The sequence below is a fragment of the Gossypium arboreum genome, chromosome 4, assembly GCF_025698485.1.
Source record: "Gossypium arboreum isolate Shixiya-1 chromosome 4, ASM2569848v2, whole genome shotgun sequence".
Classification (NCBI taxonomy): domain Eukaryota; kingdom Viridiplantae; phylum Streptophyta; class Magnoliopsida; order Malvales; family Malvaceae; genus Gossypium; species Gossypium arboreum.
In genome coordinates, this window is record NC_069073.1 from 19,477,080 (window position 1) to 19,621,258 (window position 144,179).

The window sequence follows — 144,179 nt, forward strand, 5'->3', positions numbered from 1 at the left end:
AAATGAAATATGGAAGCAAAATTGAATTTGGTAATTAATCAATAGCATTTGCATTTTTAGGGGATTCGGAAGATACCTAGATTGAGATTTGTTGGGTTTTTATTGAATCTAGTTTGATATGATTGATATTTTTTGAGTTTTGATTTAGAGTTAATTTTGCACCCCATTCTAATTATATAAGATGGATTCCATAATAGTTTTTTGATTTAAAGTGGGAGATGTAATGCTCTGTTATTGATTGCAATTTTTTTCTTCTTTTTAAATTCAAGTGTTGAAGATTATGATTCAGAACTCTTTGAGAAGAGTAATTTGTTTGTGGAACCTATTGTAGATTATATACGAGAAATTCTTTGGTTAATGGTTACCATGTGTTGATGAAGTGTTTAGGATTGGTTCTGCAGTTTGGGCTTTCTGATGCTAATATATATTTCATATATGTATGTTTAAAGTTTAAAGTATAATTAATCCTAAACTTGTAAATTTAATCTAATAATTAACCCAAAATAAATAATTAACCCAAACTTGTAAATTTAATAAAATAAATTCTAGTACTAGAATTTCTTTATTTGCCACTAAGACCTCTAGCATTGACTTCTTTTTGCCTAGTTCATTGGTTTGTTTATCGAGTTAATCCACAATAGATGCCACATGATGTCCTTTTGGTGAATGTGTATATGAACTCTCTGTACCTAGCTTGAATTAGATCGTTCTCTTCGTTTTTGTTTTTCATTTTTTTACTATTGTTCGACTCTTCCAATTCAGCGGTAAATCAGTTGGAATTATTAGATTGGACAGGATCGGATCAACAATAGCAAAAAGAGCTGAAGCTTTCAACTGCTTTATCAGTTACCACTCGAGATCTAAGAAATCAAATACAAACTACAAATACTACTCAAATGCACAGAAAGCCTATATAATCAGAAGGTTAGTTAATCTTTTATTTTTATTTTTTTTTCATTTTTTAAATTACTATTCTTGTTTATCCTTAGATTATTTTTTAATGGATCATTAATGGATCATGTTTTTAACTTATGTTGTTTATCCTTAGATTTTTTTTTTTAATTTGCTTATGTTGTTTATCCTTAGAGACTTGTTATACTGTTGATGAACTGTTTGTCATTGTTTTCCTCTACAATACATAGATATAATAATACCAAATTTACAAGTCATCAAGTACAAAAATTTGGTTCATCAAAATTTATCAAATATACTGTGACAGCCCAAAATTGACCCTAGTCGGAAGGTGGTCTCGAGACCACAAAACCGAGGCATAAAAATAATTAAAATTTATTTTGATGCCTATAATATGTGTGTGCTCATGTATGACATTTTATGATGATTGATTTAGTGTTATAAGGGTGAATTCCACAAGAAAGGACTTAGTAATGAACTTTGAAAGTATGATAGGGAAATGTGTGATGACTAATTAAAGCATGCATGCAAAATAATGGACTTGCATGTCAAATTCCCCTTTTATAGGTGGTGGCCGGCCATGACAAGGAGGATGGGCTAAACATGTCATGAAACATGTTTTGTTGGTGCATTAGGGTGAAATAATAAACAAAGGTGTATGGGTGATAAAAAATGAAAAAATGTGTGTGAGTGTGGTAATCCCCCCATTGCCTTGAGTTGTAGAGAAGGAAAGAAAAAATTTTGTTCATCCTTTCTTTGAGCCAAAACTAAGGAAGAAGGAGGATTTTTGCTTCATGCTTGGTTTGGAAGAGATCTAGAAGGAGATTTGGCTAAGTTTGCATCAAGATTAAGGTATGTATGAGGTTGTGTTAGGAGTTTCATGCATGTTTTGGTTGCTAACTTGATGTGCATGTTAGCCATGGCTCAAATCTTTGTTAAGCCATGGAAATGGTATTTGGCCAAAGTTGTTATGGTGATAAAGCCATTGCATGCTAAGTGTGAAGCTTGATGATGATGCATGCAATGATGGATTGTCTACTCTTGAGTAAGATTTTGAGCTTTCTTTTGTTTTATCATGATTGAAGTTGAAAAGGAGCATGATTGTCATATTCGCCATGATGCATTCATGAGCATGGTTCATGCTTCTTGCATGTTAGTTAAAATTTGTGTTTTGGATGGCTATGGACACCTTGAAATTGCCATGCTCATATATGTATATATATGTTTGCACATGATGCTTTGGTTATGAAGGAAGTGATGAATAAGTTTGTTTAAAGAAGAAGATGTTGAAGAATAATTGTGAAATTGTAAGCACATTGGCCTAGCACACATATGAGTGCTTGATGCTATATTGTAAGTTTTGAGCTACAATATGCAAAGCATTAACTAGTAAAATGCATGCTGTTTTTGTGTGGTATTAAGTGCATAATTGGCCTCAACATGGACAAGTATATTCGGCCTTGGGTAGCCTATTGAAGGCCTTAGCTTTTCCTTGATGCTCGAATAAATTGTATTGAATTGCTTGATGTAGTATAAAATGTGCATGACCATTGTGTATTCAAGCTAAAGGGTGGCCATATGACCATTTAAATTCCTTGTCATATTCGCCATAAGCTAGCACAATGAGGTTTTGATAAATTGAATTTGTTTGAATTAGCTCAAGAGCTAAGAGGGCCACAATTGGACAAGGGGAAGGAAAAAGTAATCGAATAGCCGTAAAAGCCGTTCGACAACATCCGATGTAAGTCCTCAAGAAGTGACCTTACTTGAATTATGTGGAATGAAATATGGATGTATTGATTATTGATTTATGTGTGTATGAGTATTGAATGATACCGGGCTAAGTCCCAAGGCGATTATGTTAGTGATTATAATTGTGTTTGAGCCTTAGTAACGAAAATAAATATGTATGTCCAATGATTATTGATGTATGTGTGCATGAGAAATTGAATGATATCCGGGCTAAGCCTCAAGACAATTATGCTGGAAATTATAACCGGTTAAGACCGAAGGCAATTGTGCTAGTGGCTACATCCGGGCTAAGACCGAAGGCATTCGTGCGAGTCATTCTATCCGGGCTAAGACCCAAGGCATTTGTGCAAATCGTGATATCCGGGTTAAGTCCGTGAGGCCTTGGTGCGGGTTACCATAATCGGGCTATGTCCCAAGGCGATTGATCGAGTAGCGACATCCGGTTAAACTCGAAGGTATGTGATTTGAAAATTATAAGCTTGCTGGAAAATTTCAGCTAATGCACTTGTGAAATTTCCCAATGACAAGGTAAGTGCGGTGTGTGCTTTATGCGCTAGGAGTAAGAGCGTGTGAATATCCGCTCCTATGATGGAACGAGTTATCGGCCTTAATGAAGCCGTTATTTGTGTATGAACATAAGAGTTGGGATGGTGAAGTAAGTATGATTATGTGAATGTGCATTAATGAAATGATGCATTTAACTATGTGAATGTATTGCTGTAATTAGAGTTGATTATATTCCTTGAGACTTACTAAGCATAAAAATGCTTACTCACCGCTTTGGCTCTCGTTTTCTAGATTTCGCTCGATAGCAATCGGATTCGGGATCGTTGAAGTCAAGTCATCCACACTATCAAGCCCCCATTTTGGTATAAATTCTTGGTTGAACTTGAAATGGCATGTATAGGACTACCCCTTGTTGGTTTAAATATGTTATGATGTATATGTGTACGGCCATGCGAAAATGGCTCGTAATAGTGAAGTATCAACTTAAACTATTTGCGGTTTGTATATATATATATGGTGTCATGATGTGACTATGAATTGGAAATGGAATGTTGGTCACATGATCAGCCATTGGCATGGTTAAAATGATCATATGTGGACCTATGTAAGGCAAGACTAGTTGGTTCATGGAGACTACAAAATAGGTAAGACCTACCTTAAAACAGATGCTGCCAGCTGCAGTAACGTGAATGTGAAAAATCACCAAAATTTGTAGGAATGGTATTAAATAGTGAATCAGCTATGTAAATGAACATTGATGAGTCTATTTTCATATGGAAGAAACGAAATGGTCATAGGAGTTACATGTTAAGAGATATTAAAGCTATTGTGAGACAGGGCCAGAACGGTTTCTGGGTTCCCTGTCGCAACTTTAAAAATTTACTATAAATTATCCAGAAAGAATTAGGAGACATACCTTATATTTACAGATTCCATTTTGAGTCTATTTTCATTAGAAACAAACGGCACCAGCATTAAAGCCCTGTAAAGAGAGATATTCAAGTTATACCGCGCGAAGGTCAGAGCAGTCGATCCCTGTAACATGGGTGACTTTAACTAATAAACTGTACCAATTGGCCCAACCAAAAATTCTAGAAATAAATCCATGGATGGATATATGAGTCTAAATTCAGGGAAAATTTACGAAACCAGTTTCCGAGTTTTGAAACTCGAGATATGATTTTTAAGGCAACAGTGACGCAGTTTTTCCAGCCTGACTAGAAATGTCCAATGGATGGGCAAAACAAGTGAACTTGGCTTGCTAACCCCTCGTGTCCGACACCGGCGATGGTCTCGGGTTCGGGGTGTTACAATTTTATTGGTATCAGAGCCACGGTTTAGTCGATTCTAGGACTACCGTGAGGTGTTTGGGGTCTAGCTATACATGCCATTAAATGATGAATCGATAGTGTGGTGATTTCTGACAATTTGACTTTGAGTTTGTTTATAGCAATGGATCCCGATCCCAACCGAGCAATAGCTGATGATGTGGAGAGTGTGGCGCTGCTCCCGACAAGGGACAGCGGCGGACTCTCAACCTATGGCCAGCAATCCGAATGATGAGGCTAGGCAAGCCTTTTATAGTGTGATGAGCGAATGGTTTAATCAATACATTCGAACTAACACGGCTGTCCCACAACCTCCATTTCCGACAAATGCAACCCAAGACCTACAATACCTCCGAATCGACCAAATAAGGTCAAGTAAGCCCCCAGTCGATAGGATTCGAAAACATGGGGCCACTGAATTTAAAGCTACGGATGATGATGATGCCGAACGAGCTGAATTTTGGTTGGACAACACTATCCGGTGCTCGATGAGCTATCTTGTACACCGATGAGTGCTTAAAGTGTACCATCTCCTTGCTACGTGATTCCACCTACTATTGGTGGAGTACTCGACTTCGTGGTACCTAGAGAGCAAGTGACTTGGGAATTCTTTCAAACCAAGTTCAAAAAAAAAAAAAGTATATCGATCGAGATTCATCGACCAAAAGCGAAGGAATTTCTTGATCTTAAGAAAGGTTCTATGTCGGTTACCGACTATGAACGAAAATTTGTGAGGCTTAGCCGATACACGCGAGAATGCATTTCGTCCAAGCTATTATGTGTAAACGCCGAGGATGGGCTGAATGATGATATAAGGATGTTCGTTGGCATTCTCGAAATACGAGAGATCGTAGTACTTGTTGAGCGAGTTTGTAAAGTCGAAGAGCTTAGAAAGGAGAAACAAAAAGCTGATGTGGGAACCGGAGAATTCGAAGAGGTCCTCGGAAAGTCTCTTCAACAGCAATCAAGAGATTTCGAGATGATGTGAACCGGTCTAGAGGCGCTTTGGGCTTTTCTAGACGAGGACGCGATCGACCCCTGTGACCACACGAGTCACTTCGATCGCTGATGGTGGAAATGATCGCCGAGAGAGGGCGGAGTGTCAACATTGTGGCAAATGGCATTCGGGAGCTGTTGGTTTCGTGATCGCTCTCGCTATAAGTGTGGATCGGCCGACCACTTTAGGAAGGATTGCCCGAGGATGCTTGAACAGAATGTGAGTCAGAGTGGAAACTCGGGTGCTACCACTGCTCGAGGTAGGCCACCTAGAAATATGGGCAATGTCAGTGGCGGTCAAAGAGGATCTAGAGATACTACCATCAGATCTGAGGCTCATGCTCCTGCGAGGACTTATGCCATACGCGCACGCGAGGATGCTGCCTCTTCAAATGTCATTACCGGTGCTTTCACTCTTTTCAATACTAATGTGATTGCTTTGATTGACCCTGGTTCTACTCAATCTTATATATGTGAAACCTTAGCATCCAGTAAGACTTTGCCTATTGAGTCTACTGAGTTTGTAATTTGGGTGTCAAACCCCTTGGGTCATTACGTGCTTGTCAACAAAGTGTGCAAGAAAAGTCCCCTAGTGTTCCGAGGTTCTTGTTTCCCGGCGGACTTGATGCTTTTGCCGTTCGATGAATTCGACGTTATTCTTGGTTTGGATGGGTTGACCATGCACGATGCGGTCGTAAATTGCAAAAGCAAGACTATCGATTTGAGGTGCGCGAATAACGAGATAATTCGGGTTAAGTCTACGGACTTAAAGGGGTTGCCAGCTGTAATATCAGCAATGTTGGCCCGAAAATATGTAAGAAAAGAGTGCGAAGCGTACCTCATGCGACGTGCTCGATGACAAGGAATCGAAAAGAAACCGAATCTATGCCCGTGGTTTGTGAATACCGGATGTTTTCCACGAAGAATTGCGGGTTTACCACTGTTCGGAAATAGAATTTGGCATCGAATTGGTACTGGTACCACTCCAATTTCGATGGCTCCGTATCGTATGGCACCAACGGAATTAAAGGAGTTGGAAGCTCGATTGCAAGAATTGGTGGATAGAGGTTTTGCTCGCCCGAGTTTTTCGCCTTAGGGTGCGCCGGTGTTGTTCGTGAAAAGAAGGATGGAACCATGCGGTACGTGCATCGATTATCGTCGACTTAATAAAGCGACAATAAAGAACAAATATCCGTTGCCACGTATCGATGACTTGTTCGATCAACTAAAGGAGCCTCGGTGTTCTCGAAAATAGATTTGAGATCGGGCTATTATCAATTACGAATCCGAGATTCGGACGTACCCAAGACCGCCTTGAAGCGAGATATGGTCACTATGAGTTCCTAGTGATGTCGTTTGGGCTCACTAATGCCCTGCGGTATTTATGGATTTAATGAATCGGATCTTTAAACCATATTTGGATCGATTCAGTAGTCGTGTTCATTGATGACATCTTGGTCTATTCAAGAAATGAGACCGAACATCTTGAACACCTGCGGTTAGTGCTTTGCAAATTTTACGGATAAGCAATTATATGCTAAGTTCAGCAAGTGTGAGTTACGGTTAAGAGAGGTTAGCTTCTTGGGTCATGTGGTATCTCAGATCGGGTATTCGAGTCGACCAGAATAAAATTTCAGCCATACTTAATTGGAAGCCTCAGAAATATTATCGAGGTTCGAGCTTTTTGGGGCTTCTTAGGTTATTACCGACGATTTGTAAAAGGCTTCTCAACGATAGCCACGCCGATGACGGCTTACTCCAAAAGGATGTTAAGTTCGAATGGACGGAGAAATGCCAAAAAGTTTCGATCAATCGAAAACTTATTTGATGAAGCCCCAATTCTAGTGCAACCCGACTCAAGCAAAGAGTTTGTCATCTATAGCGACGCCTCTCTACTTGGGTTAGGTTGCGTATTAATGCAAGAAGGTCGAATTGTGGCCTATGCGTCGAGGCAATTAAAGCCACATGAGAAAAATTATCCGACTCATGATCTCGAATTGGCGCCATCGTATTCGCCTTTAAAGATTTGGCGACATTACTTATTTGGTGAAAGGTGCCATGTATACTCGGATCACAAAAGTCTCAAATATTTGATGATCCAAAGAGACTTAAATCTGCGACAAAGACGTTGGCTCGAGTGTTAAAGGATTACGAATGGTCATTGACTATCACCCGAAAGGCGAATGTGGTTGCGGATGCCTTGAGTCGTAAATCATTATTCACTTTACGAGCGATGAACGTGCACTTGTCATTCGATCCGATAGTGTGTTAGTAGTGAATTGAAAGCCAAACCACTATTGATACATCAAATTCGAGAAGCTCGAAAGTCGACGACGAGTTGGTACGCAAAACGGGCCGAGTGTGTTTGAACAAGGATTCGAGTTTCAAATCGATGATGACGATTGTTTGAGGTTCAAAAGTCGTCTATGTGTTCCAAAGAATTGAACTCATTTCGATAATTCGAATGAAGCCCATTGTAGCCGAATGGCAATCCACCCGGGAGTATGAAGATGTACAATGATTTGAAATGTCGGTTTTGGTGGCATGGTATGAAGCGAGACATCTCCGACTTTGTTTCGAGATGTTTAATATGTCAACAAGTGAAAGCGGAACATCGGTGCCTTGAGATTACTTCACCAATCACGATACCCGAGTGGAAATGGGATCGAGTCACAATGGACTTTGTATCCGGCCGCCATTGTCGACAAGTAAGAAGGATGCGGTTTGGGTCGTGGTAGATCGATTGACTAAGTCGGCCCACTTTGTCCCCGACGCATGATTTTTCAATTGACAAATTAGCTGAATTGTACGCTTCTCGGTTGTGAGATTACACGGTGCCTATTTCCATCGTGTCGAATAGAGATCCGAGATTTACCTCGCGATTTTGGAAAAAGTTGCAAGAAGCTTTGGGTACCAAGTTGCATTTCAGCAGCGCCTTTCACCCCCAAACCAATGGTCAATCTGAGCGGATAATTCAGATACTTGAGGATATGTTAAGATGTTGCGTCCTCGAGTTTAGTGGTTTATGGGAACGGTATTTGCCGTTGATTGAATTCGCTTACAACAACAACTTTCAATCAAGTATTAAGATGGCACCCTACGAGGCCTTGTACGGTCGTAAATGCCGTACACCATTGTTTTGGACCGAGCTCGGTGAAAGCAAGATTTTCGGGTGGATTAGGGATCTTGAATGAAAGTGAAAGTAATCCGTGAAAGTCTCAAGATAGCCTCCGATCGTCGAAGTCGACGCGGACCGAAGCGTAAGGATATCGAGTATCGTGGGTGATAAAGTGTTTCTCAAGGTATCGCCTTGGAAAAAGATACTCGATTCTACCGTAAGGGCAAGTTGAGCCCGAGGTTCGTTGGGCCATATGAGATATCCGAGCGAGTCGATCCGGTGGCATATCGTTTGATTTTGCCCCCGAACTCGAAAAGGTTCACGATGTCTTTCACGCTTCGATGCTTGACGCTATAGATCCGATCCATCGCACGTGATTAGTCCATCGAAATTGAAATTCAAGCTAATATGAGTTATGAGGAAGAACCGATTCGTATCCTATCACGAGAAGTGAAAGAGTTGTGAAACAAGCGGGTTCCGCTAGTAAAAGTGTTATGGCTCAAGCATGGGATAGAAGAAGCTACTTGGGAGACCGAGAACTCTATGAAAGAGCAATATCCAAACCTATTTACCGGTAAGATTTTCGGGACGAAAATTTCTTAAGTGGGGAGAGTTGTGACACCCAAAATTGACCCTAGTCGGAAGGTGGTCTCGGGACCACAAAACCGAGGCATAAAAATAATTAAAAATTTATTTTGATGCCTATAATATGTGTGTGCTCATGTATGACATTTTATGATGATTGATTTAGTGTTATAAGGGTGAATTCCACAAGAAAGGACTTAGTAATGAACTTTGAAAGTATGATAAGGAAATGTGTGATGACTAATTAAAGCATGCATGCAAAATAATGGACTTGCATGTCAAATTCCCCCTTTTATAGGTGGTGGCCGGCCATGACAAGGAGGATGGGCTAAACATGTCATGAAACATGTTTTGTTGGTGCATTAGGGTGAAATAATAAACAAAGGTGTATGGGTGATAAAAAATGAAAAAAAATGTGTGTGAGTGTGGTAATCCCCCCATTGCCGTGAGTTGTAGAGAAGGAAAGAAAAAATTTTGTTCATCCTTTCTTTGAGCCAAAACTAAGGAAGAAGGAGGATTTTTGCTTCATGCTTGGTTTGGAAGAGATCTAGAAGGAGATTTGGCTAAGTTTGCATCAAGATTAAGGTATGTATGAGGTTGTGTTAGGAGTTTCATGCATGTTTTGGTTGCTAACTTGATGTGCATGTTAGCCATGGCTCAAATCTTTGTTAAGCCATGGAAATGGTATTTGGCCAAAGTTGTTATGGTGATAAAGCCATTGCATGCTAAGTGTGAAGCTTGATGATGATGCATGCAATGATGGATTGTCTACTCTTGAGTAAGATTTTGAGCTTTCTTTTGTTTTATCATGATTGAAGTTGAAAAGGAGCATGATTGTCATATTCGCCATGATGCATTCATGAGCATGGTTCATGCTTCTTGCATGTTAGTTAAAATTTGTGTTTTGGATGGCTATGGACACCTTGAAATTCGCCATGCTCATATATGTATATATATGTTTGCACATGATGCTTTGGTTATGAAGGAAGTGATGAATAAGTTTGTTTAAAGAAGAAGATGTTGAAGAATAATTGTGAAATTGTAAGCACATTCGCCTAGCACACATATGAGTGCTTGATGCTATATTGTAAGTTTTGAGCTACAATATGCAAAGCATTAACTAGTAAAATGCATGCTGTTTTTGTGTGGTATTAAGTGCATAATTGGCCTCAACATGGACAAGTATATTCGCCTTGGGTAGCCTATTGAAGGCCTTAGCTTTTCCTTGATGCTCGAATAAATTGTATTGAATTGCTTGATGTAGTATAAAATGTGCATGACCATTGTGTATTCAAGCTAAAGGGTGGCCATATGACCATTTAAATTCCTTGTCATATTCGGCCATAAGCTAGCACAATGAGGTTTTGATAAATTGAATTTGTTTGAATTAGCTCAAGAGCTAAGAGGGCCACAATTGGACAAGGGGAAGGAAAAAGTAATCGAATAGCCGTAAAAGCCGTTCGACAACATCCGATGTAAGTCCTCAAGAAGTGACCTTACTTGAATTATGTGGAATGAAATATGGATGTATTGATTATTGATTTATGTGTGTATGAGTATTGAATGATACCCGGGCTAAGTCCCAAGGCGATTATGTTAGTGATTATAATTGTGTTTGAGCCTTAGTAACGAAAATAAATATGTATGTCCAATGATTATTGATGTATGTGTGCATGAGAAATTGAATGATATCCGGGCTAAGCCCAAGACAATTATGCTGGAAATTATAACCGGTTAAGACCAAGGCAATTGTGCTAGTGGCTACATCCGGCTAAGACCAAGGCATTCGTATGAAGTCATTCTATCCGGCTAAGACCAAGGCATTTGTGCAAATCGTGATATCCGGTTAAGTCCCGTAGGCCTTGGTGCGGGTTACCATAATCGGGCTATGTCCCGGCGATTGATCGAGTAGCGACATCCGGTTAAACTCGAAGGTATGTGATTTGAAAATTATAAGCTTGCTGGAAAATTTCAGCTAATGCACTTGTGAAATTTCCCAATGACAAGGTAAGTGCGGTGTGTGCTTATGCGCTAGGAGTAGAGCGTGTGAATATCCGCTCCTATGATGGAACGAGTTATCGGCCTTAATGAAGCCGTTATTTGTGTATGAACATAAGAGTTGGGATGGTGAAGTAAGTATGATTATGTGAATGTGCATTAATGAAATGATGCATTTAACTATGTGAATGTATTGCTGTAATTAGAGTTGATTATATTCCTTGAGACTTACTAAGCATAAAAATGCTTACTCGCCGCTTTGGCTCTCGGTTTTCTAGATTTCGCCGATAGCAATCGGATTCGGGATCGTTGAAGTCGAAGTCATCCACACTATCAAGCCCCCATTTTGGTATAAATTCTTGGTTGAACTTGAAATGGCATGTATAGGACTACCCTTGTTGGTTTAAATATGTTATGATGTATATGTGTACGGCCATGCGAAAATGGCTCGTAATAGTGAAGTATCAACTTAAACTATTTGCGGTTTGTATATATATATATGGTGTCATGATGTGGCTATGAATTGGAAATGGGAATGTTGGTCACATGATCAGCCATTGGCATGGTTAAAATGATCATATGTGGACCTATGTAAGGCAAGACTAGTTGGTTCATGGAGACTACAAAATAGGTAAGACCTACCTTAAAACAGATGCTGCCAGCTGCAGTAACGTGAATGTGAAAAATCACCAAAATTTGTAGGAATGGTATTAAATAGTGAATCAGCTATGTAAATGAACATTGATGAGTCTATTTTCATATGGAAGAAACGAAATGGTCATAGGAGTTACATGTTAAGAGATATTAAAGCTATTGTGAGACAGGGCCAGAACGGTTTCTGGGTTCCCTGTCGCAACTTTAAAATTTACTATAAATTATCCAGAAAGAATTAGGAGACATACCTTATATTTACAGATTCCATTTTGAGTCTATTTTCATTAGAAACAAACGGCACCAGCATTAAAGCCCTGTAAAGAGAGATATTCAAGTTATACCGCGCGAAGGTCAGAGCAGTCGATCCCTGTAACATGGGTGACTTTAACTAATAAACTGTACCAATTGGCCCAACCAAAAATTCTAGAAATAAATCCATGGATGGATATATGAGTCTAAATTCAGGGAAAATTTACGAAACCAGTTTCCGAGTTTTGAAACTCGAGATATGATTTTTAAGGCAACAGTGACGCAGTTTTTCCAGCCTGACTGGAAATGTCCAATGGATGGGCAAAACAAGTGAACTTGGCTTGCTAACCCCTCGTGTCCGACACCGGCGATGGTCTCGGGTTCGGGGTGTTACATATACCTTTCTCGGCCTTAAGATTAAAATCGACTATTTCTAGATATCACACACATGTTTGCACATGTAAACCAACTTCCACTTCATTTGCCTCGCTTCGCTTGGGGATCTTTTCTACTGGTTCCAATGCCTCTGTTCTTACTTACATTAATACTGGAAAAAGGGATCATTTCTGCTCAATTTGCAACCTTTTAATAATATTATACCTCTCTACATGTATGCTTGCCATATGAATTTTTTCTACCCTATTTTTGTAATTTGTTATTTAATATTTCTATATTTCTATCATGATTATTATTAAATTTAATTATTAGTATCATATGTCCCATCTCCTATACAAATATTTAATAAAATATTTTATATATTTTTATAGTTAATTTTAAATTATTATTGAAATATTCTCGTCCGTTTTATCACAAATATTATCATTCGTTTTATCATTTAAGTTAAACTTTTATTCAAAATAAATCATAGCTTTTAAGCTAAATACGGATGTTCACACAATGCTTTAACATGTACTTAAGAAAAGATGACTTGTAAAATATTAATTAAATTAAGAATGGAGTATTGTACATCTATATTTTAACTGCACATGTGATTTGTCAAATAAAAGTGAAACACATGTCTATATATAGACTATAGTACATGTCATGAATCATAGTGTTAATCGATAATGCCATTACCATAATGCCATTACCATATGAAAACAAGGTTCAATCTTATTTTTAATATTTTTTCATGGAACAATATTGGCATTTCATCTTATACGGTTTTCAACTTTTTATACACAATTTTTAAATATATAATTTGGATTAATGTATTTAAATATTATTTAATTAAAATAATTTTTTTCCATATGATTTACCACATCGTCAAATTTTTTATTATTTCTTTTCATGGAACAAAGTTGACATTTCATCTTATACGGTTTTCAACTTTTATACACAATTTTTAAAATTACATAATTTGATTAATTTATTTAAATATTATTTAACTAAAATAATTTATTTAAATATTATTTAAGTAAAATAATTTTTTCCATGTGATTTTTCCACATCGTCAAATTTTATTTTTATTATTTCTTTTCATAGAACAAAGTTGACATTTCATCTTATACGACTTTCAACTTTTTATACACAATTTTTAAATTACATAATTTGGATTAATTATGTAATAACTTACATAACTTACAAAACTTACATAATACATAAATATATATCATATCATAACTTACATAATACATAAATATATATCGATCATAACATACATACCTTACATAAATGTATATCATATCATAACTTACATAACTTACAAAATTTACTTAACTTACGTAATACATAAATATACACTTGAAAATCTTGCAACTTACCTAAATTAGTTTACACTTATTAGATATTTCATACTTGATATGTATTATCTATTTTAGTAACCGCAATTTATTGTCAACTTTAGACTTCAAGAACAACGAAATGGATAAGAGTTGGATGAATTTGTCAAGGGTAAGCAACGACTATCGAAATGGAGTACAAACTTTTTAAAATTTTGCATTTCAAAATGCAAGCCAAGAGAATATGATTCTTTGCCCGTGTAAGTAGTGTGGCCACATCAATTGGCATTTTCGTGAAGTTGTCTACGAACATCTAATTGTTGATGGCTTTATTCGAGGGTATAAAAAATGGATTTTCCATAGAGAGTGTACACCTAGTAGAACATCTAATCCGACTTATCCTCATATTGCTTACCATCAGTATGTTAGAGAAGATGACATGGAAGGTATGTTGCGGGATGCATTTAATATGCACGTCACAGTTTGCAATTGTTTCCACCTAACTTTATTACATTCGAAGATTGTAATATTGGTGGAAATATTTTTACCGAAATGGGAAGAAGTGTACCTGATGAAGAGCCAAATAAAGAAGCGATGAAGTTCTATAAGTTACTTAATGAAATGAACGAAGAACTTTACGAGGGATCAAAATATTCAAAATTGTCCTTCTGCATTCGTCTATTTCACTTAAAATGTTTAGGAAGGTGGAACGGAAACTCTTTTACAATGCTGTTAGAGTTTTTGAGAGATATGTTTCCATTTGCAAAAATCCCTCAATCTTGTCAAGATATGAAGAAACTAATAAAAGATTTAGGCCTTGGGTACGACAAAATTCATAGCTGCCCAAATGACTGCATATTGTACTGGGGTGATCGGAAAAACCAACAGTCTTGTCATATTTGTGGTAATTCTCGTTGGATGAATAGGAATACAGAAGATGTGAAAGCGGATGAAGGTGAAGCATAGTTAAGAAAGAAGCTAGTAAAGATTTTGCGATATTTTCCACTAATACCTAGGCTTCAAAGGCTTTTCATGTCGTCAAAGACAACTGAGTCTATGAGGTGGCATCATGATCAATGAACCGATGATGGATTATTAAGGCATCCAGCGGATTCCTTAGCTTGAAAATCATTTGACAATAAATTTCCAAGCTTTTCGAGCAATCCTCGTAATATGAGGCTTGGGCTAGTAGCTGACGGATTTAATCCTTTTAAAATCATGAGTACTTCGTACAGTACTTGGCCTGTAGTGCTTGTTCCTTACAATTTGCCTCTGTGGATTTGCATGAAGGAATCTTATTTTATCTTATCTATGATTATCCCTGGAGAGAAAGGTCCCAGAAATGATATTGGCATTTATATCCAGCCACTTATTGAAGAGTTGAAACAGTTATGGGCGGGTGTTGAAACATATGATGTCTTCAAAAAAGATTACTTTTATTTACATGCAGCATTGTTGTGGACTATTAATGATTTCCTGACTTATACCAATTTATCTGGTTGGAGTACCAAAGGACGTTATGCTTGTCCTTGTTGTGCGGCGCAAACTTGTTCAAAGTGGATATATAATGGGAAGAAGTTCTCTTATATAGGGTATCGTCGGTGGCTAGATGAAAATCATAGATTTAGATTTCAGAGGACTCTATTTGACGGTACTGAAGAGTTCAGAGAAGCTCCTTAGCAGACCATTGGATCTGAAATCTTGTTCGTGTTGAAAGATATCAATTTCAATTATGGGAAGGTGAATCAACCACCCAACACACAAACAAAGAGAAGATCGAGGGATGAATCTGATGAAAAGGATAATCCTAATGAGGCAGACTTGTGGAAAAAAGAAGTTTTTTTTTTAGTTTCCTTATTGAGAGCATCACATTTTACGACATAATCTTGATGTCATGCCTATTGAGAAAAATGTTTAAGAGAACATCATTGGGACAATTTTGAATGTCGATGGAAAATTGAAAGACAATCTTCAGAGTCGACTTGATTTAGTTGACATGGGAATTTGGCGTGATCTTCATCCCCAAGTACTTCCGAATAGGAAATATTGATTGCCGCCTTCTATTTTTGCAATGTCGAAGAAAGAGAAAGAAGTGTTCTGCATGGTGTTGAAGGATATAAAAGTCCCAGATGCGTATGCATCAAATATATCTCGATCTGTAAGTCTTAAATATCAAAGACTATATTCTTTAAAATCACATGATTATCACATCTTGATGCAAGATTTACTGCCAGTTGCTTTACAGTGTTGTATGTCAAAAAAGGTGACGTCTTGTATAATTGAACTATCCAATATAATAAAAGCTATTTGTGGCAGAGTTTTGAATGTTGAAGAACTTGAGAAAGTACAAGATCGAGCCGCTTTGACTTTATGCAAATTGGAAAAGATCTTTCTGCCTTCCTTCTTCACTGTTATAGTGCACTTGCTAATCCATCTCCCTCGTGAAGCAATACTTGGTGGACCGATTTTCTATCGATGGATGTAACCTATATAAAGGTGCTAATTTATTTGTAAAGTATTTATTCATTCACATCTTACCTTTAGTTACAAATTTTGATAATGTTGTATATCGTGTTTAGGTTCCTATGCAAATTGAAGTCTTATTGTCGTAATAAGTGTTATCCAGAAGGATCAATTGCTGAAGGTTACTTGCCAGAAGAGTGTATGACTTTCTGTTCTCGATATTTAGAAGATGTTGAAACAAGACTGAATAGACCAAGTAGAAATGTTGGGCTCACTGATTATAACTTGGCCGAAACTTATTTACTTCAAAGTTATGGAGAACCAATAGGTAAAGTTGAAATTGCAGAATTAGATGATAGATCTTGGGTACAAGCACATCGATATGTTCTTTTTCACCACGATTCAATTGAACTATTACGCAAGTAAGTTCTAGAATTTGATAAATATTCATCTTTTTAATTTGTTTGTCTTCTAACCAATTAAACCTCTTTTTAACATAGTGAGTAAAAACAAATCTTGAGATCTCGTTTATGCTCCCGAAGATTACAACATCGAGAGATTAATAAGTTATTCACAGAATCTTTTCATGAATGGTTAAGTCAAACGATATGCAATTGAAGCTTTCATTGAAAAATAATAATATATTCTCATAACATTTATAATTACTCAATTTACTTTCAATTCAATAGGTTTGGAGTGGGAAGGACGTCAATGACGAAGTTAAATGAATTTCCCAATGTCCGAATAGAGTAGTAAAAAGTTATAGTGTCTTCCTCATAAATGGATTCAGATTTCATACAAAATATCGCGAGAGATTGAGGAGAACTCAAAATTGTGGAATTGTTGTTAATTATTCAATTACAAGTTATGCTAGTGCTAGGGACAATAAGCCTGTTGAGGGAAATGTGGAGTATTACAGACTTCTTACTGACATTATTGAGTTGGATTACTATGGCAAATGGAAAGTTTTCTTATTTCGATATATTGGGCTAATGTTAATACTACTCGTGGAATTAAAAAAGATCAATTTGGTTTTACAATGGTGAATTTCTCTCTCTTGATTCACACTGGACAACAATTGATAGATGAGCCGCATGCATTTTCTTCTCAAGTGAAAAAAGTTTTTTATTTGAAAGATCCAACTGATGAGGGTTGGTACGTTGTACTCCGAAACACCCCTAGAGAATTGTTTGACATGGGCAACGAAAGTAGAGATGACATCGTCAAAAGATTAGAAACTTTGCCTTTTCTAAAACAAAACTTAAATAAAAATATCCCTATTACTAGTACACAATTTCAATGGGTTCGCCAGGGTGTGGATGAAGATGTTTACGAATTATGATGTAGTAAGATTTTATGATTTTTTAATTATATGTAATATTATAATTTAAATCTTAGTCTTGTTAAATATTTCAACTATTTTATTTGTACTATTATTGTTGTAATTAGTTACTAAAATTTCAACTATTTTATGTGTATTGCAAAAAAAATGCCTAGAAGAAGATTATGAGATATAAGTATTGTTCAAAATAATCCAAATTCGGAAGAAACAAATAGTGTACAACAGATTGCTATTGGATCTTCGAATGTTCCGGAAACACCTGACGAGCCTGCAGAAATTCAAAGTAATGTTAAATTTAATTTACATACGTGTTGACTTTTATTATTAATTTCTTTTTCAAATTCTTATATTTTAATATACCATTTTTCAGCTGAAAGCGGTGGGTCGCGTAAAACTCGAGGATGTACGCTACTAAAAGATTTATTCGAGTTAAATCTTGTCGAGCGTGTCAAAGTATCTAGAAACAATCTTGGTCAGCCTGTTGGATGAGAAGCTCGACTTTTGGCAGGATATTTGGGCATTATAGCACAAAATGCCAATATGTTGCCTATCAACTACGAATCATGGCATCAAATGCCTGATAGTAACAAAAATCAAGCTCTCGATAATATTAAGGTAACAAAACATTAATGTAATTTATAAAACTTTGGTTTAAGTTTCATTTATATTTATTTTCTAAACTTGTGTTTTTTTAGGAGAAATTTACTTTAGAGGTCTTGGATGCTTATATCAAGAAGGCATTGGGAAAAAAAAGGAGAGACCATAAAAGCACTTTAAAAAAATAATATTTTAAGAAAGATATAAGCCTCGAAAAGAAATTGCGAAATGTCCCGCCAAGAATGCTGAGGTACCAATGGGAAGATGTGGTTAGGTTCTTGAATTCAAAGAAATGAGAGGTATTACGTACATCCAAACTCTTATAATCATTTCGGTTTATAGTATTAACTATATACATAATAATAAATTCATAATGTAGGACCATGAGTGAGTTAGAACAAGCGGCAGGCAAAAATAAAAAGTCACGCACACAGCAGGGTCGAAAAGTTTTGCTTGTGTAGCTGAAGTTAGGGTATTTTGAATTTATTAATTGTGTCAAATATTAATTTTTTCTATTAAATAATATTTTTACTACTATATTGTAGGAACACTCGTCTGGTCAAAAAGTTGGACGCCTTCAGCTTTTTGACATTACGCATAAGAAGAAGGATGGATCTCTAATGACTTCTGAAGTTGGAGAAATTATGGTATATTAACTTAATAAAATTTGATTTATTTTAAATATTTATAATGTTTAATCATAATGGTTTAATTATAATGGTATATTCATCGTTAGTAGTTTTAAATAATGTTAAGTTATGTTGCATTTGTTTTTATTATATATTTCGTTTCTAATTCTTTGATTGATTTATCAGGATAAACTAAAGGATAAAAAGGTGGAGTATGAAGTGATTGCTTCGATTGATAGTGCTGTTAATCTTGAGGACATTGATAATAGAATTATTACTGAAGTTTTGGGTCCTGAAAGGTATGGTCGGGTTCGATTTCAAGGATCTGGTGTTAACCCAACCCAATATTTTGGATCCAGCTTGCATCAATACATACCTACGGGGAGTCAAGCTCAAGCTGAAGTTCAGAGGTTAAGAGACCAGATGGCTCATATGCAAGCGAGCATAGTTGAGCAAATTGCTCAACTTAAAGTGAAGGCAGCAGCGAGGGAAGCAGAGCAAAAAAAAAACTACAACGAACTCCAGCTACAACTTCAAAATATGATGAAGATGTTTCAGCAGTCGCAGAATCTACCATCTTAGACGTTTATTTTCTTATTGTAAGAATGTTTTAACAATATAACTTTTAACATTACTGTAAGATATTTTGTTATTTCATTTATTAATTTAGATAATATATCTTTCGTTGGATTTTTTAAGTATCATTTATATTTGCTGTTATTGGTTGGATCTGATGTTACAGGAAGGGTTGTATATGAATGAAAATAGGATATTAGAAATCTGCTAAAGTTAGTGGTGTTTTTAATAAAAGCGCTGCTAAAGGTCATGTTCTTTAGCGGTGTTTGTATGAAAAGCGCCGCTAAAGGTCACGTTCTTTAACGGCATTTGTATGCAAGGCGCCACTAAAGGTCACATTCTTTAGCGGTGTTTGTATGAAAAGCGCCACTAAAGGTCACGTTCTGTAGCGGCATTTTTGAGAAAAGCGCCGCTATAGGTCACGTTCTATAGCGGCATTTGAATGAAAAGCGCCACTAAATGTCACGTTCTTTAGCGGCATTTGTCTGAAAAGTGCCGCTAAAGGTCACATTCTTTAGCGGCGTTTGTGTAAAAAGCGTCACTAAAGGTCACGTTCTTTAGCGGCGCTTTCTCAAAAATGCCGCTAAAAATCAAGTTCTTTAGCGGTGTTTTTTTACATAAACGTCGCAAATTTTAGCGTTATTATCTTTAGCGACGTTTTTTGCGAAACTTGTAAAAGCGCAACAAATAATTTTTGCGGCACTTATAAGCGCCGCTAAAGGCCCAAAAAAACCGTTAAAAACCTGTTTTGCTGTAGTGGGAAAAAGTATATGTATGAGTTGAATTGTAACATTATATGGAATGCAAATGTTCATGTTGGATATTGTACAGTATTATGAAAATGTAAAGGATTATGTGATTTATTGAATAGTTATGAAATGGAATAGTAATGGATCGAAAGGTAAAGTTTGAACATGTGATGATCTTAGAAAGACAAGATAAGCCCGTGTGAACTTAGTGAATAGCTAGGAGACAAATAACATGTAATCAGAGCATATCAAGCACTAGATGTCAGTGATTACAGTATCAGGAACTCTGTGCAAATGTTATATTTATCAGGTACTTTGTACCGGTGTTATATTTATTAGGTACTTTGTTAGGTACTTTGTATAGTGTTATATTTATCAGGCATTCTATGCCAATGTTATATTTATCAGGTGCTATGTACCGGTGATGGATACCATACTGATGGCCTGAGATTCTACATGTGTTGCAGGTTCTCTGAATCTTGTGTGAGCAACATCGTGTATCGGTTAATGTCTTATTGTCAACTTGTGTGAGCATTACCCTCCCGCATACCCAAAGTCAATTTACAATTGTTCTCTGGGCAAAACAATTAACTAATGAAATGGAAATGAGATGATATGATGAATTATAATTTGTTGATTTTATATTGGCATATGATACTTAACATGTTATGTATTAGTGATATGAACTAGTCAATTTTAACCATTTGGTATAGTTGAAATGACGAAACAAGAAAAATGATTGCTAATTCTATGTTATTATGATTTGTAAATTAAATTGTTAGGTGTCTGTTGTTTTGTTTTACAAACTTACTAAGTTATACGTAAACTTAATCTATTTGGCTTTTATTCTTTATAGATCATCGGATACAAGCTGCCAATTGGTTTGTTTTTGGATATCACATTATCCGTCAACTCTTTCAGTAGCTATACATTTATTTCAATCGGTTATAAGTGGCATGTAAATAGGGCTTTGGTATATGCATGTTGGTGATCATTTGATCATGTTTTGTGCCATTTGAATTATGAAATATGTGTATTGATTTGATTGGTTTGGTATTTGATGGCATAGGTGTGCTTAAAACTTAATGCATTGTTTGTTTGTTGATTTGGTACATACATAATAGGTTAATTTTCTTATAAATTGACATTAGAAGGCTTGGTATAAATGGTTGGTTATAGCATATGTTAGTTAGAAATTATTGGATGATTGAATAAGGTTAAAATGTTGATTATGTCTTGTTTTGGATGGTTGTTTTATATGTTGAAATGTGGTGCCAATGAGGGCATATTTGTTAGGCACATAGGTTGAATGTGAATTAGCATGTTTTGGTACACTTTGAATAGGTTAATGTGATGGTAAATGTATGGCTTGATGTCTAAGAAGTTATAGGTGAATTGGCTTGTGTTTGAAGGTATTTTATGCACACAAGGTTTGTGACATGGTCTACAAGGTTGCATGACACGACCATGTAGCCTCTAAGATTTTCGGTGCAGGGTTGTCCACACAGTCATAGAGAGTTACATGGCCTAGCGACACGACCGTGTGACCCTGAGCTACACGGGCACAGAGAGTTACACGGTTTGGCCACATGACCATGTTCTTGAGCCACACGAGCTGAGCTCACCCTTGTTTTCACTGTTTACTTGGATTTTTGTAAAAGTTTCAGTTTAGTCATGAATTGTTCCCGATTTGTTTTAAAGGCTTCATATGCTCGATTTAGGCTCAGATATGATTGAATAACATGAAAATGAATGATTTAGTTATTTTTGACTGAATAGTGAATAATGTTAAAGTTTTACAGGTGTAAAAGCTTGTAACTCAAGTTAGATGACCGGACCGGGTATAGCGTGTTACAATTTCCAAGTGCAAGCACTTGCTCATTGAGCCACATACATATCAGATCTGTGCACAAAACCAACTGACCATAAGGCATATTCAGACATGTACTCGTCACATATAATCACATAACACTTAAGCATATAACATCACAAATAGGTTTTATTTGAAAAGTATCAAAGCTCAAGTAAGAACACTTACGCTTGGGACATAGGATAGGTGATTAGGTCACCTAAGGCCCCTTTTAACTCACTAATTTGTGCATTAATTATAGCACACCAAATCACTCACCTTTGCAACCTTGACTTCAATCACAAATAGCTTTTGTTTACTTTTGTCCTTGCTTTTAAAGGCTCCCACTTGATTTGACACTTTTCATACACATAAAACAATAATGCACATACATTACAAACAACAAAAAATACAACTAAATCACTCTAGAATCACATATCTAAGCTTCTCATTCACAATACCGGAAAACTAACTAACTGGTTTTGCCAAAATAGATGTTTCAACACTTAAATCTCATTTCTAATGCTCAAATTAGTTTCTAAACATCCTAAATATCATTGAATTATAGATCTAAACCATCAATTCCACCTAATTACTCGGATCTAATTTTTCCAGAAAAATCAAGCTTATATGAACATTTGAAAATGGAAAACATTCAATTTGTTTAAATTCCTTAACGATTTGTTAAATCAAGATAAAATACCTTTTAATTGGATAAAAATGAGTTAGAAATCACTTTAAAATAGTATCTTAGCTTAGTATTACGAGATCTACCATTTTCAAGCTAAAAATCGGTTTAAAATACATTAATCTATTGAAATCTTGATTAAATCAATCAAAACTTGAATTAAAATAACAAGAAACTTAGTTTAATAATAAAAATTTAGAATGTTACCTCAATTTGAAGAAAATTATGAGTTGTGAGTCAAATTCGAGCTAGAACGTGTGAAGAACTATAGAGAAATTGAGGAAGAAAACTTGAATATTCTTCGAAATTGAAAGAGGAATTTGTGTTTAAAAAGCTTGAAAAAAAGAGGATGAATCAATTTTGGGAGAAAAGTCTTGATTTGGTGTTTGAGAAAACTTTGAATGAGATGTGAAATTGAGAGGGAAGGAACGGTGAAGGTTGTTAACTAGACAACCAAATTGGGTCATTGCCCCTTTAACCACCTCTAGTTTCTTCCCTTTCTCAAATAGGTCATTATTTTCAGTTAAATCTTATTTTCTAAATTATTTTCAAATCTGACCTCCTTTTAAAAATAAGGTTTAACTAAATTATTTCTTGGACACCTAATTTTAATTTCTTAACCTTAACTTTTAATTTTAATTATTTTAATATTTTATTTTATGAGTTCCTATTTATTTTAATTATTTATCCAAATTTAGGTTTTCGATTCACTAACCCTCGATTTACCAACCCGATTTTTGGGCTGTGACAGATAAAGTGTTTTTCAGATTGTTTGTAAGGAATTGACAATTTGGTTACTCTATTAGCTATTCGGACAGAGTCGGATATAGTTGGCATGCCATAGGGTCAGATTATTGATTGAAAACCATCGATGTTGGCCAATTCGAGGTGATAGATTATTCTTATAGAGTTATCGTTTGTTAGGCAATCCGAGATGATAGATTTTATAATTGAGAAAATCATCGTTGTCGGGAATCCAAGGTGGTAGTATATACTTGTATAGCGGCATTGTTGCCGGGCAACTCGGGGTGACAGATTCGTGTATCCATTCTTAGTCTGTGTTGGTTAATAGGGTTGTTAACAAATAAATTGCTTAAATGATATATGAATTGGTTTATAAATTGAAATGCATTATACAAATTGAATTGAAAACGAATATGAATAAGGGGCCAACGAGCTCGAAAATAGCCAAAAATCATGTATGATTTTGAATATGTATATGCAATGTTGTTGTTATGCTAACAATTGGTAAGTTGTTAAAGAAGGAAATGAAATGGTACCCTTATTGTTGAATAGCACAAATAGTATTAATTTGGTACTTACTTGATGATTGTATCATGTAATAAACTTAATCAAGCTAAGTACTAATGGTACCTATGACATTAGTAGATGTAGGTTTAGGATAAGCATGATTCTATGAAATTGAAAGAGTTTGACATTAAATGGTATGAGATTAAGTTAGAAATTAAAAATGTTCATTTTGCAAAAGTTTGTTATATTGTCTTAAATCATGGATTTACTATTGAGTATATTTGCTCAGGGTACATGTAACACCCTTAACCCTTATCTATCGCCAGAGTAGAGTTACAAGGTATTACCAATCAATACAGATCACTTAACATACATAACTCATACATTTATGCATTCATAATCAAATACCATTCAACACAATCATATTGTCCCTTATAAGGATTTACGAGTCCTTAAACATGCTTTATAAGTGTTTTGGGACTAAATCGATAACATATGAAAATTTTGGAAACTTAGAAAAATTTCAACATTTCAGGGGTCACACACCTGTGTGAACAGGCCGTGTGGAAACAGGGTATACATACTAATTTGCATCACACGGCTGAAGACACACCCGTGTGCCAGACCGTATGAAAACTGGAGAGTATACTGACTTGGGTCACACGACCAACCACACGCTCGTGTGTCTAGCCCGTGTGCCCTTCGGAGTGGCCACACATGCCCGTGTCCCAGGTCGTGTGCCAGGCCGTGTGCTAGGCCATGCCAAACCTGTAGGGTATACTAACTTATGCAACATGGCCAAGTCACACGCCCGTGTGCTAGGCCGTATGCCAATTGGGGAACATACTGACTTGTACCACACGGCCAGTCACATGCCCGTGTGTGAGACCGTGTGGAGCATACTGACTTCAATTCAATTTCAATACCAAAGGATACACGACCGTGTAACATAACTGTATGTCACACATGGCTAAGACACACGCCCGTGTCTCTACCCATGTGGACAAAAATAGGCTATTTGCAAAGCCATTATGCCACCCTATTTTCATATGTAAACACAAGCATAAATGGTAACATTTTTACAACACAATAGGCAGCCATTTCATACACATTTCATGACAATTCCACATAATATTCAATTGCTTAACTAATATCATACATTTTACATTCATAAGTTAACCTTATAACAAACACATTTTCTCATTTCCATTTCATCAACTATTTGCCAAAACATACCAAAATATAACATTAAGTTTAGCCAAATCATATAGGTTAACTTATACACAAAAAGTACCAAATTGTAATCTCAAGTAACCATAACTATCACCAATATAACTAGCCTACACATGTCATATTTACAATTATCCACAAGTTCAAAAGTACCAATATGCAATTGGATAGTGTGATGTGTAACTCTGACTTGTCCGAAATGAGCGAGCTAACGAACCTCTATAAAACATAGAAAAAGAAACAGAGTAAGCTTTATAACTTAGTAAGCCCGTATAATTTAGAATTAAACTTACCATTTATACAAAATCAAGGAAAATAATCAAGGTGTATTCAATTCAATTACCAAATGCCTAAACACAAACATTCATCACAAGTTAGTCACCTAAATACATGAAATCATCCATTATCTCCATACATTGCATCATACCGAATTCATATATCCTATACAACATTGGTAACATTTCATTTTCAATCATATAAACAATAATTCATTTGAAAACCGTAACTCATCCATATAAACAGTACTTCATCCATATAAACAGAATTTATGCCTGTTGAACTTATTTGAATCTCGAGGGATACTCTGGTGATATACAGTACATATAAATCAATAATCCTTCAATTCCTTATCATTTTCCGCTCTTTTGAGCTATGAACAGTAAGCTCTTCCTGAGCTGATAGACAGTAAGCTCTATTAAGCTTAAACGATAAGCTCAGACGAGCTAAATCAGTAAGCTCATACGAGCTGAGAACAGTAAGCTCTTACGAGCTGATATATCAGTAAGCTCTTATGAGCTGCGGTGAGTCCGCAACACATGCAAGATCTCAATCAAAATGGTAACCCTAGTGATATGTCACTCGTATCCTACGAATTCTTACAGTTCAAACAAGGCTCGGTAACCATCAAACTATATCGATAAAGCATTAGTATTCCAAGTATATCTGTAACACCCCTAACCCGTATCCAACACCGAGAAAGGGCTTGAGGCATTACCAGAACTTTACACTTTCAGTATACTAACTCAGGTCACAAAATTTCATTTAAATTTAAAACTTTTCAATCATGAACACCTCGTCTCTTGTATAGGACTTCGAGACCTACAACATATCGGAAGGTAATGCGGGACAAATACGGGCACGTTCGATTAACCTTTGGCTTCTCAGAAAATTTTTCCTAACATAAAGGGACACACACCCGTGTAGATTAGGCCGTGTGGACTCACACGCCCGTGTACCTTAAGGCACGCCCATGCCCTTCAACTGTGGCAACACTGACTTATCAACATGGCCATGGAAACACCCCCATACTGCCTGCCCGTGGATGAAACTGTCATTTTAACACGGCCATGATGCACGCCCATGTGGCCTACCCGTGTACAACTTTGAGCTAAAATTTTAAGTGCAGGGGACACACGGCCATAGCACACGCCCATGGGAGGGAACCGTGTGTCACACACGGCCTAGACACACGCCCGTGTGTCCAACCTTGTGGACTTTATTAGGGTATTTTCCAAGCCTTTAGTCACCTCTTTCTACTACTTGTGTTTAGTGGATACCAAGTTTGAGAGAAAACATAATTTTACGCTTGTAAATAACCTTAATGAAAATAGTTGTATGGAAACCTCATATTATTGGTTTCATACATAAATGGTTATTTCCTCTTTAGTATCATGGGTTCCCGTGTTACATTAATCCATCTGAAATTGGCTCATTCATGTGACTAATTGCCAATTGATAGCAACCCATCATTAGTAATTAAAACCATGCATAAAATCGTAGGTCATAGCCTACTTAAATTAAGCCAATTTTCATGTCCATATACATAGAGATAAACATATTTCTACATGCCTTTACTTGGCAAATCAAATGACACATATAATAAAATACTCAAAAGTACTATACATGCCATTTAACAAAATAAACAGAGTCTTTATACCAAAGCTTGTTTAGTTGATAGTGTGTTGACTCTCCAATTGTCCTCCAATCCTTTCGAGTCCTCGAGCTCTGTGAGACAAGGAAAAAAGAGAGGGGTAAGCATTTACATGCTTAGTAAGCTCAAATAATTAGAAAGTAAACTTACCGAGTAATTAGCATACATCCATATCTAAATCATGAAATCATCCATTATGAAATGATTTCCTATCACATGCACTCAATCAATAAGTTAGTCACATAACAAAGCATCATGTAATTTATATAGATGAGCTCATCATTCATCATCTTGTTAACATACATCATATTATCCCGTTGAGTTTCTAGGAAATCTCGATGGAGTACCTATTGTCCGTCAATTCTTATGAATGATCATTTCACATATATGCACTCCCACGAACCTCACATCCCATGGCAGGATTACCAGTCCAGGCTAAATCCTCCATATCATGAACTCGTAAGGTGACGTCGGGGTTACCAGTCCAGGCTAAATCCCTTATAGCGACAAACACCCTTAATGAGTTCGGATCCGAATTACCAGTCTAGGCTAAATTCAGACCTTAATCGGATTACTCATCCGGGCTAAATCCATAATTCACACATATTCTTAGGGAGGTTTGATCATTCAAGGAACACCCGTCCGGGCTAGATTCCTTTTCATATCTGAGATCACGGATTACCCGTCCAGGCTAAATCCTTACTGCAACACATGCAGGTTCTTAGTTCACATGTAAAACATGGTTTAACCATCGAATTCCCTTTTTAACCTCGACCTAGACAGTTATCAACAAGTCATTACCAAAGGTGCATTTCATGCATTTTCATACCATCAATAAATGCAAATATCATGCATTCATAAATCATACAATTATGCATATCAAGGGTTTACTTTAAGTTATCCGAACTTACCTGGTATTCTTTTCGGGATTGTGTTTCGGTTATTTCGAAACCTTGCATTTACCACGATTGACCTCCGGAATTTGTTTCTCGGGGTCTATAACAGCAAAATTAACTCATTAATACACTACATTATGCATTTCAAGTTTAATATCTACCCCTGGTCCAAATGATCGTTTTGCCCCTAACCTTTCACATTTTTATGATTTATCCCTAGGCTCGGATAATGAAACGCATGCACTTTCTATCTTACCCAAGCCTAGTCGAACACTTTCCTTCTTATGGTAGCCCACATTATCCATAATTTTATCATTTCTACCACACATTTACATCTTTTGCAAAATGGTCCTTATAAGGGTTTCTCATGAAAATCAACTAGAAAAAGATGTTCAACACACATTAATCTTTCATATTCCTCCATAGTCCATCAAAACACAATCAACTCATGCATGGGTAAATTTTTAAACATGAACCCTAGCATGAAATATGGGTAGAAATGGGGAGATCAAGCTACCGGGATTTCAAATATACAAAGAACATGAAAAACGGGGCTCGTGAGCACTTACTATTGAACTTGAAAATTGAAGAAACCCTAGGTATGGTGTCCTCCAAATTTCGACAGCTATGGGAAGAAGATGAGCATATTTTTGCTCCATTTTTCTCTTTTTATTTCATTAAAATGCTTAATGACCAAAATGCCCTTATGCCCTTTCTTTAAAATTTCATCCATTCAAGCCCATTTTTGTCCAAAAATTTAGAATTTGGGAAAATTGCTCTCAAGACCTTCCAATTCATAATCTAAAGCAATTTCATACAAATTGCTTCTAGAAACCAAGTTTTGCAATTTATTCAATTTAGTCCCTAATTTCCAATTGGACATCTTATACTTAGAATTTCTTCATGAAACTTTACCAAATGCATATACTCATATTCTAGGCCTCATAATAACCATAAAATAAATATTTTGATGTCGGATTTGTGGTCTCGAAACCACTATTCCGACTAGGCCCTATTTTGGGATTTTACAATATCAATTACTCAATTGTACACATTCATTACAAATAAATATAAGTATTTAAAAGTTCGATTCTAATTATGCAAACTTACCTCGAGTTGCTCGAGTGGAAACTATCGACTATTCGTCTATTTTTCTTTTTCTCCAATCTAATTTCGATCTCGGCTTATCTTAATCTATATTATCAAATTCAATACATTCAGTATTCAATCAATTCAATTTAGCCCATAATTCATAATTTGGAAAATTTACACATTTGCCCCTAAATTTTCATATATTTACAACTTAGTCCTTATCACATAAAATTGAAAATTCATGCAATTTAGTACAACCCATGCTTAGCTTAATTTTAACAGAGTCCCTAGTAGCCCATATCTTTTATTAATTCACACTTTTACCCACCTAATTTTACAATTTCTCAATTTAATCCCTTTTTGACATTTAAGTCAAAAATCACTTTACAAAACTAGTTTAACTATCAATAAACTTTCATAATCTATCATTAACCATAAAATTACTCAAGCATTCAACAATGGCAACATGTTAAATCTTTAAGCATTTTGAAATCTAAGGTACGGGCTAGCTAGAATATTAAGCAACAATCTCAAAAACGTAAAAATCATCAAAAAGACCGAGCTAAAACCATTCCTTAATTTACTCATGCAATTTTCAAAACTTATTCTCCTTCTTTAATGGTATATTCGGCCATGGATGTTGAAAATAAGAAAGATGATAGCTTATTCATCTTTTAATTCTTTTACATTTTCTATTATTAATCAATTTAATATATTAACTGTAATAATAACCTTTAAACATTAACTAGCCTTGTCCAAAAATGTCTGCTCAATTATCAAATGGTTTAATTACAACCTAAGGACCTTAACTTTAATGTTCTATAGCTATTTGACACTTTTAGTTAATAGAACACAAGTTTTACACTTTACGCGATTTAGTCTTTTTTACTGAATTAACCATTCAAACAGCAAAATTTCTTTACGAAACTTTCACACTATAATTCTATCATGCTGAAAACTTTAATAACATAATAAAATAAATATTTTAACTTCGGATTTGTAGTCTCAAAACTACTGTTCCGATTTGACTCAAAAACGAGCTGTTATAGTACGGTTTGTTTTTCTCTACGCGCAGGTAAAGTAGATCTCAGTCGTTTGAGTAGTTGATCCAGCATCCAACAATCAATTTTGTATATCACTATTTTGCTAATAGTGTGGCATGTACCTAGTTAAGTCACTTTTGGCATTATACTATACCTATGTGAAATTTTGAGTAAAAGTTTATATATATAATTGGTTACTTAGACGCAATATTTGAATGAGTTAATCAAATAGTTTAAAATGTATTAAATGTTGTAAATGTAGATGGTTTTGGTGAATTTGGTATGGTTGTAATGGGCTTAGGTGAAATATAATCGATAACCTAACTTGTAAGTGTTACTGCTTTAGTATATTGTTAAATAAGGTAATGCAATTCATGATTTTTGTTAAATAAGGTAATGTAATTCATGATTTGTGTGTTGAAGTTTTCATAGGTTAGATAGACATTAAGATGAATGTGTATAATTTTTAGATGAAAAGAAATTTCAGGTCAAGGTTTTTTAGAAACTGTAGAAACAGTATGTTGCGTCGCGACGCGATTAGGGCTCTAAGCCACAGTGTGGCATAAAACTTGGTCACTATGATGAGGCTAAAATTGTATGTCGCATCGTGATGAGGAACTCCCTACGTCACGACATCAAGTTGAAGTTTTGTCAGCATTACAATTTAGTCTTAATTTGACATCAAATTAACATTAGAGCTTTCTTTAGCTTGTATAAGACTCAAGGATGCTTATATGTCATATAATGTGCTTATATTATTTGTATTTTTATGTTAATTGGTATTAATTGAATATAACTTGACTATAGTTGCTCTGACAACAAGTTTGGAACCTCGTATCTTGGATCCGACAATCAGGTCGGGTATAGGGTGTTAAACAACCTCAAATGTTTCGAGTAGAAGATTAAAGAGTTCTTAACAACTAAGTCAACAAGGATGTTGACAAGTTGAATGGGGGAGTGTGTACCTTGTAGGGTTATGATAGTGTAGGTTGTTAAGGGGCCACCCATGTATAAGGCCATGGCAAAGAGGAGAAGAATTTTAGGAAGGTAGTCCTCTTGTATTTAGAATAGTATCCTCATTTCAACCATCTTTATGTTTTCTTGTAGTATTTCTATAGAAATGTTTTAACTTCTTTATAGGATGTTGACAGTCGACAGTTGTTGGGCTAAGCCACCGATTAAGGAATGTGCTAGGTCACCATCGAGGGCTGCCCCTACAACCCATCGATGGTGTGGATAGGAGAGTCCTTTTGTAATGCATTCTATATAATAAAATATTTTTCCCTTCGGAGAAAGGTGAGGTATACTGTGGCATTCACTATGTCGTACAGAAGCATAATGTGGCTTGACACTAATTTGTGGCTTGCTTGGTTTTAAATAAACTACTGAGATTGTTGGCTGACTTCAACGAAAGCATCCATCTAAATACTTTGCGGGCTTGCAACCAAGTGATCAAAGTTGGAATATGTGACTGTAAGGGATAGATCAACAAGGAAGATAGACGGGGGCTAGTGATTGGATGGGAGTTAAGGGACGCGGCGGAGATGGAATTGGTAGCCACGAGCTTGGCATGGAATCGGGTTCAAAATTCAGTTTTCGATTTTATGTAGGAAAAAAATTAAATAAAATTAAAACCATGAAAAATCGCATAGAAGCTGAGAAACCAACTCGAATTCTATAAAAATTCGAAAAATCGAATTCAACCAAAATTGGTTATTACAATTTGTATTGGAACGAGTAAATAATATTATACAATACAAACAAATAATATGAGACATAAAAGTGCATTTAGCACACCTTAACATGTCATAATTTAATTAATTTATTAGTTCTTTAAATGGAGAATAACAATTGACTAGTGAAGGCTCGTACATTCAGAAGTGAGGTAAATACTGATGCTGAGAAACAAAAGTGATGATGTTCATTGACCTTCAACATTAAATTGAAAAAATGGGGCATCATCAAGAACTTGGCTAGCACCACCAGAATCACATGGTTGAATAATATACTTGAGGCTTGAAATGGCAGAAGGGATGATAAAGTCAGATACATAGAAGGCTTCAACTTGTGATTCTCCAAGGTACTCCCCTGCGACTTCAGTTTTGCCATTCCGAGCATTGGGTGGTGCTAGAGCACGGATCTCTAGCTTTCTTCCTTGGGGTCTCACTGCTTGTTTCTTTAGTTTCTCAACATAGATATTGTATCTTGGGAAACGGCTGCTCCATCCATCTTTCAATTTCCAGCTGATCTTAAGACTGAGGGTTTTTGAACCTTGAGAACCTCCCCATTCCACATCCTTACCCTCAACGATCCAGGAAGTTGATGGAGGAAATTCTGTGTTCTGTACCGAAGTTGATATGCTAATGTGTCCAAGCACAGCAAAGTATTCTGCTGGATCCTGGGTGGTTTTTGATCTAGCTTCTGATTTATGTTCACTGTTCTCTGGTTGTTTCCTGTAGCATATGGCGCGGATTTCTGTTAATGTGTATCCATTCATTGAAATGTTGCTCTCTTGTATAACCCATCCTGGAGCCGTTTCTGATTTTGTAGGTTGATGTAGCACAATCGTTTCATCGAATTTGCTAGAGAATTGGTTTGTCTCCTGGGATGCAAGAAGCAACTTCTTTTTTCCTTCCATTTCAGAAGAGAATTCAAGAGAAAGACCCACTTGAGAGTTACCTTCTGATTTTACCTGCAGCAAGTTGTGGCATTCGTGTTAACCAGCTAATATTGAAAGAAACTTGGATTGAAACATCTAGCATGATATCGTTATCAGGTTGCATTCTCATTGAATGTGCAAAATATGCCAGGATTTGATTCCCAAATGCTAACCGGACTGAACAAATATTATATATTGAGAATAATTGGCTAAAATAGAAATCACTTGGTCGAGAATCAAGATAGCTTACAGAATATGTGAAACGAACAGGCAAGCCACCCATAAAAAGCTCTCCTAAAAAGAGTCTGGTTGAGACATAAGCTTTGGCCTCAAGAGTTCCTTTAAATGTGAGGTTTCCTCCTCCACTAAATGATACTTCACTACAGCTGCCATTTATCAACCAGTTCTTAGACCTTGGAACGTTATACATAGCGCTGAATCATTTCAACAGGAAAGACTCGTGCACACTTACTCAACGCGGACATCAATGGTTTTTGAGGTAGGATCATCAACACACTCAAGGAAAGGCTGAAACAAGAACATACAAACATTTATGTTTCTATTCAGACAAGTGAGAGAAATGAGATGTCCATGAGGTTGGTACCTGAAAGGATTGTGAAGAAATGTTGTTCCATTGAGTGCTTAATACTTCTGCTCCATCGATGGAAATATGATTACCACGACCCTGAGATACATATATGCCCGAGGAGTCTGGTTAGATAATGCATTAGTAATTTTGCAGTAAGTTTTACATGCCTGCTAATTTTGAAAGACATACGAAAAGAACAAAGAATATAACATGGTTGCAACCTGATCAAAATTTGAGTAGAATGGCAATACTTTAGGATATTTTTGTACAATTCCCCATGATTTCTCAACTAGAGCCCACCAACTGCAAAAGCCAAGTATTAGTGGTGAAGCTCTTTGAAAAGACTCAAATGAGAAAAGAATTGTACAAATTATGACATAATGTGATCACACCACCATTCACAAATTAAGAATAAATACACAAGCAAATATTTAAGTGCATGTATATATTTACATATACAAACTGCATACATGCAGTAAAGAAACTAAGAATACCAAACCGTATACAAGTCGGAAACACATACAGAACAACACTCTTTAAAAACCAGACTAGGGCATTGCTTTAATTCATGAAGTGGAATATCAACAAGAAATTCTCGAAACTAAAGAGTATAGATCAGAGCATCATTGAAAGGGAAGAGTAGACATATTAACAAATCAGCACTCTATAACAAATAATTATCGACCGGAAGATGTGCAATACCGATTTTGAGCAGTCTGAAAATCAGGGGGTTGTTTTGTTTCATAAACCCATCCAGGAGCAAATACAGCAGCTGAGACATCATCCTTCTTTATCACATCAAGTGCAACATTTGTCTGTTATGGAAAGAATTGTTAGGGATTCAGTCAGTAAAAATGAAAGACAATTAACGCATGAAACTAGAAATACTAACTGGTTGAACTTGAACTGCAGCATGGATTTGATAAAGTCTATGAACTCTCAGGTTGAATGCATTTCTAACAAGCAAAGAGCTCATATTACAGTTGGTCTTGTGATATAACAAAGATGATGATCAGAAAGAATTCACTTTCCTTGTAAATTATTGAAAAATGTAAAGCATACAAGTCAATCAGAAATACAAACAAAACAGGGCAATGGTTCTAGCCACCAAACTGCCATGGAAATTCAGAGAGAAAGAAGATGAAAGCATCACCAATTAGATGCATTAGTTCAGGCACTGATCATAAAGCGGGTCAAAACTCAATACCATGTTTTATTTTCTGTTTGTTTATTGTTACATATGATACAATATAAAACCACTAAGATAGCCCAGAAAAGCAAAGAAAATGTAAGAAGGTATCAACTGTTGATGAAATCACGACCCAACCAAATTTGTGCATCAGTTCCCAACCCTAATCAAGTATGATTAATAAGTGTATAACACTACAGGCTCTCATTTTTTGTTTTTTGTTTTTTTTTGAGAATTTCCCAATCAGCACATTAATAATTGTATCTAAGATCCATATGCAGCTGCAATGATAGTAATGAACATCTAGTTTCTGAAATATTGATATGAGATCAACATCTTTATGAATAAAACGTCATCAAAATTAGAAATGCTAATCATAAATGTTAAGATTGTGAGCTTCCAAATTGACTTTTGAAACCAATCAAAAAGCCAAATTAAGGATATATATATATATGAAAGAAACACTATTGTAAGGTTTGTAAGGAACATACAGTCCATTGGCCACCACCAAATGTTCCCCTTCCAAATACATCTATCCCCAAATAGACATCAAACTTTCTATCACCAGCAACTCTTGCTGAAAGCTTAGGGTAGTCCTCCTGCAAGGTATACAAAAGGTTTTACATGCAACAAAAAGATGAAATTAAGGTTAATATGGATGGTAAAGTTAAAGGAAATACCTTCCATGTATAGTTAATGAAGATTCCATCACTAATATCAAAGAAAGGTTTATTCTTTTCATTCAGTTGGTTTTGCCAGCTAAGTTCTCCATCAATTGTCACACTGTCATACCTGTGTCAACAACAAGTTTAATCAGATAAAATTTTAATACACTTCAAAAAATGTTGCATAATTAAATCACGGCTTCTCCTTTTCACAAACCATATAACCAAAGATCCAGGAAGGGAGGAGTGCATAGTCTGAGTTAAATGGCTAACAAATTCTTTCAGATTAGGAATTTGGCCGATGTCCACTTTAACCTCCAAATTGAGCTGCAAGGAAGCTTTCCTTGGTTAATGACAGCCAATATATGAAGATCCCATATATTAGAGTGACATAAGGAAGAACTCTTATTTATATGATCTAACTGCTATGCTTCCTCCAAAATAGAATCAAACATTCTCTTAATTTCATCTTTCCTTGCCCTAAAAACTTAGTATCTTTGTATGTAACATGGTGCATGTGTGTATGTGCTGAGCTTTTTGATTGTTGTGTAGCATATACCAGCCATCCATCAAAGCCTAAAGCAACAGCGAGCTCTGCCAAGCGTTCAGCATACTTGTGAGCAGACTCTTTAGTGGAAAGCAGCTTCTTGCAAATAGCTGCGCCTTCATCCCATTCTGTGATAAATGTACCCAATACCTTAGATTCCACAGACACAGACAAAAAACATATATAAAGCTTCCTTTAGTCTCTAAAACACCATAATCCAAAGAAAACGAAACAAGCTTTCAAAACACGCTGGATCACCATAACACATGAGCTACACCGGAAATGGTCAGAAACCATTTCTTGATTGAGCAGAAAGAAAAAGATTGTGCTTTTCTATAGATCATTAAAATTTATCGCAATTGTTAATGCAATTTAAGCAAACTGTTCATAAGAAAGCAATTATAGTTAACTAGAACTCTTTTTAAGGCCCAGTGGAGATAAGGAACCTTTCTTTTAGCCTAAACCCATTTCCTTACTTAAGCAAAATATATATTTAGAAAGAAAAATCATAAATTCATACATCGCCTGGCTTTATCAATTGAGTCAGCTAAACCCACCATTATTCCACTTGAAATAAGCCGAATTAAACACTTTTCAATCAGGAAAAAAAATGAGGGAACTGACCTTAACTCCATGCCTATGAGCAGTATTGGTCCAACAGGGAGGAGGCAGGGTGACCAAATTATGAGAAAAATAAACAAAAACATCGATCAAATACCAGTGCCAGATGGCGTAAGCGCCGGAATTATGGCCACCCTGGATCCACTTATCATCGACGTAGCCACCTTGCATGTCATGGCAAACCAAAAGCCTGGGCCTTGGAGGCAAAGCTGAATTGGGGGGATGGAGAGGAACAGTGGATTTATTAAAAGGGTAGTGAAAAGAAGTAAAGTAAGAAGCGGAGTCAAGGTCTTCAAGGGAGTTGATGGGGTAAGAGATGGGAATGGAGGGCTTTGATGGGTCGAAGGGTGGTGGTGGGGGATCGGAGTTGTGGTCATCGGATTGATTGGGCATGATTTTTGCGATGAGATTGGTGATGGGTTTGAGGATTGAAGTGAAGAAATTGTGGAGATATAAGAGAGTTCTACGGGTTTTAAAGAGACGGAGAAAATAGAGGAGGCGAAGCATTGACTTGGGTGAACATGTGATGTGAGTTTGAAAGCTAAATTTCAAGGTGCCTTCATGTTAGTTTGTTTGTTTGACCATAGGAAATAAAGCATCGGAATTTAAAGGTAGACAGCTGCTGCCTTTTATAGCACATTGATTGGTTGCCTTCTTCGAAACACATGTTGGGATTGGATGATGGGGCATGGTCCCTGCATGCATTCAGATATTAGCAGATCAAGTATACGATTGTTTTTCATGCACCTAATAATTGAAGATGCAACAATGAGATGTGATGTTCATATATGCCCATTTCTTTTTTGTGAGCGAGAGTCCACCTCGCAATGCTCACAGTTCAGCAAAACTGTGACCAATGGATCTCTGAGATCCAACAATCCAACCTTCATTATGCCCCTGCTGCTCCGGGGTTTAACGTTTTTGTCACTAATGTTGATATGCCTTCCTTTTCAAAAAACAAATATGGATGTGTTGTCTTACAATCTCATAAAATTGAAGGCATATCACACAAATAAGAAAACAGGGAGGCTAAAGAGTATTGTCTCGTGAACCTCAATGGCATGTCTTAAGACATACTAATATTGAAACAAAAGTTATTAAAAATAAAATTAGATCTGTCTCAAAACATGAATTTCCTATTTTGAGAAATAATGTTGAAATTTTATGAAAAGAGTTGGGATTTAAATCCTAAACTCGCATTACGCTTTGCTTAACCCCTAATTAATTAGATTATAATTAATATGTATTTATATGATTTTATTATATTGTATATTGAGCACATTAGATATGAGTTACTTCAGAAACATAATATGATGTCATACATTCAAATCAGATGTAGATGTCAACTTTAGTGTCTATCCGCTATATGCACTACCAATGATAAATCTATGTACTACAATTATAAATCCATGTTCCATATATAACTTCGACTGGTTTTAGGCTAAATTTAACTAGTATTTTTTTTATTAAAATAAAACTGTGACATTTTTCTAAAAAATTACTTGGCATCTCCAATTTTGACTAATGATTAAACTCGCGGCAAAGAGGTACATAGGTAGGTAAAAGTAAAACTCTTTCTGCTTCTATTTTTTTTAATCGCTAACACTCTAAAATCAAATGTATAAATCTGGTTCCCCTAACATACACATTACAATAGTTGTAGTGACTGAATCAACAAAATCAAATGTGAAATAAAGAAATTCAGAGATTGGAACAATTATATAAATTCAGACATATCAATATGCTGCGCGTCTACTTTCCATCACTTGAACACCAAAACTCTACTTTCCAAAATCCATTGTTAAAAGAGCTGTAGAGAATTGGTCTTCTAGAAAAAGTAACGGCCGTACGCCTCAAGCTCTTCCTTCAGAAAGGAAAGGGCAAGTCAAACCCTGCAAAACTACATACTTGAAAGTTCAAACTAAATCTTCAGTTCCTGTCAACTTTGCAAACTCAGTTTCATCAATAGCCCCCTTTTTTAGTTTCTTCAATAGCCGATATTCCCGGGTCAATTCCTCTTCATCTTCAATGGTTTGGGCAGCACGTCTCTGTTTAGCAGTTTTCTTCTTCATGACAGGGGCGGCAGCGTATGTGGCCCTTTCGGGTTTCTCAGGTTTTGATTCTTGTTGCTCTCGTTCTTTCTTTGTTTGTAAATTTTTCTTCCTCTGTTTCTCACGAGATTTATCCCTATATAATTACCATAATTAGCAACTAGAAGATACATTAGATGCGCCAGGTATTGGTGAAGATAAAAAGGTTGGTCTTTAAAGGCCATAAGTAAAATGTTAATTGCTCAATTGAAGCTTAATTCAGGTGGCTCATGCAGCCACCCTGAGAAGTGGCATTAAGCAGGTCTAAGTTTCAAAACCTACCATCTTACATTCCTTCCCTTATCACAAACTGTGGCATCCTTTATAAGAAAAAGTTAACAGCTGAATCATTCTTAACATGGTTATCATATTTGTCCTCCAATAGGATTCCAGGAAAAAAAGTTACAATTGAGATTCAGTTGGGATTTCTACCAAAAAAGGAATCAAATAAAGAAGCATAGATACTTAAGAAATTTCATTCACACTAATTCCAGTCAAACCAGTTAATCTGTTCAACAAGGCATAGTTGGAGATTCTGAAGAGGTCTTACTTAAACTTGATATCGTCCATATTGATGTTCTCAACTGGAGTGAAACCCTCAGTGGAAAGCGAATGGTGCTTTACCTCAGGCATAGAAGGGAGCTGCAATAGACCATATCCTGTGCCTAACTTTCCAATTTCAAGTTCTTTCCATCTGTCAGATAACAATATTAATTTACACAGAGAGAGTAGAAGACAGGCGGCAGCAAATTAGAGAAAAGGCAAATCAAAGTTAGAACCTGAAAATATAAGAGCAGTGATGCTCTTTGTAGGCACGAATAAAGGAAACAAATGCTCTAAGCCCTTTCTCCATCACATCACGGTCTTTCAATGCAGCGGACCGTATCTGAAGCAAGTTTAAGAAAGAAAATTGATAAAGAAATGATAATACAGTACATGTAGCAAAGATGTTATCAAAATACAAATTTTCTTTACCTGAGGAACAACATCAACAACATCATCTATGCATTTCCTTTCTTGAAGAGGAACCCTTCTTATGCGCAAAAATTCTATATAAGCTTCCTCCTAGAAAAATGCCTCAAATTCGATCAAACCATTAAAATGGTGGAAATAAACACAGTGATCTACATTAAAATTCCAAATCAGAAATTAAAACTTTCTGTATAAGCTTCCTCCTAGAAAAATGCCTCAAATTTGATCAAACCATTAAAATGGTGGAAATAAACACAGTGATCTACATTAAAATGCCAGATCAGAAATTAAAACTACAAAAACCACACACTCAAACAAGGAAAGATCGCATATAATGCACCTTAGGTAATAGGAAAACAATGGCACTTCCTTGTCTACCCAAACGGGCAGTTCTCCCAACTCTGTGAACAAATACATTTGGATCTTGAGGGGGATCATACTGCAAAAGAACCAAGCACATAGGCCATAGACATCTATCATCTATCAGAAATTCGAGCAAATACTAGCAGCTAGTAACCTTGATTTAATTTTCTAAGTAGGTATGTATTAGTAAATTTAAAATGCCTTTTGGATATTAAGCAACCTGTACTATACAATCAACACCAGGAATGTCAAGTCCACGTGCTGCAACATCAGTACATAGAAGAATGCCAGTTGAAAGAGAGGTAAATGTAGCTAATGCTTTCTCCCTGGCAGTCTATAGAGCAGCAAAAGATTAAATACATCAGAATACACAACAATTAGTTCACAATTTCCAAACTTATTAATGGACAAGCCATACTGATCTCCGTTATTTTACCTGCTTCATCTTTCCATGTAAAGCAATTAATGAGAATCGCTTCAAAGCATTGAGACGTGGAAGAACAACTCCCCAGTAATCAACACAAGCACAAGTCATGAAATATCTGCATAAATAATTAAATCGTATGGTAACCAACAAAAACTAATTGTCATTTTCTGTAAAATAAAAACCATAGAGGGAATCTTCATGCATAACCTACACTATAACTTTTTTAGATTTGATCTTTACGAGGAGATCAACAAGCTGTGATGCTTTCTTATCTGCTTCACATTCCAAATACTGCAGAATGAAAATAAAACACTTTTACAAATAACTGGAAATTCAAATACAATTTGAACTGCTCAAAGAAAATTGATTTTAGAACATGTCAACATGGTAAAGTTTTTTAAAGAAGTTGTGACTGAGGGAAAATGTAAAGTGATATAACAGCAAAGCCAATATTTAATCGAGTAAAGAACAAAATTATAAGGGTAACTGAAAATAGATGAAAGTATAGTATACCTCAAGGTGAAGGCCTGAAGGTGTTTTCGATGAGGCTAATTGCTCAGATGAAACTGAAGTACTCAGTGACTTCGTCTCAGCTCTAACTTCAACCCTCACTGGATTCCTCAATCCCGCTTTAGATAGCTCTTCAACTGCCTCCGTTTGAGTAGCTGAAAAAAGACCAGTTCTACGAAGCTTTGGCAAGCGAGATATTATATAGTTTATCTGCTTCTGGAATCCCATATCTAGAAGCCTATCAGCCTCATCTAAAATCAAAATCTGTACCAACCAAAAGGGCAACAGATAATTCAATAGCGTGTATGAAATGAATACCATAAAAAAATAGTCATGTTTTTTCATCAAGTAAAGAAAAGTGTGATCAACAAACTTAACATTCCACCAAGCTAGCTAATTACTATTTAGCTGTTGTTAATATATGATAGCATTTCTTTCTAACCTTTGACATTAAATTGTGAGAATAAAATAAACTATCAATAGCATTGAACCAACAGTTGAGCACATTTTCAATATAGAATTTCTTACTTTCCATACATGTTAATAAGATAACAACAGTTTGAATAAGAATGACAACCTCAAGGTTACGAAAATCCAAGACAGCCATCCGGTCCATTATGTCATACAGTCTACCAGGCGTGCCAATCAGTAGATTGGCTCCTTCATCCTCGATTTTCTTCACATCTGCTTTCACCTCAACACCTCCAACAAGAAGCATAGACTTTACATTGGGCAAGGTAGAAATGAAAGGCTGTGCTACATTATATATTTGCGACGAAAGCTCCCTCGTAGGTGAAATAATTATCCCCATTACCTGCGGAATATTCAAAACTTGATAATAAACTAATCTTTAAATCAGGCAATTTCAAGTATATGAATAGGAGCCACTGGTTTATCGTTTCAAATATGAAGAAGAAAAATAGAGAAGCTTTGGCTCTAGTGTTCATCTAATTTTCTCAGCAGCCAAACATAAAAGAGAAAATAATACAAATTAATGACAAAACAGTAGGGGAAAAATTATTTTCAGGGAGTGAAAAAGAACCTGATGACGTTTGGGAGGAGAAGACGAGGATCGACGCAGAATCTCTACAATAGGGATAAGGAAAGCTAGGGTTTTTCCAGAGCCGGTGGCGGCGTCGACGGCTACGTCCTTGAAACTGCATAGCAGGGGGATAGTGGCGGCTTGGACAGGAGTACAGAATTTAAAGCCAGCTTGCGATAATGCTTCGAGAACAGTCTCAGAGAGAGGCGGCTTCAGGTCGGAGAAGCGCGTGACGGTTAACGCGCTGCCTGGATTCTGTGTGTTGGAGTCCATTGCTGTGTCGCAGTTGAATTTACCGCCGCTTTCGATTCTTTTAACGAACTTACTTATAGGATCCGAACCGTTGTGGGGTAAAGTGGTGTTTCAATAGAACTTGAATCCGCCGTCGTTTCGGTTTCGAATGAAAGAAGGGCTTTGGGACGGAGATGGGTTGGTAGTGTTAGAGGCTTTTGTAAATTTTGGTATGGAAGAGAGCTTTGAGAGGGGTTGGCCCATTCTCCAAAGTACAATCATTAATCAGATACCAACGGTTACCATCAAAATCATCTCTATAATAACATACCCACACAATAATGGAAATAAGTGTTTTTTTTTTTATAAATAACACAAATAAGGATGAGCAAAACTTTAATTCGTTTAAGAAAATAGGAAAAATTTTTAATTTTAAATTAATCAAATCGAGTTATTCAAATATTTGAGTCAACTCGATTTGAGTTTTAAGTTCAAGTCAAGTTAAATTTCACAATTGAATAACTCAAATAATTTAAATAATTTGAATAATAGAGTGATATAAATACTCTTTTGGTCCCTGTCAACTTTGAAAAAAACAAATTGGTCTCTCTCAATAAAAATTACAAAAAAATTAAAATATTTTTCAAAATTTTAAAATATTTTTAAAATTCAAAATATTAATAAAATTTCACATTTATATTGTTAAAAAATTATAAAATTTTAATAAATTCTAAAATATATAATAAAAAAGTTAAAATTTTAAAAATTTGCTAAAATAATAATTTTGGGTACCTAATTAATAATTCAAATTTATCATAGTCAAGAATCTTTTTATGTTTTTTTAAAAACTCAAAATATACTGGTTTCAAATTTTGTGCTCTAATATGGAATTAATTAACTGTAACAATATTTTTACTTGATATGTTTAATTTTTTTAATTTAACTAGAACAATTTCACTTGATTTGACTCGACTCGAATTTCATTTCACTCAAATTGATTCAAAAAATTGAATTTGAGTTAGGATGATAAATAGTACTTATGAACTTGATTAACTCAAAATTTTTCACTTGATTCGATCGGACGCTCACTCATAAGCACAAAAATGGGGACTATATTATTATTTATAGGTTAAATTAGTTTGTATATCCATAACAATGCATGAATTTAGTTATGGTTATTAATTAAAATTTTATTTTATAAAATAATAAAAATATTTATAATTTACCAAAATTTTAAAAGAATATTCTATTATGATTTTTAAAAAATTAATTTTAATATGAAAATTAATATTTTATAAAATAGTATTAAAAGGTTTATAAATTTGTAAGAAAAAAAAGTACCATTTATTTTAGAAAAACAGACATTGTATCATATTTTTTATTAAATAAAATTAAAATAAATTTAGTAAATTTAATGGACTCAAATAATAAAAATTTTAAAACTTGATTCGAAATTTGGGCTAATGGTTTTCATAGATATTTTCATTTTATTTCAATATCGAATAAAATTTTGAATTTAGCCCATTAATGTTAAATTATAATATTTTTGAATTCATATATTTAAATGTATAAACATGTTACTAAATTTTATAAAATTATAAAAAAAATTAAATATTATAAAAGAAGTTTCAAAAAATTAAAAGGAAAATTTATAAAAATACTTTTAATTTTTATGTTTTACAATTTGGTCCCTTTTTAACTGTTTGGGGCAAGTGGTGATCTCACCAACCACCCCAAACATACCAATATGGCAGTAGTCTTTGGCTAGCTAAATAACAATTGCAAGATTGTTACATCTCATGTCAACTATTCTCAAATTATAGGATAAAACTAAGGTGAGCGTTCGATCGAATTGAATCAAATAAAAAATTTTCGAGTTAATCAAGTTGATGAATCATATTTTATCATCTTAACTTGATTTGAAATTTTCTCGAATTGAGTCGAGTGAGATGTAATTTGAATCGAATCGAATCAAATATATTTGTTTGAGTTAAATTAAAAATATATATATTTTAAGTCTTTGTAATCACTGTCACCCATTGTAACCAAAAATTGCTCTCTCATAGTTGGCGTAATTCGATTGAGAGAGCAATTGGGTTATGCTATGGGAAAGAGTGATATAATTTAAAAGAACTGTGCAATTGAATTTATTAATTAGAGTCAGGATTTTCTAATATGTAAAGTTGTTTGTGAAATAAGTTTTAGGAACATCTCTTAGTGTTGTTTAACTAGTAATGATTAATGATTATGTTGTTCTTGTAATTAATTTATAGTAAGGATTAATTCTTGAGTTGTTTTCATAATTAATTTATAGCTAAGGAAAGATCGGTGGTTTGAAGTTGTTCTTTGATCATATTGTTATTTATATTTGTTTTATTATTTTGTAACAATTTAATTCCTTTTTATTTTTTCATAAGTTGAAAAAAGTCTTACCTTTACAAGAAAAATAGTATTTAGCAATGCAAAAAGTCATTACAAAATATTGTATTGTCGATGCGAAAAATTTGTTGTTAGCATTACTAGGCTGTTACATATACCTCCATTATTAAAGGTAAATGATTTTGAAAACCAAAAAGATGTTTTTAATTATATATAGAGAACATGTTTGATGCATGTTGTGCGGAAGCGTGTAAAAGAGTAAAATTATTGTACTAAAAAATCACACTAAGTTCAATTCCCAAGAAAGAGAGATGGATCACAAGGATCGCTTAAGTACTAGGTCTATCCTAGCTAGAATATCCTTTTATCATAATTTAATAGCACAATAAATCACTACAATCACACTTACAAAATATGCAAAATAATACAATAAAGAACACTAGAATTTTAACGAGGTTCAGCAAATTTTGCCTACGTCATCGGGCACTACCAAATATATTTCACTCCAAGATACAAGTGAAGATTTACAAAGAGAGAGAAAAATGCCTTAAGTAGAGAATGGAAAATGTGGGTTGATAGAAAAATGAGAAATGGTTAGGCCTATTTATAGTGGAAGTTCAAGGATCAACTAGAAAAGTCACTATACAATTAGGGACCAAGATTTGCAATTATCTCATGCCAAATCTCAATCCCACTCTTGGTGCCTTAAATCTCATATTTCTAGTGCCAACATTTTGATACCCATATCTTTGTCCTTCCAAAATATGAATGATTACCAATAATCTCCACCTTGAAGATTTGATTAGGATAATCTTATCTTCACTCAATTCTTTCTGTCTTTGTCAACAATACTTAATAGTGCATTCTTCAACTGTTAAACTTGAAGGATATTGATCAAGTTCAAATAATGTTCAAACTTGGTTATTGTTACCACCTTGGTCATCATATCTGTAGGATTATCTGTAGTCTTAATCTTCTGAAGATGAATTTTCCCCTCAACAATAATTTCCCGCACAAAATGGAATCGTACGTTGATATGCTTTGTACATGCATATAAACTTGATTCTTTGCTAAATGAATAGCACTTTGACTATCACAATACACATTAATATGCTCCTGAACCAATCCCAAGGTTTTAACCATATCTTGTAACCAAATAGCTTCCTTTATAGCCTCTGTTATAGCCATGTATTCGGCTTCTGTGGTTGACAACGCAACTGTAAACTGCAGTGTAAACTTCCAACTTATTAGTCCTCCAGCAAGTGTAAATACATAACCGGTGGTTGATCTTCATTATCCAAATCACTGGTATAGTTAGAATCAACGTACCCAATAACATATTTACCAAGTGTAGTATCCTGCTTGAACAGTAATCCAACATCCATGGTCTTCTGAATATACCGTAGAATCCATTTTATAGCTTGCCAATGTCCTTTTTCAGGATTATGTATATACCTGCCCACTATACTAACTGCCTGTGAAATGTCGGGTCTTATATACACTATTGCATACATCAAGCTACCTACTGCATTAGAATACGGAACTTGTAACATGTATTATTGTTCCGTATTCGTTGAAGGAGATAGTTGTGCAGAAAGCTTGAAATGAGAAGCCAACGGGGTACTTACAGGTTTTGTCTGTTTGTTCATACCAAACCACTGTAGTACTTTCTTCAAATATTACTTTTGAGACAAGCTAGCTCTACCATGAGCTCTATCTCTACATATTTCCATGCCAAGAATCTTCTTAGCTTCACCTAGATTTTTCATCTCAAACTCAAGGTTGAGTTGAGTCTTCAATCTCTCAATTTCAACTTTACTCTTAAATGCTATCAACATATCGTCAATATATAAGCCCAAGTATATGAAAATTCCTTCTTGTAGCTTCTGAAAATACACGCAATGATCAAATTTACTTCTTGTGTACCTTTTCCCTTTCATGAACTAATTAAATCGCTTGTACCACTGCCTCAAAGATTGTTTTAATCCATAAAGCGACTTTTTCAGTTTGCAAACTTAATTTTCTTTATCAACAACCTTTAATCCATCTGGCTGAGTCATATAGATTTTCTCTTCCAAATCACCGTGTAAAAACGCGGTCTTCACATCGAGCTAACTAGTACAAGATCATATTGCGTAACCAAGGCTAGCAAAATCCGAATAGATGAATGCTTCACAATTAGAGAAAACACTTCATTGTAGTCTATTCATTCTTTCTGAGCGTAACCCTTTGCTACCAATCTAGCCTTGTATCGAGTTTTATTTTTACCAGGAAATCCTTCCTTCTTTGCATATACCCATTTGCATCCAATTGCCTTCTTTACTTTGAGCAGTGTTACCAACTCTCAAGTCCTATTTTTATGAAGAGACTGCATTTCTTCACTCATAGCTTGCTTTCACTCTACACTATTAGGGTTACTTCTTACTTCTGTGTAAATAGAAGGAACATCAACATCTGTAATTGAAAGTGTATAGGCCACCATATCATCAAAGCGAGCAGGCATACGAATCTCTCTTCTTGGCCTTCTATAAGCAATTGAATCTTGCTGCTGTAGAAGTTCTTGGGTCGAAACTTTTTCATCATTTGTTCCTTCAATATTAGCTAAATCATCGTTAACCTTTTCAAGCTCCACCTGTTGCAAAGTACTACTGGTTTTGTCATCCTTTTGTAAATTATTGTTCTTCATCATGGTTGATTCATCAAAAGTCACATCTCTACTAAAAATAATATTCACTGTATCAGGACACCAGAGACGATATCCTTTTACTCCACCAGTTATACCCAAGGATAATGCTTTCTTTGCTCTTGGGTCTAACTTAGATTCTTTTACATGATAATATGCAGTGGAACCAAAAACATGTAAAGAATCATAATCAGTAGCAGATTTACTAGTCCACATCTCCATAGGAGTTTTTTCATTTATTGCAGCTGATGGCAAACGGTTAATTATATGGCACGCATATGTAATTGGTTCAGCCCAAAATTCCTCGCCCAATTCAGCATTGGATAACATATATCGAACTTTCTCTAGTATAGTCTGATTCATACATTCTGTTATCCCATTCTGCTGTGGTGTATCCCGAATAGTGAAGTGTCGCACAATGCCCTTATCTTGACATACTTATAGAAATCGATCATTATTATACTCCGTACCATTATCTGATCGAAGTCGTTTGACCTTTCGACCAGTCTGAGTCTCCACCATCTTCTTTCATTTCAGAAATGCATCTAAAACGTCATTTTTTTCATTAGATACACCCATACTTTTCTTGAATAATCATAAATAAAAGTAACAGAATAGTGCATACCTCCCAAAGAAGCCACTTTGGTAGGTCCCCACACATTACTGTGAACGTAGTTCAGAATTCCTTTCGTATTGTGAATTGCTGAACCAAATTTTACCTTCGTCTGCTTGCTCAGAACACAATGTTCACAGAATTCCAATTTGCACTTTTCAACAAGCCTTGCTTCGCTAAATTCTGCAAAGCTTTTTCACCAGCATGTCCCAATCTCGTATGCCACAACCTGGTAGACTCTAAATCTGCATCTTTCGTAGAAACTGTTGATGTTGATCCAATAATTGTATTTTGATTTAAATAGTACATGTTATTCCTTCTTGTACCTTTCATTACCGTCAATACCCTAACTACTATCTTTAGTAATCCATCTCTCAAAGTGATTGTGAGCCTTTTAGATTCTAAGACCCCTAATGATATGAGATTTTTCTTCAAGCTAGGTATGTAGCGAACATTTTTCAAGACTTGGATTGAGCCGTCATGATTCTTCAATTGGATTGTACTTACTCCCATTGTCTTACAAGCGCTGTCATTGGCCATAAAAACAACTCTACCTTCTAGTTCTTTAAGACTAGAAAACCAGTCATTATTAGGACACATATGGTAAGTACATCCTGAATCCAAAATCCACTCATCTGTATGACATGCCATTGCCATGCCAACCAAGCTAAAGTCTGACTCCTCATCATGCTCCGCTACACATGCATTAGAAATAGTCTTGCCTTTTGTAACTTAGGACAATTCTTTTTCCAATGCTCTTTCTCACGACATAAAGTACATTCATCTTTGGCAGGTCTTCTTTTGGACTTTCCCCTTCTACCAGGTTTGCTGCTGTGTGAACGACCTCTTACTGTCAAGACTTCTGCAGTTGTATCTTTGTGATCCTTTTTTATCTTTCTTTCAAGTCTCAAATCTATACAATGCACTACAGACTGCATCAAATGTGATCGTATCCTTCCCATGAAGCAATGTGGTGGTAAGATGATCATATTCATCAAGAAGGGAAATCAATAACAATAATGCATTATCTCCATTTTCAAATTTCTCATCCAAATTTAGCAAGTCTGCTAAATTTTTATTGAATGAGTTCACATGGTCATTCATCGACATACCGGGTGCATACGTGAATCGATAAATTTTTTTTTTATATAAAGCCTATTTTCAAGACTTTTCGTTTGTAATACCCTGAAAATCTTTACAGTAATATATTATCCTTGATATAATAAAATAAGGAAATAAAGTGATAAAAAGGGAAGTTTTGAGTTATGGCAACATTGGGAAGTAAATTATGATATCTTGATTCAGGAAAGGACTAAATTGTAAAAGTTAGAAAAGTTTTGTTGCCTAAGAGTAAATACTCAAGACTTAAAGGGTTAAAGTGTAAATATAAAAAAGTTGAAGGACCAATAGTGTAAATATTTTAAGGGTAGAATGATCTAGAAACTAAGGAAAATGGATGAATTAGGACCAAATTGAATAAGTGAAGAACTATGAGGGACTAAATTGCAATTTTACCAAATTAAATGATGACTCAAGGATGGAATTCTAAAAGATCATGAAGGGCAAAATGGTAAATTAGTAAGAGAGAGAATTCTAGAATGTAATGATTATGTTAATGATATTTTAAATTAATTAATTAGATAAATATTATTTTATTAATATTTTATGAGATATTTAATATTATTTTATTATTATTTATTTAGTATATAAGGAAAGAAAGATGAAGAATTTTCATCATCTTTCCTTTCCATGCAAACTAACGTGAGAGAAAGAGAGGAAGAAAGAAAGTTTTACTTTCTTTACAATTTGGTCCTTTTACCAAAAATTCACCATTTTCACCCAAAAATCAAATGAATTTCCATAGCTACCAAGAGAGAAAAATGTTAAGGAGAACATGGGGAGTTAGAATATCAAGTTGGATTCAAGAAATAGAAGCTGGAGGAGAGAGAAAATCAAGTTAAAGATTGGTATCAAGAGAATAAGGTAAGTACATCAAGATTTCAATATGTTTTTAAGTTTGTTATTGTTGATAAATCATGGAAATAATGTTATAGTAGAGTTTTATTACATAAGGTCCTATGTTCTTGATATGTTAGTGAAGAGAAAATAAGAGAAAGTGATGAGAAATGGTGTAGAAAAAGAAAATAAGGGTGTTATAACATGGTAATTAATATCTTGCACTAAAACAGTTATGGACAGCAGCAGTAGTCTAAATTTGAAAAATCACCATAAATTTTATAAATTGAATTAGAAGATGAAAAAAATATGGAATTAAATCTTAATGAGTCTAGTTTCTCATAGAAGAAATAGTGTAAGCAATGAATTTGTAAATTTTGATATATAATGAATTTTGGGAGACAAGGTCAGAATGAATTCAGGTTCCCCTGTTCAGACTTTGAAAAATAATAAAAAAATGAATAAAAATAATTAGAGGCTTAAATTTATATTTATAGAATCCTGAATGAGTCTAGTTTTATTAGAAACAAACTAGAACATCATTTGAATTCTGTAAAAGGAGATAACTAATTTTTAGTGAAGAAGGGTCTGAATTGTCAGACAGCAGAACAGGGGTGAGTTTAATGAATAAACTGTACTAATTGGCTAAACCAAAAATTCTGAAAATTTTATGATAAGAATAAATGTGAGTCTAGTTTCAGGAAAAATTAACGGATCTTAATTTCGAGTTCTGTAGCTTAATATATAAATAATTTAGTGACTATGACGCAAATGGACAGTTTTGAATGTACATATAAGTAAATAGTGAAATTATTGATAATGTTACTTGTTGTATGTTATATAAATTAAGGATGTGGAATGGAGAGGAGGAGGAGGAAAATATGTATGAATATTCATCTAGCATGGCTAATTTGCATGTTTTAGGCTCAGGGACTAAATTGAATAAAAGTAAAATTTTATGGGCAATTTTGTAAAAATGTCAAAAATGACTAAATTGCATGAAATAGATTATTTTATTATTTAAATTACAAAAATTTAACGAAATTATCAATTTAGTTCAAGATCGGGGAAAACATGTTTTAGGGATTAAATTGAAAAGTGTTGAGATTATGGAAAATTTTGATATTTTATAGAATTCATGGACTGTTATCAATATATATGAGAATAATAGTTGGAAATAAGGATTAAATTGCAAGAATTTTACTTTCCGTCCCTAAGGATGAAATCGTCATTAATTAAAGTTTAGGGGCAAAATGGTAATTTTGCCTAGAGCATTAATTAAATGTATTAGAATATGAAATGAATGAAAATGATGATCAAATTTATTTATAAAGATCCGGACGACACAAATACGAGACTTGATCATGGAAAAGAAAATATATCAGAATAATGAAATAATAAACACGAGCAATCAATGAGGTAAGTTCATGTAACTTGAATTATATTCATAAATTGCTTGAGATTGTATGTTATTGATGTGAATATGATTTGAATGTTCATTGTATGAAAATTAATAAAACATTGATATATTTGATAAAATGGGAAGAAATACCGTTTGAATGAAAGGAAAATTCGATGGATCTCGAAAAGGAATTGACGGTAAAAGGATCTAGCCGGACGGGTGATCCTATCTGATATAGCCCTCCGAAGAATATGTGTAAAATGAATTTAGCCGGACGGGTAATCCAATTAGGGTCTGAATTTAGCCTCGGACTGGTAATTGATTCAAGCTCATTAGAGTAATTGTCGTTTGAGGATTTAGCTCGACCGGTAATCCCGACAATACTCTATGAGTTTATATTGCGAGGATTTAGCTTCGGGTGGTAATCCTGCCGCAAGGATGAGGTTCGTGGGAGTGTGCTCCCTGATATAAAATGTGTAAGACCATGGTTGAAAGATACCATGGCAACCTGATATAAAATGTGTAAGACCATGGTTGAAAGATACCATGGCAACTCGATATGAAATGTGTAAGACCATGGTTGAAAGATACCATGGCAACGTGATATGAAATGAACAAGACCATGGTTGAAAGATACCATGGCAACATGACGGAAAATGAGTAAGACCATAGTTGAAAGACACTATGGCATCATGTCAAAGATAAATAAGACCGTGGATGGGAGACGCTCTAGCATCGTTGAACAATTGATATTCGTGTAATATGTATCGATGACGAATGGTTATATGAAATAATTATGAAGATAGATAAACGAAATAAGTATAAGTACATGAAATATAATTTATGTTAAGTTTGATATAAACTATTACCTAATAAATATACATAAAATATATGGAAATGATGGAGCATGAAATATTGATATAATGAAATGAATGATATATGCTTATGAAGAAAGCGGTAAGAGCATGATATGTTTCATGACATGTACATATATGATTATCTTTGATATGTTGATACAAGGAAATTATGTAATTGAGACTATTATTAAACTCAAGTGCGATATGTCGAGAAAATAGGTATATCAGTGTTGAATTTATATGAGATATGTGCAAGTATACTAACAATGTTGCTGTTTGATGCTTATACAACTGTCAAACTGTTGATTGAATGGTAATATATTTATTTATATGATGCATTGAATCGGTAAGTATTTAAATTTTTTTTAGTGATCTGTAAATGGTAGTAATGCTCCGAAACCCTGTTCTGGCAGCGGATACGGGTTAGGGGTGTTACATCGTTAGAAACTTTTCTTCCAGTATATCCCACAACTTCTTCGCTAATGTCTCCCTCATGACAGAGTACTTCTGCTCTTTGGCCAAACATAGGTGAATTGTACCACACACCTTTCTATTGATCTTGGCTCATTCATTGTCATCCATCTTGTCAGGTTTTTCTTCAAGGGCTATATCCAGCTCTTGCTGACATAAGACATCCAGGATCTCATATTGCCACATACCAAAATTTATTGGTACCATCAAATTTCTCTATTTCAAATTTTGCATTGGTCACAGTAGTCTTTGTTGATGACGATGCATTTGCCATTTTTTTCCCCAATCCTAACTACTGTATATGTGAACAGTACCGTCAATGTGAATAGTATCGTGGATGAACAATACCGTATATGCAAATAGTATCGTAAATGATCGTATTTCTTAAGTACGAATCTAGCTCGGATACCAATTGTTATGCTGAAGCGTGTAAAAGAGTAAAATTATTGTACTAAAAAATTACACTAAATTCAATTCCTAGGAAAGAAAGGTGGATCACAAGAATCGCTTAAGTACCAGGTCTTTCCTAGCCAGAATATCCCTCTATCGTAATTTAATAGCACAATAAATTACTACAATCACACTCACAAAATATGCAAAATAATACAATAAAGAACACTAGAATTTTAACGAGGTCCAACAAATTTTGCCTACGTCCTCGGGCACTACCAAATATATTTCACTCCAAAATACAAATGAAGATTTACAAAGAGAGAGAAAAATGCCTTAAATAGAGAATTTGATACCCATATCTTTGTCTTTCCAAAGTATGGATGATTACCAATAATACACTCTAGGTGGAGTTTTTAGACTCTATAAGGAGGGTCAAAAGGATTGATAAATGTCCTATAATATATAGTAAAATATTAAAAAATATTTAAAAGAATACATAATATTTTTTTAAAGTTAATTGTGAAATAAAAAAAACACTAATATCATTACTAAACATTTCATTTTTCAATTTATGAAAACAAGAAGGAATAAATTCCTACTTGATATAACTATTATCAATATAAAATAAATCAAATTTCCAAATTGGAAACGAAAAAAAATTCAAATAAAATAAGCTAGAAACTAAACCAATAAATTGAAACTAAGTTAATTTGGTAATAATTTGGGAACGACTTCCTTGACGATGTATTTGGCAAGTTGTTGGTAAACTTTTTGGGTTGGGTGAACACTATCCCAAAACACAAACTGTGAAGGATTTCCACATGCCGATATCACCGAGTTACAGAATAATGAAAGCCCCAAGACACCAGTGCCACAGCAACCCACTGTTGTTTCTACAATTCCTGCACCAATTTCCCATATTAACTATTTATTACTTCAACAAAACAGCCTTTCAAAGAAAAAGAAATATACCATATTGTTGAGGATGAGTGATCATGTCCATCAATGGCTGATAAATGTCTGCATACACAAGTTTGGACCTTGGCAGCTCTACTTGTATTTTAGGCAACAATTTCACCAGCTTCTTATTATAAGATCGCGCATCTGAGTTTTGATTCTCCAAGCATTGTCGATTCATTGGATTCTCAAGTCTGACCGTCATTTGAACCGCCAGGCATCCAACTGGAGGTAAACCAGCAACGACTATGTTTCGACATCCCAAATCATATATTTGCTGTACAAAAATTCAACCATAATTAATTATTTCTTTTACCAATGTAGTGCAACAAAGTTGTGTTTACCTTAACAAAGTCTTTGTAGCAGAAAACTTTGGTAACCGCTAATGTCGAACTCCAACCGTCTTGTTGGTAAATCGAAGAAATTGAAAATAAGGTCATTAGTTCCTGCACTGACTACCACCAGAGCCTCAGCAATGATGTTGTTGGTTCTTCATCTCCTACAATTCCCTTAAGCTTCTCTATGTAGCTTCTAAACATCTCAACTTGCCTTGAAACCGTGATGACATTGGACAACAACGTAGTTAAATCATCATATCCGGAATTAGTAGAGGCAAAGCTAACACCGGTGCGGAGGTCATCGTTTGTTAGATTTGGGTCCAAGAAAGGCTGTACGACGTCTTTGATCCCTAAAGAAGATGCCACAAAGTCCGTAACAAGTTTGCCATCCGAAAACTTGCCTGTAGGAACGTGGCCTGGAAAGTTTATCCCATATGGGGCTATGTTGCCTTTAAAGATTGTGTCGATATAGTTGTTGTTACCGGGATCCACTGTTGAGTCACCAAAGATGACAATGGCAGGGAACTTTGGGTTGGTGCTGGCGCTGGCACCGCAGGTGTTGATGATGGTCATCGAGACTAGTAGTAGCGCGACCATGAAGAGGTTGGACTTTGAGGATGACATATTGATAGCTGATCAATTTGTTAAAGGGAAAAGTGAGGTGCTTAATTAATTTACATTGGAAGAATGGATGGTTATTTATAAGTAAACTATCAGAATTCTAATTGGATTCGTTGATGGAGTTTTACTTGATAGTAGATAATATTTATAAGTAAACTATCAGAATTCTAATTGGATTTGTTGATGTAATTTTACTTGATAGTAGATAGGTAAGATATTTAATGAAAACAACTCCTTACAGAATAATTTGAAGTCTTCTGAGTTATTTATTTATTAATATTTTCTTTTTACAAAATATAAATCTTTATGAGTTAGAATTTTGGGTGAGAATTATATCTCACCAACAAGGATTAATTTTTTATAAAACAATTAACAGAACAAGAGATGAAAATTGTTTTTTTTATAAAATCATTTTGCGCTTTTTTAAGTATAATAATTGAAATACAATCTAAAATATAATAAATAATCATATGATATTTTTCGCATTCTATGGCATATGACCAAAGAGGGTAAATCAACAGTGCATCAAAAACTCAAAATAACATGCATGGGTTTTATGGTTAGGTTAGAGATGGCAACTTGCAGGGTAGGAAACTCAACCCATATCTTGATAAATCCGTCTCAAATCGATTAGACTCTTAAGGAAAAAAAATTATTTCAAACTTGAATTTAGAATTTAATAAAGATTTGATTTTGACCCAACTCGATTTTAATTTAATTATTTTATTTATATTTTAAAATAAATAAAATTACATATTTTAGTTGTTTTATTTTTATTTTGAAACAAATCAATTTTTTTAATTTTAATACATATTTATTTATTAAAAGAAAAACTTAATATATATTAATGATATTTTTATAAATATTTTAAGATAAATTTACCTTAAACTCAACTCGACTTATTCCAAACTCTATTTTTTAAAAAAATTCAACCCTAAAGAATTGAGTGTCGAAACCCATTGAATTCGGATTTTTTTATCATCCATTCTTAGGGTTTGGGCATGGGCGCCCTCGCTGAGGCGATAGGCATGCATTGCAATTGCTTAGTTCCCAGAAAGGCAGGGGTTATGCTTATTGGAATGATTATATTACATGAACCGGGACCTTTGGGTGGACCGATAGTAGATGGCACGGCACTAAGCTCAACTTGTTTTTGCCTTTTTTTTATCTTCCTTCGGCTGAACCGCAGGGAGTGTAGCTGGGCCTGCTAGGGCCTTCAACTTCCTTGATTCACTCTAACTTAAATTTTTTAATATTTTATTAAATGAAAAATTACAATTTTTGAAAAGTTAAAAATTCAACTCAAAGAAAAAATATTTAGTTTTGACTCCCAAAATTTTTAATTTTATCACGGTCTCATCAAACAATTCTTGACTTTGTTCCTACTAAGTCATGCCATATATATATAATACAGTATTGGAAAGATTTCAATGTAATGCTATGGTCATATAAGGATGGTTTAAATAAGCTCCAATTCTCTACACTCTTCTTCACATATTTGAGATTTAATTTTCTATTTTTATTTTAAGAAATTTAGTTACTCTATTTTTGAATTTAAAAATATAAATTCAATTAGTTAAATCATTAAATTTATTTTGTTAAATTTAAGTTCATTACAATATTATTTTTTGTTATATGGTTATCAAGTGTGTATTTTTCATTTTAAAATATCATACCAATAAATTTAATAAACTTAACAATTGAACTCACTAAAGGATTTTGGCGTTAAAATTTGGGGGCCTAACTAAAATTTCAAATAATTTAAAAGTTTAATTAAAATGTTTAAAAATTTTGACAGGTCTAATTAAAACTTTCAAACTTTTAAAGACTTAATGAGAATTGACAAAATAAAATAAAATTGAAGGGATCTAATTAAAAGTTTTGAAAGGTTTAACGAGATATTATAAATTTTGGGGGCCTAACTAAAATTTTTAAAGAATTTTAAATATCTCAAAATAATTTTCAAAAATTTTGGAGGCGTCCTTAAGAGAATTTTAAAAAATTTCAAGTAAAAAGACTAAATTAATTTCTAACAGTTTGTTTGTTTGACTTCATTGCAAATCAAAAGGAGGAGAGAATTATCTTGAGAGGGGAGAAAAAAGGCATCATGAAAACGAAGTAGAGCATCAGCTGGTTACATTTGAAGGCAGAGACCAAAACAATGTGTTTGGACGTCATAGTTTAGAGAAGAATTATGAGCACAGGGAATCACCAATCTAAGGTTACCGGGGGAGTAAGACATGGAATGTTGGGTTTCGTGTGCATGTATGTATGTAAGTATAGGGAACATAATTGTGACCTGCAGAAAAGCTTAAGAAATTGCAGGAGATAGATACTAATGGCCTTTTTGTTGTAGGAAAAGCAGTATTATTAACTCTGCGTTTTTTGTTTAATTTGTTTGGACTGCTTTGCACATGCGGATACTCTTGGTTATGGGATGGCGAGTAGGAACCCTCTCCATTTTTTTAAATAATATATTTATTATGAAGTTAAATACCAGCTTAGTCCTAATAAAGCAAAGACTATGGGCAGAGGGCAACAGGAATTCCGGAACTTCACACAAGGCAAAACCCTAAAATCGAAAGACCCAATGTATTGCTATGGAGTTTGGTAAAAAGATAGGTAGAGGGGCATGCTACAGTGCAGTATCACGAAAACCCCGCATACCCTCTACATTCTGGTTTGCAGTACTATTTATTTCCATCAACTCTCACTCTCAGTCTCTCTCTTTTTTTTTTAAATAGGGGTAAATATGTAATATGCATTTGCGTATGTAAGGGATGGATGGCGCACGTGAAATAACTCCAAATTTAACATTATGATATTATATTGTTAATATCTAGGATGGGGGGATAACAAAGATGAGAAGAAATGAATTACGTGGCCTGATGTCTGATATCAATCTCATATAACTGCACGTGGCAAGCATTTCACACTCTCAGAAATCTAACCGTTGATCACAATCGACAAAACTCTGATCTTTATCAAAACCATGGGCACTGCAGATGTGATGATATGGGTCGGCTTGACCTGGGTTCTTTTTATTTTATTAATTGAATTAGTATGGTTTGTGTCTCACTATTAAATTATAAAATTAAAATATTTAGAGAATTTATACATTTAAAATTTAATTCTCATATTTTTAATTTTTAGAATATGATCATTTACTTTTTAAATTTAAAAATTTAGGTGTAATAGTTGTTACAACCCTTAAAATTGTTCTATTAAATTCTTAAAAATACTTATTTGAAACCATCAAGATAAAATAATTTTTTGTATTGGAATAGTATTCTTGAGAAAAATTGGTATTAGCATTTTGATTGAAATAATTAACAATATTAGCTATCCGGACTAATTAATGATATTATAAAAACAAATTAACTAAATTAGTCAAAAAGTAAAGTATATAGATTAAATTTCAAGTTTCAACATAGTTTAGACGCTAAAATTAAAATTTGACCATTGTCTTATAATGTAAAAAAAAAAAGGCGATGCAAACCTAAAAAAATTAAAAGCCACTTGTCAATCTCTAAAACTATTAGGGTATTCAAATTATATATAATCATATAATATTTTTACCGAAGAGTTAATGATATTAACTATTTAGACTAATTAAAATATTATAAAAGTATAAATACCAAATTATGTTAAAATTAAAGCATATAAATTAGATTTCAAAATTAAGCATGTTAGAGGGATTAAATCTTATATTTAACCATTTTTATAAAATACCAAAAAGAAAAAAGAAAAGGACAGCATTAGATTGCCAAGTGACAGCATAAGAAAGGTACTTTCCTTTTATATATAATTATATAGATTTCATTCAAATGAAGTTTTATAGCATCAAATGAAAAAAAATTATTTAAGTAGAGTTAGAAAATTTATTTGAATTAAAATAAATATTTTTATAAAATAATTCCCATTTAAATCACAATCGCCAATGATGTGAGACTGCACGATTTTGAGTGAAAAGAAATCATTTAATTAAAAACAATAGCATAAAAATTTGAGAGCCTACTAAAAGTTTCATTATAATCATAACTTTAAACTTTTAAATTATAATCATAACTTTAAACTTTTTAACTATGCATTAATTATATTTTTAGTCATTAACTAATATAATTTTACGCATTTTATTTTCTATTTAAAAGTTTTAAAAATTATGTTTAATTTATAATTTAATAAAAGTTATGTTAATCTTTTATATAATTAATTATTCAATTAGATTTTTAACACAAACTCTTTTGATGTTTCTGAAAGAAAAATCTTAGTTTGCTGATATGAAGGAAGAAAATAATAAGATAAAATTTAACAAATCAAACTATCAAAATTTAAGATTATTTACTTACTTTATATCTTAATCACTAAGTTGGTAAAAGAAATTAAATTACATTTTATCTTTTTATTTAAAAATAAGTAAATTAATTTTATACATTAAATTAAAGAGTAAATTCATCATTTCTATTAAAAAATTATCCATTTCTATTATTAAAACTGACATTCTTGATAAAATAACTAAACAATTACATATAATATATCACATGTACACCTTATTTTAAAAATAATAATTAAATTTTAATAATCAAATTAAATAAATTTAAAAAATTAATTTACATTTTAATCTAATATTTAAAAATCAATTAACTCAGAAAATATAATTCACTTCTTAATATAAAAATACTTTTACCAACAAAATTTTCATTTTCACTAATTTCAAGCTTTCATGTCAACCAAAGCAATCAAAGCCTAAACGATTGAATATTTTATATTATTTGATTGCATATCAAATCGCGTCTTTAGGCTTAAAATCAATGCCTATTCTCCTTACAGAAACGTTGCTTTCATTTACCCTTTAATTGCCACATATTTCAATCTTGCCATTCTACATTTATTCAATATTTAATGCAAAAAATTTCCACAGCTTTACTTTTGTTAACAAATGTAGTGTCATAAGTGTAATAATATGAAAATCCGGGTTCATTTAGTAAGCTTATCCCCTATATATATTCAGTGTGTACACACACTTGATCTTATCCTTATCTCTTTTACATTGTACGACAAAAGCTTTAGAATTGCAAATGGAGATTCTCTCTCAACGACCATCTTCTTTCTCAACTTTGAATCCCAACGCTCCATTGTTTGTTCCGTTAGCGTACCGGACGGTCGAGGATTTCTCTGATGAGTGGTGGTCTCTCGTCCAATCCTCCCCGTGTTTCCGCGACTACTGGCTTCAAGAACGTTTCCACGATCCCCAAAACGACGACGCCGATCTTCTTTTCCCCGACGATCTTGATGCCGTCTTTGACGATTACGACGACTTTTTCGTTGACCCTACCCGTAAGTTACTTGTTTAACTCGCCCGAGTCAACCGAGTATATTTAACTCGGATCTCACTCCCTTTTTTTTTTCTGTTTTGTTTCTGGGGTTTTAGGTGAAGGGAAGGAAGAAGATACTCAAAAGGAATTGGTACCCGTTGGAGCATTCAAATGGCGGAAGGGGCGAGTTGTGAGTGAGTCACCTAGGTTTCTTGAGAAAGCGCCCAAGATCGTGAATGTGAAAGTGAGTCCGAGGAATATTCACCAACCAAGGTAGATCGATTCCTGCAGATTTGAAATGGGAGGTCTCCTTAGAGCCGAAAACCGTCAGCTTTAGGTTTTATCTGCTGCTACCTGTAACTTGCTTTTCTTTTTCTTTTTCTTTTTTTGAATTTGTAAAATTATTGTGTACAGAGTTTTAGGTCTGTAATCTGTAACTTTGTTTCAGTAATAATAGAACAAGTGTTTCTTACTGTTAATTAAAAAAAGAAGAGGAAATGATGATGTAGGGAAGTTTTGTTGCTTTTGGAAAAGAGGCGTGATGGTAGGGGTTGAGGCTAAAAGATATAAGGGTATGTCTGGGGGTTGAGGCTAAAAGATATAAGGGTACGTTCCATTAGAGCTCTAATTAAATTAGAGTTGTGATAAGATTTTTGTGTTTGATGGAATAAAATAGATATAATAGTATATTTAAAAAGTTTAAATGAATAAAGTATTTTAACATAATTTTTGTAAATAGAAGATTATTCTTATTAAATTTTAATAAGATTATTGTTAAAATATTTTAATAAATATAAAAATAAAATAAATATTTTAATCATATTATAATATAATTATTATTAAATACAATTTAATAAAATAATATATAATTTAATAATATTTTAATATAATTATTAATAATATTTAATAATAATTTTAATATAATATTAACAATTTATTTTCAAACGATGTTTTTAATAACTTATAATCTCAATTGTAGATGTTTTATTCTCACTAGCATCTTACAAAAATTTATTCCAGAAATTTTTGAATTGAATTATAAGATTCACTCTTTTTGGTTTATTTTGGTATTCCTTTTAATTTGTTTAAAATCGAAATCAACTTTGGTAATTGATAGTTAAATTTTACTAACAAGTAACGTTTGAGGTTTATGCATTCTGCATTTTTCAGACATTTGTATCATGATAGACATAGTCGGTACCATAATAAGAGAAGAATATCAAAAATTCGGTCTCGACATGTATACCATACACAATTATATCAAAGTTACATGGAGGTATCTATTACCTTGTGGAAACATGAATCATTATTGTCATATCTACAAAACAAAATTACCAACTTGCAGATATGATAATTCTAAGGAATAACATCAATGATTTAATGAAGTAAAACCTGGAGTTTTAACTTTTATATTTTTGGTTTATGGATTTCTAAGAGGTGCCAACCGCTTCTTGAGCTCATCAACACCTGAGCTGTATTACGGAATACTTATCATACATTCTTTAACTTTTGCAGCACCTTGTAACCCTGACAATCAAACGAAGGCTTGCAGGGAGATGGCTCATCAGCAACATAAGCAATAAGAGATTCATCAGAGTTCCAAGAGATTCCCTAGAACATATACCATTAAGAAAGATTTCAACTTTGCTAAGTTTGCTGGGATAATAGCTACCGATAAAGTTATTTATAACAATCCTGTAGCAGCTGCAAATGCTACTACAACCAGGCAATGATGCTCTTATAAGCAGTTCTAGAGTTTCTACCATATTTACATTGATGAAGGTGAAAGTTCAACTTAAGCTACTTAAACCATTTACTTCTGGATCAAAGACTATGTTAACTTAGTGTGCAAAACTGTATCATCAGAGAGAAGAAATTTACCAGCCATCAGCATACACTGAGCCATCAGCGGATTGGGGAATCCGGAACTCCTCCAACGGAGATGAACTCCATATTTCAAATTGTGTGGGAGATTCATTTTCAGGATTTCTAATCACAAGAAGCTTGGAACCTGATGGTAAAGGAGCAGTTATATACACTCCTGTCATCTCAACAGGAAATGGTGCCCATTGGAAGTTTACATTATTGTTACTTTCTTTCGAAATACTAGTTGACAACATAAACTTTCTTTTCTTGTTTGCCAAAATATTCGGTTGGCTAATTGAAAATATTGCTTGGGAGCCTATTCCTGCAGCAAAAAGTTTCAAAAAACAGCATCGGGATCTGCGATAGCATTTTGGTTTTAAATAAAAAGAGGAACATAAAAGAGAAAGATGAAGAAACGTTAGCCTTCTTACCACTTTCAGACTTAAAAACCCATATTTAAGGTTAGAAATATACCAATTTACATAAATAATGAAAAATTTGTAATTCCTAAAATATTGTGTTTTCCTGAAATGCATGGAGATATATTATTAGGAAATAATTTTATATATCATCATTTACCGTTTTCTGTAGATAAAAATTTAGTAATATTGTCAATAAAAAAACTTCTATAGAAATACATTTAATAGAATATCATAAATTTATATGTGATAAAGGATTTAGACCAATAAGAAAGGAACAAATTAAACAACTAGAAACAAATCATTGGTTGTTCAAAATTCTAGAAAATAATTTTAGTGAAGAACCATTAAAATTATGGGAAAATAGTCCAAGATATTGTGAAATAAAATAAAAAATCCTAATAAAATTATTAGAATTAAACCCATGATCTATACTAAACAAGATATAGATGAATTTGATATACAAATCAAGGAACTATTGGAAAAAGGATAAAATTTCTTTAGATTTGTTGTTCAAATCTAATTCTTTGATATTGCCCATATAATTTACTTTTTCTTCTATATTACTAACTTAGTTATATATTTTATTATAATATATAGAGGTTATATCTATTAGACTATTAAATCCTTTACTAAGGGCGAAATATTATTTTCTTGTTTAGTGTTTATCTGAGAGCTTTAAATAAAGACTTTGAGACAGTTGAAAATACAACTAGAATTTTTGGTAATCAAACCGAAAATATAGCTACTAATGAAATTAAAATCGAATATACAGGAGAATCTTCTAATCAACAATCAAGTCAAACTATACCTATACCATATAGGATAGATGATTTAAATGAAAGAAATGTGGCTCAAGGTGGAATATATTTAGACTTAACTAATATTTTAATATCAGACTATGGAAAAACTATAGATGATTGGGCACAGTCAATGACAATCATTGTAGGAACTTTTCAAGGAGATGTTTTACAATTTTTAAGACGATGGGAAGAATCAGAAGTAGGAAAAGTCCAAAAAGGACAACTAATTAATCAAATAGGTACTCCTAAAGATCTTTTAAAAGAATTAACAAATATTCTAAAAACAAGATTTTGTGGTTATTTTGATAAAAAAGATCAAGATAAATCAATTAGAAGAAATTCCTAAGTCTGAACAACAAGATATAAAATTAGGAAATTTGATTGTAGAAGAAAAAGACTTTTCTGATGAAATGATAGAATAAATAAATAAAAATTATATTTCTAAAGAAGAAATATATAAAATATCTAAGTTTAAAATATGGAGTCAAAGACACATAGAAAAAATTAGTGGTAACACAGTCGCTAAGGATACTAGAGGTGGATTAACAGAAATTCCATTATTTACTAAAGAAAAAATTAAGAGAATTAAAAAGAAATACCCTTAAGTTAGATATATACATTAGGTATAATTATGATAACAATTAGAGCTTTATTTAGAAAAGGACATGATATACCTATAATAGCAGTTTTATTAGATAAAAGATTTGAAAACCCGATAAAAGCACTTGTTGGTGGTATTCAGTCTAATTTACACACTAGGGTAATTTGGAAATTTGAAAATGTAATAATATCATTTTTCCCATTTTCATTTGTTGAATAATAGTAGCAGATTGTATTTCTTCCATTCTAGTATTTCTAGAATTTCTACTAGGTTCAGTGGGGAAAATAGGTATTTGAACTATTTTCATACTTATTGGTGTTGTCGAATTTGTAATAATATTATCTTCTTCTTCCTCTATTTGAGAATTAGAGGGTAAAACTAAATTATCATTTGTATTTGTTATAGCATTATTTTTAAAGTATAGTCTATCTCCAAATGACATATATTCTATAGTACTTACTGGTTTTGAAGTACTAGCACCACTTATTCTATCAATCATCCAATCTTTTGGTATTGACAGATCTTTTAGATGTAATAATTTTGGTTGTATTTCTGTAGTAAATTTATTGAGTTCAAATAACTCACTGGGAAGCACATTCTTCATCCGCAGCTTCATCTAGCCCCACTGGCAATTCCTTCACTGTACCAGCTTTAGAAGAATCCATGGCCAAAATAGCTGGTTGATTTTTTCTACATGTAGGATGAAAAAGAAAATCATCAAGGGAAGTTCCAACAGAAAACTAAGCAGAAATATGCTTTACATTCCCACAAAGAAATTTGATATTCATCAATCAGGTTTCAGAAAGCACAGCAAACAACATGGTTTCGAAAGTATTATTAAGCCACAACAATAGATCCAACGAAGTAATGCAAGCAAAAGATGCAACAGAGATTGGATATAGAATACTTAAAACTAAAAATATGACTTAAATTCATTTTTGAGTAATCTTATTACTTTAAATTCACTAAAAGGTAATCAGCAATCATAGTTCCACGATGCCACAATACATATTCTCTAGTTTTGTACTTTGTTCCAGCCAAGATATTGCCTAATGCTTATACAACTCCACTCTATATTAAAATCACAAACAAGTGTGTCCTAGAAACAGGGATAGGCTAGCAAATCTGAAATGATTTCAATTCAAAAGGTACCCAGAAGATTTTTAAAACTGTGCATGGATTAAGTTGAATATTTTGCAATCATTCTTTGCATTAAGTTTGAACTATAATACTATGCCACTTCTCAATAGCACAAGTCAATAGTCAAGCAAACCTAAATAACCAAAATCGATTATTTCAAGATATTGACACTGATTATACATTCCAAAGACGCTATATATATAATCATCCCATCAATCAAGAAATGAAGAATACAATTATTTTGTATCGAAAAACAGCTTACCCCCAAAGCTAATATTTAAACTTGATAGCTCGCTCCAACCAGTATCGAACAGGCAAAAAGGAAGCTAAACAAAAGATACCTATCAACCGGTTTACCATCAAAACAACAAAAAAACTCTTCTCTTTTCCAAAAAAGGGAAAAATGTATAGAAAGAGCTGAAATTGTAAAAAGAAAATAAAAGTATCCATTGGCAACAGAGAAAATAGCATTAAAATCAGAGGTTTCCACATTTAAAAATCGTTGCCACCATAAAAGAAGCGCCGGAACAACTGGTAAATGATGATCCCGCAGATGATCTGCAACCACATTCTCAAAATTTTTTATATATATATAATTTAAAAATTAAGAAAAAATTGACAGAGCTGAAGATAATTAAAGAGAAATTGAAGTTTTAGGACAAGAACTGCAGACAGTTGGTGAGGGGCAATGGTGTTTAGGTCTCTGTAAATGGAGAAGGTAGTGAAGGTAGAGGCTGGAGTTGAAACTACAGAAAAGAGAGATGATGAAACAATAATAATCTTTCAGCATTCCTACCGTGCTCTGAATAGCAATTCAGAGGGTGAGGCAAAGAATGTTATTCAGCCTCTGTTCAGTGGTTAGTGGGAATAGCAAGCTAAACAACAACCTCCGTAATAGACATTTCATTGAACCAAACAAGGGTTTATGGTGGGCCCATGGATTTGAATTGTAATGGCTATGCCATTACATTGAACCAAACACGGTGGAAGAGTGTGGGGGTTTGACATTTACGTGATTGATGGGGATTTGCATCTTTAGCTCTTTCCAGGCTGCCTTTACTTGAACACTATTGACTTACTCTTATTCAACTGGCCATATATCATACTTATCCACATAAATTAATACAAATTACTGGCAAATTACATTAACGGCCACTCAATTTTGATATAGTTAACAAAAAGTCACTCTGATTTTAATTCGGTTACTTGACTTTTAAAAAATAGCAAATCAGTCACTAACATTATCAAAAATCAATCATAAATTTTCTATCACAGGCTTAATAGGATCTCTAACGTGACCAGTTAATTAGCTAATGTGGCCATGTAGCTTGCCACGTTGGATGAGGCAAAGTTGAGTATTTTTTTTTGTCATTTATTTTTTTAATAAATGACCTAATATTTTTAATGTTTGCGTAAATGACCTAATATGTTTATACTTTTTCTCCATCCTAACACTCTATTTTCAAATATAGTGATATGCTTCACTCTACCATCAATCTCTTTTGTCTCCTTTACTTTCCAATATCTCTCTATCTAGATTTGGTCATGCCAAAACCTAAACCACAACTTTCAATATGTGCCCTCATGGTTGCTAAACCACAACTTTCAATCTAGTATTACCAAAACCAAAAACAAATATTACAACCCAGCTGTTTGTGGAAATGTCATAATGAGCTACCTTTTTCGATTACTAACCCAATCACCCAAATACGGCAACTATTGGTTCAAACTCAACTGCGACAGCAACAACACAATCCATGTTTTTGAAAACTAGTAAATCTGAATCAGTGAAAACGACTTTGTGATATCATGTTAACAACCAGATTCGAAGCTTGCTGTAATTCCATTTGTTGTGTGAACCTTTCTCCACAAAGGGTCTTCGAATTTGTCTTGTTTTCCAGCTAACACCTGTTAAGAATCTAGGAGATATGTGTTCATCGTGGAGAAGCAAGCAGTAAATCTTTTGTTGAATTGATTTGAATAATGCTTTGTGCCAAGCTATGGCACCACATTCATAAGCGTCAAAAGAGTTAAAATTTGTTACATATGCTTCCTTGTGATTAAATTGCCTGTTTTTCATCTTATTTTGCCTTGCATTATCTATGGAATAAAGACAAAATTGTATTAAAAAAAACAACAATTTAGGCTTTGTTGAAATAGCAACTAGTCCAACTCACTAATAGATCTTTTCAATTTGATATGATTTTTTTTTCTTTTCTCCTCCTCCTCTTTTATTGTCAACCTAAGTAGGATTTTAAATTGGGGTCGTTTACACGTAGGATACCATGTCACTTTTTTGTTACAATAATGGAAAATGGTTAAAAGGATTGATTTGTTTATTTTTCGAAAGTCGAGTGACTGAATTGAAATCAAAGTGATTATTTTGTCAATTGCATCAAAGTTGAGTGCCTGCTAGTGTAATTTACCCATATAAGTATTATGAAAATTTATTAACTTCAACTTTCTTATTTCCAAATTTGGCTCACAATGAGATTGGATATTAGTTTAGGTATCGAATCAATTAAAAATCGATTAGTTCAATTAGTTAATTAATTTTTTATTTTAAAATAATTCTTTAATCGAATTTGTCAAATTGGCACAAAAACATATAATGAAAGCTTCAAAACTTTAAAATTTGAAAGTAGATTTTTTAAAAATTTTATAAGGATAAAAATAAGATGATTAGTGATTTAGGATCAAGATTTTTATAAAAATTAAAAAATATATGGATCAAATTTACAATTTTACATGGTTAAAATTAATAGCAAAATTTAACCAATCATATTTAAATGTTACCATTTGAGTCAATGTTGAAATTTTAAAATTTAAAAAAAAAACACAGGAACTAAGATTAATCAATTTTAAAGTACATAGATTAAAGGCTTAAGGGGTAAAAAAGCACTTAAACCTTTTTTAGAAAAAATCAATCAAGCCCCTTTACGAAAAATGCACTCAATTAAGCCCTCGAACTTGAAAATTGCATCAATTAAGCTTTTTAACAGATAGAAATCGTTGTTGATCATTAGTTTTGTTAAATGTTGATAATGTGGCAGTTAATAGTTTCCAAACAATCAGAACAAAGCTAGTGCCCAAAGTCATTGGAGCCGTCGTTGTCCAGTCTTCTCCCCTGTCACAAATCACATCAATAACTCGTCTTCATCATCTTTTCTAAAATCTTCAATTACTTTCCTTTGAAATGGAGCTTAAGCATATGAATCTAAATCCAAAGTCAAAATCCAAAAATCGCTCGATCTACATCACTAATAGTCCAATCAACCTCTAAACAAAACGATGGCCTCCTTATCTATATTTCTTACTTCTTACTGTTCGAATTTAAGAGATAATACCCTAAACCCTTAAACCTGTAATAGGCCACAACTTCCTGCTTTCTCTTGTCTTTGTCAATTTTTTTTCTTTTTTTTTCCTTAAGACCCTCTCAAGTTCCTTAACAAGTCCTCAAATGTAAAATGAAATCTTTGTATTTATATAGTTTCAAGTGTTGTCTTTCCTCATTTCTTTGAAACCTTTTATGTTGATTTTGCGTCACTTGCAATTTTTAAGATTAGAAATGGTATTATGAGATTTATAAACTTTTAAAATCAATATTTTATAACACTCTTAAAATTGTTATGTTATAAAAAGTAGTATTAAATGCGAATCATGCATAATGGATTCCTCGGTAAAATAAGAAATATAAATGATAAAAGAGAAAGTTGATGGATGTCAAGTTGAATTAAGAAATATGTCCTGATATATTAATTTAAGGTAAAGACTAAATTGTAAAGAAGTGAAAAGTTTTGGGGTAAAATATAATTATTTAAAATTTAATGGGTTAAAATATAAATATAGGAAAAGTTGAAGGACAAAAGTGAAAATAACTCCAAAGTTCTTGTGACACAAAATTGGTAAGTAGGAACCGGATTAAATAAGTAGAGAAAGATGACGGACTAAATCATAATTTTACTAGAAGTGAATAGTGATTTAAGCTTACATGCAATGATGTCCCTCATCACAAATATGAGGGACTAAATCATAATTTCCCACATGTTATTAGGGTTATTTACCGTTTCGGGTGCTGATCTTGGATGTCCTACCGATGGCTGATGTCTTACATTTGTTACGGATTCTCTGCAGCTCGTGTGAGCAGTATCGTGTAGCCTACATCCCAACCCACAACTCGTGTGAGTAGGCCCATTTTACAACTTGTGTGAGCATCGTTTTCGTGTATCCGATGTTATTTCATTTAGTTCATCGGGTGAAAAATGAATAAATGAAATGATTATATGAATCGGTTATATGGAAGTAGATATATGAAATGGTTATATGAATCAGTTATATGAAAATAGATATATGAAATGAAACATTGGATATAGATATTTGAAATAAAATGTGAGTTGTTAAATGAATAGGTAATGGTTGATTTGAGTTTTAAATGTGTTTACTTGTAATGTTTATGACATGATAAAATTATATGTTTCGTATACGTGAACTCACTAACCTTGTGAGATTTGTGGTATGTATAGGAAATAAATGAACTCATGACCTTGTTTATGAAATTAATTATGAAATGTTTTAGTTATAACATATATGGTAAGTTAAAGTTTAAGTTTAATACGAACTTACTAAGCTTTACATAAGCTTACCCTATTTGTTTTTTTTTTCTTTTTTGTAGATTGTCGGACTCTTGCTATCGATTGGAACTTTGTTGGAGATCACACTATTCGACAACTCTTTTGGTAGCTAATTGTTTATTTTGGCTCAGTTATAAGTGACATGTAGATAGGGTTTGGTAATGTATAGTTATAAGCATTTTGGTTATGTTTTGTATGTCATTTGAGGTATGAAGTATGTATTTTAATGTAAACTTAAATGGTTATTTTTAGTTGGTTGTGATGTGTGATGATATAGTCATGTTTAGCTACCTAAATGCAATTTTGGATGGCTGATTGGTATACATGATTTAGGTAACTTAATGAACTTTGGTTGGAATTATGCTAGTATTGGAAATTAGGATGCAAAGTGATTATTTTAATATTAACCTTATGGTATGGAAGGCATTGAATGCTTATGGTTAAATTTTGAATTGCAGTGCCATTGGTGGCATATTGGTTAAGCACTTAGGTGATATATGATGTGTTTTGGCAAGTTTTGTTGCATTTTATGCATGTTTAATGGTTGGTAATGGTATGACTTGTGGACTTAGTGAATTGAGTTGAAATTGTTTGTTTTAGAAGACACTTTTGGGCATACATGGCCTGTGAGACGATCTGGCACATGATCGTGTGTCACACACGATTGTTTGGCATGACCATGTGTCACACACGGTTGTTTGGCACGACCATGTAGCTTATTTGATTTTTGGTATAGATTTATCCACACGGTTTCAGAGAGTTACATGGCCTAGTGACAAGGCCGTGTGACCCTAAGTTACCCGAACTCAGGTTGTTACACAATGTGACCACACGACCATGTTTTGAGCCACTAGGTCTGGGCTTTGTCACACGGTCTGGCCATACGGCCGTGTGATCCTTGTTTTCAGTTTTACCATATTTTTCTGTTATGTTTCAAATTAGTCCATACTTGTTTCTAAACTAATTTTAGGGTTCCATAGGCTCAATTTAAGTCTTGTTTTCAAATGTATACGATGAATGATGATTGTTTATTAATTTATGATGTTTAAATTAATCTTTGAATTGTGTACTGTATTATCGGTCTTGTTAACTATCGTAATATCCCGTAACATTAATCTGACAACGGAGACGGGTTAGGGATGTTAAAGTAATAATTAAATATTATTGGTGTAGAAATTTTTTATTATCATTTTACTATTATTCTATTTTAAGATATTTTTATATTAATTGATGATCAAGTAAAAAATGGAAAGAAAAGAATTTTCTTCATCTTTCTTTCAAGTTCATGCCACCACTCTCCATGGAGAAAATTAGTTTTGTTTTCTTTGCAATTTGGTCCTTTCCTTGAAATTAAGAGAGAAATCTTTAAAGTTCCATTAAAATTTTTAGTAAAATCAAGCCTCCAAAAATCTAATAAAATTAGATTTCAAGAAGGAAGATTGTATGTTCATGTTGGAGGAGAGAGAAAATCAAGTTAAGGCTTGAAATCAAGGGAACAATGTATGAATTTCAAGGTTTCATCATATTTTTTAGTTTAATTTGTTTAAAAAAGTAAGTGATGTTAAAGTAGAGATATGTTAAATAGAATATGTTAAAAGAAGGCTTAATTGAAGTGAAAGATGGTAATGGAATAGATATAAAATGATGTTGAAATGAGATTAGAGTAAATATTGTATGTTCATGATGTTAAGGACTAAATTGTGAACTTTGTGAAATTTATGATTGAAATAATAAAAGTGAAGATCATATAAATTAGACATGTGAAATAATATATTATGATGAATTAATGGATTAAAGTGCTATGTGATAGTGAATATTGAATTTTAAGGTAAAAAGTACTAAATTGAAAAGTACGTAAAAGTTTTATGTGTTATTATAAGATAAGTGAAAATGATGCAGAAAACACAAAATATAAGGTATATTGTGAATTAAGAATTTACTAAATGAAGTTCCGTGATTTTTGTAAATGAAATTACAATTGTTCTTTACATGAGGACTAAATTGAAGAAGTATAAAATGAAGTTAAATTGTGAAAATGTAAAATAAATACTATAATGAATAAAGATTGTGGTTAGTCATAGAATGGAAGTGTAAAAAAAAGTTCTTGGAATTTAAGGTCCAAAATTATATAGTTATGTAATAGTAAATAGTAAACTAAAATGAAAGAAATGTGAAAAGGCTGAAACTGCTAAAAATCTATGTTACAATGCTGAAAATGTATTTGTTAAACTACTAAGAAGGAAGATGGCAATGATGGATTAACACAATTAAATTGCTGCAGATGGTGATGATCGCATAATTTTGTTTCTTAATTCCATGTAATCAATTTTATAATTTTTAATTAATGAAACTTAATAAAAAATTTTATTTTTATTTTTATTTTTATCTTTATTTTTTTAATTTTCACAATTTCCACGTCAACAACTTTTTTCGCATTATCTACCACTTAGAAGAAAATAAATTATTTGAAAAATTGTTGTTAATTGGCACATCATCAACACTTAATGAAACTAATGGTCAGTAATGAATTTTGTCGGTTAAAGGGTTTAAAATTGATGTAATTTTTAAGTTTGAAGACTTAATTGGATTTTTTTTAAGAAGAACTTAATTGATATTTTTAGAAAAATTTAAAGACCTTTTTACCTATAATTTACATATAATTCATATTTTATAATTAATCAATTTAAAATGTATAAATTAATTTAATTTAATTAAAATATAATGAATAAATTCATGATTCATATAACAAAATTTAACTTACATATGGAAAACTACTCTCTTTCTAACTTTTTTGCTAAATAGTTTTCATCATCTCTTCTTTTATTTCATTCTTGTTCTTTTTAATTGCTTTTGTGATGCTTTTCTTAGCCTACGAGATTTGCTAGGCTTGCTTATCCCGCGAAAGCATATTCATAATAAAAGTTTGTTTTGCCGTTTTTTTTTTCAAAGTTTAATGCATAATTTGGTATTTGAGATTGATATTTTTTTAATGTGGTATATGTTTATTTTTTTATCTGATTTGATGTTTGTATATGACAAAAGATATATATTTTAACATTTAAAGATAATAATGTTAATTTTTAGTATATAATTTAAGTTTTAGAGTTGATTCGATAAAGAAAATCATAATTAGCAATTAAATTTTACCAGATCAACCCTAAAATCCAAATTGAATCACATCTATTGAACTATATTTGATAAATTAAACAAATTCACAATTAACACTAAATTTATTCTATCAACAAAATTATGAAAAATTCAAACTTAATAATATTAGCAATTTAACTGTCATTAAATCAACCTTAAAATTGAATTAAACATTAAAAATTAATATCATTATATTTGGATACCAAAATATATGATTTTGTTGAATACAAATATTAAATTAAATAAATAAAATAACACAGTTACCATATTGGTGCATGTTTATTTTGTTTCCATTTATAAAATTAATAAAGAAAAGTAACGTGACTTTGTTTAGTTTAACTTAGGAAAGTAAAGAAAATAATTGATTATAATATTTTTCAATTACATCCTTCTTATAAAATAGCATAAATAAAAATGGAATTTTGCATATTAAAAGTTATTTTCTTTCCTCAGCTTTTCCTCAAATTGGGATGAAAAAAGATTGAGTAATTTAAGGACTTCCATTACTTTTCCTTATTAAAAAAAAAAAAAAAACACATCCAAAAAAGAAAAGTGTTACTTTCCTTTAACTTGTTTTAGTGCAATCCAAGCATAGAATAAAAGTCATGTGAATAGTTGTTGTTTTAGTATTTTTCTTAATTCTTACTTTCCGGAAAGATGTGAAAGAGGTTGGGTCATTTGGGGATTGGTTTCAAGCATTAAAATCTTTTCGGTACGATTGACTAGAGTTTGTAGTTAAGGTAGTCTAATGAGAGTAGGGGTAGTAGGTAGTTATCATCAATTAATCAAGGTTGTCCGTCTTAAGTAGTTTTTGACACTACCAATATAGCGTTCATTGCAATCTATAGTTTAATTAGAAGTGTTTTGTTCTCATATAATCATTTACTTCTGATGCAAGACGAATGGAAGCAAAAGAAGGATGGTTCTAAGTGTGGTTTCTAACTTAATTTCGTTTTAAGAGTGTGTTTTCCTTAGCTTTTGTTCCTTAGTGGGTGTGCTCTGATTTGACTCTTAATGAAGTTACTATTTTTATAAAAAAGAAAGTCTTTAAAATTTATATAGTTTTTCAAAACAAGAAATGTCGTTGCTGTGGGTGGAGATTTGTTCTCCCCATAATGTTGCTTTTGGTGGCTTCAGTATTCATGGGATAGTGTTGGGCTTTTGGGGTTTGTCTCAGAGTTCTCTTTAAGTTTGCAGTGCACGTCCAGGGGGTGAGATTGGATTCTTTCATATCGAAGTGGCTTTGCTTGGGGTCAAGGTATCATGAGCTTTTTGGCGATGGAACTTCGTTCAAGTGGACACCGCTTTTGCTCCTTTGTTTCATGACATTTTAATCCTTTGTTTTGCAAACCTCAATTACTTCCAGCTCTCTCTCTCTCTCTCTCTCTCTCTTTTCTAAATGGAAATTTGAAATTAAATTCGGTAAAGAATTGATTCACTTATTAAAGCATGGTAGGTGTCAAAATTGACTCCTCAACGATGAAACATTTGTTCCTTATAAAATATGGTTACAATATGCTATTAGTACCTGTATTTTTATAGAGTTTTAGTTTCTATATTTTAAAAATTAAAATTTAATCTCTTATTTATTTAATTTAAAAATCTTACTAATTACTTTCTGTCAAAATTTTTGTCAACTTAACATATTTATTTATTTTATAAATTATGTCACATAATATGAATATAACTTAATCCACATGACAAATTGATAAATTTTGAAGGAAATACAATGTTAATAATTAAATTTGAAAATTTTAAATCAGAAAAACAAAAGAAGTTTTTAAGTATAGTAAATGATTTGGAGCTGAAGAATTAAGGCTGAGTTAGTGAACATGGGGAAACACTAGCTGACATTCAAATCAACAAGGGATATAGTGTAATAGAGAAGGTAGCAACCGACAAGAGCAAGAGAGTTGTAGTTTTTGAGTAATTTATACCTTGCTTTTTGCTGCTCTATATATGGCCATTGTTTGCCTGTACATTCATGTTTGCGTTATAAATGTTTGAATCAACATGAGTACCATGGTCGGATGAGAAAATAAATCAATTCTATGTTTATGTTTGCCTGATATTAATCAAAAGTGATTAAGGGCATCCTCATGCTTAAATTGATATTATTGTTTAACTCAATTAATAGTAAAAAACACATTAATAATCTGGTCTTTCAACCATGTATACTAATTGAAAAAGAAAACAAAGGTTAATGGGTTTTATCAGTGTTTCATCATCAAACCAGAATTTATATGTTAGATGTTGGTTTAATCAGCAGCATATGAAGTAGTGCAAATTCAAGGGCAAGTATAAAGGTCAAATAAGCTTATTCAGTGCATGCGTTAATAATGTCACTTTGGAACACACAAACGAAAATATCAACATCTTTGATCAGATTAGCAGATCTTAGTACATCCCAATGCTTTAGTTTTTGTGTATACTCTTGTTGCGAAGTGGCCATTCATACAATGACGAACTCTTCCTGCAAGGCTGCAAGTTGAAACAAGTCTACGAGCTCAACTAAAAATGCGAGCTCAACTCAAGTTGCTTGCTAAGCAAGATGCGAGCTGTTATCAGTTGTTGGCGAACCCCCAATGTATTACAAGAAGGGTTGGCATATTCTGCTAATGATATTTTATAATTAATCTGTTTGCTGATATTACTTGCTAAAGAAAGCAGTGTTAGTATTGATTTGACTTTTAGGTACTAATTTTTACTTACTCAATTTATGTATAAGTTTCATCTTTGTATTTTCAAGGTGTTTTAGTGGAATTTGTTAAATTATCTGTAATCACTACACTCATATATATATATATATATATATATATATATATATATATATATATATTGTAATTCATGTGATATGAAGATGAAGATGAGAGAATTTGATAGCAGTAAAAATTCTGCTAACTATTTTTCCTTGTTTTCTCTATATTTGTTCTCTCAACTTCTCTAAACTCCAACAGTTCTATACAATTATTAACCAATGCTTGTTTGCCAAGTCTCAACTTGGGTCGTATATATGGAGGATCAGTTCTTTCTCAAGTCGCTCTCTTAAAGTACCTTGAGTCATATGCAAAACTCTAGTGCGATGGATTAATATCAAGGTTCTTAAACACAGGTGGGGTGTTAAAGTTCCTTCTAAACTTCTCATAATAAGCCAGTAGAGAATGAAGCTCAAGGACAGAACTCACTCTACAGAATTACCCCATAAAGATCCATCTTCAGCCTGAATGTCCACCTCATTGAAAACCTGAAAATATTTTTTTGTACAAAAATAAAAACTGCTAAATAAACGCACAACTTTTGGGTACCTATGGAAATGGTAGTATTAACTAATTACCAGCGGTAGTTGAAGAATGGCCTAATTGTAAAGTGGATAGCTGCACACTTCTGGAATACATCTCTTAACCCAGTTTATATCAATGTCCTGCACTGTTTGAAGCTGATCAATCTATCCAAGTAATTGGAGGTTTATAAAATAGTTCCAATAATTTTTTTCTAGAAATACACACGGATTATTCAAAAAAAAAAAAGTTTGAAATCCTAAGGCTGTGTTGTTATGCCATTTGTTAATGACAGATAGATTAACAATCTTGGATAGATAATGATGAAAAAACGAGAACAATTAATGGGTAAAAGGTGAATTTTGTGGCCGAGGGGGTTTTAATGGTGGGATTTTATTATGAGTTACAACAACGATGAACGAAATAAGGAATATTATATTTTCGGAGATCATGTGAACTGCAACGTAGCATTGTAAGTTACGTAGTTGTGATTAGTATATTCTTGACATCCAATAGACAAACCTCTTAACATAGAGCCAATAGCTATGATTGGATGATTGGTTAGTGAGAAAGAAACCCTATTGGATGGCTTTAGTGAACAAGAAATGACGTCAGTCAACAAAGATAAACTATTGAAGGTAGATGAAGTTCCAAGCTATAGAACTGAAATTCATGTGGTTAGTCAAAAAGCTCCGACACCAAATAGAAATAATTGAAAGCCTATGAAATGCGTCCAATAATTTCTTATAATTACATGAAAAATTCAAAATATTTTAAAAAAAATATAGGATAAGAATAATAACAATTTATTTGATTTTTTTCAAATCTTTTTAAACTAGGCTATTACAATGAACCAGATCGTATACTTTAGATATAGGTTTAATTAGCAGCATATGAACTGCTGCAAATTCAAGGGCAATGTAAAGATGCAAGAAGCTGATTTATGTTATCAGTACTTGGGCAGCGCATGTCTTGAGCTCTTCCCGATTAAGTACGGACTTTTTAACATATAAACGAAAATATCAACATCTTTCACCATATTCTGTTGCTTGCAGATCTTTGTACAGCCCCATAAGTACAGGAAAAACAAATATATATCTTTTTGGCCAGAACCCAGGTCCTTATCTAATTCCATATCTTTACACTTCACCATACCAAATTTAAAATTGTAGCTTTAGAACAAAGAGGGCCTTGAATTATTGTTATTTAAGAGAGAAACAGAGATAGTGACTGAATCATGTTAATAATAGCCATGGCTCCAGTTAATTAGATATTGGTTACTTTCTGAACTAAAAAACTTGTTTTTTAAGTTTGATCAGCTGCTAAATGATCTGTTATTTCCTTTCTCTTATAAAAGTCTCACGTTTTTCTACTGAAAGGCCGATAATGATTTTTTAACCTCCTTGCACTTCACTAGTTTTTGTCCCATGTGATTGAAACAACTATTTCTCCACCTTTTTATGAAGAAAATTCAATTTCGTACAGCTTCAAATCACCGTTCGCCACATATTCATGGAACAAGACAAACACATCATTACCCCACATCCAACCTGTTCTCTACTCATAAATTATTGATACTAATCTTCATTGAAAATGGCATTCCATCTTACCCCCTTCATTACATTATCCTATATTAAATCATTTCCTTTTTTCTGATGTCAGTTTTGTCATTTCACTACCCTTACTCCTATCTACCCTTGTCTCCATTAATGTGCAATAATACAGAACAAGACAACCGATAATCCTAACCAGAAGAAGAAAAAAAAAAAAAGCTTCATAACCGGATGTCTTCTTCGGCCATCACCAGTGCAAATGCACCGCTCCTCGGGGAAAACAAGCCACCGGCAAAGCATACATCTGTCTCCAGCGCTGTGTTCAATGTGTCAACTAGCATTATTGGTGCTGGAATTATGTCAATACCAGCAGCTCTCAAGGTGCTAGGAGTAATCCCAGCATTTATGTTGATAGTGATTATAGCTTGGCTAGCAGACATCTCGGTTGAGTTTCTGATGAGGTATACACATGCTGGGAAGTCAACCACTTATGCCGGTGTGATGAAGGAGTCGTTTGGGCGGATTGGATCTATCCTGGTGCAGTTATGTGTCATTACAAATAATCTTGGTTGCTTGATCATTTATTTGATTATTATTGGTAAGTTCTTTTGCAGCTAGTAAGTTGTACAGGTTGTGGATAAGTTTCATAATCTATTTGAATAGTTCAACTTAGCTGTGTAGATTATAGATAAGAGTCTGAAGCTATTTGAGTGATTATTTATAAAATGTTCTGATGTTTAGTATTGTGCTTTTTAGGGGATGTTCTTTCAGGAAATCAACCTGAAGGATCAGTGCACTTAGGCGTTTTACAAGAATGGTTTGGCATTCACTGGTGGAATTCCCGTGCCTTTTCAATCCTTTTCATTGTTGCTTTCATTATGCTTCCATTGGTTTCATTTAGGCGTGTAGGTAAGTTTTTCTCCAAAAGATATGTCCTGTAAGTTTTTCTCCAAAAGATATGTCCTGTTTCTTTATGAAGATGATTTCTTATCTTATATACAGAACTGAGTAATTATTGTTTATGTTATGATATTGAGTTTGTCGTCGAGAATTTTATCTGTTAACTTGGACTGAATTTGCAGATGCATTAAGGTTCAGTTCTGCATTAGCAGTTTTTCTAGCTGTGCTGTTTGTTGCCATCAGTTCAGTGACGGCAATAGCTGCACTTGTCGAAGGGAAAACCGAAACCCCGAGACTGCTGCCTTACTTGGACAGCAATGCCTCTTTTTTTGATCTCTTCACTGCTGTCCCGGTTATTGTAACAGCTTTCACATTTCATTTCAATGGTAAGGGCGTTCTGGCATTCATATGAGTGCTTGTTTTCATGCTAGTTCTAGCATTCATATGCCTCATTTTATGAATGAATGCAGTTCATCCAATTGGTTTAGAGATAGACAAACCTTCTGATATGATGAAAGCAGTCCGAATTTCACTGATACTCTGCGGTACCATCTACTTTACAGTTGGGATCTCCGGATACCTTCTTTTTGGTGAATCGATCATGCCTGATATACTTGTTAATTTCGACCAAAATTCTGGTTCAGCACTTGGTTCTTTACTCAATGATGTAGTTCGGTTGAGCTATGTCCTTCACCTAGTGCTGGTGTTTCCCCTCTTAAACTTCTCATTAAGGGCCAATATTGATGAATTCCTTTTCCCAAGTAGGCCTATCCTCGCAAAAGATAACACCAGATTCATGTCCCTCACTCTTATTCTGCTAGCCATTTGTTATTTGGCAGCCATAGCCATCCCTAACATATGGTATTTCTTTGTATTTATGGGATCAACCTCTGCAGTCAGCCTTGCTTTTGTCTTCCCCGGTGCTATTGCTCTTAGGTATCATCTCTATCTATTAAGCTGGATTCATATTGTCTGTAGCCTTAAAGACATTCTTGCTAAGTCTCTTCCTTTTTCCCTTTACAATTGCAGGGATGTTCATGGAATATCGACATCAAGAGATCGGATTGTGTCTGCAGTAATGATAATTTTGGCTGCTGTTACAAGTGTAATAGCCATTTCCTCTAACATATACAGCTTTTTCACCTGAAACAGATTATCACTTGATTCCTCCTCACCTTCCGCAGAGATGCTTGTATTCTAGTGTAAAAATCAAGTCCCCTTAATTAGCAAATTTTTTTTCTCCCGTATATTGTAAGCAGTAAACACATCATATGTTGATAAAAATAAATTCAGATAGATACATGTATTTTTCTGAAAACAGACTTCCAAGAATGGATGCTTTTACAAGTCTTTTAGATCTTTTTTGCTAAGTATGCTGTCCTCGAACATCCAATGAAGAATCCTTGCAAACAATACCATAAGATTTCATGGATCATTCCAAGTTAACTTGCTGATTGTATACCTGAAATCCCAACCGGTATGCCAGAGAAGATCTCATCCATGTTTATCTTCTATGCTTGACACAAATGAAAAATAGGATATGTCTATTTGGTCCCTTGGCCTTCTAAAATGACTTTCTGAAGCCTTTTTTTGTTCATCATTCTTTTCTGATTGATCTGCCAAGCACCAATTTTGGAAGCCAAAAAGCTTTTATTAACTATAAGTTGACAATGTATGTGCTATCTGTAATTTTCTGAGAGCCATTGGTGTCAACTTGCACTTTATTACTTGTTTCATCCTTTATTATTTGATTTTAAGGCCTTATTTTATAGAAAGATGATTGCCTTAACATTTTTAACCTTAACATTTTTAAACATTACATTGTTTATTCATTTAAGCTCACACTTAGATTATGTAGGCCACATGCTCCTGAATACTAGTAACTGTTCCTGTTTGTTTGTACCAAGTTTTGCTGTAGCATAAGATGGATTTATTCATTCAACAAAGATATATATAATATTTGACAAGTTCGCTAAATCTGACATCAATATATACATGTAGAATATATCGAAGCTTTTATTTGGTTCATATAACCAAGCTTACAAGGTTGTATTCAGTAGGTTTAGTGTTCGGATCCCAGCATCCGGAAACTCTTCCCCTATCACTCGGCTAAGCCTCTTTTGTACCCCAAAGAAAAAACAATGGAAAACTCGAAAATTTTTTACAAGAAAGACGAAAGCAGAAACTATATGAAACATGCAACAACAGGTCATTCACATTCAACAAGGATGATTATCAGTGCTGCAATGAATGCATAATCCACTCCTGAATGAACACTAACCCTGAAACTCTCTTTTTTACCCTGACAGGTTGCCAAAAAAGAAAACCTGTATAAGTATATTATTGCCAACATTGAATTTTCAATTCAGCTTTTGAGTTTCTGATTTAATTCATAAAACAGGACCAAAAAGAAAAAAGAAAAGGCATCTTACCTCTGCAAGAATAGTATCCCCTTTATAAACTCTTATATATTGAGATGGATAATTGGAACCTACAACCGTGAAGTTGCTGATGTCCTTATCTATGTTGCCTTCTAAAAACACTTCAAGCCTTGTTTTCTTTGGTTGAAAGCGTGATCGGTGCACTGAAAAAAGAAGTTGACTTTTCTCTGAACTTTCACCTCTATGAACCATCCATTTTTTACCAGTGATTGCCTTGTGAACATATCAGCAGGAGAAAAAAAAGTGTAAGAAAGAAGATGATATACCAAAGTAGTTTTCAATAATTTAGAACCAAAAAGACACATTATATACACATGATATGGATTAGAAATCCTCGTAGTTCAGCTCATTTTCAAGCTATGCCATCCGGAGTCTTCATTATTCCTGAAGTCTTCGTGTTTAAACTTATATGTCCGCATATATTCGAACATGAGTATAACCATGTCAGTATAATAGAGGGAAGTGAGAAGCTATACCTTTTCGCGGATTGTGAGGATAGGGAAGCCAGCAGAGTTGCGCAGGACTCGTTTTCTGAAAAGGGTCGTGTAGGAGCCATCGGCAAGGAGGTAAAGATTTCCTTTGCCATCTGACACTTGATAATGTATATTGGAAAGGCCATATTGCTTTCTGTTGACAATTAAATCCAAAGGGTAAGGCAAACAGAACCCATCCCCAGCAAAACTAATCATAGGAACCCCATATACCATTTGTGGAACTGCCATTAATATCTCTAGGAAAACAGACCTAAAAGATTGGTTTTCTCTACAATGTCAAAGATATATAATTCTGAGTTATATAGATAACAGTGATCAGTTTTGCAGGCTAATTTAGAGTTTAAAAATAAAACTTGGGGCCTTGCAACATTTCTTGGAAAAAGAGCTCATTGTCAACATTGCAACGTCAGACAACTTATAAACTATTTGCTGAATCAACTTCAGTTGGAATAATTTTAGTAAATTTATTTATGTTTTTGAAGTCATGCATATATACACTAATGAAATTCTTTATCTTATATTTAATATAATTATTGTTAAGTTTAGAAGTCTACCAGAATAATCTATTCCTGGTAAACCATGACAGCTAATAATGAAGTCTTTAAAACAAGCTGATATTCTTTTGAGATCATTTCGTTTGACTAACAAGAATGTCTTGAAATATGAGAGAATGAAACAGATACATGTATCCGACCTAAAACCGTATGCCTTAAGAGGCTGCAAACCAGCAATAAACTAAACCGGATTCAAATAAAACCCTTGGAAACATCATCTTAATGACTTCTATGCAAAATTGAGATTAGTTGGCTAGGTACATCATTTTCTTAGTTGATTGATGTTGGTAGAATATTTATGCGAGGCATCAAGGATAGGTGGAAAGATACAATGAAGTTTTACACTGACTTTTATCCAACAAATTCAAATTAGATAGAGGTTAGCATTTCTGCAGTAAGGTTCACGGCTTCTACTAGATCCTTTCCTTTGTTTGACTAAGTAGTAATAATATCTAGAGTTTACTGCAATAGTAAAAATAGATTATACTCGGACATAGAACTCAGACCCAAAAAAATGATATTATTGTAAGAGAGCCACAAACCCTGAATACATTAATTTTCGTAAACCGTAATTCAAACATGAAAAAAATTACATTGTTGGTAGACAACCATGAACCCTAAAAACATTAATTTTCATATATTGTAATTCAGACATGAAAGAGATGATATTATTGTGAGAACCACAAACCCTGAAAACATTAGTTTTCGTGGACTTTAAAATGAATATAATTATTGTGAAAACAATCACAAACCCTGAAAACATTAGTTTCCATGGACTTTAAAATGAATATAGAGGAATGGCATCGTTCGAAGAGACAACCATAAACTCTCAAAACATTAGTCTTCATTAACCATAAAATGGAATTGATTGTAAAACAAACAAATGACCGGCTAATAATAATAAATGGAGTTTGACAAAAGATAATACTATATTTTTTAGTAAAGAGGACAGGTAACCAGGGCAAAAACAAAACATTTCTTAGGTAAACAAAAGTTTTCCTTGTTTCCTTGGGATAATGCAATCCAGTCGACGGGCACATTAACCAAAAATATGAAGTGTGAATTTTGAATTCTATAATCAGCAAAATGATACAGTCAAGTTTTCAATTGTTCTTATAAAAATAGAGTTTCCCTTCAATGCTAAGGCTTCTTTTGCCTAACTGCTCTTCAATTCCAAATTCAAAGAGTTAAAAACTTCTCAAGAGGAAATATCATATCTCAAATCTTGAAATCTCTTCAGTAAGTTTGATTTGTATGCACCAATTTCGGCATCTTCGAAGGTGTCTGGAGTAGACTTTATAACTGAGATTGCCCCAGCATTGTGTAAAGCTTTGACTGCTTCATCTGCAATAGTGGAAACTAAGTCAGAATCATCCCTGTTAGCATTTTAAGACAAAAAAGCGAAGGAGGTAAAAAGTGCGCTGGAATGCATGTGTCGCCAAACTCAAAGCCTTTCATCTAATATCGAAAATAATGTTAGCCCATCAAGAAGTTGAATGCTACTGCAAACAGGCAGGCAGGAACTCACGGATCAAAACTCTTACTAAAGCCAGGCTAAACTTGTGAGCCAAACTAGTATATGCTTTTACCTGACTTCGACAGTGTACTGAGAGCTTTCAGAGCCTCTTTCTGAGTTCGTTCATCTCTAGCAGATCCCAACATATTTAAGAGCTCTTGAGCTCCACCAATCTCAACTATTTTCATCCTTCTTTGATCTATCATAACAAAAGGAAGCAGAGGGTTAATTGTATAAATGATGTCATAAACTAACTTTAGTCAACAATAACACCCTTTCTGCAGGGTCATGCATCATTAATATTAGCTACTCTACTTTAAAATTGATGGCAAAAATTATAGAGTTCACTTTAAAACTACTCTAGTTTTGAAGGTAAGCTCCACTTCCATAATAAGTACAAGGTAGAAGTAAAAGGGGAACCACAAACTCCCATTTGCAACTACTTATTTCAATCTTAAAATCACAGACCTAAATTGCTGAAATTTTAGGAGGAAGGTTTTAAACTTTCACAGACGGTTGCAAGTTTATCAGCTAAAGCCATATCGAGGCACCGCCACAAGAACATATAAAACATATAAAATTCCACCCAAACCCCATCAATGCAACCAAAAAGCTACATGTAACAGAAGAAGGTAAGACTTGAGGAGGAAAATATCACAGGAACATCCAAACAGAAGGCCATGAGAAGTTTATAACTCAGGTTAGCTGATCATGAATGGAACCTTTGTGCTCCCAAACAGCTAGAATTTCCTCTCAATATTACCCTAAATAGTTTTTCTCAGACACCAGCACCGTTTAACAAACATGTATATTATATGAGAAAAGAAATGGGATCAGATGGCCTGTTACAATATAAGAGGCATGTATACGTTTCATCAGTATCTGCTTTATTGTTTAGACTAATGCAGGAAAATTTTAAGAGCAGAACTCACATCATAATTCAAAAACAATATAATATAGATACACCAAACTTGTCATAAAACTAAAATTAGGGCAAAGAACATACCGTCAATTGCAAAACGGGCTAATCTAGAAGCTCCCATTCTCTTAAACAAGGGATCCTTAACATGCAAAAGTGACACAGATTGATGCATCAAATTATCTCCTGTAAATAGCAAACCTATAATCAATTTCCCTTTTTTCAATCAAATAATAAGATTAGTGCATAAAACATATTGCATATCCAAAGTTACCGACAAAAGTTTAATACCAGAATAGAGACAAGATGTAAACTAATTTCTAACAAAAGATTTGTTTCAAAAAAGAAAAAAGAAAAAAGAATACCCATGTAAGGAAAGAACTGATAAGCAACGAAAGTAGCAGTGCCAGCAAAGAAGAGTTTCAACAACCATCCTATTTTCCTCTCAGCTTCCTGTTCACGAGAGGCTTCATCTGCAGCTAAAAGGCATAAAGGAATTTAATTGGGTAAGCAATGAATTAGGAACCCTTCTTTTCTAGAAAAACAAATACATGAGAAAAAAAGGGCAACCTTTTCCATTAAATGATGAGAAATATCGAGACTGCACATTCCAAGGCCTTCTTTTGAACAACAACTACAGAGAAAAAAGGGGTTGGGAGGGGGATAAAATGAGAATTGGATGTCAAAATAGGAAAAAAGGAAAATGAAAGAAATTGAGTAGTTTACACTGTTAAAGTGAGCGGCCAAGGCGCGCATCGTTGAGAATGGAAACAGAGTGCTGGGATGGTGGGTGTTGGAGAGCAATGATCAGGTATTCCACGGTTTCATAGTACGACAGTGGGAAGCTGTAACTCAAAGATCAAAAGGCAGTGTTTTTCTTTTCTGTTTACTACCTAAATTTCAGATTCGTATTTCCTAGTGGGGATAAAGAATAGCGGAGGCCTAATGTTCATCCCTCCAGTTGCATTGCACAGGTTGCTGACCTAATTTCTTTCTCCAATCCAACTTTAATTTGCCATATCCAACTTAGACATCAATTTTATTATTAAAAATTTTTAAAATACTAAATTATGACATACAGGTAAATATATGCTTATGGGTCGAGCCGAGTTAGGTTAAGGCTGAGTCCATATAATGTATTTAGATTAAATTTTCAAGTCTAGGTTCGACTCGAAAATGAGCTTACTTTTTTGCCTAAGTCCCCAATTTAAGAAAGGTAAACTCGAGCTCGATCCTGCCAGCCCATTTTTTATTTTTATTTAAGTTTTCGGTAATAAGTTTAACTGTTATTGTGTTATTGCTTTAATATAAATATATATAATTATTATTTAACATATATAATAATATAATATTTTTTATAACATAATATATTTGAGTCGGGTCAAGCTCAAGCTAAAAAATCTTGCCCAAGGTCTAACCTGTATAGAAAAATGGGCATTAACTTTTACTCAAGCCTATTTTTTGGGTGAGCCTTCGGGTCTGGGCCAGTGACCTAGCCCTGAGCAAATCTACATAAAGAAATAAAAAAATGTAACAAATATATTTATAAATAATTAATGGTAAGAGCAAAAGTAAAACAATAACAACTAAAATTAGTTAGGGTGCCCAATCTTTAGCAAGTTGATTGATAGCCTCTTATCTTGCCAATTTGCGCATTGTATAGATGAGTTGGTGTCATCATTACTCAAATAAAAAGTGTAGTATTGTGCCTAGCATCATGATATTAGCTTGGATAGGTGCAAGTTTCCAACGCACCTTAACAGACCCTCAAATATTACCTGCCCTTGTTGGTTATGTTGTATAAAGCGAACATGCTTTATTCGTAAGGAATATAGTTTCGTAGGATTGAGCAAGCTAGGAGGAATTAGTTGTGGGTTGTGGATAGACGTTTATAATGTGTGATCGTTAAAATGGGGAGGTTGATGTAGCCTTCCAATGCTGATGTTGCGCTATTCAACTTTGTGTCCTTATTATATGCCAATGAAGCAAAAACCATAAAGAGTGTGAAAGATTGGGTGAGAGAGGTGGGATTATTGGTTGGGTAAGTGAAATGGTTTAACTGGGATGAGCGATCTATCCATAAAAGTGTGGGTGGGGAAGTTTTAGTGAGAGTGACATTACAGCGACGGTGAGAATGTTCTATTCTTTGGGCTATTGCAATAGGGTTTGATGATGCTTCGAAAAATAAGATTTCATTCCATGCTTCCATACTGGTCATAGAGTAAAAAGCCACCCAAAGATAGCTAATTTGTAATTTGAAGGCGCTTTAGGGGAAATCTTGTATCCATTTGGTGATCCATGTATGTATGTTTGTTCCATCTCTTACATCCAATCATAAAGTCCATGGGTTGGTGAACCATATTGCATTGGAAAATAAGCAAGAGCGGAAAAGGTGATCTGCGCTCTCCGTCACTTCCTCACATATGGGGCATGCTGGCGGGATGTGAATGTGCTAGGTGTGGAGTTTTGCTTGGAAAGGTAGGGCGTTGAAGCAAAGTTTCCATATGAAAATGAGAATCTTGGGGGATGGTGATTTTCCAGAAGACCTTTCAATTGATAGGTGTATTTTTGGAAGGGTGATGTTGGGTTCTACTAAGTAAAAGCATTTGGTATACCCCTTTTAACTGAAAAGTGACTTGAGAAGTTATATTTCTACACATACTTGTTGTACCTAAGATTGATGGAAAATCCTTTAGTACATAGCTCCCTTGTCCTAACATCACCAAAGCGGTTAATAATGGCTTCCAAGGTCCATTATCCATGTGCAAAGTCAACAACATCCTTAACTACGATCCCCAACAATAGTTGATTTGGATGTTGTCGAAGTGCTAAACTGTTGTCAATTATCGAAACATTATGACCATCCCATATCTAAATGTCAAGACCCTGCAAGCAAATTTCGTGCCCTTTGAGAATGCTTTTCCATACCAATGAGTCATTTGGTCGTGCCTAGACCTATAAGAAGTATGAAGTAGAACAATAAATAGTCAATAATATTGAATGAGAAGTGTGTTAGGTTTTGTAAAGATTTTCCATGCTTGTTTGCTTAGTACGACGTCATTCAGCAACTCTTCTTATTGAATGCCTAGTCCTAATTATTTTTTTAGGCACATGTGGATCTTGCATATGCCATCTTTCTGATTCCACCAGAAATTACAGATAATCCAGCCAATCTTTTCTGAGATGGATTTAGGCGCCTTAGCATAGGATAATATGCATATTGGTAAGACCGCCAACATAGATTATATCAAGATGAGTTTACCACTAGGTGATAGGAGTTTGGATTTCCAATTCGCAAGTTTTGATGCATTTGCTCTACCGTGTTTTTAAAAAATAAGTGCATGTTGTTGAGGTGCCCAATTTGAAACAAAGGCATCTTCTCGGGCAATCTATGCAATGTACATCAAGGATATTAGTTGTCCACCTTTTAAGGTTAAGTTCCCCTACTTTGCTAAAAAATATTTTTTATTTAGCTTGGTTAATTGAGAGACCGGAAAAGTGGCAATAGGTCTTGAGAGTTTCTTTTAGTGATCGTGTTGATTGGATCAAGACCTAGAAGAAAAAGAAAGAATCATTAGCAAATAACAAATCATTTAAGGGTGGGTAGTTGCGATGTAGTTGGATGTTATGGACTTTGAAAGTGCAGTCAGTGTGTACAAGCATTGATGATAACACATTTTGACAAAGTAGGAAGTTGTATGGCGATAACGAGTCTCCCTATAGTACTTCTCTCTTTGGTTGTATGAGAACCGTTGGTCGCTCATTAACTAAGACTTGCTAAGAAATTTTATTGATACACTAACAAATCAATTGTCACCAATGCATATTGAATCCTATATGCTTCATAATTCCTAGTAGTATATTCCATCTAACGCGATCACAAGTTTTGCACATATATATTTTGAAGGCTACTAAGGTGCCCTTTCCTTACTATTTGCTATAGACGGTCTACATTAGTTCACTGCCTAGGAGAATGTTGCCCATAATGTTGTAGTCTTGGATGAAGGCATTTTGGTATGGGGAGTATTTTTTCCATTACTTATTTAAGATGGTTGACGAGTACCTTTAAATAGATCTTATATATCACATTGCAAAGACTTATTGGTCGAATATCACACAGTTGCTTATAATGTGCCCCTTTGGGCATTAGTGCAATGAACGTTTTGTTAAATTCTTTGAGTAGAAAACCAGAGTTGGGAAGTTCATACATGCTTGAGTAGTTAGTTGTCCCACTATATCCAAGTATTGTTGGTAGAAAAACCCCACTTTACCATCAGGTCCAAGTACTTTAGAGGGATGAATTTGGAAGGTGGCCCTTTTAATTTTCTTTACCGTGAATGGGACATTTAGATGTTCTTGAAGTGTTGGGGAAAGGATGGGGGTTCGGAATGTACGAAGAAAATTTTGCAGCTATTCTAGGGGTAGTCCTAGTGGTTGATTATAGATGCTGGTAATAAGGGTTAGCAAAATTCAATTTGACTCAAAAAAATTGAAAAAGATTCGAATTTCGAATTATTCAAATCAACTCAATTCTTTTCTCGAATTTTGAGTTCAAGTTGAGTTAAATTTTTGAATTCAAATAGCTCAAATATAAATTATATTATTTTAAATTTTAAATTTATATTTCCCAAGCCCAAACCCATTTAAGCTTTTACTTTACCTCATTTCCCCCCAAAGCCTGTTTGCCTCACCAATTATATTATTTTAAAATTTAAATTTATATTCCCCAAGCTCAAACGCTTTTAGGCTTTTACTTTACCTCATTTCCCCCCAAAGCCTGTTTTCCCCACCAATCCACTTTCCCAATTTCCCCCAAATCAAACCCTCCAAGATCTATTGTTCATCCATTCAATTCAAACCCCAAATCTATTCTTTTTCTTCAAAAAACCTTAAATTAAACCCCAAATCTATTTTTCTTAAAAAATCCCTAAATTAAACCCTCTATTTATCATCTTCTTCTTCATCAGTTCATTCAAATCCCCCAAGTCAAAATCCCTACCTCCCTTTTCTTCTTTATTAGTTCATTGAGCTTTTTTAGGTTAAGCAAATTCCTCATCATCTTCAATTGCTCCAAACCTGGTGCTCCTTCTGGTCGGCGCTGCTTCATTCTCTTCAGTCTTAACCTTGACTTTACTGCATCTCCCAGATTTTTCCCGAAACATTGAACAATATATATAAAAATATAACTGCTGCTTGGGGTGAGAAATATATATATTCTTTTGTCTCGAAATTTCATGTAACTTACTAATAAAATTTTGCTAAATTCTTACTGTTCAAGTCTTGATAATAAATTCAACTTATAAATAAGCCAAATGTGGAAGATAATAAGCTAACAACTCATAATTTTAGTAAATGCAAAAAGCAAGTGAACGAAGAAGACAAAAAACATGAAAACCCAAAGCTTTTGGCTATTCAATTTGGCTTATACCACATTTATTTTTTATTCTTCTTTCTTCTTTCATCAATAAAACAAAAATGACAGTTTAATGTGATTATGATTAAAACTCATTTCCATAACAAAGTATTTGGGTCAAATTGCCATAACAAAATTAAGAACCAATTTTTTTCTTAGGGCAAATAAAAGAAATCAAAGGAGAATGGGATTCAAGAAAAATAAAAAAAAGAGGTAGCTTCTTCTTTTTCCAATTAAAAAAAGGATAGTGGAAATCAAAGTAAAATAAATTTGAGAAATTAAAGAAGAAGAAAACAAAGGAAAGAGAAGATGGTGAGAAAATGGGCAATCTGTCATTTGTTAACTACAACAAAGCAGAATTTTTTAATTGCCTGAGTTATATGTCACATGATTCATATTTTATTAACTATAACATAAGGGATTTTCTTTTTGGCATAAGAAAATGGGCAATAATAGGACCACCATTGATTGTAACTTAATGATACATATGTCTTTTAACTTACAAATTATGAGGAAAGTGAAAGATAACTTAAACTAAAATTAATAAAATCACATACCAGGAATTCGAAAGTGGTGACATCTCCAACTCTAGAAATGTTGAATTGGGCACTGGGAACTGCATAGTGAAGCATGCATGTCAATGATTGCCATTAATTTAAGTGAATCTCCCACAAACATTATGCCACAAAAATATTATCTCAACTTGTCCACATGAACAAATTAGTGCAACATTTCTTTTATTATCTTATTTATTTTTTTGAGCTTTTCTTATATCATTAATAAATTTAATCTTCCATTAGATAAGTCAATTATTGGTCACAGTTAGTGATTGCAACAAATGTTTACTTGTAGATAAGTGATCCAAAATGAGATGGTTTAACTCAAAGTTTACAAAATTCTTCCCCAAGTAGAGATGATCAAACAACCAAAAAAGGGAAATGTCAAAGAAAGATTACTCTAAAGGCAGGTTGTTAGAGCCATTTCACCAAATTTGTAACTGAAGAGGGGGAGAAGAGAGCAAGGTGCAATGTTTTTGATGTTACTTACACCATGGAATCAACTTCAGGTTCTACATCGAATTCGAATAATCATTTGAAAACATGCTTAAAAAAACCTCAAGGTAATACTTCTGATCCGAAACAATCGGAATTAACATTTGTGAAGACTAGCCAAGAAACAATGGATTTATCAACTTAGGTGTTTGATAAAGATGTTGTTAGAAAGGCATTAGATCGTATGATAATTGTGGATGAAATGCCTTTTAAAATTGTAAAGGGAGAGGGTTTCAAATACTTTTTTTTCTATGGCATGCCCACGGTTTAGTCTTCCATTTCGTTGGACAATTAAAAGGGATTGTGTAACATCCTAAATTTTTGGTTTGAAGTATGTAAAATTGTATAAAAAATGAGCCATTAGTTTAGTGGTAAAAAAATATAAGGAGATAGTGTAAATAACTCAAGGACTTGAGTTTAATTCCATTCTTTTGCAAAATAGCTTAATTTTGCTAAATTTTCTCCTTCCCCCTACTTTTGTGCCACCCATGCCTATTAACCTAGGCATGAATATCACTTTTTCATTTATTTTTCAGCCTTTAGTCATTCTTTTTCCAACCCTAGCCGCCCCTTCCTCTTCTCTTTTCTCATTCTTTCAATTTTCTCCCTTATTCCTTCACTGTGCTGCCCACCAAGCTCCTTTTTCCTTAACAACCTTCCTAATTAGTAAAAAGGCTATTAAGCTAGTCAGACTTATTAAAAAGGCTATGTAAGTGACTTTAAGATGGCCGAATCAGGTATGTTTCAAGCCCTAGCTAAACAACATGCTTTCGAATTAGTATGGTTGATTGATTAATGTTTCAAGCCCTAGCTAAACAACATGCTTCCGAATTAGTATGGTTGACTGATTAATTGTATGGTTGGTTTTAGTATGAAGTGACATGGATGATTTGAATATGTAATGATTGCTGGTTGTATGTTTGACGTATTCTACAATATTAAAGAAATGAGTGAATGCTTGGATTGTATGCTTTAATGAATTGACATTAAATGTATTGAATAAAAGTCTGCTATACATGCATTGGAAAAAATTGTTTATGAAATGGTTATGAAGCTGAGGCACATTAGAATTTCATCAAATTGATTATGTAATGGAATGCTTGATAAGTGTCACCATTGTATGAAAATGAATGATAATGAAGACATGTAAATCATGCTATTGAAATGTGATTATAATGAAAATATGATCTTTTTTGTATCTCATATGACACAATGGATGTCCATAGCTTAGGATTGTAGATGATGGAGGAGTTCTATAGAGTAATGGTGGCAGGTTAAGATTGCATTCATGTTTTCAGTGCACCACACTGGAAGTAATGAGGAGAATGACGATTATATCACATAATGAGTGGTAGTATAACTACATTATTTATAATGGTGGTTTAACCACATCGAGCTCAGCTCACAATGTTTGTAGTTTGGTAGATAAGTTCTGGGGAACTCGTGGTGTGTAGTGGATGATTGGGTAGGAAATCATTTTGTATTATATTATGTCCATGACATATTAGAACGATAATTTTTTATGCTATTTTTTTATGTTGCATTAGATTATTTATTGCTATTTGTAACACCCTAAACCTAGCCTAGACGTTATGGCATAATCCGGCAATGTCATATGAGAGTGTTTTTGGAAGAACCCGTTTTGATACATAAAAATCTGTCAAATTATTATTATCTTTTACTTACGAAACCTTAGTTAATTTTAAAGAAAACCATGCTTTGGCGTTGCAGTTTATACTCCATAATCACAGTTCAAACCCAAATAAAAACCAAAAGTCCAAGTCCATAATTACAACAAATATCCCCAAAATAATAAAATAGCGTGGTAAAGCATTTAAAACATAAAACCCATGAGTAGGTGGCCGTGGTCACTGTTGAGTCCTCCACTGCACCAATCCGTCTACTTTTGGGGATTACTTGAACAGTTTAAACAAATAAAGGGTGAGTTTTTACAAACTCAGTGTGTACATCCCCACAGTTCCACATGAATATAGTCAGATAACAGAATACAGTCATAATTCGGGCCTGAACCCTTTACAGAGTCGGTGTGGGCCTTGGCCCACTCAGACACAGAATTAGATACAAACTTAGGGCCTTAGCCCATCTCAAATATAGCATGCATAACAGATCAAAATAATAGAAAACATGCCCACCAACCTTGCACACCAACTTTGTCCAACCCTACACACCATGTAGGGATAAAATCGACTCACTCATCCCTGCATACCAAATATGGGGATAAAATCGACTCACTCATCCCTGCACACCAAATATGGGGATAAAATCGACCCATCCAACCTTACACACCATAAAGTATCGTAATGCGGCACATGTCATAGATATGCAGCTTAGCTACCAGATAACAGGGTTCTGAAGCCTTTCAGATACTCCCTTCACTTTATCAAACCCACATTGATCAATGCATCATACAATATGGCATGCTATAATGTAGATAAATGCATCATACATCCATATTCATAACAGTACAATTATACATGCTAGGTGTAACATGTTAACACATACATCACAGTATCATATCATAAAACAAGGGTCTAAGTAATGCTTACCGACTCTAAGATAGGTCACAGTCGACTTGGGCGACCAGTGCAACCTTACAGTTCGTTACAGAAAAATGGGCTTACACGCCCATGTAGTCTGCCCGTGTGGGCCCACACGACCCAAATTAGCCTTGGCCGTGTGGATCTCACGACTTGGTCCAGAATTTCATACACCTGTGTGGTTCACTCGTGTAGACCCACACATGCATATGGCCTACACGGCCTAATTGGCCGAGCCTGTGTCTTGCACACGGCCTCACCAGCCATCACACGGCCCTGTCCGTCGCGCTCGTGTAGCTCGCGTACGGCGGTTCGTCGATCACACGGTCGTGTATCATGACATAGCCTCCACACGGGCAATCCACACGCCCGTGTGGCGTCGATAGTTTACTTTTCGACTTTCGCTGAATCTCATTTTTTATGCAATCGGAGTACACACCTGGTATCATTTCAAAGCTAACGCAACCACGAGTACTCTAGAACCTATTATTGAGCAGTACGCCACTTAATTAGTCACTTAAACCGAGTTACTAAGGATAGGCAAATCCCTAAAGTTAATGACGACCTAACCTCTAACAAACAACAGCAGTTCCTCGCTGACTTAGAGTGGCGTTTTAGCAGTCCACAGAATCTTGATTGTCTCTTAAACAGAAAACAATCTCTTAACAACCCAACATTCATAAAAACGAAACAAAACACACCCTTACACTTACTGAATTCACGCCAAGTGCAAAAATAAGCAATGACAATGGAAGAGGACCAAAAATCAATAATAGAGTGAAGGAAACCGACAGCAAAAAGGAGGATTTCGACTGGAAGAATGGAAAAAGAATGTAAAGAAGGGGAAATTTTGTAGAGGAATTTCAGTAGAGAGGGAGTGCAGAATATTTGGGTAACGTTCAAATCCCTTGTTTTGCTCTCATTAAACTACATTTGTAGCAACTACTCAGTATCCCAAACCAACTTAAATACTCCCACGGCATTAGTAGCAAAAATAATGACTCCGTTCAGACTCGAACCCAACACCTCCCTCACACCAACACTCCACTTATCCACCAGATCGGCAGGCCTATTCTGGCATTTTTTTAAAAAAACAAATACCTATAAGTCTATTAACCAAAGGTAAGGCTTTATTCAATAAATGCCAAAATTTTACCCAAGCTAAGGCTTGAACTTGGGACCTGACACACACACCCAGAACACTTAACCACTGGAGTAGATACACAGTTGTGTTAAATAATTGCAGAAACATATTTATAAAATTTGGGGTGTTACAACTCTACCCCCTCAAAGAAAATTTCATCCTCGAAATTTTACCTAATCAGAAAAGGTGAGGATACTGCTATCGCATTGAATCCTCAGGCTCCCAAGTGGCCTCATCAGTGCTATGATTCCACCACAGCACCTTCACTAAAGGGACATATTTTCTACACAGAACCTTAATGTCCCAGTCTAAAATCTAAACTAGCTCCTCCTCGAATGTTAGATCCGGTCTAACCTCAATGTCTTAGATCCGGTCTAACCTCAATGTCCACCACCAGAACAATGTGTGTAGGGTATGCGACTGGCCCTACTCGCTTCAGAATCTGGTACGATCCAATAAACTGAGGGCTCAGCTTGCCTTTGCGATTGAACCTTAAAACCTTCTTCCATGGAGAGACCTTAAGGAAAACCATATCCCCCACAAAATATTTGATGTCTTCCTCTTCAAATCAGCATAGGACTTCTGTCTATCAGAAGCTACTTTCAGTCGATCTCGAATCAAGGGGACTTTATCATCAGTCTTTAATACCATCTCCAGACCCAGAACACGTCGCTCACCCAACTCAGTCTAGCATAAGAGAGTGCGACACTTACGACCATACAGTGCCTCGTAAGGTGCCATCTGTATACTAGACTGATAGCTGTTTTTGTAAGCGAACTCTGCTAAATGCAAGTACTCCTCTCAACTGCCCTAGAAGTCTATAATGTAGCCCTCAACATGTCCTCCAATATCTGAATCACCCTCTTCAACTGACCATCTATCTAAGGATGGAAATTAGTATTGAAGTCTAACCTCGAACCCAAAGCCTCATGAAGTTTTTGCTAGAATCAAGATGTAAAACGAGGATCCCTATCAGAAATGATCGAGATAGGTACCCCATGTAGCCTCACTATTTCAGAAATGTAACGTTTGACCAACTTTTGTAGGGAGAAGTCTATCCCAAGAGGAATGAAATGTGCTATCTTGGTCAATCGATCCACAATGACCCAAATAGAATCCTTCTTAGTGGGTGTTAGGGGTAACCCACTAACGAAGTCTATCCTTACTTGCTCCCATTTCTACATCGTTATCTTAACCGGCTGTAGCAAACCCGAAGGTAACTGATGCTCAGCTTTAACCTGCTGACAAGTCAAACAGCAAGCAACAAAGTCGGTAACCTCACGTTTTAACCCTGGCCACTAGTACAACTCTCGGAGATCTCAGTATATCTTGTTCCCACCAGGATGCATAGCATAAGAGCTACTATGTGCCTCCCTCAAAATCGACTGTCTTAAGTCATCATCATTCGGTACACAGATCCGTCCTCGAAAACACAATACCCAATCATCATTAATCCTAAAATTCGTAGTAACCCCACTCTCAATTTGATAGAACCTCAACTCAAGAGACTTATCTCCTATCTGTTTATCCCTAATCTGATCAATCCATGTTGGTTTTACTTGCAGTTCAGCCAGTAGACTCCCATCATCGAATAAACTAAGTTGAGCAAACATCGTTCTCAATTTGGTCATAGCCCTACGACTTAACGCATCGGCAACCACATTAGGCTTACCAGGATGATGCTCAATACTATAGTCATAATCCTTAAGCAATTCAACCCATCGATGCTGCCTAAGGTTCAACTTCTTCTGAGTGAGGAGATACTTGAGGCTTTTGTGGTCAGAGTAGATAGTACACTTTTCACTATACAGATAGCGCCTCCAGATCTTAAGAGCAAAGACTACTGCTGCCAACTCCAAATCGTGTATCGGATAATTAGCCTTGTGAGTCTTAAGCTGACGAGACATATAAACAACTACTTTTCCGTCTTGTATCAGAACACAACCCTGACCTACATGCGACGCATCACTGTTAACCACAAAGCCCCTACCAGGCTCAGGCTGTATCAGAACAGGAGCTTGAGTCAGAACAGTCTTAAGCTTATCAAAACTCTCCTGCTGTGCATCAGTCTAAACAAAAGGAACTCCCTTACATAGTAGCTTAGTCATCAGAGCTGTGATAAAAGAGAACCTTTCTATGAAATGCCGATAATATCCTGCCAGCCCCAGAAAACTACGGATCTCAGACACATTTTTCGGCTGTTTCCAACCCAACACAGCCTCAATCTTACGAGGATCAACTTGTATCCCCCTAGTAGAAACTACATGTCCCAAAAATGGCACTTCCCGAAGTCAGAACTCACACTTGCTGAACTTCGCGTACAATTGTTTCTCACGAAGAATCTATAGAACCACCCTGAGATGCTCATTGTGCTCATCCTCTAACTTAAAATTCACTAATAAGTCATTGATGAACACCATTACAAACTGATCCAGATAGGGCTGAAATACTCGATTCATTAAATACATAAATGCCGCTGGTGCATTAGTCAAACCAAAGGCTATAACTTGGAACTCGAAATGTCCATACCGAGTCCTAAATGCCGTCTTATGCACATCGGCCTTCTTTACTCTCAACTGATTGTAACCCGATCACATATCAATCTTAGAGAACACTGACGCCCTTCTGAACTGATCGAATAAGTCGTCTATCCTCAGAAGTGGGTATTTATTCTTGATCGTCAACTTGTTCAGTTAACGGTAGTCGATACACATCCTTATTGTACCGTCTTTTCTTACAAACAAAACAGGTGCTCCCCACGGAGACACACTAGGACGAATAAACCCATGATCTAGCAGTTCTTGGATTTGAGCCTTAAGTTCCGTTAGCTCTTTCAGTGCCATTTAGTAAGGGGCGATAGACACCGGAGCTGTACCAGGAACCAGTTCAATACCAAACTCTACCTCACGACTCGGAGGCAATCCCGGTAGTTCCTCTGGAAAAACATTTAAAAAGTTCCTTACAGTTTAAATATCCTTAATCGAAGAGTCTACAGAATCAGCAACACTGATATAAGCCAAGAATGCCTCACACCCCTTCCTTACTAACTTCTTCGCCCTCAATGCAGATATCGCATTAGGCAAATAGTCTCGTTGTTCTCCAATCACGTCCACCTTATTATCTTCCTCGATCCTCAGAACAACCCTTGTAGTACAGTCCAGACTCACTCGATGTTTAACTAACCAGTCCATACCCAGAATTAAATCGAACTCCCAAAATAGAAGCTCCACTAAATCCGCCAGAAACACTGTCTCTTGGACCTCAAGCGGAACATCTCTATACAACTTATCTACTCGAACAGACTGCCCCAAAGGACTTATCACAGTCAACTCACTATCAGTATTTTTGACCGGAATTCCCAAAGTCCCAGACATAGTACTAGCTACATAAAAGTGTGTAGAGCCTATGTCTATCAGTGCAAGGTAAGGTACATTAAATATTAAGAATGTACTCGTGATGACATCTGGAGTATCTCGATCCTCACGGCGACATGTAACATAAACTAGTGCAGGCTACCTTGCCTTAGTCGGTCCAACACCTCTCCCCAGTGCTCTTTGTCCCCAGCCCATGCCGTTACCACCCCTAGTCTGACCTCGACCCCTAGGTGGCTGCTGAACTACCCTTACCGGCTGCGCAGTCTCATTAATCGGAGTTGGCATCTGATTAACTCTCAATGGGCAATCCTTAATGCGATGCTCAGTAGACCCATATCTAAGACAAGCTCCAGTAGCCCTCCAACATTCGCCCGGATAGCGCCTATTACAGTGTTGACAAAACATCACCCCAGTAGGTGCAATAATAGGCGCAATTCACACGGGCACATCAAACCTGGCCTTTTTCTTAGGCCTCATCCCAGAATTCGAAGGCTCTGTATCCCTCTTAGCCTTCTCTTTGTCTCGGTTTTGGCGCTCAGTGTGCTTTACTTCCTCAGTGATCTTTGCCTTCTCAACCAGTGTAGAGAAATCCCGCTCCCATTGAGGAGCTATCAGAACCTGTAAACAATAGCCGAGACCATCCTCAAAAGGGACACAATGCTCATACTCTGTCGCCACCATGCCTCACGTATAACGACTTAACTTCAAGAACTCGGCCTCATACTCGGCCACCGAACGATCACCCTGAGTGAGATTCAGAAACTCACATCGCCTCACATCCATATAGTTGGCTCCCATATACTTACTCTAGAAAGCCGTCTTAAATAGATCCCATGTCAGTCTGTTGGGCTGGGTGCCCTCCTTAACCGTTAACCACCACTGGTATGACTCATTACGAAGCAAAGACACAACCCCTTAAGCTTTTGCTCAGCAATGAAATCTAGGTCATCCATAATACTTTTCGTGGCCTCTATTCAGTACTCAGCTACATTAGGAGCAACTCTAGCGATACCTTTAAATACCTCAGCCCCATTAGACCGAAGTCGTTTCGTAACCGACTCACGGTCCCCAGAACCAGTGTTTGGCCCAACGACGTGCATTGTCCACAGCCGCACGATCATGAAACCTAGACCCAATCTCTATCGCAGGTGATATCGGTGTCTCGCTAGTATCCAGATTTGGAATTATATCAGATGCTAAGGACTCAATTCGAGCCCCTCTACGGCCTCTACCTCGGCCTCTAGTACCTCGTCCACGAGTACCACGTGAGCTCATCATAAATTTTAGTATTTATCTGTATTAATAATTTTATCCAAATCAGTTTACAGTTCCTATAATTCAGTAACAGATATTTTATGCAGTCTAGTATCAGAATGTTCAGAGTCTATTTTCCGAGTATAGTCTCTCTATAGTTTGCAGTTTACACTACCTTGAGTGTTTCAGTAGAGTATACTACCTACATTAGTTTTATAGCATATTAACAGTATTTTTAGACAAATCCAAGCAGAATTTTAGTATACTCTAAACATGCTTTGAAACAGTACTTATCATAGTTTCAGAAACTTACAGGATCGGCGCTAGAGACTCAGTGTACCACTTATTATTCCGAAAATATTTCAAGTACAAATTATTTCTTTAAAACCAATCTTTTAAAACCCAAATCCACAGTCGAGTTTTGCAAACCTGGCTCTGATACCACTAAATGTAGCACCCCAAACCCGGCCTAGACATTATGGCCGATCCGACAATTTCACATGAGAGTGGTTTTGGAAAAACCCGTTTTGATATATAAAAATTTGTCAACTTATTATTATCTTTTAATTACGAAACCTTAGTTAATTTTAAAAAAAACCATGCTTTGGTGTTACAGTTTATACTCCATAATCACAGTTCAAACCCATATTAAAACCAAAAGTCCAAGTCCATAATTACAACAAATATCCCTAAAATAATAGAATAACGTGGTAAAGCGTTTAAAACATAAAACCCATGAGTAGGTGGCCGTGGTCACCGTTGAGTCCTCCGCTGTACCTAATCCATCTACTGCTGGGGATTACTTGAACAGTTTAAACAAATAAAGGGTGAGTTTTTGCAAACTCAGTGTGTACATCCCCACAGTTCTGCATGCATACAGTCAGATAATATAATACAGTCATAATTTAGGCCTGAACCTTTTAAAGAGTAGGTGTGGGCCCTGGCCCATTCAGACACAGAATCAGATACAAGCTTTGGGCTTTAGCCCATCTCAAATATAGCATACATAACAGATCAGAATAACAGAAAACATGCCCACAAACCCTGCACACCAGCTCCGTCTGACCCTACATACCATGTGGGGATAAAATCGACCCACCAATCCCTGCACACCAAATATAGGGATAAAATCGACCCATCCAACCCTACACACCATAAAGTACTGGGATGCATCACATGTCATAAATATGCAGCTTAGTTGCCAGATAATAGGCTTATGAAGCCTTTCAGATACTCCCTTCACTTCATCAAACCCACCCCGATGCAATGCATCATACAATATGGCATGCTATAATGCAGATAAATGGATCATACATCCAGATTCATAATAGTACAGTTATACATGCTAGGTGTAACATGTTAACACATACATCACAGTATCATATCACAAAACAGGGGTCTAAATAATGCTTACTGACCTTACGATAGGTCATAGTCGACTTGGGCGACCCGTGCAACCTTATATTTCGTTATAAAAAAATGGGCTCACATGCCTATGCAATTTTCCCGTGTGGGCCCACACGACCCAAATTAGCCTTGGCAGTGTGGATTTCACGACCTGGCCTAGAGTTTCACATGGCCGTGTATCACCATACGGTCTCCACACGGGTAATCCACACGTTCATGTGGTGTTGACAGTTTACTTTTCGGGTTTCGCCAAATCTCGTTTTCTGTGCAATCAGAGTACACACCTGGTATCATTTCGAAGCTAACGTAGCCACGAGTACTCTAGAACCTATTATTGAATAGTACGTCACTTAATTAGTCACTTAAACAGAGTTACTAAGGATAGGCAAATCCCGAAAGTTAACGACGACCTTACCTCTAACGAACAACAACAGTTCCTTGATGACTTAGAGCACTGTTTTAGCAGTCCACAGAGTCTTGAAATTCTCTTAAACAAAAAAAAAAAAATCTCTTAACAACCCACCATTCATAAAAACGAAACAAAATGCACCCTTACACTTATCAAATTCGCGCCAAGCGTAGAGATAAGCAATGACGATGGAGGAGGACCAAAAATCTATAATAGAGTGAAGGAAAATAGCAGCAAAAAGGGGATTTCGGCTGCAAGAACAGAAAAAGAATGTGGAGAAAAGGAAATTTTGCATAGGAATTTCGGTAGAGAGGGAGAGCAGAATATTTGGGTAACTCTCAAATCCCTTGTTTTGCTCCTACTAAACAACATCTGTTGTAATTACTCAGTATCCCAAACTAACTCAAATACTCCCACGGCATTAGCAGCAAAAATAATGCCTCCGTTCAGGCTCGAACCGAAGACCTCTCTCACACCAACACTCCACTTATCCATCAGACCAGCGGGCCCATTCTTCCATATTTTTTTAAAAACAAATACTTATAAGTCTATGAACCAAAGGTAAGGTTTTATTCAATAAAAACCAAAATTTTACCCAAGCTAAGGCTTGAACTTGGGACCTCATACACACACCCAGAACACTTAACCACTGAAGCAGATACACAGTTGTGTTAAATAATTGCAGAAACATATTTATAAAATTTGGGGTGTTACACTATTTGTATGAATAATTGAATGTTCTTATTTTTTTCAACTCACATTGAGCTAGTTTAGCTCACCCCATAGTTTCAAACATCTCAGGTAATGCTCGAGACTAGGATCAGACCCGGCACGCGGACATACGATGGAATTCGGGCTAATTATTTATTCTACTTAAGTATTATTTAAATTCATTTGGTTTTTGGACTGTAAAATTTATTTGTATTGTGGTTTGGGTTTTACTTTGATTTGGGGTTTTCATGCATGCATACTTGACACATTAATTTGGTTTTAATGCACATTTTAAAATTGGACAATGCATGATATGTGACTTAACATGAAAGCTTCCATAAATTGAGTTTTTCGCTATAATAAAAGGTAATAAGGTTTTGTTGAGTGAAACGACGAGCAATGTGTTTTCTAAAACCATGATATCATTACTAAAATGACTTAAGGATGGTTGACTTAATTGATGTATGTTTTCCAAAATAACAAGTGTAAATTGCGATTTTTCTTAAAAGAGAGTAAATAAGGATTTTCAAAGAATGATAGGGTCATTTAGTCACACAGTTGGCTAATATGGTCTTCATAATTCAACCATAAAGTCTAGGCTGGGTTGGGGTGGTTATAGATTGTCTTGATTTATTTAAATCCTTGAACAGTGTAATGAAAAATTATTTTGAACAAGATATAAATAGAGTTTGTTTGACGATAGACACTTGGAATTAATTGCAGAGAATATCTTACATGGTTTTAACGGCACATTGGGTGGATGATGAATGGAGGTTGTAAAAAAGGATAATAAATTTTTTTTTCGATATCTGCTCATAGAGGTGAAAGCATAGGTCAAGCCCTTGAAAAATGTATTTGAGATTAGGGGATTGAGAGGTTCTTCACTATTACGATTGATAATGTATCCACCAATAGTGTTGCCATTGAATATCTGAGAAAGAAATTGAATCATTGGAATGCTTCTGTTACAAATGTGAAATTTATGCATATGAGACGTGTTGTACACATTCTTAATCATATTATGTAAGGATGCTTTTATCTATGGATCGAGGTAGAGGCATTGTGAGGCATATAAGAGCATCACCATCAAGGTTGACAAAATTCAACCAATGGACAAAAGAAGAAATGATAGATAGTAAGACTCAATTGTGTTTAGATGTGCCTACTAGATGGAACTCAACATATATGATGTTAAAGGTGGTAGAAAAATATAAGCTTGCATTTGAATCATATGTACGTGATGATCATAACTTTTTTCTTGACCTCGCTGCTGGAGATGGAGTTCTTACATTTGATGATTTGGGAAATTTTTCGAAGAGTTATAAAAGTGTTAGAGCCTTTTTGTCATCTTACATTAAAAGTGTCTGGATATTTGCATGTTACCTCTCATTTACTTTTTGAAGTATTGATGGAGGTGTATTGTCTTTTTGATGGGTGGCAAGATTGTGGAGATTTAGACATAATTTCTATGACTTCCAAAATGAGAGATAAGTATAATAAGTATTGGGGTGAAGGAAACAAGATAAAAATGCTAGTTTACTTGGTTGTTATCTTTGATCAGCGATGTAAAACAAGCTTTTTGGACTTCGGGTTCAACTTGCTTTTTCTTAATGTTGCTAATGACATTATGAAAATGATTGATAAACAATTACTTTGCTTGTTCAATGACCATTCTTTTAATGCCGAGACAATTCAAATTTTTGAAGGTAGATGTAGTTCTTCGACAAATCTTTTCAGTTCAATGAAATAGTTCTTTGAAAAATCTTTTCAGTTCAATTGTTTGTAGGTAAATGTTTTGTTGTTTGGACCAGTGTAGGTTTTTGCTGTATTTTAGACTTTTGCTTATGTTTTTTTATTTATTATAATCTTGGTATGTTGTTGTTGTTGTTTACTTAGACTCATGTTGTTTACTTGGACTTTTACTTATGTTTTTTTTATTATTATAATCCTGTTGTGTTATTGTTGTTTACTTGGACTCATATTGTTTACTTGGATTGATGTTATGTTGCTTTCATTTGTTCACTTGTTTACTTAAAATTTTCTTTGTATGACCATGTTTAAAAACTTTAAAGAAATATATTTAAAAAAAAGTAAATAAAAATAAAAAAAACCAAAGCCATTTGTTTAAATTTAACTTGAATAATATATTCGATTCGATTCGATTCAAATTCCATCTCACTCAACTCGATTTGAGAAAATTTTGAATTGAGTTAGAATGATAAAATAGGATTCAAAAACTCGATTAACTCAAAAATTTTCCATTTGATTCGATTCGATTCGATCGAACACTCACCCCTAGTTGGTAAAATACTATCCTATCATCTTGTGGAGCGTATCGTTGTCCTCAATCCATTGCCTTTGTTCATTATAAAAACCTAGAATCTGATTGGCTGATCGACACCATGCTGTAAGGATATAGAAGAATTTCATATTTCAATCACCATGTAGTATCTATTTGGTTATGGCTTTCTATGCACAATGGATTTGTTCTTGCTCTTGAGTTGAATCAACTCCTCCTTTATTTGCTTCTCTATTTGATTATGGATGACGGTGTTTGAATTATCCTCGAATTGTCATAGTTTTGTTTCAAGTTGAGTGTGTTGCCATTTAAGGTCACCAAAAGTTGTTTTGTTCCAATAATAGAGTTGGCTTTAGGTGATTTGGAGCCTTCGAATTAAGGTGACTTCAAATTGCCATGCTTAATTGATTTAAGTACTGAGAAGTTGGTGACTTTAGATTTCCATGCTTCATTGATGACTTGATGAAACTATGGATGAGTGTTCCACATGATTTCAAAACAATACGATGCCTCCCTGTTGGTTTTTGAAAGTCATTGAAGAAAATCATAGGTCTATTATATGATATCACGATAGGAATATTGGATAGCATTATGTGTCGTAGTGTTGGCAAACCCATAGTCCAATCATTCCTAAATAGTGTCAACACCTTCTTGGTTATGTGTCCAGGTAAAGTACTGGCCTTTAGATGGGATGTCTATTAGACCATGTGCATCAAGGTGTGTTTAGAGTGCATCTGCCCCTGGATTTCTTGAGTGGTGGAGTGAGAATTTATCAAATGGATGCAATACTTGATTGAATTTGTCGAGTAGTAACCAAACCTTTGATGATTGGATGGTCAAAGCACATTGGAAGATTAAGTCCCATGTTTTTGCTTGGTGTGTTAGTGAGGGGTAGCCATATATTAGAGATAATCAAAATCGATGCATAACATCATTAACATAGGGAAAGATCTGATTTTTTTTTTGTATTATTTCGATACTTAGTTTAATAGTAGCTTTCCATATAACTACTAAGCCCTCTTTCCTAGTACCATAAATACCTTCACAATTAATGGTAAAAACGATTAAGACTTCGGTTGAAATTGTAAAGTTTAGTTTTTGAAAACTTTGTTTTGAGTTTGAATCCTATCAATGCAATTTTCTAATTTTTACATAATTCAAAATGATAAAAATAACTTGATAATATCAATGTTTCTTACTTAATAAAAAAGATGAGTTTCTGATAATTGCTCAATTGAGTTGGTGTTGGAAAAAAAATTGATTTGAAAATAATTTTCTTGTATAGTGAAAAATAAAATTTTTGAAAATCGACCCGATTTATGATATTTATAGGAATTAACCCTAGACTAAAATCGTACCTATGTTTTCGGATAGACAGATCCTTGTTGTTTCTAACTTTCAACCAAACGATATTTTTCGCTATTCTCATACCACGAATTGATTCGAGTGTGGGCTCAACAAATCAAATTGAATTACAAAATTAGAAATAGTTTTCTTTTCTTTTGGGTGAAAATGAAAATTCTTTTCTCAAAATATAAACCGATAGAATTGTTATTCTAGAAAAAGATATTTAATAGTTGAGAAAAAAATTCTCTCTATTTTTGGGCAGAGTAACAATATCTTTATGTTGTGTAAATAACCCTATCAGTTCCATCTATTTATAAGGAGAGAAGGTAGAACGTTTTTTGAATTATAGAATTTTATTTCAACTAGAAAACGAAATTCTAGTTCAACTAAGATGTAGGAGGCGACATCCCAAGTTAATAATACTAGGGTTTGTCGTCCCAGTTTACAACATAATGGGCTTTTGATCCTCTTCCATATCGAGTTCAATTACAAGTACTTCCCGTGTAATACCCTATACCAGCCCTGATTGCCGAGCCTGAGAACATGATGCTGCACCACCGTTTCACATCATATACAATGTAAGTCGACACATTGTTAAATATACATATTTTTGTTTCCTTTACTATTATGGCATTTATACGAACTGTAGTCATATACCTAAGGTGTATAAAACGTGCTAACATACATTGTACAATCATTAAATAAGCACCAAACAAGCAATAGGATCACTTAGCAAAATATTCCAAAACTGTTACATAGGTATCGATATTGGTATAGTGGTATCGATACCGCTTGGAAAATTGATACCAAATTAGCTTACTATTTATTGTCTTAAAATCCAAACTTTAAAAAAATATCGGTAACACTGAAAAAGTATATATAATTTTACCTTGAGTATCGATACTCGTGGCAATATCGATAGCAACTAGAGAAACCGACTTCCTGCGCTTCAAAAATTGCAGATGTATTATTTTCAAAACCCGAATATTGATACATTTGTTCCAAACCTTAAAAACACAATATATATAATCACATAGATCATTCCAAATTAGTTCTTAACATCATGCATCAATTTCCTCATAAAATAAACACCAAAATGTCTCAAATAATAGTCCCAAACATCATGTTTGATGTCCAAAAATTACCAAACACAATAGGCATGCAAACAACTAAAAATTATAGCAAAAACAACACAAAGCCTACCACATTGCCTTTTATTCCTAAAACTCATAAATAAGATAACACCTACTAATAGCAACTAAAATTTCTGGCTTGGATCACCCCTCGAGACCACATCATTCACACTAGCACTACTTATCTGCAATGATTAAAAAAGAGTGGGTGAGCTTAACAATCTCAGTGAATGCTCAAAGAAACCACTACGCAAACAAGTCATTATGCATCGACTAAGCAGACATGTCACATATTCATAACATATTTGACTCTAATATCATATTTCACACATTTAATCATCTTCTATTTATACTATTACACATTTATCAAATTAACCACATGATTATTTAAGCATATATCTTAGCACATATAAACCATATTTAATCACATTCAGTCACATTATATGATAGTTTGGCTCTTGAGGTTATGAAACATAATGTGGACTCTATGTAACGGTCCGATTTTGGGCCAAGTTAGAACAGTGGTTTCGGGACCACTAATCTGAGGTCGGAGAAATTATTTTTAATATTATTTTATGTGTTGTGGCATGATTATATGAGAATATGAAAATTTTGGTGAATTAGTTTTAGCAATTTCATGCTTAATTGTGAAAGAGGACTAAATCGCATAAAGTGCAAAAGTCCTATTTTGATAGCTAAGTGTGTCAATAGCTAGATAACCAATATTGGGGGTCTTTAAAGAGTAATTAGACCACTAATGCATAGGCTAGCCGCCCATAGAGACAAGAATGGTCAAAAAGTCAAAGATTTGGTAGATTTGGTGACTAAATTGGCTATGAATAAAATAAAACAAAGAGAGAATTATATCATATTTTCTCTCATCTTCTTCCCACCGAAAATATCAGCCATAAGAGGGTTTTGAAGCTTGAAAAATTTCAGCCACTTAATATCTCTACAAGTAAGTGATTTGATGACTTTTCTTGATACTTTTTGTATTTTTTGGACCCTTATGGCATGAGCTTGCTAATGGGGGGACCATTTTGAAAAATAATTGATAGTATAGGGATTTTCCATGAAGTGTAACACCCCAAACCCGACCTAGATGTTATGACCGAATCTGCATGTCACGTTGAAGTGCGTTTCGAAAAAACATAATCTCGTTGCAAAATTCGTGTTATATTAAAACCCCTTTGCGAGCTTAACGTATGTTTAGGATATCTTGTTCATTGTTAGAACTCAAGTTGTGTTAGCAAAATGTTAAACATATTAGAGTTCGTTGTGGAAGCTTTTTAAAATATGTTGCGTATACGAGGTGTTTGAAAAGTATTTATCTTTTTGAAAATCTGCGACCTATAACTAGCAGATATGAATCAAGTAATAAATCCTAAATGAAAACTTAGAGAGGCCTTATTACAAAGAAAAACACCCAAATTAAATACTTATAAGTTAAAAGTTAAAAATGTAAGAAAATGCAGTTGTGTGGACACCATTGAGTCCCTCGCAGCATCGATCCTCCTAAGGATTAACTGTACAGAAAAGCAGAAGGGTGAGTTTATGAAAACTCAATGTGTAATCCCTTATCAAACAAACAGTCAGTCATACAGTGGCAATCACAATCTGGGCCTAAGACCATTTTAGTAATAGTTCATTTCCAGTTAGGGCTTTGGCCCATTGTAGTATCAGTTTCAGTGTGGGCCTTAGCCCATTTCAGTAACAGTAACAGAATGCAAACAGAAATCCTACCCCTCCATCCTTTACACTCCACTCCGTCCAGCGTTGCACTCCATGTGGGTATAAAATCAACCCACCCATCCCTACATTCCAAAATATAGCACCGATTGTGGCACTAAACAGTATATGCAGCAGAGCTGCCAGTACAGTACACTTCCTCCAGATATAATAAACCCATCCCTATGTAATGTGTCATGTCATAATATCATACGTGTATGCAACATGTCATGCTCAATTACAGTCATACATATCATAGGGGTATATTGTTATTTTACCTCATAGGGGTATAATAGTCATTTTACCTCATAGAGGTATAACAGTCATTTCATCAAATCGGGGTCTACGTATACTTTTTGACCCGACAGTAGGTTCACAGTCATCTCAGGTGACCTGTGAAACCTTAACAATCAATCAATGAAAATGGCCTAAGGCCCATATTACGGGCCCAAGTGGGCCCACATACTCGTAGAACCCGTTTAGCCCAGTAATGGCTCTGGCCACTTGAACTACACAGCCTAGCCCAATACTCTCTATGCTTTCGTGGGGTTTACCCGCATGGGGCCCACGAGTCCGTGGGGCTTACATGGCCCATTTCGGCCCAACGTGGCCCAAAACGGCCTAAGCCCATGAAATCGCTCATGGTGGCCTCCACGATCAAACGCCCAGTTTTAGGCATTCGGATTACCACACAAGCAAGCGCATGTTCGTGTAGCGTCAATAATAATATTTTTCCAGCTTTTGCCGATCTATGTTTATAGCAGTGTGGTTACACCCTCTTTACGAAAACGTGCGAATAGCCCACGGGCACCAAACCTACATTCAATCAAGGGATTCTGTTAGTCGCTTGATAATAGGGTTAATCACCCTTTTCTATCACTTAACTCCAAATAACGTTTGATACTTGTCTTGATTGAAAGAGTGTGGTTTAGCCCTGTTAAAACTGTTGACGAAGGCTGATTCACCCACCTTATCGAATAGCTGCATTAACAACGAAATCTATTAACGATGATCACAGAAACACATGACTTGGATCAATATACTGGCTTATTGAAAACACAAAACCAAAAATAGGGGAAAATAGGGCAATCGACCAACACTTTCATATATAAGTCATGCTCCAATTGAACACAATAATCACAAACAGAGCTACCTTTGATCGAGTGATGAGGGAAAGGTTTAGACTGCTTCAGTATTTACTTGCAAACTCCTTCACTCCTAGAGAATTTCTAGAAATCAAAAGAAACACCACACCTAAGAGAAGGAAGATAAGAATCGGCAAGAAGAGAAATGAGTGTTTGGCTTTAAACAGTGCGAGAGTACTTACCGATTTGTCAGAGAACAAAAGCCAATCTGCAATGAAAGGGATAGAGTAATCGGCATGGCTACCAAATAGGAAGAGATAGTAAGAGGAACGGTTTGGAGGGAGAAAAGAGAGGAGAAGTAAGGGGTATTCGGTCACAATAGCAAGATGGATAGAAATGAACTCTGATAACCACGAGAGTCGAAAGAGGGGGAGATGGTATATTCAGCCAAAAGAGAATTGATTGGGGGAAAAAAGACGAAAAGGAGTCAATGAGCACTTTCCAAAACTAAAAACAAAAGCAATAAGGTAATCGACCTAAGAAACAAAGCGAAAAGTGGAGAAGGAAGAATCGAAACACACTAGAACCGAAAGATACACTAAAAGAACAATAGAGATATTCGGCTTCAGAAACAAAGAGTGAGAAGAACTATAATTTGGCAAAAACCCAAAATAAAGTGACTAATTACCAACTTATAGCCGAATTCCTGAGTGGTCAAAGCCCTATTCGGCTACAACTCCTCCATGTTCAAATCCCTTAAAATCCTTCTAATATCACTCCACCATTACCTCCTCAACCACCGAATTCAAACTCTCCTCAACTAGCAATATTTCAGTCAACTTCTACTTCTCACACGGTAAGAGAAGGAAAATAAAACACTCCTTGAACACAGCGGGACTTGAACTCAAGACCCTTAGTAGTAGTAACATACCACTATCCCCTGGACCAGCAGGCTTTTTATGTCATGTTTTAACCATATTTATCTAAGAAGCCTACTGAATAGAGACAGGGTTTATTCAAGTAAAAACAAAATTCTGTACGAGCCAAAGCTTGAACTCAGGACTTCTTCAACACTTCTCAGGACACTCAACCACTAGAGCAAGCATGCATTTATACAACATAACATACAAAAATAAATACTCAGATTTTGGGGCATTACAAGATTATGATGTTTGCTAAAATTTTATGGAAGAATATGAGTTATGGTTGTGAAATAAACAACTTTTGTGAAGTAGTTTTCATAGAAACCCTAACTAAGGACCATTTTGCATAAGTTGTAAAATAGGTAATAAATGAATGAAATGTTTGAATTTATGAGTTGCTATATGTATGAAATAGGTTCGACTAGGCTTGGTTAATGTGAAAATTTGATAAAAATCGATTTACAAGCCCAAGGGAAAAATCATAATTTTGTGAAAGTCTAATGGCAAAATGGTCAATTTTGCCCAATTATGAATTGTTAAGTACTTAGATGAATAAAATGATTAAATTTTTGAATTTTTATCAATATAGATCAAGAATTACAAAATCCAGGCCTAGATCGGGGAAAAGTAAAACAAGTGGACTAAGCCAAAATAGTCGTCTACATTTTGTAATCCGAGGTAAGTTGTATGTAAATAAATACAACTACATTGTTATTATATGTGTTTGAATTGATGTAACATAAATTGCTTGTTTGTGGAAATGATTATGTATGATGAATATTGAGATAGTACAACTCCCGTTTGAACAGTTTTAACAGGGCTATTTGTGTGCTAGTGTAAGACATGTTTGGGACATGCATCAGCCACATTGTGAGAGCTAGTGTAAGACCACGTCAGGGACATGGCATCGGCATTGAGACAAGAGCTAGTGTAAGACATGTCTGGGCCATGCATTGCCCTCGAGATGTAAGCCAGTGTAAGACATGTCTGGGAAATGCATTGGCTACGAGATGTGTAACACCCCGTACCCGAGCCCGTTACCGGAGTCGAACACAAGGTGCACACAAACTCAGCTAAATTGTTTTCACAGTCCATAAAAATTTTCCAGACTAGCTGGTTACTGCGTCACTGTCGCTTCAAAAATCATATCTTGAGTTTTAAGGCTTGAAAATCAGTTTCGTAATTTTTCCCTGAAACTAGACTCATAAGTCCATCAACATATTTTTTTCTAGAATTTTTGGTTGGGCTAATTAGTACAGTTTATTAGTTAAAGTCTCCCCTGTTGCAGGGATCGACTACACTGACCTTCGTGTGTTACAAATTGGATATCTCCCTGTACAGGGCTTCAATGCTGATGCCGTTTATTTCTATAGAAACTAGACTCAGAGAGGAATCTATACATATATGGCATGACTCCTAATTATCTCTGGTTAATTTACCTTGAATTTCTAAATTCGGAACAGGGGATCCAGAAACCGTTCTGGCCCTGTTTCACGAAAACTTTAATATCTCTTAACATATAATTCATATGACCGTTTCGTTTCTTCTATATGAAAGTAGATTCATCAAGGTTAATTTAAATAATTTATTCACTATTTAATTCCATTCCTAAAATTTTTAGTGATTTTTCAAATCCACACCACTGCTACTGTCAGCATCTGTTTTTCAGGTAAACCTTACCTATTTCGTGGTTTCTATGGACCAACTAAAGTTTTGTCATACATAGGTCCACATATAATCATTTTTTTTAGCCATTCCAATGGCTGGTCATTTGCTCACACTTCCATTCATTCCGTAGTCACATCATAAAACCATACATATATACATAAGCACAAATGGTCTAATGCCATACTCCACTTTTACGAGCCATTTTCGCATGGTCGTACACACATACATCACAAAAGAACTTAAAACGCAACAAAAGGGTAGTCCTATACATGCCATTTCAAATCCAACCAAAATATATACCGAAAGGGACTTTGATAGTGTGGGAGACTTCGACTTCCAAAATTCCCGAGTCCGATAGCTGACGAGCCCAAAATCTATAGACAGAGAAACAGAGAAACGGAGTAAGCAATTTATGCTTAGTAAGTTAGAGCAAGGGATTCCAGCATAACAAAAGCATAACATTCATATAGCTAACGGATAATTTCATATGCACAAATTCTCAATATCATACTTATTTCACATTCCAACCCCTATATTCATACATAAGGGTTCATCTTAGCCAAATGCCGAAAGCTCATTTCTCGATTGAGCGAATATTATTCGAAGGGAATCAACTATTTCAAAGCACATACGAACATACCTCGTTGCTGGAATTTTCAAGCGTATTAGCTGAAATTTTACAGCAGGTTCATTCATTCTTGAATCACGTATCTTCGGAGTTTAACCGGATATGGCTACACATTCAAATGCCTTCGGGACATAGCCGGTTACAGTAACTCGCACGAATGCCTTCGGGACTCAACCCGGATTTAGTAGCTTGCTCGAAAGCCTTCGGATCTTAGTCCGGATTTAGTCACTTAGCACAAAGCCTTCGGGACTTAGCCCGGATATCATTCGAATAACCATGTACATTTATCAATAAGCCATAACACATTCACATTTCATTTTCATTAGCAAAATTCGACACAAGTCACTTATCACATTTGTAATTTCGCTCAATAGCCACACACAAAGAGCATGATTTTAATTTGCTTTAAACATGATCTAATCAATTCAGAATTTAAGCTCTATTGCTCAAGAACTTACCTCGAATGTGGTCGAACGATTTCGACGGCTATTCCACGACTTTTTCCTTCCCCTTATCGGATTTAGCTCCCCTTTGCTCTTGAGCTTAATTTAACAAATAAATTGGTTTTATCATGTGAGCATCGAAAGGGGAATTCAAGATACTTAGCCAATATATTTACTCATTAGGCATCAAAGTCGCATATGTACGAAATCATGAATCGAACTCAACACATTAGTTAATATTCCTCTTAGCCGAATTTTCTAAGCCAAGAATAGGCATCAATGTGCTTGCCTCTAACCGAATGCATGCACACCAATTTCCCCTCATGTGGCCGAATATACATGTCCAATTTGAGGCCAATTATACACTTAATACCACACAAAAACAGTATACATTTTACTACTAACGCATTACAAATCGTAACTCATTGCACATCTCTCATTTACTTCATAATCGAGACATCATCACAAGCAAATATACACCTTGAAATAGCATATATGTCATACCAATACATCGTAAAGTAACATATATACATATATATATGCTAGGGCCAATTCTCAAGTGGCTTATATCCAAATATATACACATATCCAAAGCTTAAATCTTACTTACCATGCAACATGCATGAATCATACTTATGGATATAACATGGCCGAATACCACAACACCATACCATTTCAATTTGGTCATGGTAAAACAAAGAACTTAGTATCTCATTCAAAAAAAAAAATGCTAAAAGAAAATCTAAGAATCCTCAATCTTCCATCACATGTATCATTATCAAGCTTGATATTTAGCATGCAATGGCATTAACACCATATTCACTTTGGCCGAATTTCATTCCCATGACATAACAAAGATTTGAACCATGGGCTAACAAGAACATCAAGCTAGCAACTAAAAACAAGCATGAATCTCATGGCACAACCTCAAACATACCTTACTCTTGATGCAAGTATACCCAACCTCTTCCTAATCCTCTTCCAAACCAAGTATGGAGCAAAACTCCTTCCTTATCCTTAGTATTTTCGGCCAAAAAGAGAGTGAAAATAGATGAACAAATTTTTTTCTTTCTTTCTTTAGGACATTCGGCCAAGAGCTATGGAGAAAGATGGACACTTTTTTTTTTGTTTCTCATCCTACTAACATTAATTTTTTTATTCCATACCCTTATTTTATTCATTCCAACATAACCCACTTACCAAACATGTTTCATGACATGATTTTTGCCCATAATTCCTTGTCATGGCCGGCCACTAGCTATTGGGGGGGGGAATTTGACATGCAAGTCCATTGTTTTGCATGCATGCTTTAATTAGTCCTCACACATTTCCCCATCATACTTTCAAAGTTTACTACTAGGTCCTTTCTAGTGAAATTCACATTTAAAATTCTAAATCAAAGCATAAAAATGTCACACATGGGTTAACACACATTATAGGTAATAAAATAAATATTAAATTATTTTTATGCCTTGGTTTTGTGGTCCCGAAACCACATTTCGACTAGGGTCGTTTTAAGGCTATCACAAGATGTGTCAGTGTAAGACCATGTCTGGGACATGCAATCGACACTAATATGTGAGAGATAGTGTAAGACCATGTCTGGGACATGGCATCGGTCTCGATTTTAATAGTCAGTGTAAGACCATGGCTGGGACATGGCATCGACTTGATGGATGAGCCAGTGTAAGACCATGTTTGGGACATGGCATCGGTATTATACCCTATGTTTGAGGCTTAGTGAATATCCAATAGTATTCCAAATGGTTCAACGGTGAGAGTTACAGTTTAAGTTAAACGAGAAAAGTATAACCATGTTTTGAGTGGTACAGGTACCTATTTGAAATGTATGAGATGTGAGCTCAATATATGCTATGTGAATTGTATTGGATAATGATGAGTAAGTTGTGCTTATTCCTACTTTTGAATTATGAGCATGATGATGTATGGTAAAGTTGTTGTTATATTTATTTGCATGCAACTTACTAAGCTTTATGCTTACTCCCTCTCCTTTCCATTTTCTTATAGTGCCGCCTAATTAGCTCTAGGATCATCGGACGTTGGAGGCATTGGTCACACTATCAACCAAAGCACTTGGTATAGTTGGTTTTATTTTTTTGAATATGGCATGTATAGGGCTTAGACTTTTGAGATTTGTGTCAATGTTAATTTGGCCAAATGTGTTGGCTTAGGATGAATCCCTTCATTTTGTATAAAGCCTTGGATAATGGCTAATGTTTGTTATTGATATACGCAAATGATGATATTTTCATGGATAAGTAAATTGCATGAATGAGATAATGCCTTGTGTGGCTGATTAGACCTTGTATTGTTGTGTGGATTTGTCATGTAAGATGTTATGTAGGTTAGTGCAAGTAGGGGTGGCAAAAAGGCTTGGTAAATAGCCTTATTTTGTCTACACGAGTAGATACACGGGCGTGTGTCTAGGTCGTGTGTGACATACGGTCAGCCCCATGGGCGTGTTGCTTGGCTGTGTGTCCCTTGCACATAAAATTTTCGAGTCAATATGCATGGTAGTAAACACACTGGCACAGACACGATCGTGTGTCTCAGCCGTGTGGAGGACACGGCCTCTGGCCACGGGCGTGTGCCTTGGCCGTGTGCCCTAAATTGGATGCTGATGTCAGAAATAGAATTTCAAGGTTTTTAGACGAGGGCTAGGATACGGGCATGTCATGGCCGTGTGAGGGACACGGGCTATAGACACGAGCGTGTGTCAGGCAGTGTGAAAATCCCTGTAGGTTTGAATTTAGAATTTAATTCACATGGGCGTGGGACACGGGCATGTACCGAGATGCTTAGGCTATGTGTGTCACATGGGCCATTAGCACGGCCGTGTTATAATGACCACACGGACGTGTGCTCTGTTTCAAGATTTATTTTTCTAAAGTTAGTTAAAGGACCCGGGTTGGTCCCGAATGGGTTTCGATGGATGTTTGGGGCCTCGTAGGCCCAAATTAAGGTGTTTAAATAAAGTTCAAATTTTTTTTAAATTTGATCGAGTCTTAACGACATCGATATGATTGTATGCATGTGATTAAGTGTGGTAATGCCTCGTATCCCGTTCCAGCGTAGGGTCGGGTGTGGGGTGTTACATTCTAGCACCACACATTGGATACATGGATCTCTAACACACCAAAAGGACTAATAGAGTTGAACATATCCTATAAGCGAAGCGTATAGCTAACACTTTCCAAGACACCAAACACACATATCCCAGTGAATGGAGCTTAGCTCACATTCCCATATCTCTCCGAAAACTATCCTTGGGCCTCAACTCCCCAAAATCACAGCACAAAGGTGAGTACTCACAATCCTATGACATGCCAACTATTTCCTATGGTCTCATAAAATCACAAGGCCAAAATATCCACATTATTATCACATATTTACTTACCGATTTTTTGCACATATTCACTGCATATTCACATCGTTAGAACATTATAATCACTGTCATATGGTATGAAAACATGCCCATATATTTATTGTCACATGGAATGAATAACATACCCACATATCTCTTTCACAACAGTCATTACAAGCTTATGACACATGTCATAGCATCTCATATATGTTCATATTTTCACAATTGCACAAGCACACACATATCACATTTAATCATAGACATGAGAAGAATTACACTCAGAATTTAGATTAAGGATTTAGGCTACCTCTAGATTCCCAATTATGCAATGAATCATCTACGAGCAACGATTCCAAAACACTCACCAAAAAATATGCTTTCACCGAAAAACTAAAAGCTCAGACAAGCTTTTCTTTGCCTTTGTCTTTACTCATTGAAGGTCCTATTGAATCCAAAACTTCAACAAGAAAAACCACACAAACATACAATTAACAATCAATCATTAAATTACCTTAAACAGTTAAAAACAATAGCCTAAGCTACTTACTCTTTTAACCAAAACTTTTTACATAGAAAACTTTAAATTCGAATATCTCAACCTGCATTTAATCTTTTCACATGAAACGAATTATGTTCATCTACATATTCATCTACGACTAATTCCCAAGATTTAAACTACATAAAACTACTCAATTCATGGTATCGACATTTTTTGAAAAGTTTTGGCCATTATGACAAAAATTCATTAAAACTCGAGCAATTCTTAATAAAACTTCAAAATAACTTTAGAAACCTTTTAATCATGTTAAAATAAGTTTAAAAACACTTTGAAACCACATTCCACAATCCCAAAATCCACTATTAACAATCAAATTTTCAGCTTTTATTTAAAACTTGCATTTTAAGGGCTAAGAATTCAGTTTAAGTGACTAGATTTCACTTAAAACTAATAGAAAGACAAATGGTTACCTTTGATGGGAGAAAAATGAAATTTGACGCAAATATGGGAAAACCCACTATTGAAGAAGATGATGAGATTAGTGAGGTTTTTAGGTGTTTTCTTGATTTCAATTGAGATTTATGGTTCAAAGGATGTTGGGAATCGAGAGGGGTTAGGATTTGCAAGTAAAATTCAATTAGGAGAGATGGGAAAGTAGAATGGACGACACAAGCAAAGTGAGGAGCAAACTATCGTACAAACAAACTGGAGAAGGGGGGGTTTAGGTTGATTTTAGAATTCTAGGTAAATTGCTTCATAAAATCTCTCAGTTTTGACTCTTTTACAAATCAGTCCTATTTTCAAAATTAAAAGTATTTAAAACTCATTTTTAGAAATTGACTTAATTTTCTAATAGCTATTGTAAAAAACATTATCGATTACCAACCTTACAAAATTCTGAGCACATATATGCTAAAATTCCTAAAATACCCTTAAAACTTTTAGGCACAATTTTGAGTGCTAAAATTTCCCCCTCTAAAAAGAATTTCATCCTCGAAATTACCTGAGCTAAATAGATAAGGATATTGATGTCTCATCGCTTTCTCGATTTACCAAGTAGCCTTTTCCATTTTGTGGTTGCGCCATAAAACCTTAACCAACGAAACTCTCTTATTTCACAAAACCTTCTCTTCACAAGCTAAAATCTCTATTGGTTCCTCTTCATAAGTGAGATCAGGTCAAACCTCGATCTCCTCTATTGGTACAATATGCGATGGATCTGAACGTTACTTTTGTAGTATAGGCACATAGAAAACATCATGAATTCGCTCACGTTCTGGCAACAACTTGAGTCCAGACCAATTTTCTCAACAATTTTATAAGGCCCAACATATCTCAGACTTAATTTACCTTTTCTTCCAAATCTTAAAACTTTCTTCCACGATGAAATTTCAAGAATACCCTATCACCAACTTGAAACTCGATGTCTCGACGTTTCAAATCCGTATAAGATTTCTGCCTATCTGTTGTGCTTTCAACCTTTCACATATCAACTTCACTTTCTCTTTGGTTTCTCGAACTAATTTCCGTCCAACGACCCTCTTTTCATCTAATTCCATCCAACACAACTAAGTCCTACACTTCCTACCATACAACGCCTCAAAAAGTGCCATGTGAACACTCTCTTGGATACTATTATTGTAAGCAAATGCTGTTAAAGGAAGATACCACTCCAAACTTCCACTGAACTCAACCACACAGCTTCACAACATATCTTCTAACACTTGAATTATGCTCTTAGATTGGCCATTAGTTTGAGGGTGGTAAGTCGTATTGAAAGTAAGGTTTGAACCCAAAGTCTCTTGTAAACTCTTTCAAAACCTCGACATAAAACGTGAACCTCTATCGGAGATGATAGAAACCGGAACTCCATGAAGACATACAATCTCTGTAACGTACAAATTTGCCAAATTCTGTAAAGAATAATTGGTATGTACTGCTAAGAAATATGTACTCTTCGAAGACAGATCTACTATAACCTAAATCGAATCTTTCTTCGATAGTGTCAAAGGCAAACCCGAAACAAAATCCATAGTGATCCTTTCCTACTTCCATTCAAGAATTGCAATCGGTTGCAACAACCCTGAAGGAAATTGATGTTCTGTAATATCCCGAATTAGGGCCTAATTGAATAGTGGTTTTGGGACCACAAATCTGAGATAGAAATAATTATTTTATGATTATTTTGAGGTCTATGATATGATTGAATGATTGTGTGAAAATTTCGTGAAGAAATTCTATGCATAAAGTGCTTAATTTGAAGTTAGGGACTAAATTGAATAAGTTACAAAATTTGCATTCTAGAAGTTTCTAGTATGAAATTGCTTTGAAATATTAATTAGGAGGTCTTAAATAGAAATTTGACCAATTTCTAAGTTTATGGACAATAATTGGACATGGATGGAATTTTTGAAAGTTTAAGAAGGGCATTTTGGTCATTTTGATATTAAATGAAATAAAATGGGAAAAATTACACAAAAATGATCATCTTCTCCATAAGTTGTTGCCAAATTTTCTCTCCACCATAGCTAGGGTTTCAACACTTTTAAGCCTTGATTGTAAGTGATTTCTATGCTCGTTTTTAATGTTCTTTACATTTTTGAAATCCTCGTAACTCGATTTACCTGTTTCTACCAATATTTTGAGCTAGGGTTTATATTTAAAAATTTACCCATGAATGATATGCATGAATTTTGATGTTTTATGGTAGAATATGAAGCTTGAGATTGTGTTAAACAACTTTTGCTAAGTGATTTTACGTAAAAACGACTAAAATGACATAATCGGTAAAAATACCTAATATTCATAAGTACATGTTAGAGTGAGAATTGGATGTTGCTGTAGAAGGGAAAAATGATCAGCATATCATAAAACATAAGAAAATAGGATGAAGTTTAATTTACGAGATTTGGGGAAAAAGTGTAAATATGTGAAAATTTAGGGCAAAATTGTAATTTTTCCAAAATATGATTTTGGGTTGATTTGAATAATATGAGTCCTAATTAGGCTATATTTGAAATGATAGAGCAAGGAAAATCAAAATTCGGGCTAAAATCGGCAAAATTCGGGCTAAAATCGGCAAAATACCAAGTTGTGGACAAAATGGTAAAAATGACCATTTTCGTATACGAGGTAAGTTCAAATGTAAATATTGTAATATAACCATTATTTTAAATCATTTAATGCTATTTATACGATATTATGATTGTTATCATGCAATTCTATGCTTTGTGGTCATTGTTGAACAACATGCAAAAATTTTATGAATTATGTGAAAAATGTGAAAGACTACCGAAGTATCGTCATGGGTATTCCAAGGAGAATGGTAAAGGAGTATGAACGAGGAAATTACCGTTGAACCTTAGGAATAGATTCGGATATTTAGGCATCCGAGCTCGTTGAGTTGAGTCCGAGTTCACTTATGGATGCGAACGTCCGAACTCGTTGAGTTGAGTCCGAGTTCGTGAGATGTAACTAGGCATCCGAGCTCATAAAGTTGAGTTCGAGTTCAGTTATGGATGCGAACGCCCGAGCTCATTAAGTTGAGTCCGAGTTCGCTTATGGGTGGGTTACATGGTAGCTTGGCTACATATGTGGCACTTATGTGCAAACTTTCCATGTATCTGAGTTATATTCCGATGTGTTCAATGGGAAAAATTCTAGTGAAATGGAAGAATACTCAAGATGCAAGTGACGTATTGGTAAGTGTTTTGGAATGTGCACTTTGGACAGGTATGTACTTAACCCTCAGGTTGAGACTTGATACGACAACAATAATATGGTAAGATGATGAATGATGAATAGAAATGTGATATATGTTTTGGTGATATTATGCTAATGTTGGTTGGTATAATTGCTTTGTTAAGTTATTTGTTATTTGCATGTGAACTTACTAAGCATTTATGCTTACTCCTTCCTTCCATTCCTTGTAGTTTTGACAAGCGGTTTGGAGATCGGGATGGTCTGAGGCACGCCACACTATCAACGGACCATCTCAAGATGGTGGCTTGCATATTTTGGGAATATGGCATGTATAGCATTATAATCTTTTTGTGTATATAATCTTATGATATAGCTCATGTATGGCATGGAAATGTTTGAGAATGATTAGCTATTGGAGTGGCTAATCGAGATTATATTTGATAACACGTATGCTTTATGTGGCGGCAAACTAGACAACTTTTTAGGAAACACATCAGGAAAATCCTTAACAGTACGAATATCCTGAACCCTCAATTTCTTACTATCTGAATTCAGTACATAAGCTAAGTAAGTGACAACCTTTCCCCATAATCTTTTTAGCCTTCATTGCCGAAACTATATTAAATTAAAATCCTAATCTTTTACCAACTACAACAATTTCCAACCCATCACTATTCTTCAAAGTAATTCACTTCGTCTCAAACTCTACCTTATCCTTATGTTCAGTCAACCAGTCCATACCCAAAATAGCATCAAAACCATAAAATGGTATTTCCATGAGATCCATAGAGAAAATGTGGCCTTGTATCATAAGGGGCATCTATGATAAATTTTATTCACAATGACACTATATCTAAAGGAACTAATTACAATCATACCCAAATCAATCATCTTTATAGGAATCACTAATTTACAAGCTAATTCACTCAAAATATATGAATGTGTAGAACCAGAATCAACCAAGGAAAATAATGAAATAGATTGCAAAGTGAAAGTACCTTAGCTTTCCATCATTAAGGATTTTCTTAAATTCACTAATTTGATCAACCTTTGAAGATAATGTTTAACCTTACAACTCCCTTAAGATTTCTACCCAAATCTTAAGATTTAAACCCTCTCAAAAGAGCAAACAACTGAGAAAAAACAATTCTTACAAAATTTGAATGTTTGCAAGTTAAGCACACACCCAATGAGAAACACTTGAGCTTAGAAAATACAATAAATTCTCAAAAGTGTTTACAAGAAAAATATAAAGAATTTAAGCACAAAAGGTTGATATAAGAGTTTTTGATCATTCTTGATAGCTCTTGATCTTTTGTAATCTCTTTTAATTTTGTAGAAGCTTTGGAAGCTAGCATTTATACCCCCTAATAGATTTCTAATCATTGCATTCTTGAGGAGTTGAATAGATTCGTTAGAGGTGTAAGAGCCAAAGCATTAATGAATCCTGCAACATAATGTATTGATACCTTTGGAGGGGAATCAACACTCTGGGCATCTAATGCCTTAATTTAGTAACCGTTAAAACCTATAGTATTGATGCAATAGGAAGCGTATAGATACCTGCTATGAGGTATCGATACCTTGGGGAGATTATTGATACTTGGATAATTTTTCTTTAAATTTTCAAAACATCAAACCTTAAAATAGTATCGATACTAGACAGGGTATCGATAAATTTTGAAAGGTATCGATACTATCTTTAGGGTATTGATACATTTTATTGTTGCTTAATTTTCTTGAACATCAAAACTTAAATCAGTATCGATACCAGATAGGGGTGACTGTCGCCAGACATGTGAATGTTTGGTCTAGAAATATTGTAGTAAAAAGATATAGAATAAAACAACCGTGTTCATAAGTAGATGGGTCAAATTGTAATATAGTTTGTTTACAACAAAAAACTTGGAAAGTATTTTGAGGATCGTACCCAAAGGATTGTGGATTGGAGAATTTCTTATTAAATTAATTACAAAAAACAATTAATAATTAGTAGTGTTGATGCATAATTAAAATATTAATTAAAATAATTAATTTAATAACCTAAAATAACCTTATGGAATTTCCTATTCCTAGTTTCGACGATGTGAGTTTTCGGCCTATGATCCATTAAATCCCTAATTATCAATTAAATCGCTAATTACCCTCAACTAAGTTATTACCACCCTTAGCTAAGAATAAATTTTCGGCCTCATCTTCAATAAGGATTACCACCTACGCCACCCTTTCAGTCTCTTTCTAGGCACATATACCCTTTCAATGTCACTGCTTGGCACAAGTTGTACTCAACAGGATCTCCTTTTGGTTTCTCATGTCTAGATATTCTACTAGGGGCATCACTCCCTAATATACTAAGTATTCTTGAATAAACACCCATTTAAATAATTACTTAATTAATAAATCAGTTTCATAACTGAATCATGCAAGATATAAAATACGTACAAGAATTTATCCCAATATTTAGACAAACGTTAGTTGATTAAGTTAACAAAATATAAATAATAGAATAAAAGAATAAGGAAAAAGAGAATGCTCAATGATACATAATAGAAGCACAATTTTGGAACAATCTTCGCTAACAATCGTCTTCACCTTAGAATATAAAGATTCCGACTAAGCGAACATAAGAAAAACTAAAATAAAACTAAAGCAGAACAAAAGAAAACATAAAATTAAAAATATGAAATATTGTTTGACTCCCTTATATTGAGGTTATAATGAGGTTTTTATAGGTTACAATTAAGGTTTAAGTGCCTAAAATATCCTTGAAATAATTAGGGTTTTAATTGGACAAGTATGCCTTAGATGGTTGCCAAAATGCATCTCGACGTATCCAGGTTTTCGTCGTGATGTCGGGACGTCAAGTTCTCCATGTCGTGACATCGACCCTTTTTTGGCTTTAAATGCTTCGATTTGCAGTGTCACGCCACTGCGTGTTGGTTTTGCGACATTGGCATTGTCCTTTGTGTTTTTTTACCTGAAATGGCACCTTATGCACTCAAGTAGCCCGTTAGTCATTCTCGAGGCCTGAATTGGCCTAACGGGTCATTGAAACACTAGAAAATGCATAAAAATACTTATGTTGCTAATAATTAAGTCTAAGCTACTAAAATAGAAAATGAAACAAAATAACATAAAACGACTTGAAATTAGGCTCATTAAGTGTCGAAAAATAGTCTAATTTGTCACAACGAATTGTGGTAGATCAAACTTCTTCATACTTAACTCGTTTCTTGTCCTCAAGCAAACAAGACAAAAATAAAAGACAAAGAAAAAGGAAAAGTGCAATATAACTAAAGTACTTGAGCGTGTTTCATACACGAGATTGGATCGGAGCATTGAAAAATAGGAAGATTTTCTCAACTAGTAATTCTGTCTAGGTGTCTAAATGATTTACAATATGCTGCAAAGAAAATAAGTCAAACAAAGTTAAACATATGACTCAATGAAAATGTATACACGAGTATAACATTTACAGTTGGAGAATACATGTAGTTCAAACTCTGATTCCTCATTTGCTTTTATCCATGCTTTGAACTCTAATAAAATATTTACAAGTGTAAGCAATTCATGAGTATTTTTTCCAATATGAGTGAGATTTTCTAAATTACTCATATTTTTAGATTTATTTCACTGTGTTCACACTTCACTCTCTTGGCTTTTAACTGTTTTATGCTTTTATCACACTAGCTTTACTTTTAACCCTCACCATGCTTTTAGTCACTCATTAAGTTTTATTTTTAGGCACTTACTTATAAGGATTTTTATACTTATTAAACTATACTATTTTAATAACCATGGATTCAATACTCGAGTATTCGAATTTAAACAACCTAGAATTCAACAAACATATGTGCCTACTCGTATATACCTTTAATATTTGGTACGTGTAACTATTTTTTCTATTTATAGTTTAACAAATTGAATTAACTAGTCTAAATTCAAACAACCTAAAATCGTTTATTCTCAAGCTAAATTTATAGTTTAAACAAATAATCTATTTACATGCTCGTAACCCGTAACCAATCACTTGTATCTCTACAAGCTCAAGCACAAACAAAACACGCAATAAAAAAATTAACTACTAAAAATCTACTAAAACTAAGAAAAAATAATGGAACAATTAAAAAAAATTTCTATGTCATCCCCACACTTTATTTGGCACATTGTCCCCAATATGCACCTAAAAATAAATAAGAAATGAAATTATCCATTTTGTCTTGAACGGTTTGTAAGGTTAATTGTGTCATTTTCCCTTGTCGGTTCAGCTTGAATATGTAGTGCCTTCTAAAGTGTGGAGTTCCTATACAAAAAGAAAATAAAACTACTGTTAAATTAAGGAAACTAAATAAAACAAAAAATTAATTTTTTTACTCCCTTAAAGATCAGCAAAGTTATCATTATCGAACTCCTCGGTATGGTTGTCCTCTTCAGAATTGACTATATTCTCCTTTCCTCTTTAGATGGATGGTATGTCCTGTGTGGGTCTGATGGTGTTGGATGGATCAACATCCATTGAAGCTTTCCAAAATAGAGGTGGTTGTGGACATCGGAATGAGTCTATGCTGAATTTTTTGACTAGATGGCTCATTACCTTCTCGTATCCATAGTTGCACTTAGCGTAGTACTCGAGATATGCTTTTATACGTCGGCCAATTTCTTCACTCATGAGAGTTATCGAAGTTGCCCTCTTTTGTTTCACCCTTAGTGGTACGAGTTGTAGCTCTTCAGTTAGTTCCTTAGGGTCTATCGCAACACTAGCCCTCATGTATGCCTTCCTGCACACTGCCTTATGTTATAGACAATTTGGTCTCCCACATTTATCTGTTGATTATGCAAAATAGCATGTAGTAGAATGGTACGATCATAGGTAACTTCTGTGATGTTTTGTACAAGAAAAATATTAGTACAAATAAAATAGATCCATATTTTTTCTTTAGGGAGCATTATGGATTGTTGAAATTGTATTGGGTCATTTTTCCCACCCTAAAAACCCAAGTAACTTGTCCTTCAGTTTGAAAATTTATAGTTGCCTCAGAGTGTACCTTACCTTTTTGTAATTTGTAATAAAAATCCAAGTCATAATGAGGTGTTCTGTGAATAGCTTCGATTGCAAATAGAGAGGCATAAACACGTATCATGAAGACCCTTTGTTCTTATGCCTCAGGAAAATTTGCATAAAATTCCTGAACTATCGAGATAACAACGGGTTTAGGGGGTAATCAGCAAAAAATGGAACACTTTAAGTTCTCGACCCTGGTTATGATCGGGTCGTGAAATAATTGCATGAAAAAATCGAATCCGTGTTAGGGGATTAGTGGTTTATCTAAAAAATTACTGAATCTTTTAACAACATTATTGTAGACAAATTATTTCCTCGGATCATTGGGATTATCACACTCCTTGGTTCATCGAGACGTTGTTTGTAATGCCCTAGATATTTAGTAATTTAATTGCGTGTTATGTTGCATGTTGGCTTACTTGCTGTGATGGTTAAGGGTCCTGAGTAGTGTGAGAGGTATTGGGTTCAAACCTAGGCTTTAGCAAAAATTTTTGTCTTCTTGTTGAATAAACCCTTGCATGTTAATAATGGACTTTTTAAATTAAAATGAGTAAAACATGGCAATGTAATGCCTATTAGGTTAATGATAAGTGGCGTGAGGGTGTGCCTAGAGGTCTTGGGTTTGAGCTACCCTATGCGCAAGGGAGTTATATTTTTCTACTCATGCAAGGTAGGTAGTTGGGGTTGACCGAAACTCTGATGGTTGGAGTGTTTGAGGGAGAGTGGTGTGTGTGGCCGGTTGTTAGGGGGAGTTTGAATAGGTGTTTGAGGGATTTGGGGAGAGATAAGGGGTGAGATTCTAGGAGAGTTTAGGGGAGATGAGGTAGTTGTCTGTCGAAAGTGGAACTCTCTAGTGCCAAAATCGGTCATAGGTAATTAAGTACTGAAATTGGTTTATGGTTGTTTTCTTTTTCGGTTCCTGCCAAAGAATTCTCTTTTGTTTTCTTGCACTTTCTAGTAGAGGCCGAATATTGCTTGCTCTTTCAGTAATTTTACTTTCTTTTCCAATTGTTGGTACTCATTTTGACCATTTGGTTCCTTTTGCAACTGACTATTTTTCTTTCCTATTGGGTCTTCCTTCTTGACCAATTTCTCCTAACATCACTTTGCCCGAATATATTGTTTCTTCTTCCTTCTATTTCTTTTCTCTCTTCACCCTTCTATTATGTTTGGTGCATTGGCCGAATAGTGCATGTAAGTCTCTATTATGTTCCTTCATCCTTGGCTTTTCTCTTTTTGCCCCTCATTCATGGTGCTCTTGCATTTTAGAACTACTTGAGGAGTGAAGGGGTTCTTAAGGGATTGCTGAAGCATTCAAAACCTTGTGCTTTTCTCTCGACTAAAGGTAACTTAACCCTTAGATATCATGTGGTGAACTTGGTGCAAGATTGGAGTTAGAAAGTGTTGGTCGAATGTCTTATTTCCTGTATTTAATCTAGTATTTTCTATAAGTCTGTTTTTGATTCAAGCCATGTGTGAATATGAATCATCATTAATGGACTACCTTGGTAGTGCAGATCCTTGACAAGGAGTGCTTGATCGCTAGCTTAAGGGAGGAGTAAACCCTACTTGCTTAATCAAGGTAAGTGAATGGTACATTTGGAGTTCTAAGTGTAATAAGAGGGTATTAACCCTAACGATTTAAAGAATGACATTGGATCGTACTTGGATCTAGGTTGGGGCACGTGGGGATTGGCGTTCTTCTCTCCAAAAGGTGTGTAATCACATTACTTCATTCGTTAAATAGAAAAAGCTAGAAAACTGTTACCACCGATGCCACGTGAGCGTGCACTCGCTCGTGTGGTCATCTAAACGCATAAGTCCAAGCATATGATTGTAGAGACCATCCCAAGCAATCTCGTGGGCTTAGGTCATTTTGGGCCACGTTGGGCCAAAATAGGCCGTGTGTGCCCCACGACCTCGTGGGCCCTGCACGTGGCAAACCACATAGATATGTGGAGATTATTGGGCCGGCTGTGTTGTTTACACTGCCAAGGCCATTATTTGGGCTTATTGGGCCACACGAGCGTATGGGCCCACATGGGCCGTATTATGGGCTTGGGCCCATTTTCGTTGATTAATTGTTAAGGTTACACGGGTCATACGAGACGATTATGGACCTACTGTTGGGTCGGTAAGTATACCTAGACCCTAATCTATGTTACGACAATTATACCCTATGAGGTAAATAACGGATATACCCTTATATGATATATGAATGTTGAGCATGCCATCTTTATTATTTGTACATATATATTATGTTGCATTGCATGGGGTGAGACATATGATATTGGAGGAAGTGTACTGAAAGGCTATAAGCCTAATACTAGCAACTCTGCTGCAAATACTGTTAGTGCTGCAACCGGTACTATATTCTAGAGTGTAGGGATGGGTGGGTCGATTTTATCCCCACATGGAGTGTAGGACTGGACGGAGTGGAGTGTAGAGGATGATGGGTAGGATCTTTATATGCATTTTTGATACTGTACTGAATTGGGCTAAGGCCCATAATGATACTGCTACTGTATTGGGCTAAGGCCCACACTGATATCGCTACTGATATGGGCTTAAGCCCAGACTATTCAACACTGTATGTTTGACTTTTTGGTAAATACGGATTTCACACTGAGTTTTCATAAACTCACCTTTCCTACTTATCCGTGCGGGTAATCCTTAAGCGGGTCGATGTTGTGAGGGACTCGGAGATGGCCACACCACTATTTATGTTTTCGTTTTGCTTTTAGTAAAAGTAGTTTTAAAAGGGTAAATTTTATGTAATAATGCTGTTTAAAGTTTTATTTTTATTTGGGGATTTATTTAAATTGACTTACATCTGTTAGCCGTAGGACCCGAGTTTTTAAAAGGTAAATAATTTTCAACTACTATGCCACGTGACTAGTTTTAAAAGCTTCTACAATGAACATTGTTTTAAAATGTAATAACGATTTAGTATGTGACATGCTTTGCTTATGAACCTTTTATTTAGCAAATAAATAAAGTAAGATAGCTTTTCATAAGGATCATAAACAAGGTTAGCTTTTCATAAGGATCATAAACAAGGTTTTTTTTTTTAAAAAGACTTCTCTAATAGAACTATGTTTTTCAAAACTCACTCCAATTTGACATCACAGATGCGGCCATAACGGCTAGGCCAAGTTTGAGGTGTTACATTGTTCGTTTACGAGAACCCATGACTAATTTTCAAATATGATTCCAACAATCAATTGTGACAGCCCAAAATTGACCCTAGTCGGAATGTGGTTTCGGTACCACAAAACCGAGGCATAAAAATAATTTAAAATTTATTTTGATGCCTATAATATGTGTGTGCTCATGTGTGAATTTTGAATTCTTTGATTTAGTTAATTTGATTGTGAATTGAAAGAAAAAGGACTCATGTGAAAGGATTTAAAAATATGTAGCTAATTTCAAGAGGTTAATAAAGGAATGAAGCAAAATAAATGGAGTTGCATGTCAAATACTCCATTTATTTTGAATGAGTGGTTGACCATGTCTAGATTATGGGCAAGGGACATGTTTCCAACATGTTTAGTTAGTGCATTATGTAGAAAGAATTAAGAAATGAAAAAAAAAGAAAAGAAAAAAAATGAGCATGGATGCCCCCCCATGGTGCCGTAGCTAGAGAGAAAGAAAGAGAAAAAAAGTTGTCATTCATCCTTTCTTTGAGCAAAGACTAAGAAAGAAAAACAAAAAAATTGTTCATCTTTTCCCCTCCTTCCTTTGGCCGAAATTCCTAAGAGGAAGAAGAGATTTTGCTTCATTTTCTTTGTTTAGAAGAGATCTAGAAGGAGATTTGGCTAAACTTGCATCAAGATTAAGCTCAAGAGCTTAGAGGGCCACAATTGGATAAGGGGAAGGAAAAAGTGATCGAATAGCCGTCAAAGCCGTTCGACAACATCCGAGGTAAGTCCTCAAGAAATGACCCTACTCGAATTATGTGAAATGAAATATGGATGTGTAATGATTATTGATTTATGTGTGTATGAGTATTTGAATGATATCCGGGCTAAGTCCCGAAGGCGATTATGCTAGTGATATGTTTGTGTTTGAGCCTTAGTAACGAAAATGAAACATGGATGTGTAATGATTATTGATGTATGTGTGTGCATGAGCAATTGAATGATATCCGGGCTAAGTCCCGAAGACATTTATGCTAGTAATTATATCCGGGTTAAGACCCGAAGGCAATTGTGCTAGTGACTACATCCGGGCTAAGACCCGAAGGCATTCGTGCAAGTTGTTAAATCCGGGCTAATACCCGAAGGCATTTGTGCAAGTCATTCTATCCGGGCTAAGACCCGAAGGCATTCGTGCATGTGGTTATATCCGGTTGTATTCCGAAGAAGCTTGGGCTGGAGGTGAGCGTTGGTTGCTGTAATAAATTTAATTAGTACGCTCGAAAAGCCCAAAGGATAAGGTATGCTTATATGTGCATTGGAAAAGTCGATATGTTTGAGTAACATTCGTTCAATCGACTAACGAGTTTTCAGCTATTGAATTGGTTGATATCTTGTGAAAGTATATATGATGAAGTGTGAAGTAAGTATGATTATGTGAATGTGTATTAATGAAATGATTCATTTGGCTATGTGAATGTAATGCTTTAGTTAAAGCTGATTTTATTGCTTGAGACTTCCTAAGCATAAAAATGCTTACTCCGTTGCTTTGGCTCTCTGTTTTATAGATTTTGCTCGTTAGCGATCGGATTCGGGATCATTAAAGTCGAAGTCATCTACACTATCAAAGCCTCCATTTTGGTATAATTTTGGTTGAACTTTGAAATGGCATGTATAGGACTACCCTATTGTTGAAGGTCATGTACCTTTCGGTTTTGTGTATTCTTGGATAGCCATGCGAAGATGGCTTATAAACGTTTTTGGTATGATACTATAATCGTTGTATGTTGATCATTATGGGGTATGGAATTGTTTTGAGAAGATTAGCCATTGGAATGGTTAATCATGATCACACTTTGTGCTATGTATGCAAAGAGGGGCAATTGAATCGTGGAAATCATGAAATAGGTAAAGGTTACCTTGAAAACAGATGCTGGCAGCAGCAGTGGTGTGGTTTTGAAAAATAACCAAAAATTGTAGGAATGGTATTAAATAGTGAATAAGTTATGTGAATGAACCTTGATGAGTCTACTTTCATATGGAAGAAACGAAAAGGTCATAGGAGTTACTTGTTAAGAGATATTAAAGTTATCGTGAGACAGGGCCCGAACGGTTTCTGGGTCCCATGTCGCGACTTTAAAAATTTACTATAAATTATCCAGAAAGAATTAGGAGTCATGACTTATATGTGCGGATTCCATTTTGAGTCTAGTTTCATTAGAAACAAACGTCACCAGTATTAAATCCCTGTACAGAGAGATATTCAAGTTGTAATGCGTGAAGGTCAGAGCAGTTGATCCCTGTAACATGGGTGACTTTAACTAATAAACTGTACCAATTGGCCTGACCAAAAATTCTAGAAATAAATCCATGGAAGGATATATGAGTCTAAATTTAGGGAAAATTTACGGAATCAGTTTCTGAGTTTTGAAACTCGAGATATGATTTTTAAGACGACAGTGATGCAGTTTTCCAGCCTGTCTGGAAATGTCAGATTGGTGGGTGCAATATGTGGATTTGGCTCGTTAACCCCTCGTGTCCGACACCGGCGATGGTCTCGGGTTCGGGGTGTTACAATTTTATTGGTATCGGTTTAGTCGATTCTAGGACTACCGTAATATGTTTGGGGTCTAGCTATACATGCCATTAAGTGATAAATTGATAGTGTGGAGATTTCTGACAATTTGAATTTGTGTTTGTTTATAGCAATGGATCCCGATCCCAACCGAGCAATAGCTGATGATGTGGAGAGTGTGGCGCCTGCTCTCGCGCAAGGGACAGCACCAGCGGACTCTCAACCTATGGCCAGCAATCCGAATGATGAGGCTAGGCAAGCCTTTTATAGCGTGATGAATGATTGGTTCAACCAATACATTCGAACGAACACGGCTGTTCCACAACCTCCATTTCCGACTAATGCAACCCAAGACCTACAATACCTCCGATGAATCGACCAAATAAGGTCAAGTAAGCCCCAATCGACAAAATTAAGTAAACATGGGGCCACTTGAATTCAAGGCTACGGATAGCGACGATGCCGAGCAAGCTGAATTTTGGTTGGACAACACTATCCGGGTGCTCGATGAGCTATCTTGTACACCCGATGAGTGCTTAAAGTGTACCATCTCCTTGCTACGCGATTCCGCCTACTATTGGTGGAGTACTCTGACTTCTGTGGTGCCTAGGGAGCAAGTGACTTGGGAATTCTTTCAAACCGAGTTCCGAAAAAAGTACATCAGTCAGAGATTCATCGACCAAAAGCGAAGGGAATTTCTTGATCTTAAGCAAGGCTCTATGTCGCCATTCGACTACGAACGAAAATTTGTGAGGCTTAGCCAGTGCTGCGAGAATGCATTTCATCCGAAGCTATTATGTGTAAACGCTTCGAGGATGGGCTGAATGATGATATAAGGATGTTCGTTGGCATTCTCGAGATACGAGAGTTCGTAGTACTTGTTGAGCGAGCTTGTAAAGCCCAAGAGCTTAGAAAAGAGAAACAAAAAGTTGATGTGGGAACTGGAGAATTTTGAAAAAGGTCCTCGGGAAAGTCTCTTCAACAGGCATCGAAGAGATTTCGAGAAGATGTGAGCCGGTCTAGAGGCGCTTCGGGCCTTTTTAGACGAGATCGTGATCGACCCCCGGTGGGTATACGAATCACTTCGGTCTCCGGTGTTGGGAATGATCGACGAAACCGAATAGAGTGTCAGTATTATGGTAAATGGCACTCGGGGAGTTGTAGATCCCATGACCGCTCCTGTTACAAGTGCGGGTCAGCCGGCCACTTTATTAAAGATTGCCCGAGATTGTTTGAACAAAATGCGAATCAAAGTGGGAACCCGGGTGCTACCACAACTCGAGGTAGGCCACCTAGAAATATGGGCAATGCTAGTGGCGGTCGAGAGGATCTAGAGATGCTACCATCGATCGAGGCTCGTGCTCTGCTAGGACTTATGCCATCTGCAAGACGCGAGGATCTTTGCCTCACCGGATGTCATTACTGGTACTTTCACTCTTTTCGATACTAATGTGATTGCTTTGATTGACCCTAGTTCTACTCATTCTTATATATGTGAAACCTTAGCATCCAAAGAAGACTTTGCCTATTGAGTCTCTCGAGTTTGTAATTCGGTGTCAAACCCTTGGGTCATTACGTGCTTGTCAACAAAGTGTGTAAGAAAAGTCCTCTAGTGTTCCGAGGTTCTTGTTTTCCGGCGGACTTGATGCTTTTGCCGTTCGATGAATTCAACGTTATTCTTGGTTTGGATTGGTTGACCATGCACGATGCGGTTGTAAATTGCAAAAGCAAGACTATCGATCTGAGGTGCGCAAATAACGAGATAATTCGGGTTGAGTCTACGGACTTAAAGGGGTTGCCAGCTGTAATATCAGCAATGTTGGCCCAGAAATATGTAAGAAAAGGGTGCGAAGCGTACCTTGCGTATGTGCTCGAGGACAAGGAGTCGGAAAAGAAACCCCAATCGATGCGATGGTTTGTGAATACCGGATGTTTTCCTCGAAGAATTGCGGGTTTACCACTGTTCGGAAATAGAGTTTGGCATCGAATTGGTACCGGTACCACTCCAATTTCGATAGCTCCGTATCGTATGGCACCAACGGAATTAAAGGAGTTGAAAGCTCGGTTGCAAGAATTGGTGGATGAGGTTTTGCTCGCCTTGAGTTTTTCGCCTTAGGGTGCACCGGTGTTGTTTGTGAAAAGAAGGATGGAACCATGAGGTTGTAGATCGACTATCGTCGACTTAATAAAGCGACGATAAAGAACAAATATCCGTTACCGCGTATGGATGATTTGTTCGATCAACTGAAGGGAGCCTCAGTGTTCTCGAAAATAGATTTGAGATCGGGCTATTATCAATTGCGAATTCGAGATTCGGACGTACCCAAGACTGCCTTCAGAACTAGATATGGTCATTACGAGTTCCTAGTGATGCCGTTTGGGCTTATTAATGCCCCCGCGGTATTTATGGATTTGATGAATCGGATCTTCAGACCATATTTGGATCGATTCGTAGTCGTATTCATTGATGACATCTTGGTCTATTCAAGAAATGAGACCGAACATGCTGAACACCGAGGTTAGTCTGCAAATTTTACGGGATAAGCGAGTTATATGCTAAGTTCACAAGTGTGAGTTCGGATAAGAGAGGTTAGCTTCTTGGGTCATGTGGTATCTCTGACGGTATTCGAGTCGACCGAATAAAATTTCAGCCATACTTAATTGGAAGCCTCAGAAATATTACCGAGGTTCGAGCTTTTTGGGGCTTCTAGGTTATTCTTGACGATTTGTAAAGGTTTCTCAACGATAGCCACGCCAATGACGGCTACTCCAAAAGGATGTTAAGTTGAATGGACGGAAAAATGTCGAAAAGTTTTGATCAATTGAAAACTTATTTGGTGAAGCCCCAATTCTAGTGCAACCCAAACGGGCAAAGAGTTTGTTATTTATAGTGACGCATCCCTACTCGGGTTAGGATGCGTATTGATGCAAGAAGGTCGAGTTGTGGCCTATGCGTCGAGGCAATTAAAGCCACACGAGAAAAATTATCCGACCCATGATCTCGAATTGGCTGCCATCGTATTCGCCTTAAAGATTTGGCGACATTACTTATTTGGTGAGAAGTGCCATGTGTATTCGGATCACAAAAGTCTCAAATATTTGATGACTCAAAGAGACTTAAATCTGCGACAAAGACGTTGGCTCGAGCTGTTAAAGGATTTTGAGCTGGTCATTGACTATCACCCGGGAAAGGCTAATGTGGTTGCGGATGCCTTAAGTCGTAAATCATTATTCGCTTCTGACGATGAATGTGCACTTATTTATTCGATCCGACAGTGTGTTAGTAGCTGAATTGAAAGCCAAACCATTATTGATACATCAAATTCATGAAGCTCGAAAGTCGACGACGAGTTGGCGCAAAAGCGAAATTTGAGTGTGTTCGAACAAGGACTCGGAGTTTCAAATCGATGATGACGATTGTTTGAGGTTCAAAAGTCATCTGTGTGTTCCAAAGAATTTGGAACTTATTTCGATAATTCTGAACGAAGCCCATTGTAGCCGAATGGCAATCCACCCGGGGAGTGCGAAGATGTACAACGATTTGAAGCGTCGGTTTTGGTGGCATGGTATGAAACGAGACATCTCCGACTTTGTTTCGAGATGTTTAATATGTCAACAAGTGAAAGCGGAACATCAAGTGCCTTCAGGATTACTTCAGCCGATCACGATACCCGAGTGGAAATGGGATCGAGTCACCATGGACTTTGTATCCGGACTGCCATTGTCAGCGAGTAAGAAGGATGTGATTTGGGTCGTGGTAGATAGATTGACTAAGTCGGCTCACTTTGTCCCCGTACGTACGGATTTTTCAATGGACAAACTAGCCGAATTGTACGTTTCTCAGATTGTGAGATTGCACGGGGTGCCTATTTCCATCGTGTCGGATAGAGATCCGAGATTTACCTCGCGATTTTGGAAAAAGTTGTAAGAAGCTTTGGGTACCAAGATGCATTTCAGACCGCCTTTCACCCCCAAACCGATGGTCAATCCGGCGGATAATTCGGATACTTGAGGATATGTTGAGATGTTGCATCCTCGAGTTCGATGGTTCATGGGAGCGGTATTTGCCGTTGATTGAATTCGCTACAACAACGACTTTCAATCAAGTATTAAGATGGCACCTACGAGGCTTTGTACGGCCGTAAATGCCGTACACCATTGTTTTGACCGAGCTCGGTGAAAGCAAAATTTTCGGGTGGATTTGATTAGAGATGCTGAACAGAAAGTGAAAGTAATCCGTGAAAGTTTGAAGATAGCCTCCGATCGTCAGAAGTCGTACGCGGATCTGAAGCGTAAAGACATCGAGCATCAGGTGGGAGATAAAGTGTTTCTCAAGGTTTCACCTTGGAAAAAGATACTCAGATTCGGCCGTAAGGGCAAGTTGAGCCCGAGGTTCATTGGGCCATATGAGATATCCGAACGAGTCGGTCCGATGGCATATCGTCGATTTTGCCCCCGAACTCGAAAAGATTCACGATGTCTTTCATGTTTCGATGCTTGACGCTATAGATCTGATCCATCGCACGTGATTAGTCCATCGAGGTTGAAATTCAAGCCAATATGAGTTATGAGGAAGAACCGATTCAGTATCACGCACGTGAAGTGAAAGAGTTACTGAAACAAGCGGTTCCGCTAGTGAAAGTGTTATGGCTCAAACACGGGATAGAAGAAGCTACTTGGGAAACCGATAACTCTATGAAAGAGCGATACCCAACCCTATTTACGGTAAGATTTTCGGGGACAAAATTTCTTAAGTGGGGAGAGTTGTGACAGCCCAAAATTGACCCTAGTCGGAATGTGGTTTCGTACCACAAAACCGAGGCATAAAAATAATTTAAAATTTATTTTGATGCCTATAATATGTGTGTGCTCATGTGTGAATTTTGAATTCTTTGATTTAGTTAATTTGATTGTGAATTGAAAGAAAAAGGACTCATGTGAAAGGATTTAAAAATATGTAGCTAATTTCAAGAGGTTAATAAAGGAATGAAGCAAAATAAATGGAGTTGCATGTCAAATACTCCATTTATTTTGAATGAGTGGCCGGCCATGTCTAGATTATGGGCAAGGGGACATGTTTCCAACATGTTTAGTTAGTGCATTATGTAGAAAGAATTAAGAAATGAAAAAAAAAAAGAAAAGAAAAAAAAATGAGCATGGATGCCCCCCCCCATGGTGCCGTAGCTAGAGAGAAAGAAAGAGAAAAAAAAAGTTGTCATTCATCCTTTCTTTGAGTAAAGACTAAGAAAGAAAAACAAAAAAAAATTGTTCATCTTTTCCCCTCCTTCCTTTGGCCGAAATTCCTAAGAGGAAGAAGAGATTTTTGCTTCATTTTCTTTGTTTAGAAGAGATCTAGAAGGAGATTTGGCTAAACTTGCATCAAGATTAAGCTCAAGAGCTTAGAGGGCCACAATTGGATAAGGGGAAGGAAAAAGTGATCGAATAGCCGTCAAAGCCGTTCAACAACATCCGAGGTAAGTCCTCAAGAAATGACCCTACTCGAATTATGTGAAATGAAATATGGATGTGTAATGATTATTGATTTATGTGTGTATGAGTATTTGAATGATATCCGGGCTAAGTCCCGAAGGCGATTATGCTAGTGATATGTTTGTGTTTGAGCCTTAGTAACGAAAATGAAACATGGATGTGTAATGATTATTGATGTATGTGTGTGCATGAGCAATTGAATGATATCCGGGCTAAGTCCCAAAGACATTTATGCTAGTAATTATATCCGGTTAAGACCAAGGCAATTGTGCTAGTGACTACATCCGGGCTAAGACCCGAAGGCATTCGTGCAAGTTGTTAAATCCGGGCTAATACCGAAGGCATTTGTGCAAGTCGTTCAATCCGGGCTAAGACCCGAAGGCATTCGTGCATGTGGTTATATCCGGTTGTATTCCGAAGAAGCTTGGGCTGGAGGTGAGCGTTGGTTGCTGTAATAAATTTAATTAGTACGCTCGAAAAGCCCAAAGGATAAGGTATGTTTATATGTGCATTGGAAAAGTCGATATGTTTGAGTAACATTCGTTCAATCGACTAACGAGTTTTCAGCTATTGAATTGGTTGATATCTTGTGAAAGTATATAATGATGAAGTGTGAAGTAAGTATGATTATGTGAATGTGTATTAATGAAATGATTCATTTGGCTATGTGAATGTAATGCTTTAGTTAAAGCTGATTTTATTGCTTGAGACTTCCTAAGCATAAAAATGCTTACTCCGTTGCTTTGGCTCTCTGTTTTATAGAATTTGCTCGTTAGCGATCGGATTCGGGATCATTAAAGTCGAAGTCATCTACACTATCAAAGCCTCCATTTTGGTATAATTTTGGTTGAACTTTGAAATGGCATGTATAGGACTACCCTATTGTTGAAGGTCATGTACCTTTCGGTTTTGTGTATTCTTGGATAGCCATGCGAAGATGGCTTATAAACGTTTTTGGTATGATACTATAATCGTTGTATGTTGATCATTATGGGGTATGGAATTGTTTTGAGAAGATTAGCCATTGGAATGGTTAATCATGATCACACTTTGTGCTATGTATGCAAAGAGGGGCAATTGAATCGTGGAAATCATGAAATAGGTAAAGGTTACCTTAAAAACAGATGCTGGCAGCAGCAGTGGTGTGGTTTTGAAAAATCACCAAAAATTTTAGGAATGGTATTAAATAGTGAATAAGTTATGTGAATGAACCTTGATGAGTCTACTTTCATATGGAAGAAACGAAACGGTCATAGGAGTTACTTGTTAAGAGATATTAAAGTTATCGTGAGACAGGGCCCGAACGGTTTCTGGGTCCCATGTCGCGACTTTAAAAATTTACTATAAATTATCCAGAAAGAATTAGGAGTCATTCCTTATATGTACGGATTCCATTTTGAGTCTAGTTTCATTAGAAACAAACGTCACCAGTATTAAAGCCCTGTACAGAGAGATATTCAAGTTGTAACGCGCGAAGGTCAGAGTAGTCGATCCCTGTAACATGGGTGACTTTAACTAATAAACTGTACCAATTGGCCCGACCAAAAATTCTAGAAATAAATCCATGGAAGGATATATGAGTCTAAATTCAGGGAAAATTTATGGAATCAGTTTCCAAGTTTTGAAACTCGAGATATGATTTTTAAGGTGACAGTGACGCAGTTTTCCAGCCTGTCTAGAAATGTCAAATTGGTGGGTGCAATATGTGGATTTGGCTCGTTAACCCCTCGTGTCCGACACCGGCGATGGTCTCAGGTTCGGGGTGTTACATCAATAATCACAGTAAAATCAATTTTAAATCTAGTTCTCTAATCTAATTCTTGAATTTGTGCACAATTATAACAATGAAGATTAGATAGAGAATTAATATCCCCGAGTTTTCATTTGTCGCCATGATCGGATTGTGGTGCTTCCCTGTTGGCCACCATCGATTCCTTGCCAGAGAAGTTGTTTGTTACGATTTGAAGGGGGTTTATTTAACTGTTAAAACCTAGAAAAGATGAAAAAGAAAGAAAATTATGGAAAGGATGAGGAGTCAATGTTTTGAGAATGAAAGGCAAAGAAGAAGAAAGGCGATTGTGGCTGTGGAGGCAGAGAACGACTGAGAAAAGATAGGAGAAAGCTGTTTTGGGTGTCGTCCTTTTTATTTTCTTCGTCTAGTTGTGACTTAAGGAATCGGCTCGTCACGACGTCACCTGTCCATTTCAATTTCTAAGGTTGTTACATTTTAGCTCATTGTGACGTTGGTTTGCTGCTCGTCAGAACGTCACTTATTTGTTCAAATTCTAGGCTGTTACACTTCGGCTCGTCACGACATGTATGTAATTGGTGTTGCAATGTAGGATGGTCATTGTGATGATGTCCCCTATTATTTGGAACTTTATTGGACTACTCGTCATGACGTGATCTTGAATCGTTAGGGCATAGGAGCTCGTCGTGAGGATGCAATTTGCCTTGTTACGACATAACCATCTATTTTTCATTTCATTGGGATTGCGCGTTGTGATGTTGGGATGCCACATTGGAACGTGAGTGGCTCATTAGGACGATGGGATATCCTTTGGTGGGACGTCACTCACTGTTTCGGCCTTCCTCATGCATTAAATTTCTATTTTCTCGACTTATTAGTTCTCCTCCTTCATGATCTCGACAACCCTTATAGAAAAAAATGTAAAAACATCTAAATTAAAACAAAATAAAAACAATCAAACTATAATTAAAATTTTGAAATTAAAAGAAATTTAAATGAGAATCCTTTTTTAGATCGGGACGATCCGTATCTCCCCCAAATAAGAACTTCCAACTGATCCTCGACACTTTGATCTGTCATTTGTTCCATTGTCAATGTATCTGAACCAAAAATTTTGGTTGATTCCAATGATATTGCCCCCAAACTGTTGTGAATGATACTACATACTGCAGAAGTTGTACATCCAACATACCAGCTTTTGGCTCCTTATCTATTCAAACTCAGGCTTTTACTTACATTAAGAGTCACACATATATAGCCTGTCATCCCCTCAGGATTTAGTTTTGCCACACTATGAACGTCATAAGTGAATAAATCCATAAAGGATTTAGGATCCATTCTACTTGAATCAAGTTTGATGTACTGTAACCTTCTAAACCTGGCCTAGACGTTATGGCTAGATTGAGAAGGTTACATTAGCCACCAAAATGGCTAAGCTAACTTACGTTATGTTTGAAAACCTTAATAAACTCATTTTATAGAAAACTGTAGTTGTACTTTGAGTTAGCTTAAAAGTATTCATTCATTAGGTCGTGTGTACTTAGAATTCATTTTATTGTTGATAGTGTTGTTTTAGAAAAATAGTTTGCTTGTCACTCTTCTTTAAAAAAACACACGATGTTAAACTAATGCAGCGGAAAAACTATTTTTAAAGTAATTTTGGAAACTTAGTTGCCTTATCGATTTGTTTTTCAAAAACGGTTCTTTGGCAATGCAGTGGAAACTAAGAAACAATATCAAATTTTACTTAAGCCTGATATCATCCATTTTCCGGTTTTTATACTTGAGTAATCCATGCATGCAAAAATCAATAAAAGAAAAGTTACCAAGCCACAGACCAGAAGTCATTAAAATTTAATTTAATTTAATATGTCTTGATTTTAATTCGTGTTAGGTTGATTGCCTTTCATCTACTTGAGTTATTAAAATTGTGTTTGTGTTGTTATAGGCCTCGGTAAAATGTTTGATTAAGTAAAACATGACTAAGTTATTCTTGCATTATAATTGTAAGGTAACTAATGAATTAATTTTAAATGGATTGAAATTGTAATTAATTGACACGATACTTAATTAGTGCATGTTTAATCATCTAAGGTAGCCGAGGATTAAATTAGCAATAGTATCAACAATACATTAGCCTTGCATAAATTGCAAGATTATTGTGATTAAACTATTTCAAGGAAGAAATATATTGTTACCTCATGTAATCTTTTATGTGCTTATGAGATTGAATTAATTGTTTGAATTGGCATAGAGATATGTACAAGAGGCTATTTTAATTTCATAAGTATGTATGTGCCTTAACACATTTGCTTATTAAAATTTGTTTAATCGATTGAATTGACATAGAGATATAGTCAAGAGATAAATGGATTTTGGTAGGTAAGTATGTTCATAAGTTAGCAAATTACCGAGTTGCCATGAATTTATTCGTAACAACATGAACATGAGTTTAATAATTCAAAGTTAAGAAATGTAATTAATCTAACATAATTATGTCATCTTGATTAAGATCATCTTTTGAAATCGTGCATTGGAACTTTCATTTCCTATTTATTTGTTTTACTTAGTTAAAAATCATTGTTTTTAATCACCTCCTCAAATCAAAATAATTTTTTTCACCAAAATGTTTGGAATTGCATTCATAAATAATTCTTTTCACAGTCCATGTGGGTACGATAACTTGACATTTACTTGTCACTTTATTACTTGTTGCGATTGTGTACACCTGCACTGTAACACTCTTAACCCGTATCCGTCGCCGAACTAGGGTTAAGAGGTATTACTGGGCGTATCAATAATTTTTATGATCACTTCACATGCATCATCCACACATCATAGCATCATAGTCAAACATCATCATAAAGTCCCCTTCTTAGGTCAACGAGACCTTAAACATGCTTTAGGAAGGGTCGGGACTAAACCAAGCACATACAAAATTTTTCCAAAACTTAATAAAATTTTCAAAGTTATAGAGGTCACACACTCGTGTGAACAGACTGTGTGCCTCACACGACATTAGACATGCCCCTGTGTCTAGGCCGTGGCAAAACATGGCATACATATTGACTTATCCACACGGCTAGAGACATGCCCGTCTGCCTTGGCTGCAATCAAAATTGACTTGGGTCACACGGCTAACCACACGTCCGTGTGCCTAGGCCGTGCTCGAGACTGACTTTAAATTGTAGGACTACCCTAGGGGGCACACAACCGTGTAACATGACCGTGTGTCGCATACGGCTGAGATACACGCCCATGTGGATAAAAATAAGCCAGTTTGCCACCCTTAATTGTCATCCCTACAAGTCCAAAATCAAAGCACAATTGCACCATAATTTCAACCAATTTCAATAAAAAAACATACATCCTTCATGTCACATAATCACCAAACAATATCATCCTTATCATTCAAACCCAAACATACCAAAATCACATACCAAACTCATTATTCATACATGTCATTATCCCAATTTTTCATTTCCATTTTTCATATCAAAATCATACCATTTTCATAACTAATTCAAATAACTGACATACCAAATTGACCATTTCTCACTAGGCCAATTATTCACTTCAAAACATACCATTTCTTAGCACAACTTATATACCAAAAACCAAAACAAATAGCAACTTTAATCTAGCCATATCACATGGCATGTTATACGCTTCACAAATCGTATTCAAATACTTCTAGCCTATACATGCCATACTTCAATATTCACATTTTCAAAAGGTACCAAAATAGAGTTCGATAGTGTGGTGATGATCCTCAAAGATCCCCGAGCTTCCGGTAGCTTCGATAATCTATAACACAATTGAAAAATATGCAAAGTAGGCTTTCAAAAGCTTAGTAAGCCATATACAAATAAACTTATCACATAACACAATTCTAAACCAATTCATTCACGTAGCTCATGGCAAAAATACAATCACATCTCCATATGTCTCATATAGCTCATTTGATCATAATTCACTTACATATAACATATCTCATTCTCATAATAATTCATACATATATCATATGTCCACAAATGTACATAAACTTACCTTCCATTCTAAAAAATGATATACATTTCTAACGTACCTAAATTGAATACACATTCACATAGTTATTCGTTTCTCAGAATGCCCGTTAAACTGTACGGAATCAAATAGGATACACGGATAGCTCAGAAAGCTCATACAATGCCAATGTCCCAGACGTGGTCTTATATGTAATCAAATATCGATGCCACTGTCGCAGACAGGGTCTTACACAAAGTCACATACGATGCCGATATCCCGGACATGGTCTTACACGTAAATCTCAAATCGATGCCAACGTCCCAAAAATGTTCTTACACAAAATCACATATCGGAATCCTATGTCATGACATATGTATCCTAAGTATTCCTATGGTTGATACGGGGCTTTCGGACGTCATCACAATATTGAAACTTTCTCAATTTCACATATTCAGCTTTTATAACCATTCATCACAATTCAGTATCATATAAGCATGAATAAATCAATTCAAAGACATTTATTTGTATATAGGCTTACCTCGTATGGGAATGAACGGAAACAAACGACTATTCAACTACTTTCGACTTTCCCGGATCTAATTCCATTTTCTTTGGTTCTTGATCTATACACATTCAATTTAACTCCTTTATTCACCAAATCATTCAATTCAATCCAAAAACATATAATTAAGGCATTTTACAAATTAGCCCTCACATTTTCACTTTTTGACATTTTAGTCCCTAATTAACAAAATCATGAATTACACAAAATTTCCTTATACACATACTTGGCCGAATATTCATGTAGTTCATATAAGCCCATATCTTTCATTTATTTCACATTTTAATCCCTCAAAATATCATTTTCAAAATTTAGCCCAGATTACTCAAATTCATCAAAAATCCCAATACGAAACATATTTATCTATCATCAAGCTTCCATATTTCATCAATTGACATTACAAAGCTCACAAAATCAACAATGGCATAACTCAAAATCATCATCAAATTCTGAAATTGAGGCATGGGCTTAATAGAACACAAAGCAACAATAAAAAATACATAGAAATTATTAAAAATGAATAAAAAATTTTACCTTAATCACCAAATTCCTTAGCCGAACCCTAGGAACTCTTTTTCTTTTCTTTTTCTTTCAATTTTTAGCAACAAAGATGAACATTTTAACCAATTTCATGTTTTCTTTTATTTAATACACATTAATAAACCATTTACCATTTTAACCTTCATTAATATCATTTAAAATCCACTAACTCATGCCCAAATATATCCATGCATTAATTCAATGGAATAATTGCATCATAAGGACCCCACATATAAAAAGATACATCAATTCGGCCATTATTCAAATAGAAAGACAATTTGCATTTTCTGCGGTTTAGTCCTTTTTGCAAATTAAGCACACAAATGATTGAATTTTCATACGAAATTTTCACACATGCTTAACCACATACTGTAAACATGAAAAATAATATTAAAATATTTTTTGACTCGGTTTTGTGCTCTTGAAACCACTGTTTTGACTAGGGTCTAAACACATATTGCGGTACTTTCTAAACACATAATCAGATTTATAATTCATAAGCAATAAGCACTGAACATATCATTTTATCTCATTGCATTTGTTCATACCATAAATATAGTATAATATTACAATCTATAAACACATA

The 144,179-nt window shown here is 35.0% G+C and overlaps 9 protein-coding genes across 11 annotated transcripts; 3 read left to right on the forward strand and 6 right to left on the reverse strand.

The window, feature by feature from the left end:
- Positions 1-31,828: 31,828 nt before the first annotated feature.
- Positions 31,829-37,192, reverse strand: LOC108473137 (cytosolic endo-beta-N-acetylglucosaminidase 1-like). Its single transcript, XM_017774715.2, has 11 exons — positions 36,429-37,192; positions 35,817-35,954; positions 35,475-35,584; positions 35,273-35,384; positions 35,084-35,191; positions 34,106-34,218; positions 33,625-33,706; positions 33,419-33,499; positions 33,287-33,342; positions 33,065-33,200; positions 31,829-32,847 (listed from the first exon to the last, which is right to left on the reverse strand). The coding sequence occupies exons 1-11, from the start codon at positions 36,930-36,932 to the stop codon at positions 32,077-32,079; spliced, it is 2,211 nt and encodes a 736-aa protein (XP_017630204.1). The 5' UTR covers positions 36,933-37,192; the 3' UTR covers positions 31,829-32,076.
- A 718-nt stretch (positions 37,193-37,910) lies between these two features.
- Positions 37,911-42,374, reverse strand: LOC108459615 (DEAD-box ATP-dependent RNA helicase 18). Its single transcript, XM_017759020.2, has 11 exons — positions 41,830-42,374; positions 41,365-41,601; positions 40,791-41,051; positions 40,489-40,568; positions 40,287-40,392; positions 40,071-40,184; positions 39,828-39,926; positions 39,491-39,580; positions 39,295-39,401; positions 39,066-39,209; positions 37,911-38,612 (listed from the first exon to the last, which is right to left on the reverse strand). Exons 1-11 carry the CDS (start codon positions 42,100-42,102, stop codon positions 38,342-38,344), a joined length of 1,782 nt encoding a protein of 593 aa, XP_017614509.1. The 5' UTR covers positions 42,103-42,374; the 3' UTR covers positions 37,911-38,341.
- Positions 42,375-53,519: 11,145 nt separating this feature from the next.
- On the reverse strand, positions 53,520-53,976 carry LOC108473775 (GDSL esterase/lipase At2g30310-like). The gene is made up of 2 exons (XM_053026745.1): positions 53,787-53,976; positions 53,520-53,716 (listed from the first exon to the last, which is right to left on the reverse strand). Exons 1-2 carry the CDS (start codon positions 53,974-53,976, stop codon positions 53,520-53,522), a joined length of 387 nt encoding a protein of 128 aa, XP_052882705.1.
- Positions 53,977-54,226: 250 nt separating this feature from the next.
- LOC128279242 (GDSL esterase/lipase At1g06990-like) lies at positions 54,227-54,682 on the reverse strand. The gene has a single exon (XM_053026746.1). The coding sequence runs from the start codon at positions 54,680-54,682 to the stop codon at positions 54,227-54,229; it is 456 nt and encodes a 151-aa protein (XP_052882706.1).
- A 5,051-nt stretch (positions 54,683-59,733) lies between these two features.
- On the forward strand, positions 59,734-60,536 carry LOC108455197 (protein EARLY RESPONSIVE TO DEHYDRATION 15-like). Its single transcript, XM_017753788.2, has 2 exons — positions 59,734-60,067; positions 60,162-60,536. The coding sequence occupies exons 1-2, from the start codon at positions 59,809-59,811 to the stop codon at positions 60,320-60,322; spliced, it is 420 nt and encodes a 139-aa protein (XP_017609277.1). The 5' UTR covers positions 59,734-59,808; the 3' UTR covers positions 60,323-60,536.
- Positions 60,537-61,319: 783 nt separating this feature from the next.
- On the forward strand, positions 61,320-62,327 carry LOC108473784 (uncharacterized). The gene is made up of 2 exons (XM_017775541.2): positions 61,320-61,827; positions 61,912-62,327. The coding sequence occupies exons 1-2, from the start codon at positions 61,756-61,758 to the stop codon at positions 62,275-62,277; spliced, it is 438 nt and encodes a 145-aa protein (XP_017631030.1). The 5' UTR covers positions 61,320-61,755; the 3' UTR covers positions 62,278-62,327.
- Positions 62,328-77,587: 15,260 nt separating this feature from the next.
- LOC108455179 (amino acid transporter AVT6C-like) lies at positions 77,588-79,701 on the forward strand. 2 transcript variants are annotated; one of them, XM_017753779.2, is made up of 5 exons: positions 77,588-78,081; positions 78,240-78,392; positions 78,566-78,769; positions 78,854-79,319; positions 79,413-79,701. In XM_017753779.2, exons 1-5 carry the CDS (start codon positions 77,715-77,717, stop codon positions 79,528-79,530), a joined length of 1,308 nt encoding a protein of 435 aa, XP_017609268.1. In that variant the 5' UTR covers positions 77,588-77,714; the 3' UTR covers positions 79,531-79,701. The 2 variants fall into 2 exon arrangements, with proteins under 2 accessions (XP_017609268.1, XP_052882437.1); XM_053026477.1 differs by having other exon boundaries at positions 77,589-78,081; positions 78,947-79,319.
- Positions 79,702-80,375: 674 nt separating this feature from the next.
- LOC108455187 (protein LURP-one-related 14-like) lies at positions 80,376-81,666 on the reverse strand. The gene is made up of 3 exons (XM_017753784.2): positions 81,301-81,666; positions 80,816-81,037; positions 80,376-80,685 (listed from the first exon to the last, which is right to left on the reverse strand). The coding sequence occupies exons 1-3, from the start codon at positions 81,544-81,546 to the stop codon at positions 80,593-80,595; spliced, it is 561 nt and encodes a 186-aa protein (XP_017609273.1). The 5' UTR covers positions 81,547-81,666; the 3' UTR covers positions 80,376-80,592.
- Positions 81,667-82,847: 1,181 nt separating this feature from the next.
- LOC108471150 (uncharacterized) lies at positions 82,848-85,333 on the reverse strand. 2 transcript variants are annotated; one of them, XM_017772754.2, is made up of 6 exons: positions 85,034-85,333; positions 84,878-84,941; positions 84,673-84,780; positions 84,395-84,493; positions 83,462-83,587; positions 82,848-83,216 (listed from the first exon to the last, which is right to left on the reverse strand). In XM_017772754.2, exons 1-6 carry the CDS (start codon positions 85,061-85,063, stop codon positions 83,071-83,073), a joined length of 573 nt encoding a protein of 190 aa, XP_017628243.1. In that variant the 5' UTR covers positions 85,064-85,333; the 3' UTR covers positions 82,848-83,070. The 2 variants fall into 2 exon arrangements, with proteins under 2 accessions (XP_017628243.1, XP_017628233.1); XM_017772744.2 differs by having other exon boundaries at positions 84,673-84,786.
- Positions 85,334-144,179: the final 58,846 nt, after the last annotated feature.

What these genes read in the sequence shown, in the direction of transcription:
- LOC108455179 (XM_017753779.2), top strand. Translation starts at nt 77,715, where the DNA reads ATGTCTTCTTCGGCCATCACCAGTGCAAATGCACCGCTCCTCGGGGAA. An exon ending in CATTTATTTGATTATTATTG is followed by an intron (nt 78,082 to 78,239) that starts GTAAGTTCTTTT and finishes TGTGCTTTTTAG; the next exon opens with GGGATGTTCTTTCAGGAAAT. An exon ending in CCCGGTGCTATTGCTCTTAG is followed by an intron (nt 79,320 to 79,412) that starts GTATCATCTCTA and finishes TTACAATTGCAG; the next exon opens with GGATGTTCATGGAATATCGA.
- LOC108455197 (XM_017753788.2), top strand. Translation starts at nt 59,809, where the DNA reads ATGGAGATTCTCTCTCAACGACCATCTTCTTTCTCAACTTTGAATCCC. An exon ending in CTTTTTCGTTGACCCTACCC is followed by an intron (nt 60,068 to 60,161) that starts GTAAGTTACTTG and finishes CTGGGGTTTTAG; the next exon opens with GTGAAGGGAAGGAAGAAGAT.
- LOC108455187 (XM_017753784.2), bottom strand. Translation starts at nt 81,546, where the DNA reads ATGGCAGTTCCACAAATGGTATATGGGGTTCCTATGATTAGTTTTGCT. An exon ending in TCCTCACAATCCGCGAAAAG is followed by an intron (nt 81,038 to 81,300) that starts GTATAGCTTCTC and finishes TATGTTCACAAG; the next exon opens with GCAATCACTGGTAAAAAATG. An exon ending in GGGATACTATTCTTGCAGAG is followed by an intron (nt 80,686 to 80,815) that starts GTAAGATGCCTT and finishes GCAACCTGTCAG; the next exon opens with GGTAAAAAAGAGAGTTTCAG.
- LOC108471150 (XM_017772744.2), bottom strand. Translation starts at nt 85,063, where the DNA reads ATGCGCGCCTTGGCCGCTCACTTTAACAGT. An exon ending in TGGCCGCTCACTTTAACAGT is followed by an intron (nt 84,942 to 85,033) that starts GTAAACTACTCA and finishes TTTTCTCTGTAG; the next exon opens with TTGTTGTTCAAAAGAAGGCC. An exon ending in TCAGTTCTTTCCTTACATGG is followed by an intron (nt 84,494 to 84,672) that starts GTATTCTTTTTT and finishes TGCTATTTACAG; the next exon opens with GAGATAATTTGATGCATCAA.
- LOC108473775 (XM_053026745.1), bottom strand. Translation starts at nt 53,976, where the DNA reads ATGACGGTCAGACTTGAGAATCCAATGAATCGACAATGCTTGGAGAAT. An exon ending in CACTCATCCTCAACAATATG is followed by an intron (nt 53,717 to 53,786) that starts GTATATTTCTTT and finishes AAATTGGTGCAG; the next exon opens with GAATTGTAGAAACAACAGTG.
- LOC128279242 (XM_053026746.1), bottom strand. Translation starts at nt 54,682, where the DNA reads ATGACCATCATCAACACCTGCGGTGCCAGCGCCAGCACCAACCCAAAG.
- LOC108473784 (XM_017775541.2), top strand. Translation starts at nt 61,756, where the DNA reads ATGCTACTACAACCAGGCAATGATGCTCTTATAAGCAGTTCTAGAGTT. An exon ending in CCATATTTACATTGATGAAG is followed by an intron (nt 61,828 to 61,911) that starts GTGAAAGTTCAA and finishes CTGTATCATCAG; the next exon opens with AGAGAAGAAATTTACCAGCC.
- LOC108459615 (XM_017759020.2), bottom strand. Translation starts at nt 42,102, where the DNA reads ATGGACTCCAACACACAGAATCCAGGCAGCGCGTTAACCGTCACGCGC. An exon ending in TACATGGAAAGATGAAGCAG is followed by an intron (nt 40,185 to 40,286) that starts GTAAAATAACGG and finishes GCTGCTCTATAG; the next exon opens with ACTGCCAGGGAGAAAGCATT. An exon ending in GTGTTGATTGTATAGTACAG is followed by an intron (nt 39,927 to 40,070) that starts GTTGCTTAATAT and finishes GTTCTTTTGCAG; the next exon opens with TATGATCCCCCTCAAGATCC.
- LOC108473137 (XM_017774715.2), bottom strand. Translation starts at nt 36,932, where the DNA reads ATGCTTCGCCTCCTCTATTTTCTCCGTCTCTTTAAAACCCGTAGAACT. An exon ending in TTGGTGGTGGCCAATGGACT is followed by an intron (nt 34,219 to 35,083) that starts GTATGTTCCTTA and finishes TTTCCATAACAG; the next exon opens with ACAAATGTTGCACTTGATGT. An exon ending in TTTCAGACTGCTCAAAATCG is followed by an intron (nt 33,707 to 34,105) that starts GTATTGCACATC and finishes TGGCTTTTGCAG; the next exon opens with TTGGTGGGCTCTAGTTGAGA.